At 46.5% G+C, this 144,179-nt stretch overlaps 1 protein-coding gene across 5 annotated transcripts; it reads left to right on the top strand.

Annotated features, from left to right (window-relative positions):
• The first annotated feature begins 30,060 nt into the window (after positions 1 to 30,060).
• On the top strand, positions 30,061 to 126,355 carry ZNF644 (zinc finger protein 644). 5 transcript variants are annotated; one of them, XM_075322313.1, is made up of 7 exons: positions 30,061 to 30,189; positions 70,461 to 70,509; positions 99,965 to 102,923; positions 108,751 to 109,332; positions 114,443 to 114,580; positions 115,790 to 115,892; positions 125,054 to 126,355. In XM_075322313.1, the coding sequence occupies exons 3-7, from the start codon at positions 99,992 to 99,994 to the stop codon at positions 125,241 to 125,243; spliced, it is 3,945 nt and encodes a 1,314-aa protein (XP_075178428.1). In that variant the 5' UTR covers positions 30,061 to 30,189; positions 70,461 to 70,509; positions 99,965 to 99,991; the 3' UTR covers positions 125,244 to 126,355. The 5 variants fall into 5 exon arrangements, with proteins under 5 accessions (XP_075178428.1, XP_075178432.1, XP_075178430.1 ...); XM_075322317.1 differs by lacking the exon at positions 30,061 to 30,189 and adding an exon at positions 30,362 to 30,704 and having other exon boundaries at positions 114,443 to 114,565; positions 115,796 to 115,892; XM_075322315.1 differs by lacking the exon at positions 30,061 to 30,189 and adding an exon at positions 30,362 to 30,704 and having other exon boundaries at positions 114,443 to 114,565.
• The last annotated feature ends 17,824 nt before the right edge of the window (positions 126,356 to 144,179 follow it).

Below are 144,179 nucleotides of genomic sequence, written 5' to 3'. Positions count from 1 at the left end.
TTGAGGAAAGAATGTTTAATCATAATCACAGATGAGGATTCTTTACTGTACGAGCAGTGAGACTATGGAGCTCTCTGCCGTATGATGTTGTAATGAGTGATTCACTACTAACATTTAAGCAGAGCCTGGATGCCTTTCTTGAAAAATTTAATATTACCAGTTATGTATATTAGATTTTATGACAGGGTGTTGATCCAGGGAACTAGTCTGATTGCCGTATGTGGAGTCAGGAAGGAATTTTTTTCCCCATTGGAGCTTATTTGACACATTGGTTTTTTTTTGCCTTCCTCTGGATCAACATGTTAGGCTACAGGTTGAACTAGATAGACTTAGAGTCTCCCTTCAACCTTAAAAACTATGAAACTATGAAACCTAAAAAACCACATCCCAAATCTATTCTCCCCAAAATAAGGGCAGAATTAAGCCAAATGTGAGGTAGGAATACTGCAGATTACAGAACAAGCAATGCGCTGTATAGCAGAAAGAAAGTACAATACTGTATCCATAAATGCAAATTGATATACATGCTAGATAGTATATACTGTGCTGTACAATGATATATTGTATACAGTACATATGTACAGAAAGTTACCTCCAGCGCAGGTCAGAGCGTGGTGAAAGGACAGAACCGGAAGTGTTCACGGTGAGTATTTGCTCTTATTGCAAAGCATTGCTCATAGGGGTACTTTGCACACTACGACATTGCAGCTGCGATGTCAGTGGGGTCAAATCGAAAGTGACGCACATCTGGCGTCGTTGTCGACATCGGAGTATGTGAATCATTTTTAATACGATTAACGAGCGCAAAAGTGTCGAAATTGTATGATCAGTGTAGTGTCGGGCATTTCCATAATTTCGCTGCAGCGGCAGGTCCGATGTTGTTCCTCGTTCCTGCGGCAGCACACATCGCTGTGTATGAAGCCGCAGGAGCGAGGAATATCTCCTTACCTGCGTCCCGGCTGCAATGAGGAAGGAAGGAGGTGGGCGGGATGTTTACGTCCCGCTCATCTCCACCCCTCTGCTTCTATTGGCCGCCTGCCGTGTGACGTCGGTGTGAGGCCGCACGACCCCCTTAGGAAGGAGGCGGGTCGCCGGCCAGAGCGTCGTCGCAGGGCAGGTAAGTGCATGTGAAGCTGCCGCAGCGATAATATTCGCTACGGCAGCTATTACAAGAGATCGCATGTGCGACGGGGGTGGGGACTATCGCGCTCGGCATCACTACAATCGACTTGCGATGTCGTAGTGTGCAAAGTACCCCTTAAACCAAGTTACAAATTTTTAGAAAGCTTTGCTTGTCTTGCAAAACGCTCTCAAACCAAGTTACTCTTAATGCAGGGTTCCACTGTATTGTGAAATTGACAATCTGCTATGAAGTCCAGCTTGTTGCTGAGATTCATGTAGGAGTCATGACATGACAGACACAGAACATAGAGGTCTTCAATGGGGTCCCAGCTGCCATGGCACCTAGTAATCACGTAATCGTTGCTGATGGCCATCAGAAATGACAGCCACAATATTGGAAGTCCTTTATATGTCACTGTCACACATTTGCTGGGATAGTAGCAGCAACCGTTGTGTCATGTAACACAGCCGGCACCCGAGCTGCATGGAGCAAGCGCAAATTATTTGTTATGGTTCTTTTAATGCTAAAGTTGTCTAATGGCAGCAGTAACTTTAGGCTACAAGCTGTGACTGCTTTCTGCGAACTGACAGGCAAGAGGCCATTGGATAGTGCAGCTGTAGGGGTCCAGAACTTGCTGTCACAACCAAGCCATGGTGCCTCAGCCGAGCCAGATCAAAGTCTTGTTAGCCACACAAGAGGACAGCAGTCATGGCAGTCTGTATAGGACAGCAAAATGGTATACAGCAGCATAATAACAGGGCAGGACCGGCAATCTGCCAGAATCTCGATAGGCTCGTCAGTCAGGTGGCCAATTGACTTCACCAAGCAGAAACTACATTGAAAATATGAGTACTGCATTATCAATGTCATTCCTAATATTAGCAGAGGAAAAGGATCTGTATGACACCATTGTCATATGATCCAAATGACCCAAGGATTTTCATCCTTTGGAAGAGAAGACTTCTGTATCAACAAACCTCCTCTCGGAGGAAGTTGGGACAAAATAAGACTATGATTAGAGGAGGAGTGGGAAGGGGCACAGTGCTGGGAATTTGATCAGAATACTTCTCCAGTAGGGGAGAGTTAGGAAGGGGGGCACAGTGCTGCTGCTAGTGGAGGAGTGCGGGCACAGTGCTGTGGACAGTGGGGTGTGTGGGTAAAGGGGGGCACAATGCTGCAGTGGAGGAAAACTGGTAAAGGTGGCACAATCCTGTAGATAATGTCAGAAGCAGTGGCGTAACTAGAGTTTGATGGGCCTTGGTGCAAAATTGGGACCTAGGGCCCCCCCTTAGGTTGGTTAGATGTATGTATATGTATGTACACATTTAGCATTCTAAATCCAATAAAGACATACGAGTTGCCCCCCCATTATGTAGTAATGTCCTCTACTCTGTTCTAATGTCCCCCATCCTGGGCTCCTTCCTCGTAAATATGCCCCCTATCCTGATAAGTACAGTTAGGTCCAGAAATATTTGGACAGTGACACAATTTTCGCGAGTTGGGCTCTGCATGCCACCACATTGGATTTGAAATGAAACCTCTACAGCAGAATTCAAGTGCAGATTGTAACGTTTAATTTGAAGGTTTGAACAAAAATATCTGATAGAAATTGTAGGAATTGTACACATTTCTTTACAAACACTCCACATTATAGGAGGTCAAAAGTAATTGGACAAATAAACCAAACCCAAACAAAATATTTTTATTTTCAATATTTTGTTGCGAATCCTTTGGAGGCAATCACTGCCTTAAGTCTGGAACCCATGGACATCACCAAACGCTGGGTTTCCTCCTTCTTAATGCTTTGCCAGGCCTTTACAGCCGCAGTCTTCGGGTCTTGCTTGTTTGTGGGTCTTTCCGTCTTAAGTCTGGATTTGAGCAAGTGAAATGCATGCTCAATTGGGTTAAGATCTGGTGATTGACTTGGCCATTGCAGAATGTTCCACTTTTTTGCACTCATGAACTCCTGGGTAGCTTTGGCTGTATGCTTGGGGTCATTGTCCATCTGTACTATGAAGCGCCGTCCGATCAACTTTGCGGCATTTGGCTGAATCTGGGCTGAAAGTATATCCCGGTACACTTCAGAATTCATCCGGCTACTCTTGTCTGCTGTTATGTCATCAATAAACACAAGTGACCCAGTGCCATTGAAAGCCATGCATGCCCATGCCATCACGTTGCCTCCACCATGTTTTACAGAGGATGTGGTGTGCCTTGGATCATGTGCCGTTCCCTTTCTTCTCCAAACTTTTTTCTTCCCATCATTCTGGTACAGGTTGATCTTTGTCTCATCTGTCCATAGAATACTTTTCCAGAACTGAGCTGGCTTCATGAGGTGTTTTTCAGCAAATTCAACTCTGGCCTGTCTATTTTTGGAATTGATGAATGGTTTGCATCTAGATGTGAACCCTTTGTATTTACTTTCATGGAGTCTTCTCTTTACTGTTGACTTAGAGACAGATACACCTACTTCACTGAGAGTGTTCTGGACTTCAGTTGATGTTGTGAACGGGTTCTTCTTCACCAAAGAAAGTATGCGGCGATCATCCACCACTGTTGTCATCCGTGGACGCCCAGACCTTTTTGAGTTCCCAAGCTCACCAGTCAATTCCTTTTTTCTCAGAATGTACCCAACTGTTGATTTTGCTACTCCAAGCATGTCTGCTATCTCTCTGATGGATTTTTTCTTTTTTTTCAACCTCAGGATGTTCTGCTTCACCTCAATTGAGAGTTCCTTAGACCGCATGTTGTCTGGACACAGCAACAGCTTCCAAATGCAAAACCACACACCTGTAATCAACCCCAGACCTTTTAACTACTTCATTGATTACAGGTTAACGAGGGAGATGCCTTCAGAGTTAATTGCAGCCCTTAGAGTCCCTTGTCCAATTACTTTTGGTCCCTTGAAAAAGAGGAGGCTATGCATTACAGAGCTATGATTCCTAAACCCTTTCTCCGATTTGGATGTGAAAACTCTCATATTGCAGCTGGGAGTGTGCACTTTCAGCCCATATTATATATATAATTGTATTTCTGAAAATGTTTTTGTAAACTGCTAAAATAACAAAACTTGTGTCACTGTCCAAATATTTCTGGACCTAACTGTATGTCCCCATCCTAGTATATATTCTCCATTCTAGCCCACATCCTGGTGTAAATATAACCCCACCCTGGTATATATGCCCCCATCCTAGGACCCTCTTGGTATTTACTGTCCCCCTCCTGGTATCTACTGTCCGCCTCCTAGTATATACTGTCCCCTTTCTGGTATCTACTGTCCCCCTCCTGGTGTATACTGTCCCCCTGCTGGGCCCCTCCTGGTATATGCTGTCCCCATCCTGGTAAATATATCTCTGCTCTGTCTAATGCAAAAAACAACATTGTACTCACCCTCCTTGGTTCCCACGTTAAGCAGTGTCCTCCTGTGTAGCCAGCACACAGTGGTCTGCAGCTTTCATCGGTGTCGGTGCTATTGCAACACATGATGTCATTGCCATGTGCCGCCCTCAGTCACTGGGACACAGATGAAAGCTGCTGGCTTCTGTTTGGCTGGCAGCATGTATCGCAGTACAGGGACCCCAGGGACAGTACAAAGACATATGAATTGCACCCCATTTTGTAGCAATGTCCCCCACCCTGTTCTAATGTCCCCCATCCTGGGCTCCTTCCTCGTAAATATATCCCTGCTTCTTGGTAAGTATGTCTCCCATCCTAGTATATATTCTCCATTTTATCCCACATCCTGGTGCATATATAACCCCATCCTGGTATATATGTCACCATCCTGGGACCCTCCTGGTATATACTGTCCCCATCCTGGTATCTACTGTCCTAATGCTGGTATCTACTGTCCCTCTCCAGGTATCTACTCTCTCCCTCCTGGTGTATACTGTCCCCCTGCTTGGCTCCTCCTGGTATATACTGTCCCCATCCTGGTAAATATATCTCCGTTCTGTCTAATGCAAAAAACAACAACATTGTATTCACCGTCCCTGGCACCCACGTCGCGCAGCATCCTTGTGTAGCCAGTGCACAGTGGCCAGCAGCTTTCATCAGTGTCAGTGCTATTGCAATGCATGACATCGTTGCCATACGCTGCCCTCAGTCACTGGAAAACAGACGAAAGCTGCTGGCTTCTGTTTGGCCGGCAGCATGTATTGCAGTACAGGGACCCGATGAGGCTCTGCACAGTGATGTATTTCAGCTGGATGTGCAGCCTCTGATACACATCCAGCTGAAGCTGGGGCCTGCATGCCCCCTACACCACCGTACCCTGCGGCCGCAATCATTCCGCCCATGGTCAGAAGGTTGGAAAAAGGTACTAAATATTGGTGTGCGAAGAGAGGCAATTTTGCTACATTGTCCTTTTGTGGGCAAGCATTTAGTCCTGGATTATGGTATTTGCAGATGAGAAGGTATTTTTTTGCCGCAATCTGATATTTTGTGCTGTGGGATCTGGCACAACTGAGTACTGTATAAATTTTGTGCTCAGCTGTAGTTCAGTTGATAGTACATGTACCTGGTACCGATCCACTGACACCATGTACCACACCAGGCAGGACATTGAGGGGGGTTGGTTTTCAAGGACCCTTTTTCTCAAGATAGATGCTTTTCCCCCCTCTGGAACAGAGACCTATAAACAATTCATTGGACTAGGGGCATAACACGATATAACACAAGGGGGCACATTAGATGTGGGCTGGTGGGGCTTGAGTGGCAGTGTCACTTTCTAATCCCAGTCCGGTCCAGGATAACAGAGAGGTGTATTATTACTGATATTGCAGAGGCCCAAGAGCTTTGTGATATGCATCTGTCTCTGATAATTCGGATACTCCTGGCTTTCCAGCTCTATTATGAGATCTCATACAGATATTGCTATTCTAACAACCTACCGTACTCCATATTTCATAATAATTTCTGATTAAACAGTAAGAAGCAGTAAGTCGCAGTAACTGTAACCCAGATAAAAAGGAAATGTTATAGGAAAAATAATTAAATTGAAACCTGGAAGCAGCAAAGAGGATTAAACCTTTCTGGTCTATGGATGAGCCTCTTATATACAACTCCCATATGTCCCAAGAGTGCGAGCTACTGGAAATATTTATTCTCCTGTTACAACACTTGTTTGTATGGTTTCTAATAAGTACTGTTTAGACTTTATACTTATTAAACTAAGTAAAGTACATAGAGTCCAAGTATATAAGAAAAAACTTTCTGATTTGTCGTCTGATTATACCGACAAGATTCAACATTTTCTTATTTTCCAGCTTGACATGAAAGCAATGGAAGCTTGAGCTCAGTCACGGATATTGTGTCCTGTAAAATGGACACCATGATGTAAACTCAATGGACCTTATTATAGTCAATGAGATGCATAGATTCATGTCCATCTTATACAGAGCTGGCCAAAAGTATTGGCACCCCTGCAATTCTGTCAGACAATACTCAGTTTCTTCCTGAAAATGATTGCAATCACAAATTCTTTGGTATTATTATCTTCATTTAATTTGTCTTCAATGAAAAAAAACAAAACATTTGTCATAAAGCCAAATTGGATATAATTCCACACCAAACATAAAAAGGGGGTGGACAAAAGTATTGGCACTGTTTGAAAAATCATGTGATGCTTCTCTAATTTGTGTAATTAACAGCACCTGTAACTTACCTGTGGCACCTAACAGGTGTTGGCAATAACTAAATCACACTTGCAGCCAGTTGACATGGATTAAAGTTGACTCAACCTCTGTCCTGTGTCCTTGTGTGTACCACATTGAGCATGGAGAAAAGAAAGAAGACCAAAGAACTTCTGAGGACTTGAGAATCCAAATTGTGAGGAAGCGTGAGCAATCTCAAGGCTACAAGTCCATCCCCAAAGACCTGAAAGTTCCTGTGTCTACGGTGCGCACTGTCATCAAGAAGTGTAAAGCCCATGGTGGCACTGTGGCTAACCTCCCTAGATGTGGAAGGAAAAGAAAAATTAACGAGAGATTTCAACGCAAGATTTTGCGGATGGTGGATAAAGAACCTCGACTAACATCCAAACAAGTTCAAGCTGCCCTGCAGTCCGAGGGTACAACAGTGTCAACCCGTACTATGCGTCGGCGTCTGAATAAAAAGGGACTGTATGGTAGGATACCCAGGAAGACCCCACTTCTTACCCCGAGACATAAAAAAGCCAGGCTGTAGTTTGCCAAAACTTACCTGAGAAAGCCTAAAGCATTTTGGATGAATGTTCTGTGGTCAGATGAGACAAAAGTAGAGCTTTTTAGGAAAAGCCATCAACATAGAGTTTAGAGGAAAAAAAAGAGGCATTCAAAGAAAAGAACACGGTCCCTACAGTCAAACATGGCGGAGGTTCCCTGATGTTTTGGGGTTGTTTTGCTGCCTCTGGCACTGGACTGCTTGACCGTGTGCATGGCATTATGAAGTCTGAAGACTACCAACAAATTTTGCATCATAATGTAGGGCCCAGTGTGAGAAAGCTAGGTCTTCCTCAGAGGTCGTGGGTCTTCCAGCAGGAAAATGACCCAAAACACACTTCAAAAAGCACTAGAAAATGGTTTGATAGAAAGCACTGGAGACTACTAAAGTGGCCAGCAATGAGTCCAGACCTGAATCCCATAGAACACCTGGGAATCTCAGGGACCTGGAGCAGTTTGCCAAAGAAGAATGGTCTAAAATTCCAGGAGAGCATTGTAAGAAACTCATTGATGGTTACCGGAAGCGGTTGTTTGCAGTTATTTTGGCTAAAGGTTGTGCAACCAAGTATTAGGCTAAGGGTGTCAATACTTTTGTCTGGCTCATTTTTGGAGTTTTGTGTGAAATGATCAATGATTTGATTTTTGTTTCATTCTCTTTTGTGTTTTTTCATTGCAAGCAAAATAAATGAAGATAATAATACCAAAGAATGTGATTGCAATCATTTTCAGGACAGAATTATACTGAGTATTATCTGACAGAATTGCAGGGGTGCCAATACTTTTGGCCAGCACTGTAATTGATCCGTTTCATGGATGAAGGTTTTTTTTTCCTGCTTTTATCTTTTTTGCCATCAGGGCACGATGGAAGTCGCAGACCTTACAATGGCATCAATATTCGTCAAATTAGTACACCTATGATGCACAATGCTAACAGTGCCTGATGAGAAAAGTATTGCCATGTAACATAAAGGTTCAAGACCTCCTGCGGGGGTAAAAAATACAAAAAAAAACAACAGCCTCCCACATATTCTGTGCATATTTATATTCCATAATAAAGCAAAGAAGTATCACTATGGTTGTTATGACTTGTACAGTAGCAGTATGTATGCTATTTACCTTATATAGTGAATATCATAACAAAAAGGAGTAAAAAAATCAATGCCAGAATTGTTATTATTGTTATTTCAGCTTAAAAAAATGGAGTAATAAGTTCTATGTATTTTCCCAAAAAATAAAAAATAAAGTGAGTCTTTAACCTGTGGGCGCGTCCTGAACCCCTGATGAAGCATTTGTGAAACGCACGTTCAGCATTTGTTAGGTGACTCTTCTTTTAGAATTCCTGGGTTTTCCCCGCGGGATTGACATTATTTGTTTACTATAACCATCATTATATTGTTGTAATTAATGCATTATCCTATTGTAACCAGTAATGCATTTGTGATCTATTCTAAAGTACTGTATGTCACAAAAGTGAGTACACCTCACACATTTTTGTAAATAGTTTATTATATCTTTGTATGGGACAACACTCATGAATGACACTTTGGTACAATAGTCATTATCCAGCTTGTATAACAGTATAAAATTGGTGTCCTCTAAATAACTCAACACACAGCCATGAATGTCTAAACTGCTGGCAACAAAAGTGAGTACACCTCTAAGTGGAAAAAAAGCAGTGTATTAACTCTCTTGTGCATTGACTTCATTAAAGCTTAACAGAATTGTATTTATTTTTTATTTTACTCACTTATATATCACTATTAATTCATCAGCACTTTATAGACATAACTATCACTGTCAACAATGGGGCTCACAATTTAAACTCTCTATCAGTAGGTCTTTTCAGTGTGTGACGAAAGCAAAGTACTAGGATGCCTCTTGGATCCTCTTCCACTCCTCCATGATAACATCATGGAGCTGGTGGATGTTAGAGACCTTGTGCTCCTCAACCTTCTGTTTGAGGAGGCCCCACAGATGCTCAATAAGGTTTAGGTCTGTGGATGCTTGGCCGGTCCAGCATCTTTACCCTCATTTTCTTTAGTAAGGCAGTGGTCACCATGGAGGTGTCTTTGGAGTCATATCATGTTGGAATACGAAGGGAGGGGATCATGCTCTGCTTCAGAATGTCACAGTACATGTCGGCATTCACGGTTCCCTCAATGAACTGTAGAACCCCACAGCCGGCAGCATTCATGCAGCCCCAAACCATGGTGCTCCCAACACCATGCTTGATTGTAGGCAACACACACTTGTCTCTGTCCTCCTCACCTGGTTACCGCCACACAAGCATGACACCACCTGAACCAAATAAGCATATGTTGGTCTCATCAGACCACAGGACATGGTTCCAGTAATACATATTCTTTGTCTGCTTGTCTTCAGCAAATTGTTTCCAGGCTTTCTTGTGCATCTTTAGAAGAGACTTTGTTCTGGGACGACAGCCATGCAGCCCAATATGATGCAGTGTGTGGCGTATGGTCTGAGCACTGACAGGTGGACCCCCCCCCTGTAACCTCTGCAGTAATGCTGGCAACACTCAAACATCTATTTTGAAAAGACAACCTCTGGATATGATGCAGAGCATGTGCACTCAACTTCTTTGGTTGATCATGGTGATGCCTGTTCTGAGCAGGACATGTCTTGGCCACGAATGTGTGGTCTTGGCCACCGTGCTGCAGCTCAGTTTCAGGGTGTTGGCAATCTTGCTTCTTAGAGAGCGAGATTTCTTTTTTTCTCACATCCATAGAGAATTCTTTTCCATGAGGAGCCATGTTGAACTTCCAGTGACCAGTATGAGAGAGTGAAGCGCGTCAGTTCCTGCCATTTTTTAAACAAGTTTTTGTAATAAAATAGTTTTTTCATCTATCCTGGATGTGCCAACTTTTTTCTTTACTTTCTGGTTTTCTGTAGCCACTTCATCTTTTGGCAGCATCCACCAGAGACATACCACATTTGATATATTCATCATGTGTTAAACCTCCTCCCTCCTACCTATGAGAGAGTGTGTGAGAGATAACACTAAATGTAACTCACCTGCTCCCCAATCACTCCTGAGACCTTGTAACACTAATGAGTCACATGACACCGGGGAGGAAAAATGGCTAATTAGGCACAATTTAGCTATTTTCTCTTAGGGGTGTAATCACTTTTGTGATTGGTTTAGACATTAATGGCTGTGTTGAGTTACTTAGAGGGCACCAAATTTACAATGTTATACAAGCTGCACACTGACACTGTACATTGTATCAGTGTCAGATCTTCAGTGTTTTCCCATGAAAAGATATAATAAAATATTGACAAAAATGTGAGGGGTGTACTCACTTTTGTAATATAATGTATTTATTTGATATTTTTTATGATTGTGGCCTTTTTATTATTGGGGTTCCTGCAGTTAACCCACTAATATTTCATGGTGTCTGTATGTTGGGATGTTTTTGTATGTCAATTTAACTTTTTGTATCTAATAAAGTTGTTTTTTCCTAAAGGGGTATTTCCATCTCCAAAATCCTATCCTAATATGTAGTAGGTGTAATAATAATAATAATAATAATAATATTAATATAGCAAATACGTCCAGTTAGAAATGTAGTATAGTTCTTCTGATTCACTTTGTTGCTTACCTTATGTTCAGGGCATTGCAGGACCTTAGGTATCCATGGTTATGACCACGCATATAGGGAAAGATAGTCAATTGCTCATGGTTGTAACCCTAAGGTCCTGCAATACCCTGATCATGAGGTAAGTGACTTAGTGAATCAGGAGAACTATACTACATTGCAAGTTGGACGTATTTGCTATTCTTCTTCTTCTTCTTCTTCTTCTTCTTCTTATTATTATTATTATTACACCTACCTCTTTGTTTCCATCTCATCCGGGTTCCTCTTGATGTATCTTTGGGGTGATTGTCCTGCTAGAAGACCAATGACCTAGGAAACAAGACCAGCTTTTTGACACTACATTGTGACCCAAAATCCTTTGCTAATCTTCAGATGGCATGATGCCTTACACACAGTAAAGGCACCCAGTACCATGAAGAGCAATACAACCCCGAAAAATATTTGAACCTCCGCCATATTTGACTGTAGGTACTGTGTTCGTTTTTTTGTAGGCCTTATTGCATTTTCAGTACAGTAGAATAATGTGCTTTACCAAAACAGCTCCATCTTGGTCTCATCTGTCCACAAGATGCTTTCCCAGAAGGATTTTGGCTTATGCACATTTTAGCAAACTGCAGTCTAGATTTTTATGTCTCTGTGTCAGCAGTGGGGTCCTCCTAGGTCTCTTGCCATAGCGTTTCTTTTCAAATGTCGACAGATAGTTCTCGCTGGCACTGATGCACCCTGAGTGTGCAGGACAGCTTGAATTTCTTTGGAACTTGATTGTTGCTGCTTATCCATCATCCAGACTGTCCTGCTTTGCAACCTTTCATAAACATTTCTCTGCCGTCCAGGGAGCTACAGTGCCATGGTTTATAAACTGTTTACTTATGTTGCACACCGTAGACAAAGGAACATAAAGATCTCTAGAGATGTAAGTGGAACCTGCAGATTGTAGAAATGTTTCAACAATATTGGTTCTGAAGTCCTCAGACAGTTTTCTTCTCCTTATTCTGTTCTGCATTCTTATTGTGGCACACACAAAGACACAATGTAAAGATTGAGTCAACTTCTCCCCTTTTTATCTGGTTTCAGGTGTTTTTCATATTGCCCACACCTGTTACTTGCCACAGGTGAGTTTGAATGAGCATCATATGCTGTAAACAAAAGTTGTTTACCCACAGTTTTTGGAAGGTGGAAACATTTTGTCCAGCCCATTTGGGGGTTTTGTGTGAAATTATGTCCAATGTGCTTTTTTTCTTTGTTTTTTTTTGCGTTGTTCCAATGCACACAGAAGAAACAAACAGGTGTATGACTAATCATGTGTAATTGCAATAATTTTCTGTTAGAAATACTTATTTTCTGGAGGAATTTCAAGGGTGACAACAACAAGCTATGACTATATACACGATTCTAGCTACCTCAAACTCCAAGTTCCCATCATCAATAACTGTAGCTGGTGGTAAAGGTGACAGCTCTACATGTGAGACATACATTTTGAGCAATGACCTATGGAAAACGTTGTGTATTTTAAGTGTTGGGGTAGCTCAAGCCGAAAGGTCATAGGAATGGCAATTACTTTATATAGACCGTTAACCTAGGACTCAGTTTCCAAGATTGAACTTTTAACTTGATATTCCTTGTGGACAACCATACAAAATCATTCACACACAGCTCCGGACCTGATGAATGTCTTTTGTCAGCTATGCGTTTGTACCTAGCCCCCACAACCCTATGGTTGTTCACTACTCCATGCCAAATAGAAGAGTGACAATGAATACTGTTCCTCCTCAGGTACCCTGAAAGACATTTCCCTACTGAATGCACAAAACAGAGGATGGAACCAGTAGGCACCAAAAAAGGATGACTTGGTGTTGAGGATAAGAATTAAGTAACCAAAAATACTTAATTCAGCCATTTCATAGACTTAGGTATATAGTTTAGTAGATGTAAACTAACACACATATTTATGAATGCTTTTGTTTCTTACTAACACGTATATATGTATATTGCATATTTAGTGATTTTCCGTAACACAGTATATACCAGCACATGTAATTTGAAGATGGCTGCCACATCCTGTCTACACCCAAGATGATGAACAAAGGAGAATTCTTAAAGTTTTGACTGACCAATCCAGCAGAGATTATGCAAATTCCTATACGTCCTGAGTCCAGCCGGCGATACTTGATTGGACTATACTTTGTCTACACCCCTTACTTCTCCTGAACTGTATAACGTTTCAAACAATAAAGAAAGCCAGTTGCTCAGCGTCTGTCATGGAGAAGGTTCAAAACTGATATAGTGTCCATTGTTTACGTCTCGAAGTGTACTCATGACATTATAATTTGGAACAGCAGTCAGATCCCGAGAGACTGCTTGAGTCTCATCATCATCATTTCAACATTGGAAGTGGACTCATTATGATGATTATTTAACACAAATTCACCCAAGGGTAGATAAGACGACTAATTTTCCTGGTTATCTGACACAGAACATCTTAGGTAAACTCTTATTGAAGTGTTCCATCTGCCTGTTGGACAAGAGATAGCTTAATTCTCCAATTTATTCCACATCAAAGCCTAATACAGTCTGCGATGATCCAAATGGATGTCCCATGACGTTACCAGACTCAATGTCCCAGCCTGGGAAAAACAGAACGTTCCCTATAGGCTGGTACACTAGCCACTGCCGGCTCTCATGCTGTGCTGTGGGAGAACAGTGGTACTGAACTGCAATGACCTCATGAGGGCACCGCAGGTCACAGCATGTGGGTCACACAGCAGTGTATAAACCGCCACGGGCAGTGACGCGGCTAGGACAGTGATTTTGGAAACATCGTGGAACTTCCATATGGATTACGGTGTCCCGGATTAGTACTTTGATTGGGAATAAATTGGTGAATGAGGGTGTCTCTCCTCTTTTTTGTTTAATAAGACTCTCTTATTATTTCTTTTAGGTTGGCTTTGGAGGAATGTTGTGAGACCTCCTTGTGGAGTATGGCGGAAGTTAAAGGATTTACATTTTTTTATAACAAATTGGTGAATGGTGAATGATGAGGGCTGGTGTCGTAGGGTTTTATTAGAAATAATATTAGATTTTTTTACCATATACAACTACTGGATTAATAATGGGGGTGTCTAGTAGATGCCCACCCATTACTAATACCAGGGTTTGAACTGTCAATTCACAGCTTGCATCAACCCCATATATTACCTCGCTTGCCACCACGCCAGGGCAACGGGATGAGCCAAGTACAGCGCCAGAATTGGCACATCTAATGTATGCGTCAACTCTGGGAAGGATGCAGGCTGCTATTTGTAGGCTGGGAAGGGCCAAATAATCATGGCCCTTCCTACTCTAATATCAGCCCCCAGTTGTCTGCTGTTCCTTGGCTGATTTTGAAAAAATTGGGAGTGATCTCATGCCATTTTTTAAAATTATTTTTTCAATTTTTTTCCCGTCTATATCCAAAACTAGCCAAGGAACATCTGTCAGGGCCAGGTGGACGGGCAGACCCAGGAGGTGGATCCACTGGGCCGAACTCCTAGATGGTAGTAAAGAGTCCGGTAGCTGGAGCACTATAAACAGCAGAACAGTCCGTGCACACGAGTATAGCGGAGAAGTCCCTGGGACCACGGAGTCACGGGTGGTAGTCCGGGTGACGCAGCTCTGGTTCGGAAGCCGAGATGATGTCAGGCGGGGTCCGGAACCTTTGGAGCGAGGTGATGAGTCACCGCAGGGATCCGGGATGGTGCGGACTGTCAGGATGGCAGATGGACAGCGTTCGGGGTTCGGGATACGGCAGGACTGGATGGCGAGGCAGGCACGGCTCTACGAGAGAGATAGGTAAGTACATGCACAGAAACACCAGGAGACCTGACTCCTAGCTTAGGAAACACGAAGATCAGGCCCCGCCTCCTTGGACAATAACCCCCTATATACCCTGTACCTGTTTAGCCTCATTTCCTGTTAATGGACGCTGGCCCTTTAAGAAAGGGTCAGTGACCGCGCGCGCGCCCTAATGCGCATGCGCGCCGCCCGGGTGCCAGAAGCCAGGGAAGGAGGCTGCGAGGAGGACGCAGGGGAGCCGGCCAGGGCCTGGGAAGCCGTCGGGCGCCGGGATCGGAGACCAGGGGACCTGGGAAGGACGGGCACCGGAGGCTGGAGAGCGGGGAGCGTGGCAGGTGAGCCGGGGAGCGGGGGTGAGGACCCGGGGAGCGTGACAGTACCCCCCCCCCCCACGCCCCCCTCCCCGCAACCGGGACATGAAGGCACGGATCAGAGGAGTGCCCACGTTCTCCCTGGGCTCCCAGGACCTATCCTCAGGACCATACCCTTCCCAGTCCACCAGGAAGAACTGTCGACCTCGTACGGTCTTCATGGCCACGATATCCCTTACCGCATAGATGTCGTCATCGGCAATAGGTGGAGGAGCCGGACTGGCAGCAGCGGAAAAGGGACCAAGGACAACCGGCTTGAGCAGGGAGACGTGGAATGAGTTGGGTATCCTCATCGTGGCCGGGAGCTGTAGCTTGTAGGAGACCTCATTGATCTTGTTGAGGACTTTAAACGGCCCGATGTAGCGAGGGCCCAGCTTGTATGATGGTATCTTCAGGCGGACGTACTGGGAAGCAAGCCAGACGAGATCTCCAGGAGAGAAACACGGAGGGTCCAGACGTTTCTTGTCAGCGTGTCTTTTCATCCGCAGGGAAGCACGTCCAAGGGACGCTTTGACAGAGTCCCAAATGGTTGCAAAGTCACGGGCTACTGTATCTGCAGCAGGGACATCCGAAGAAGGAGATACAGGCAATGGGATGGAAGGCTGAAGTCCGTAAACGACATGGAAGGGAGAGCTGGAGGAGGACTCACTGACGTGGTGGTTGTGGGAGAATTCAGCCCAAGGAAGAAGAGCGGACCAGTCGTCGTGATGGGCGTTAACATAGTGACGTAGGAAAGTGGTCAATATTTGATTGACCCTCTCTACCTGGCCATTAGACTGAGGATGGTATGCAGATGAAAAGTCCAGAGTCACTCCCAGATGTTTACAGAGAGCCCTCCAGAAGCGGGAGGTGAACTGAGTTCCTCTGTCGGATACGATGTGTAATGGGAAGCCATGCAAGCGGAAGATGTGTTGTATAAAGGCGTCCGCGAGTTCCTGAGCAGAGGGCAGTCCAGCCATAGGGACGAAATGGGCCATTTTAGAGAACCGGTCCACCACGACCCATATGACTGTGTGTCCGGAGGACAATGGCAAGTCTGTAATAAAGTCCATTGCTATGTGTTGCCACGGAACTGACGGTATCGGCAGAGGCAGAAGACGGCCATATGGGAGGTGTTTGGGCGTCTTGTTCCTGGCACAAGAGGAACAGGCGGATACAAAAGCAGCGACGTCCGTGCGAAGGGATGGCCACCAGTAATGACGTACAATCGCACCCCATGTCTTTTTCTGACCAGCATGACCGGCTGTTTTCGAGGCATGACCCCAGTGTAAAGCCCCCAACACACGCTTCAATATATCTCACAATCCGTCGTCGGGGTCAAGTTGTAAGTGACGCACATCCGGCATCGTTCGTGACGTGTTTGCGTGTGAAACCTACATGCGATCAATATTGAACGAAAATACGGTGATCGCGTACACGTCGTTTATTCCTCATACATTGGACGTTTGGTAGTACGAAACTAGTCAATTGTAACGTGTGACATCCCTCATACGATTTCGGTGTCTGATGCTATGAGCGCAGGTGTGCGCTCTGCACCGCAGCTTAAAAAAGGTCCGCTTCAGAGCGCAGCTGAAAAGCTGCGTTCTGAAGCGCCTCACAATGTCTGTCATTCACTAATCTCTGTCAGTCCGTCACTATCTCTGTCCCTCACTCTCTGTCCATGTCAGTCTATCCCCCTCTCTCATATACTCACCAGTCCCCGATCCCCGGCGCTGCACGGCATTCACACTGCTGAGGCGGCTTTTACTGTTTTGAAAAAGCCGGCCGCCCATTAAACAATCTCCTATTCCCTGCTTTCCCCGCCCACCGGCACCTATGATTGGTTACAGTGAGACACGCCCCCCACGCTGAGTGACAGGTGTCACACTGCACCCAATCACAGCAGCCGGTGGGCGTGTCTATACTGTGCAGTGAAATAAATAAATAAATAAATAAAAAAAACGGCGTGCGGTCCCCCCCAATTTTAATACCAGCCAGATAAAGCCATACGGCTGAAGGCTGGTATTCTCAGGATGGGGAGCTCCACGTTATGGGGAGCCCCCCACCCTAACAATATCAGCCAACAGCCGCCCAGAATTGCCGCATACATTATATGCGGCAGTTCTGGGACTGTACCCGGCTCTTCCCGATTTGCCCTGGTGCCGTTGGCAAATCGGGGTAATATGGAGTTATTGGCAGCCCATAGCTGCCAATAAGTCCTAGATTAATCATGTCAGGCGTCTATGAGACACCCTCCATGATTAATCTGTAAATTACAGTAAATAAACACACACACCCGAAAAAATCCTTTATTAGAAATAAAAAACACACACACATTCCCTGGTTCACCACTTTAATCAGCCCCAAAAAGCCCTCCTTGTCCGGCGTAATCCAGGATGATCCAGCGTCGCATCCAGCGCTGCTGCATGGAGGTGACCGGAGCTGCAGCACACACAGCCGCTCCGGTCACCTCCACGCAGGTAATGAAGACAGCCGGCGATCAGCTGAGCTGTCACTGAGGTTACCCGCTGTCACTGGATCCAGCGGTGGCCGCGGGTAACCTCAGTGACAGATCAGCTGATCGCGCTACTCACCGCCGCTCCGGTCAGCAACTGAGGTGAGTAGCGCGATCAGCTGAGCTGTCACTGAGGTTACCCGCGGCCACCGCTGGATCCAGTGACAGCGGGTAACCTCAGTGACAGCTCAGCTGATCGCCGGCTGTCTTCATTACCTGCGTGGAGGTGACCGGAGCGGCTGTGTGTGCTGCAGCTCCGGTCACCTCCATGCAGCAGCGCTGGATGCGACGCTGGATCATCCTGGATTACGCCGGACAAGGAGGGCTTTTTGGGGCTGATTAAAGTGGTGAACCAGGGAATGTGTGTGTGTTTTTTATTTCTAATAAAGGATTTTTTCGGGTGTGTGTGTTTATTTACTGTAATTTACAGATTAATCATGGAGGGTGTCTCATAGACGCCTGACATGATTAATCTAGGACTTATTGGCAGCTATGGGCTGCCAATAACTCCATATTACCCCGATTTGCCAACGGCACCAGGGCAAATCGGGAAGAGCCGGGTACAGTCCCAGAACTGCCGCATATAATGTATGCGGCAATTCTGGGCGGCTGTTGGCTGATATTGTTAGGGTGGGGGGCTCCCCATAACGTGGAGCTCCCCATCCTGAGAATACCAGCCTTCAGCCGTATGGCTTTATCTGGCTGGTATTAAAATTGGGGGGGACCGCACGCCGTTTTTTTTATTTATTTATTTATTTATTTCACTGCACAGTATAGACACGCCCACCGGCTGCTGTGATTGGGTGCAGTGTGACACCTGTCACTCAGCGTGGGGGGCGTGTCTCACTGTAACCAATCATAGGTGCCGGTGGGCGGGGAAAGCAGGGAATAGGAGATTGTTTAATGGGCGGCCGGCTTTTTCAAAACAGTAAAAGCCGCCGGAGCAGTGTGAATGCCGTGCAGCGCCGGGGATCGGGGATTGGTGAGTATGAGAGAGGGCTGCTCAATTCACTTACTCAGGAGATTAGCGGTCACCGGTGAGTCCTTCACTGGTGACCACTAATCAGGGCGCGACACAGACAGAGCCGCAGCATGACAATGAAGTCGGGTGAGGTTCACCCGAGTTCATTCTGACAGTGCGGCTCTGTCTGTGCCTGCTGTCATCTGCCATTCAGCTCTGCTACATGGCTGTCTGTGTCTGCTGTCAGCGGCCATGTAGCAGAGCTGAACGGCAGATGACATAGTAAAAACGCATCCCTACACATTACACACGCTTGGCAAGTAAATAAATTAAAAAAAAAAAGGGTGCCCGATGCATACGTCACAGAACACATGATCTAAAGGATCGCACACAAAATTGACCAATTTAACATAGACTACTAACGCACGTGTGACAGCAAATGAACGACCAACGTGCGATCTCATAAGATCCCGTATGCAACCTGGGCGTGTCACATCGCAAATGCGATTGTACAACTAATTGCAACGTGTAAAGTGGGCTTAACACTTTTTCCCTGTCTACCTCGGAGACATAGGTCTTCCCAGGCGGTATCTGGGCCAGGGTGACAGGGGCCACCGGAATGATTTTGCTAGGACAGATGATGGGTTGGGTAGTCTCTTCCTCCTGCTCTATGGGCATGAAAGACCTGGACAAGGCATCAGCACGTACATTCTTGTCCGCGGGTCGGAAGTGGAGCTGGAAATCAAACCTGGCAAAGAATAGGGACCACCTGGCTTGCCGTGGGTTCAGTCGCTGAGCGGACCGCAGGTATTCCAAGTTCTTGTGGTCCGTGTAAATAATCACGGGGTACACTGCCCCTTCCAGGAGGTAGCGCCATTCCTCCAAAGCCAGTTTGACTGCCAAGAGCTCTCGGTCACCGATGGTGTAGTTGCGTTCAGGCGCTGAGAAGCCCTTGGAGAAGAATCCGCAAGTCACCATCTTCCCGGAGGAGGACTTTTGCATGAGCACTGCTCCGGCTCCTGAGGAGGAGGCATCCACCTCCAAGGTGAACTGGCGGTTTAACTCCGGACGGTGAAGTACAGGAGAGGAGGCAAATGCCCGCTTCAGAGAGCCAAACGCGGCGTCAGCCGCAGGTGACCAGTCCTTAGGATTAGCCTCCTTCTTAGTCAGGGCGGAGAGAGGAGCAGTCAAGGCAGAGAAGTGAGGGATGAACTGGCGGTAGTAGTTGGCGAATCCCAGGAAGCGTTGGATTGCCTTCAGTCCAGAAGGAGGAGGCCAGTTGAGAATGGCGGAGACCTTCTTGGGATCCATCTGCAGTCCGGTATCAGAGATGATGTACCCCAGGAAGGGGAGAGAAGACTGCTCAAAGACACACTTCTCATACTTTGCGTACAGACGATTCTCTCTCAGTCTTTGTAGAACCAGCTGTACGTTTTCTCTGTGGGTTTGGAGGTCCGGAGAGAAGACAAGGATGTCATCTAGATACACTACCACACAGATGTAGAGAAGGTCCCGGAACACGTCGTTCACCAGTTCTTGAAAGACGGCAGGAGCGTTACACAGGCCGAAGGGCATCACGCAGTATTCATAATGTCCATCGCGCGTATTGAACGCGGTCTTCCATTCGTCACCAGAGCGGATGCGTACCAGATTGTAAGCACCCCGAAGATCCAGCTTGGTGAATACACGAGCTCCTCTAAGCCGGTCAAACAATTCGGGAATGAGCGGCAGTGGGTACTTGTTTTTTACGGTGATTTGATTCAAACCCCGGTAGTCTATGCATGGGCGTAAGTCGCCCTCTTTCTTCTTGACAAAGAAGAAGCCTGCTCCAGCAGGAGAGGAGGATCTCCGAATGAACCCCCTTGCCAGGCTCTCTGAGATGTAAGCAGACATGGCCCTTGTTTCGGCTGGAGATAAAGGATATATCCGTCCTCGTGGTGGTGTTGTTCCTGGGAGCAGGTCGATGGCACAATCGTATGGGCGATGTGGCGGCAGTACCTCGGATTCCTTTTTATCAAAAACATCTGCAAAGGACCAATAGGCCGAGGGCAGCCCCGGTAGGTTCTCTGGAACCGGAGGTCGTCGGATGGGTTGTATGGACTTTAGGCACCTCTCATGACACGAAGAGCCCCATCGGGTGATTTCGCCAGTGCCCCAACTGACTGATGGTTCGTGTGTCCGCAACCATGGAAGTCCCAGCAGGATCTGGTGGGACATGTGTGGGAGGACGTAGAAAGCGATGTTCTCGGTGTGAAGGGCACCGATACGCAGTTCGACCGACCTGGTGATCCAGGAGATGGTGTCAGAGAGGGGTCTCCCATCCACCGAGGCAATCACTAGGGGCTTGTCGAGTGGAATAACAGGCACCCGGTACTTGTCCACCGTGGTCTGCTGGATGAAATTGCCTGCTGCCCCGGAATCGAGGTAGGCATCAGCCGTGAACCGCGTCTCTCCCGTTGTCACTTGCACTGTCCATGTAACCGGGTCAGAGAGAGTCCCAGCACCTAGGGTGGCCTCTCCTACCAACCCTAGGCTTTGGAGTTTCCCGGCCTCTCTGGACAGGAGCGTAGCAGGTGTGTGCCCTCACCGCAGTAAAAGCAGAGACCCTTGGCGAGCCGCTCTGCTCGACGTTGTTCAGACTGACGCACTCGGTCGATCTGCATGGGCTCGTGGACGGGAGCCCCAGCTGTCGATGACTGAAGTACGGAGGGTTTCTGCGGAGGAGGGGAATGCCGTACCGGACGTCTCTCACGGGACGCTTCCTTGGATCGCTCCTGAAAGCGAATGTCCACTCGAGTCGCTAGGGCAATCAGGGCATCTAGGGTGGTCGGTACGTCACGACCCGCCAGCTCGTCTTTAATTCGCCCTGAGAGTCCTTCCCAGAAGGCGGCGGTTAGGGCCTCGTTGTTCCACCCTAGTTCTGAGGCCAGGGTGCGAAACCGGATCGCGTATTGACCCACCGTCAGAGTCCCCTGACGTAAGCGGAGAAGAGACGAAGCAGACGCGGAGGCGCGTCCGGGCTCATCGAAGGTACCACGGAATGCCTGCAGGAAGTCCTGGATGTTCGTGGTCACAGGATCCCCCTTCTCCCACAAGGGGTTCATCCACGCCAGTGCCTCACCCTCTAGATGGGACATGATGAAGGCGACCTTGGCTTGGTCGGAGGCAAACAAATGCGGCAGCTGCGTGAAATGGAGGGAGCATTGGTTTAAGAATCCCCTGCAGGTCTTGGGGTCTCCGGCGTACCGGGGTGGTGAAGCCAACCGAAGTCTGGTGGTATCTGAAGAAGTCGCCACAGGAGCGGGAGCCGTGGCTTGACTAGTGGAAGCCCGGGATGTCGAAGTCGTAACTGCCGCTTGTAGCGTGTTCAGGCGGGCGTCCACAGAAGACATGAATTGCAGCATGCGGGTCTGAGTCTCACGCTGGCGTTGGAGTTCCTCCTGTACGGCTGCTAGTGCTGCAGCGGGATCCATGGCCTGATCTTACTGTCAGGGCCAGGTGGACGGGCAGACCCAGGAGGTGGATCCACTGGGCCGAACTCCTAGATGGTAGTAAAGAGTCCGGTAGCTGGAGCACTATAAACAGCAGAACAGTCCGTGCACACGAGTATAGCGGAGAAGTCCCTGGGACCACGGAGTCACGGGTGGTAGTCCGGGTGACGCAGCTCTGGTTCGGAAGCCGAGATGATGTCAGGCGGGGTCCGGAACCTTTGGAGCGAGGTGATGAGTCACCGCAGGGATCCGGGATGGTGCGGACTGTCAGGATGGCAGATGGACAGCGTTCGGGGTTCGGGATACGGCAGGACTGGATGGCGAGGCAGGCACGGCTCTACGAGAGAGATAGGTAAGTACATGCACAGAAACACCAGGAGACCTGACTCCTAGCTTAGGAAACACGAAGATCAGGCCCCGCCTCCTTGGACAATAACCCCCTATATACCCTGTACCTGTTTAGCCTCATTTCCTGTTAATGGACGCTGGCCCTTTAAGAAAGGGTCAGTGACCGCGCGCGCGCCCTAATGCGCATGCGCGCCGCCCGGGTGCCAGAAGCCAGGGAAGGAGGCTGCGAGGAGGACGCAGGGGAGCCGGCCAGGGCCTGGGAAGCCGTCGGGCGCCGGGATCGGAGACCAGGGGACCTGGGAAGGACGGGCACCGGAGGCTGGAGAGCGGGGAGCGTGGCAGGTGAGCCGGGGAGCGGGGGTGAGGACCCGGGGAGCGTGACAACATCTGACAGCTGAGGATTACAACCCAAAGCTGCTGCTGTACCTGTGCTGTGTTGAAATTTAGGGGGGACACCACATCATTTTTTTTTAAAAACTTATTTATTAATTCTGCTAAATAGTTGTACAAGTTATCTGTCTCTATCTAGCATTTATCATTTTTCTAGCTTTGCACATAGTTTACACATAAAAAACATTAATATTTAAAAATCATCTGTTTATTTCCAGTACATGTCACACGGATATCATCCGTATGATGTCTAGATTTTATCCGTGCTGCCAGAAAAAAAAAAACAGACTTGTCTCTTTGAGAATCACCTGGATGTGCAGGTGTTTCACAGGGACACAGTGTGAAACCACGGAGGTGTGAAGATCTCTATTGACTTTAATTAGTATGCGTGTGAACGTGTCTCCAGTATGTGTGAAAACGGACACAACACATACTGGACACATGGAGGTGTGAAGGAGACCCAAGACAGTAAAAAAAAAAAAGCCCATCTTATTTTGTGCCAAATTTTTGAATTGTGACCAAAAACGGCAACTAATGCCACAAGACAAAAAAGGAAAGTGACTTAAAAGAAAATGTATATTATGAATCAAACCAGTTATACAGATCTCTAGTTGACCTATAGCTTAGCTCTTATAAATAATCATACGTGTATTATAAATGTCACTACTTTATTCTTATATAAAAACTGTTTTACTCCATATGTCAAGTTTGGGGCCTTTGGTGCACTCATGATGTGGCCAAGGGCTCAGTGCACCATTTTGCAGTCTCATTTAGCATCTTCTACACTTCGAGTGCTTGAATAAGGGAACCCTGGTATTGCATTACTACTACAGGAATATTTGAAAAAAAGAGATATTTAGCTTACGTATAGGCCGATGCATGTGACCCTGCTCACCACAGCAAGGTATATCTCTATATACCTGGACCCTTTCTGCCCAGACACGTATGTTTTTAACCCAGATAGAGTCATTTCAAGTTAGGCTCCCGGTATATAGAAATATACCTTGCCGTGGTGACTGGGCTCACATGCATTAGCCTATACATAAGCTAAATATCTTTTTTTTTCAAACATTCCTATAGCAGTGCAATTCCAGAGTTCCCTTATTCAATGATAGCATTTTAGAGTGCAGCTGTATGTAATTTTGTAGTGTAAACGCAAGGCCAGGGATTCAACTCAAGCCCTGTTAATCAAGCTTAAAGGGAACCAATCACCAGGATTTTCATATATAAGCTAAAGCCAGTGCTATACTGGCACTATCAGGCTGATTCTATACATACCTGTAGTGGTCAGCTCAGGTGTTTAGGTTTTGAAATCCAAGAAAGTAAAGTTTATAAAATCATCAGCTTCTTGAGTGACAGCAGCTGAGGAGTGGATTTTATCTGTGGGGAGTTCATAGTTATCCCCTCCCCCATTAGAATTAGCATACGTATTATACAATCGATTTACTTTTACTTGCAGTGCCTGTGGTGAGGTCATACCCATGTGACCAGAAGGGGCGGGGCCTCAGCCAACAAAGCTGATACCAGCTGGTCACATGGGGCCTCCTGGTGTGTATATATATATATATATATATTTTTACCATTTGTAGTACCCGGGCATTGCCCGGGATAGTAACTACCTCTCTGTCTGTCTCCCATCTTCATCTGTTTGTGTCTGTTGTCTGTCTGTCTCTGTGTGTCTCTTTCTGTCTGTCTGTCCATCTGTCTCTGTCTGTTTGTCTGTCTTCTCTGTCCGTCTGTCTCTGTGTCTGTCACTGTGTGTGTTTCTGTCTCTTTCTGTGTGTCTGTCTCTGTTTCTCTTTCCCTGTCTGTCCCTTTCTCTGTCTGTCTGTCTCTATCCATGTGTGTCTCTCTCTATCCATGTCTACCTGTCTGTGTCTATCTGTCTGTCTCTGTATCAGTCTCTCTATCTGTCTCTATCTCTCTCTCTTTATCTCTGTGTCTGTCTGTCAGTCTCGTTCCCCGTCTGTCTCGTTGCCCCTCTGTCTCGTTCCCCATTTGTCTCTGTCTCTTTCCTTGTCTGTCTCTTTCCTTATCTTTTTTCTTGTCCCTGTCTCTTTCCCTGTTTTTGTCTCTTTCCCTGTCTCTTTCCTTGTCTCTGTCTCTTTCCCTGTCTGTCTGTGTCTTTCCCGATCTGTCTTTTTCCCGGTCTGTCTCTGTCTGTTTCGCTGTCTTTTTCCTTGTCTCTTTCCCTGTTTTTGTCTCTTTACTTGTGTCTGTCTCTTTCCCTGTCCGTTTGTGTCTGTCTCTCTGTTTCTTTTCCTGTCTACTTGTCTCTTTCCCTGTCTGTCTGCCTCTTTGACTGTCTGTCTCTCTCTCTCTTTCCCGGTCTGTCTGGCCTCTCTATCCCTGTCTCCCTCTCTTGGTCTCTCTCTGTCTGTCTGTCTCTGTCTCTCTATCCGTCTCCACACCGACATCATATTACCTCACACATAAGCTTCTTATACTAACAGTTTATTTTGTTCCAATAGCAAACACTGACAGTTGCTATTAATAGCCTGTAGTTCCCATCTCCATTCAGTTTAATGGAGGCAGGTTTTTTGGAGGGTAACTGTAAAGCGCGGGGTTGAATTCTCCCATCAAAACATAGTCTATGACGTTCCCTGAGTCACATGGGGTGTCTGCAAAATTTCATTTGTGAATGTATATGCGACGGTGCGGATTCCTTTAGCAGACATACACATATACACTCAGCTTTATATATATATATATATATATATATATATATATCATATGAAAAAGTTTGTGCACCCCTGATAATGTTAACCTTTTTTCTTTATAACAATTTGGGTTTTTGCAACAGCTATTTCAGTTTCATATATCTAATAACTGATGGGCTGAGCAATATTTCTGGATTGAAGTGAGGTTTATTGTACTAACAGAAAATGTGCAATCCGCATTTAAACAAAATTTGACCGATGCAAAAGTATGGGCACCTCAACATAAAAGTGATATTAATATTTTGTAGATCCTCCTTTTGCAAAAATAACAGCCTCTAGTCGCTTCCTGTAGCTTTTAATGAGTTCCTGGATCCTGGATGAAGGTATATTTGACCATTCCTGTTTACAAAACAATTCCAGTTCAGTTAAGTTTGATGGTCGCTGAGCATGGACAGCCGCTTCAAATCATCCCACAGATTTTCAATGATATTCAGGTCTGGGGACTGAGATGGCCATTCCAGAACATTGTAATTGTTCCTCTGCATGAATGCCTGAGTAGATTTGGAGCAGTGTTTTGGATCATTGTCTTGCTGAAATATCCATCCCCTGCGTAACTTCAACTTTGTCACTGATTCTTGCACATTATTGTCAAGAATCTGCTGATACTGAGTTGAATCCATGCGAGCCTCAACTTTAACAAGATTCCCGGTGCCGGCATTGGCCACACAGCCCCAAAGCATGATGGAACCTCCACCAAATTTTACTGTGGGTAGCAAGTGCTTTTCTTGGAATGCCGTGTTTTTTTGCCTCCATGCATAACGCTTTTTTGTATGACCAAACAACTCAATCTTTGTTTCATCAGTCCACAGGACCTTCTTCCAATATATAACTGGTTTGTCCAAATGTGCTTTTGCATACCTCAGGCAACTCTGTTTGTGGCGTGCTTGCAGAAATGGCTTCTTTCGCATCACTCTCCCATACACCTTCTCCTTGTGTAACGTGCACTGTATTGTTGACCGATGCACATTGACACCATCTGCAGCAAGATGAAGCTGCAGGTTTTTGGAGGTGGTCTGTGGATTGTCCTTGATTGTTCTCACCATTCTTCTTCTCTGCCTTTCTGATATTTTTCTTGGCCTGCCACTTCTGGGCTTAACAAGAACTGTACCTGTGTTCTTCCATTTCCTTACTATGTTCCTCACAGTGGAAACTGACAGTTTAAATCTCTGAGACAACTTTTTGTATCCTTCCCCTTAATCTTTGTTTTCAGATCATTTGAGAGTTTTTTGAGGAGCCCATGATGCCACTCTTCATAGGAGATTCAAATAGGAGAACAACTTGCAAGTGGCCACCTTAAATACCTTTTCTCATGATTGGATACACCTGCCTATGAAGTTCAAAGCTCAATGAGGTTACAAAACCAATTTAGTGCCTTAGTAAGTCAGTAAAAAGTAGTTAGGAGTGTTCAAATCAAGAAATTGATAAGGGTGCCAGGTGTGAATGTTAGTTATGTTTTGGATGCTGGGAGGCTCCCTCTGGTGGCCAGGAATGGTTTGGACTTGGACCAGGTGTGTTGTGCAATGGGTGTTTCCTTTGCTAACTCTCTGCTTATTTAAATCCTGGTCTGATTGCAGGCTGTTGCCGGATGTCAGTTGTTCTTTGTATCTCCAGCCTGCTTCATCCTGCTCTACACCACATCTACTCCAGATAAGTGCTTGCTCTTTATTTATTGTCTGCTTCTTTTGCTTATCTGGGTTGTCATTTGCTGTGGTTGTTTTCAGTTTATTTGCTTGCAGGGATTTTCCCCCTCAGTGGTTTGTTGGGGAACTCCCTGCAGTTCTGTTTGGAGTATAGCTCCTTTGGGTCCATGTGTTTGTGGCTTGTTGAATTTGTTATGATTCTTGTTTTCTGTTCATTGGTATGACAAGGGCACCTGGTATAGGACGGAGTTCAGGTCGTGCGATCTGAGGGCCTTTTGTACTATCAGGAAGTTGGTATTTTGCAGGGTTTTCTCTGGTCACCATCAGTCCCTTTCCTATTTTAGTCAGCGGGGGCCTCACCTTTTGCTAATCCTGTCATCTACCTGTGTATTGTGTTTTTCCTATATCACCGCAGTCTTTGAATGTGGGGGGCTTGCTATTCTTGTCTATTTTCTGAGGCAGAGAGTTATTCATCTTTCCTACCTTTAGGATAGTTAGTTCTCTGGCTGGGTTCGCGGTGCACAGGATGTTAGTTCACCCCTCGGCTACTTCTAGTGTTGATGGTTAGTAAGGGGTTGGCGGCCAGATTAGTTGCCAATGCTCTTGTCACCTTTTGCCAATGATTTGTGGTGGTCTTCCATGGTTCCGGATCATAACAGGTGCCCATACTTTTGCACCAGTCAAATTTTGTTTAAATGCGGATTGCACATTTTCTGTTTCCAATAAACCTCATTTCAATCCAGAAATATTACTGAGTCCATCAGTTATTAGATATATGAAACTGAAATAGCTGTTGCAAAAAACAAAATTGTTATAAAGAAAAAAGGTTAACATTAATAGGGCTGCCCAAACTTGTTGGGGTACTGCGGATGGTCTGTGTGACTATTGTTGGGGTACTGTGAATGGTCCGGTGAGTATTGTTGGGGTACTGCGGATGGTCCATGTGACTATTGTTGGGGTACTGTAGATGGTCCTGTGACTATTGTTGGGGTACTGCAGATGGTCCATGTGACTATTGTTGGGGTACTGTGGATGGTCCATGTGACTATTGTTGGGGTACTGTGAATGGTCCGGTGAGTATTGTTGGGGTACTGCGGATGGTCCATGTGACAATTGTTGGGGTACTGTAGATGGTCCTGTGACTATTGTTGGGGTACTGCAGATGGTCCATGTGACTATTGTTGGGGTACTGTGGATGGTCCATGTGACTATTGTTGGGGTACTCCGGATGGTCCATGTGACTATTGTTGGGGTACTGTAGATGGTCCTGTGACTATTGTTGGGGTACTGTAGATGGTCCTGTGACTATTGTTGGGGTACTGCGGATGGTCCTGTGACTATTGTTGGGGTACTGCGGATGGTCTATGTGACTATTGTTGGGGTACTGTGGATGGTCCTGTGACTACTGTTGGGGTATTTCGGATGGTCCTGTGACTATTGTTGGGGTACTGTGGATGGTCCTGTGACTATTGTTAGGGTACTGCGGATGGTCCTGTGACTATTGTTGGGGTACTGTGCATGGTCCTGTGACTACTGTTGGGGTATTTCGGATGGTCTATGTGACTACTGTTGGGGTATTTCGGATGGTCCTGTGACTATTATTGGGGTACTGTGGATGGTCCTGTGACTATTGTTGGGGTACTGCGGATGGTCCATGTGACTATTGTTGGGGTACTGTGGATGGTCCTGTGACTATTGTTGGGGTACTGTGGATGGTCCTGTGACTATTGTTGTGGTACTGTGGATGGTCCTGTGACTATTGTTAGGGTACTACGGATGGTCCTGTGACTATTGTTGGGGTACTGCGGATGGTCCATGTGACTATTGTTGGGGTACTGCGGATGGTCCTGTGACTATTGTTGGGGTACTGTGGATGGTCCAGGGAGTATTGTTGGGGTACTGTGGATGGTCCATGTGACTATTGTTGGGGTACTGTGGGTGGTCCTCTGACTATTGTTGGGGTACTGTGGATGGTCCTGTGACTATTGTTGGAGTACTGTGGGTGGTCCTCTGACTATTGTTGGGGTACTGTGGATGGTCCTGTGACTATTGTTGGAGTACTGTGGATGGTCCTGTGACTATTGTTGGGGTACTGCAGATTGTCTGTGTGACTATTGTTGGGGTACTGTGGATGGTCCTGTGACTATTGTTGGGGTACTGCGGATGGTCCTGTGACTATTGTTGGGGTACTGCAGATGGTCCTGTGACTATTGTTGGGGTACTGTGGATGGTCCTGTGACTATTGTTGGGGTACTGTGGATGGTCCTGTAACTATTGTTGGGGTACTGTGGATGGTCCTGTGACTATTGTTGGGGTACTGTGGATGGTCCTGTGACTATTGTTGGGGTACTGTGGATGGTCCATGTGACTATTGTTGGGGTACTGTGGATGGTCCATGTGACTATTGTTGGGGTACTGTGGATGGTCCTGTGACTATTGTTGGGGTACTGTGGATGGTCCTGTGACTATTGTTGGGGTACTGTGGATGGTCCATGTGACTATTGTTGGGGTACTGTGGATGGTCCTGTGACTATTGTTGGGGTACTGTGGATGGTCCATGTGACTATTGTTGGGGTACTGTGGATGGTCCTGTGACTATTGTTGGGGTACTGTGGATGGTCCATGTGACTATTGTTGGGGTACTGTGGATGGTCCTGTGGCTATTACTGTGGTATTGTAGATGGCCCCTGTGTGTCCAGCCGGCAGAGCTCCGGGAGCTGCACGGTCTCTCCGGCCTCGGTAGACCGCACCGTTCTTCCCTCCCTGACTCCGGGACCAGACTAGACGCTCCCGTCCCTCACAGGCGCGCCCCCGCAGCAGCCTCCACTCCCCGGCAGGCGCGCCCCCGTTGATCACAGTGGGAGGGGTCAGAGCGGGTCACGTGGGTGGACGTCTGTCTCCACGTCTAGTCCTCAGGTTTGAACTGAAGAAAAAAAAAAAAAAAAAAAAAAAGTGCGGCGGCGGCGGGGCCCGGGCCTGTGTGTGCGGTGCGGCCCCGAGCAGGTGAGTGCCCGCAGGTGTCTGCCCGCTGCTCGGATCATTCCGCGGCTTAACTCTTTGTGTGCTGAAGAAGCGCATGTCTCTCCCAGACATGAACGGGTTAAGCGCAGCGGTCGGCTGCCGGCCTCCGGGTCGCGCACACTCATTCCTACGGGATGAGACGGTCAGTAGTTGACGCATTTTGCCGGACGGGGCAACATGGCGTCCGCAGGAGCCGTGCAGCTGGCGGCGGAAGGTTGCGAAGAGTAGCGGTGCGCGGCCGCAGCTTTCCCTCCCGGGGGAGTCACCGGGAACCTCCGGTTTCTATCCGGGGCCTCTCACCACAAAGCGGCGGCCGCAATTATCTGTGGACAAAGGGTTCATTTTAGGTTTAGCTGTGACGGTTTTGTTTAGTCACGTGATGCCGCGCAGCCAATCCGCATGCACGCTCGGAAAGAAGGGCAGAAATACCAGGCGGACGGGGAGCCAGGCGGCCGCCATTGCTGCATATATTTGGGGGGGACGTCTGGGGACGAGAAGTAAGTGCTGAGTGTGAGTGTGGCGCGGTGTGACGTGTCGGGGCAGCAGCGCCATCCCGGGCCCCGGCACTGCGGCCTAGTGTGTGAGGGCCGGCGGCTCAGCGGAGGATTAGGGCTGCTGACATTGTGCCGGCCTGCAGCAGCCGAGGCCGGGCCTGTGTGGGCCGTGTGCAGGCAGCAGGCACTGCTCCGGGCTCCAGCTCTCGCCCTGCTCCTCCCAGTGTCTGCTGCTCACACCCCACACGAGCGAGCTGCACATACACCTGATGTCAGGACCTGTCCGCGCCCCCATCCCACAGCACTACACATGGCTGCTGCCAGAGAACAATAAACTCACCACCTGGTTACATTCTGCTATGATCTACCTGCAGATGATACATTGTGGCAGTGACCTGACCTCCCTGCAAGACCCCCTCCTGATCTCTACTAGTGTGGTGTTTTAGGGTCATCAGATGATTATAGTAGAACGGACAAGTTCCCAGAAAGCTTCCTGATGGCTAAAGGATATTACATCGCTGAGCAAACCATAATTCAAAGGAATCTGTCACCAGGGTTTTGCTCCCTTATCTGAGATATAGAGCCCGAGACCCTGATTCTTGTGATGTCACTTACTGCGCTGCTTGCTGGACTTAAAATCTCGATTATCTGCTGCAGATGTAACAGTTAAATCTTTATTTTTATATAGCGCTAACATATTCCGCAGCACTTTACATAAATCAGGAACACTGTCCCCATTGGGGCTCACAATCTAAATTCCCTATCAGGATGTCTTCGGAGTGTGGGAGGAAACCGGAGAACCTGGAGGAAACCCACGCAAACACGGGGCGAACATACAAACTCCTTACAGATGTTGTCCTTGCTGTGATTGGAACCCAGGACCCCAGCAAGACTACAGTGCTAACCACTGAGCCACCGTGTCATTCTGAATGATGAGCCCTGTATAACCCTGTCTACACCACTAATTTGCAGCTTTCTACATAGGCAGAAGGCAGCCAATCAGTGCTGCAGGAGGGGTAATACAGAGCTCAAGAATATGGAGGACTACATGGCAGCAGGTTTATTAAACCTCTAGTGATAATTTCCCATTAAAACTGATTTTAGCAAAACTAAAGCAAGCAGCTCAGTAAGTGACATCACTGGAATCCGGGTCTCTTTCTACATCATGCTGCTCTCAGATTAGGGCCGTTTCACACATCCGGCATATCGCTGGATCTGGCACACTCCAGTACAATGGCATCGCCGCAACCTCCGGCACATGCTGTCATGACCGGCGCATGTCACCGGAGCTTGCTGCGATGCCATTGTACAGTATTAACTCTGTACTGGAGTGTGACGGATCTGGCAATCCGGCGAAATGCCCTTAGATAGCAAAAACTTGCTCACAGTTTCCATTTAAAGAGACTCTAATCAGCACAGGATGAGTGTTTACACAAAGTACAGGCGCTCCTGTATCATGGTGGCTAATCATTTAACCCCTTCAAAACTTAGGGTATCATGGCACGTCCTAAATCATGAACTGTTGATCGCCGCCAGCTGCTGCAGTGAGCCGGCAGTGATGACCGCACATGTCTGCTAATTTGAACAGCAGACGTGTGCCTTGTAGGCAAGGGTGGATCAGCGATCCACCCGCTCCTTTTAACCCCTTCAATTGCGCTGTCAAAATGTGACAGGGCGATTTAAATCGCCGCAGCGGGGTACACTGCTTTCCCTGCCGCCATCGGAGACCCCATGACGCGATCACGGGGAGCCGATGGTTGTCATGGTAGCAATGGGTCATGTGATGACTCCTGTCACTATCATGACGTAGTTCCTGTTACAGCTGGCAGAGCAGCGGCTGTAACAGGAGCGCAGCATTTCTGCTAATGAGAGCTGTGCTGCTCTGATCAGCAGAAATGAATGAGCGATCAGACTGCTGATCCTTATAGTCGCCTAAGGGGACAAGTAACAATAAAAAAAGCCCAAAAGTTCAAATCAGCCCCCATTTGCCCCATTGAAAATTGAAGGGTTAAAAAATAAAATAAATATACATACATATTTGGTATTGCCATGTTCAGAAATGCCCGATCAAAATATAAAATCAATTAATCTGATCAGTAAATGGTGTAGCGGCAAAAGAATTCCGAACGGCAAAATTAAGTTATTTTGGTAGTCGCAAATTTTACGCAAAACGCAATAACAGGCGATCAAAATGTAGCATCTGCACATAAATGGTACCGTTAGGAACATCAGCTCAAGAGGCAAAAAATAAGCCGTCACTGAGCCCCAGATCCCGAAAAATGAGAACTCTGTGGAAAATGGTGCAAAAGGTGCGCCACTTTTTTGGACAAACTTATGATTTTTTTTTTAGCCCCTTAGATAAAAGTAAACCTAAACATGTTTGATGTCTAAGAACTCGCACCGACCTGAGGCATTACAGTAAAACATCAGTTTTACCATATATTGAAGACTGTGAATAAAATATCCAAAAAACAATCATGCAATCAGTTTTTTTTTTTTTGGCAGTGTTTGCACCCTTTGAATTTCTTTTGCCGTTTTCCAGTACACTATATGGTAAAACTTATGATTTCATTGAAAAGTACAACTCGTCCCACAAAAGCAAGCCCTTATATGGCAAGATTAACAGAAATAAAAAGGTTACGGCTCTCGGAAGAAGGGGAGCAAAAAAAAGGAAAAACGGAAAATCACTCAGGGATGAAGGGGTTAAATTCACCTTCCCACCTGCTGGTTTTCTATCTCCTCCCTTTTCTGGCTGTATGAAGCCAGAGCTGTCAATTGCAGAAGAGGGGCAGGTGGAGATTGAGGGAAAACACAAGCAGGAGGTGACTTTATATAATCGGCCCCGCCATGATGCACGCGCACCTGTACTTGGTGTGAACAGTCGCCCTGTGCAGATACAGTCCCTTTAAGTCTATGTAAGGCCAGTTTCACACATTCGGGATTTCACCGGTTCCGGCACGCATGCAGTACAGTAGATTCATTTACAGTGCAAGCGCAACACTGTGCGGACAAATGCATGAAGCACACAACCGCATGGTATTGCGCTTCCACTGTAAATGAATGTACTGTACTACATGCGTGCCGGATCCAGCGAAATCCCGGATGTGTGAAACGGGCGTAAGCGAGGCTACAAGTACACTGAGAGCGGGGTGATTCCCGCTGACTGCCCTGATCCTTAGCGCCACACCCATGTACTTGACATCTCTGTGCTGCAGAAGATGTAGCGGCCCTGAGCAAACAGCAATAAAGCTCAGGGGTCGGTGGAAGGATACACTGGATCCATGAACTAGTCAGGGATTGTCCAGCCCCCTGTGCACTTGTAGCCTCATTTACAGTTATTTTTCCTCAGCGCTAGCATACAATCTGCAGCCAGGCGAGAATGCTGAGGAGTCGGGTGAGATGTGCTAGCTGAAGAGCAACAGCATTTGGTGTCGATTTGAGCCATAATTTTGCCTTATTAGGCACTTTTTGCAGCTCAAAAGACACTTCTATAAATATAAAGTGTGTATCGCTAGTGTGACGGCAGCCATTGCAACGCGCCTCCAAGTCTCCCGTGATGCTCAGTGGCTTCAAAATTATCTGGCTCCTGGTCACCCCGGTGCGTGGAATCTCGGACACACATAGGAAGACGCAGGCATTTCACAGTTTTGTGTTTTTAATACACTAAGCCCAAGTTCACACGTTCAGTATTTTCCCTCAGTATTTGTGGCCAAATCCAGAAGTAGAAGAATACAAGCACGCGCACCACTTCTACATTTTTTTAACCTGGTTTTGGTTTACAAAATAGTGATCAAATACGAAGCGCGGCCTAAAAGTGTTCTAAAAGGAAACCAAGCATATGGTGGTATAAAGCTATGAAAGAGTGTGCAGAGATCCCTCAAACTTCTCATTCAGCATAGGGCCCAGTTAATGCGGATATGAGAGTTCTTGGGCCTCTCAGGTCCAGCATGACTATGTCCATCTGCAGCTCTCTCCTGGCCAAGTGGCATTGAACCTAGCACTGTCATGTCTGCAAATCAGATGTGTAGTTCATGCTGAGTTTATATCTTTTTCCCCCTATACTCACTAAGGTGACAGTGTTTAAACCCTCCAGTTTCCTTTGGAATCTTGCTGCTGTAATTCCAGTTGCGCAATTTCTCCTCAAGTGACCAAAACTGCTTCAAATCTGCAAGGAAAAAATAAGAATCATGTATATTAGATTTCACAAGTCTGAGGCTATGTGCTCACGTGTGTGCGCTCTGCACCGCAGCGTAATGTCACTGCATGTCCACTTCAGAGCGCAGCTGAAAAGCTCTGTTCTGAAACTTTGGTGACTGCAGAATTCGTGTACTCTGGATGCTGCCTCTCCCTATAGACAGGATGGAGACGGCATGCAAAGCGCACGAAAGAAGTGACATGTTGCTTTTTAGAACGCAGCGATTTGGTAGCATGCAAATCGCTTCGTTCTAAAACGCCACGTGGGCATGGATTATGCACAATCTTCATAGATTGTGCTGGGGACGCAGGACGCATGCAGTTACGCTGCAGTGCAATACACAGCATAACTGCATGCAAATACGCAACGTGGGCACATAGCCTCATTCATTTTGCTTGTACAAGTATACTGCGGTGTTTTGCAAATACTTAACCTGTGCATGTAGGTTGACTTCTTGACAGCTCTGCTCTGGGTCTTGTCTGGAACTGAGCTGCTTCGGTGCAGGATGATGTCATGGGAAGGGGCGGAGCCACCCTTATTACAGGAAGTAGGGCTGTGGCTGCGTGCTGGTAACTAAACAGAGTGATGTACTAGTGATGGGCAGTCCGGCTCTTTTTTTGTAAGCCGATTCACATGGCTCCGTTCACCAAAGAGCCGACTTGGATCCTAAATGGATCTTTATTAAATATGTGTTCACCCCAGATGAACACATATTTAAGATTGTATTAACACCGCCAAAACGTCACTCTCCGGCTGCTAAACCCCGCCCACTCACAACGGGCCAATTAAATTGTTGAGTGGGCAGAGTTTCATTCAGGTAGGCGGGGTTTCGTCCACTGAACACCAGACTTTGACGCCTATTGAAAGTCATTAATAGAATTTAGTGGCTCTTACTGGGGTGTCGGCTCCTGTCAATTACAGCAGGGAATCGGCTCTTTGTGACGGATCGTTCGCAACCAACACATCACTACAATGTACTGCAGGATTAGCTGCACATAGAAGGGCTGACAGGAGTGATGTACTGCAGTCTAGTGTTTTCCCAAAAATAAGCCCTCCCCCGAAAATAAGCCCTAGCTGTAGATCAATAATGAAGTGTCCATGCAGCTAAAAAAAAAAGTTAGATACTGCAGAACACTTCATTATAGACAGCAGGCATCCCACAATCACACTCGCCAAACGCCGAGCAGAGGACCTGCAGTGATCGCACACCCGCACTTATCAGATCGCACACACAAACATCGTATCACACACAAACATCGGAGTGCACACATACTCATCACATCCGTCCACCCCGATTTCTTCGTGCCAGCAGAATCCTGAGAGGCAGCGCAGTGAAGCGCAAGGACCTGCCGCAATGCTAGCTTACAGGACCTGCGGACACATGTGACTTCCTCCCATCATTCCCTGTGGCCGGAAGCATTGCTTAACGCTGGATGTGATGTATGTGTGATCTGTAATCTGCTGTGTGTGTGATCTACGATCTGCTGTGGTGTGTGTGGGTGTGTCAGTGATCTACTGTGTGTGAGTGTGTCATCCAGAAGCAGGGGAGGACATTGTGCAGCACCCACCGGAGATCACAGGGAGGACCTGGGAGCCCTGGGAAATGGGGGGTGGGGGGGTGTCTGTTTTTTTTTGGGGGGTGTAAACTTACCCCAACCGTGTTTCTTCTACGAAAATGAGTTGTAGTGCTTTTTTGGGATGGGGGGGGGGGCAAAAAAAATATAAGATAGTGTGTCTTATTTTTGGAAAAACTTGGTAGCAAGGAGGTACTGCAGGATATGGCTGTACATTGCCTCATCTTTCACGGGAGTTACGTTCCAGAGACCCGCGCGATAGGTGAAAATCCACGAAGCAGTGGAGTTATATTTACTTTATTATTTACCTGTATTTTTTTGATTATAAGATGCACTTTTGAGGGGTGCGTCTTATAAGCCAAATCTAGTTTAATGGGGGGTGATGGAGAATGATGACCGGGACAATGCTCCGGACTGTGGACTGTGTGCTGTGGGGGATGAGACAGGGGCTATCCTGAATATGTCGGCGGTGCTGGCTTCAAATATTGGCACCCGGAGTCAGCGTGTGTGCAGACTGATCTGTCCGGCCAATTGATCTCCCAGCAGCGGACTTATTGAAAATCGCGCCCGGAGGTGGCGCGTGCACAGATAAGATCTCTGTTCTTCATTGAGCTGATAGCTCAATCTGCGCACTCGCCGACTACAGGCGCCATATCTTTGAAGCCCACATCGCTGATAGTTTTAGGATGTTTTTGCCAGCATCCCATGTACTTCTGTGCTGATTCAAGACTTTTTTCAGAATCATCCTAATTCCAGAAGGCCAGATCTTGGGAAATCAGACCGAGTAAGATTAACAGTCATCTTGTCGTTCTTCCATTTTTTAATAATTGTGCCAACAGTTGTTGCCTTCTCACCAAGCTGCTTGCCTATTGTTCTGTAGCCCCTGCCAGCCTTGTGCAGGTCAACAAATTAGTCTCCGTTATCCTTATACAGTTCTTTGATCTTGGCCATGGTGGAGAGGTTGGAGTGTGATTGATTGTGTTTACATGTGTATTTTCTATAGGTAACAGGTTCAATACAGGTAATGAGGGCAGAGGAGGAGGGCTTCTTAAAGAAAAAGTCTGTGGCAGTGACCCTCCCTGAAATGAAGCATCATCATGATGCTCGTTTCAGGGGTTGGTCTGGCCCTCACTGCGGGGTCTGGCCCTCACTGCGGGGTCTGGCCCTCACTGCGGGGTCTGGCCCTCCCCGCGGGGTCTGGCCCTCCCCGCGGGGTCTGGCCCTCCCCGCGGGGTCTGGCCCTCCCCGCGGGGTCTGGCCCTCCCCGCGGGGTCTGGCCCTCCCCGCAGAGTCTGCTATTGACATGCAATTCTCACCAGATGTCTGTAACAACCCATCCAACACAGGTAAAGGAGTCAAACTTAAGATGTCCAGAAAATTAGTGATGTGTATAATTAGAAATGACGCAGAGAAAAATTATTAAATACATGGAGAGGTGCAAAAGGCCATGGAAAGTCCCGACACCAGCTGAAATCTATCAGTAATCAGAAGGCAATCGTACTACTTAGTGAAAAATATCAGCTGCTTCAACTGATGGCCTACAAAAAGGTGTCTCATTACCAAGGTGCCACATTGGAAACCTCCCATAATGGGTAAGTTCAGTGTGAGCAGTCTGAAGACCTTTACAACCTTATTGTTGTAAAACATACTGATGGCATTGGTTACAAAACAATTTCTAAACTACTGACGGTTCCAGTGAGAACTATTGTGGCTATAATCAGGAAGTGAAAAGAATATAAATTCACCATAAACCGGCCATGACCAGATGCTCCCTGCAAGATTTCAGACATAGAAGTAAAGATAATTATCAGAAGAGTTGTCCCAAGAGCCAAGGACCCCCTGTGGAGAGCTACAGAAAGACCTAGAATCCGCAGGTACAATTGTTTCAAAGAAAACAAGTAATGCACTCACCCTCCAGGGCAGGGGTGGGGAACCTTTTTAATGCCGAGGGCCATTTGGAATTTTCTACCAACCTTCGGGGGCCGCACAAAACTATCAACTTAAAATTACCCTGCTATACTTAGTCAAACAATTAACTCATCATGGCGGCTGAAGCTTCTTGTTTTTGGTGCGGCTATATTATTCAATATTGATCTTATTGCTTCTCACAACTGTTTTTCCACGTTTGTGTCAGCTGGGACTGCTGTAAATACATCACAGGAGATGCTGAGGGCATATACATCACAGGAGATGCTGAGGGCATATACATCACAGGAGATGCTGAGGGCATATACATCACAGGAGATGCTGAGGGCATATACATCACTGGGGAGGGCTGGAAGGAATATACATTGCTGGGAGGACTAGACATCACTGGGGAGGGCTGGGAGGACTAGACATCACTGGGGAGGGCTAGGAGGACTAGACATCACTGGGGAGGGCTGGGAGGACTAGACATCACTGTGGAGGGCTGGGAGGACTAGACATCACTGTGGAGGACTGGGAGGACTAGACATCACTGGGGAGGGCTGGGAGGACTAGACATCACTGGGGAGGGCTGGGAGGACTAGACATCACTGGGGAGGGCTGGGAAGACTAGACATCACTGGGGAGGGCTGGGAGGACTAGACATCACTGGGAAGGGCTGGGAGGACTAGACATCACTGGGGAGGGCTAGGAGGACTAGACATCACTGGGGAGGGCTGGGAGGACTAGACATCACTGGGGAGGGCTGGGAGGACTAGACATCACTGTGGAGGACTGGGAGGACTAGACATCACTGGGGAGGGCTGGGAGGACTAGACATCACTGGGGAGGGCTGGGAGGACTAGACATCACTGGGGAGGGCTGGGAGGACTAGACATCACTGGGGAGGGCTGGGAGGACTAGACATCACTGGGGAGGGCTGGGAGGACTAGACATCACTGGGGAGGGCTGGGAGGACTAGACATCACTGGGGAGGGCTGGGAGGACTAGACATCACTGGGGAGGGCTGGGAGGACTAGACATCACTGGGGAGGGCTGCGAGGACTAGACATCACTGTGGAGGGCTGCGAGGACTAGACATCACTGGGGAGGGCTGCGAGGACTAGACATCACTGGGGAGGGCTGCGAGGACTAGACATCACTGGGGAGGGCTGCGAGGACTAGACATCACTGGGGAGGGCTGGGAGGACTAGACATCACTGGGGAGGGCTGCGAGGACTAGACATCACTGGGGAGGGCTGGGAGGACTAGACATCACTGGGGAGGGCTGGGAGGACTAGACATCACTGTGGAGGGCTGGGAGGACTAGACATCACTGTGGAGGACTGGGAGGACTAGACATCACTGGGGAGGGCTGGGAGGACTAGACATCACTGGGGAGGGCTGGGAGGACTAGACATCACTGGGGAGGGCTGGGAGGACTAGACATCACTGGGGAGGGCTGGGAGGACTAGACATCACTGGGGAGGGCTGGGAGGACTAGACATCACTGGGGAGGGCTGGGAGGACTAGACATCACTGGGGAGGGCTGCGAGGACTAGACATCACTGGGGAGGGCTGCGAGGACTAGACATCACTGTGGAGGGCTGGGAGGACTAGACATCACTGGGGAGGGCTGGGAGGACTAGACATCACTGGGGAGGGCTGGGAGGACTAGACATCACTGGGGAGGGCTGGGAGGACTAGACATCACTGGGGAGGGCTGGGAGGACTAGACATCACTGGGGAGGGCTGGGAGGACTAGACATCACTGGGGAGGGCTGGGAGGACTAGACATCACTGGGGAGGGCTGGGAGGACTAGACATCACTGGGGAGGGCTGGGAGGACTAGACATCACTGTGGAGGGCTGGGAGGACTAGACATCACTGTGGAGGGCTGGGAGGACTAGACATCACTGTGGAGGGCTGGGAGGACTAGACATCACTGGGGAGGGCTGGGAGGACTAGACATCACTGGGGAGGGCTGGGAGGACTAGACATCACTGGGGAGGGCTGGGAGGACTAGACATCACTGGGGAGGGCTGGGAGGACTAGACATCACTGGGGAGGGCTGCGAGGACTAGACATCACTGGGGAGGGCTGCGAGGACTAGACATCACTGGGGAGGGCTGGGAGGACTAGACATCACTGGGGAGGATTATATATCACTGGGGAGGATTATATATCACTTGGGAGGGCTGGGAGAAATATAAGGACATTGCTAGGGGTTCTGACATACCAGGGGGGCACAGGCAGCAGTGTGGAGGCGACAGGGGCACAGGCTGCCGTGGGGAGGCCACAGGGGGACAGGCTGCCGTGGGGGAGAGTGAGGAGGATGAGACGCTGCACGGAGCACAGGCTGCAGTGGGGATGTGCAGGGGCACACACAGGCATGGGAGCACAAACACACCTGTCGGACGCTGAGGTAGTAGCTTCTCTTCTGTGGAAAAAGAGCGAGTTGAGCGCTTACTCCACCCACAAAGTACGTCCTCACGCTAGCATGAGGACGTAAGCCATACAGGGTTTAAAGGGCCAGCAGCAAGCAAGACGCTGCTGCCTCCCGAGCTCTGTGGACTGTGGAATGTGCCCGGGGGCCGCAGAAAAGGTCATGGCGGGCCGCATACGGCCCGCGGGCCGGAGGTTCCCCACCCCTGCTCCAGGGCCTGTATGCACGCCACGCTCACCACGCAGGACTCCACTGCTGAATAAAAAGCATGTTCAAGTTCATTTAAAGTTTGCTGAAAGATATTTAGATAATCCTGAGAAATACTTGGAGAATATAGTCTGGACAGATAAAAGCAGAATTGACCTTTTTGGATGCCTTAATACATCATGTTTGGAGGCCAAAAGGCACTGCATATCACCCCAAAAACTCCATACAACAGTGAAGTTTGGAAGTGGGGACATCATGATAGGCTGTTTTTCGGCATACAGCACTGGAAAACATCATATGATTGAGGCAATGATGAATGGACAAATGTATTGAGACATTCTTGATAAAAACCTACTGCCTTCTACCAAGATGATGAAGATGAAATGTGGATGGGCATTTCAGCAAGACAGTGATCCAAACACACAGCCAAGGAAACTCTCAGCTAGTTTCACAGAAAATAAAGCAGCTAGAATAGCCCAGACAATCACGTGACCTGAATCTAATAGAAAATTTATGGGAGGAACTAAAGCTCAGAGTTCATGGTAGGAGCCCATGGGACCTTCAGGATGTGAAGAGTGTTTTTGTGGAAGAAGGGGCCAAAATCACAACTGAGCAATGCACGCGAATAGTTTCTCCATACAGGAGACTTCTTGAAGCTGTCATCACCAAGAAAGGCTTTTGTGTACGGAGTATTACATTTCAGTAAGCGTGTTCAATAGTTTTTTCTGTTTCAATCCTCATTATGTAAATTTTCTCTTCAGAGAGGAGGAAGACTTGATCACTAGTGTCAACAATTGTAGCAATCCTAAAAGTCAATATTAACCCTTTAAAAAGCCTTGCCATATGACTTAAGGTACCGTCACGCTAAGCAACATCGCTAGCAACATCGCTGCTGAGGCACAACTTGCTAGTGATGTTGCTTAGTGTGACTGGATCTTTAGTGTGACATCCAGCAACAACCTGGCCCCTGCTGTGAGGTTGCTGGTTGTTGCTCGATGTCCTGGGCCATTTTTTAGTTGTTGCTCTCCCGCTGTGAAGCGCACATCGCTGTGTGTGACAGCGACAGAGCAACAACTAAATGTGCAGTGAGCAGGGAGCCGGCTTCTGCGGAGGCTGGTAACCAATGTAAATATCGGGTAACAAAGAAGCCCTTTCCTTGGTTACCCGATATTTACCTTCGTTACCAGCATCCGCCGCTCTCAGCTGTCAGTGTCGGCTCCCTGCACACGTAGCTGGAGTACACATCGGGTAATTAACCCGATGTGTACTGTGGCTAGGAGTGCAGGGAACAGGGAGCCGGCACTGGCAGCGTGAGAGCGGCGGACGCTGGTAACGAAGGTAAATATCGGGTAACCAAAGGAAGGGCTTCTTGGTTACCCGATGTTTACCGTGGTTACCAGTGTCCGCAGAAGCCGGCTCCTGCTGCCTGCACACGTAGCAGTGTACACATCGGGTAATGAACCCTATGTGTACTCTGGCTAGGAGTGCAGGGAGCCAGCGCTAAGCGGTGTGCGCTGGTAACCAAGGTAAATATCGGGTTGGTTACCCGATACTTACCTTAGTTACCAAGCGCAGCATGCTTCCACGTATAGCGACGCTCCAGCGATCCCTGCCAGGTCAGGTTGCTGGTGGGATCACTAGAGCGTCACTTAGTGTGACATCTCACCAGCGACCTCCTCGCAACTTACCAGCGATCCCTATCAGGTTGTATCGTTGTTGGGATCGCTGGTAAGTTTAGTGTGACTGGGCCTTTACAGTACCGTCACACTAAGCGACGCTCCAGCGATCCCACCAGCAACCTGACCTGGCAGGGATCGCTGGAGCGTCGCTACATGGGTTGCTGGTGAGCTGTCAAACAGGCAGATCTCACCAGCAACCAGTGACCAGCCCCCCGCCAACAGCGACGCTGCGCTTGGTAACTAAGGTAAATATTGGGTAACGGACCCGATATTTACCTTGGTTACCAGCGTCCGCAGAAGCCGGCTCCCTGCTCACTGCACATTCAGTTGTTGCTCTCTCGCTGTCACACACAGCGATCTGTGCTTCACAGCGGGAGAGCAACAACTAAAAAATGGTCCAGGACATTCAGCAACAACCAACGCCCTCACAGCAGGGGCCAGGTTGTTGCTGGATGTCACACACAGCAACATTGCTAGCAAGTTGTGCCTCAGCAGCGATGTTGCTAGCGATGTTGCTTAGTGTGACGTGGCCTTTAGGATAAAAAGCTAAACCAGAATTTCAATTTCCAGACAAAGCCATATGACAAGGCTCGTTAAAGAGTCCATATTGACTTTTTGAATTGCTACTTCGAATAGGTGGCACTAGTGTTAAAGTCTTCTTCCTGCATATTTAATTTCCTAGTGGAGCATTACAGGCATTTAAGTTTCCTCATACTGGCTTGCTAGACATGACATGTCACTCTCCACAAGGAGAAACCTTACCCCTTAAGGCCCTGTGCGCCCTTGCCGTTTTTTTGCCGCGGATTTCCTGTGGTTTTGCTGCATGTTTCGCTGCAGAAAATGTTCATAACATCTCTACAGTGATTCACCAGCAAAACCTATGGGAAAAAACAAATCCTGTGCGCACTATGCGGAATTTGACAGCTGCATGTTTTGCTGCGGGATTCCTGCAGCAAAAACAATTGCATGTCACTTCTTTTCCGCACGTCGCTGCGGGATTTCACTACATTGACTCCAATGTAATCGTGAAATCCCGCAGGGAATAACGCAGGCAGCAAATTCTGTGCGGTTCATTGTGTTTTCCTGCTTTATTCCCTGCGGTATTTCGCGGTTTACCTGCGGTAATGTACATCGCTGCCTGCGGTTTGCAGGGAAGTGATGTCATTATGACAGGAAGAGGAAGCGGAGCAGAGAGTAAACACACACACACACAGATCACAGACACATCACAGACATATCACAGACATAGAACACAGACATAGACATATAGAACACACATAGAAAGCAAACGGAAATATAGAAAACAAAACACGTAGGCTCCGTTGTATTTTTACCTTCCAGCCGAGGTAAGCACACAGCGGCGGCCCGGTATTCTCAGTCTGGGGAGGGCGGGGGGCAGGGTTAATGTCCCCCGTCTCCCTCCCCCCTCCCGCAGCTGAGAATATCAGCTGCAGCTGCCCCGGGACTGTCGCATCCATTATGCGGCAGTACCGAGTGTCCCTGGCTCTTCCTGCTGCCGTGATGCGGTGGCAGTCAGGGTAATACAAGGAGTTAATGGCAGCGTATTGCCGTCACCAAGTCCAGGCTTGATCATGGCAGCGTCTATGAGACAGCTGACATGATCAACCCGTAAGTAAAGTGAAAAAACACACACACCGAAAAATCCTTATTTTAAATAAAACACAAATAAGCCTCGTTCGCCCTTTTATTAACCCCTCCCGAAACAAATCTCCGACGTAATCCAGGTCCTGCGATGCTTGCATCCAGCCGCGACTGACACACAGCGCTGAATGCAGTCTCGCATCGAGACAGCAGAGGTAACCACAGGGCATTTACCACGGCCGGTAATGTGAACTCACATTACCAACCGTGAGAAATGCAGCGATCTGTCCTCTATCTATCTATCCCTCTGTCTATTCTATCTGTCTATCTATCTACTATCTATCTCAGAAGGAAATTATTTTTTTTTTTCAATGTGCTTTATTGCATTGAATGCAATAAAGCACATGTACCAACCTGCACGCGGCAAAACCGTGACAATACCGCGGTAAAACCGCAGCAAACCGCATGCGGTTTTCGGGTGCGGTTTGTCGCGTTTTTTTTTACCGCGGGTGCGGTAATCTTTCAATGCCTGCGGAATTTTCTTGAGAAAATTCCATTTTCCAGTGCGCACATAGCCTAAATCCTCATTATTACACATAACTTAATTTATGGATTGATTTCTGTGCCTGTGTGAATTGGATGGATTGTTACCGACATCTGGTGACAGTCACGTCAATAGCACTTTTAGAAATATATTTACTGATTTTCTCCCAAAAAATAAGACAAGGTATTATTATTTTTTTTGCTACAGTAGATGGTCTAGGGCTAATTTTCAGAGAATGTCTTAATTTTTTTGTCCCCAGGAAGATCAGTCCACATGTATTCTTGCAAAAAAAAAAACCCCAACATTTATTCAAATATAACCATATCACATTCTGGAACCTCAGCATAACTCTCCAAACCCTGTAATGTGTGTGTGTTATATATAGTAGACACAAATTTCACTCCCCCGATCTGGTCTAACAGATCATCTATTTGGGGCATGGGGTAAAGCATTGGTGATTATTATCTTGTTCAGCCTTCTGTAGTCCATGCAGAACTGTGTGCTTTGGTCCTTTTTGGGACAAGGACTGTGCGGTCCACCCAAGGACTGCACGAGGAGACCACTTCTCCCAGTTCAGCATTTCATCCACTTCCTTCCAAATCATCTGCTGAACCTCAGGTGCTATTTGGTTCTGTGGCTATCAAATTGTCCTTGCTGTCCCGTTGTCCAGCAAATGCACAGACAGAGTGGTTCGGCCAGGCTGGTTAGAGAAAAGTCCACAATACTGATCTAAAAACCCTCTTAGTTGACTGAATTAGGCTGGGGTGAGGTGATCCCCTAAGGTGACTTGCTCCATTTCTCTTTTCTTTGGTGTACTGTAACAACTCTAGTGGGGGATTGGGTTGTCAAACATCTGGAGGGTTACAGCATATAGCTACCGAACATGTATCTCTGGCCTGGTACGCTTTTAATCAATTAATATGAACCCTCTTAATTTGGGTGTGGTGGGGTCGAGTGCTCCCCTATAGGTGACTGTCTCCTTTTTGTTGACTATGGTGTATGGACCCTTCCAGTTGAGCTTCAACTTGTCATGGCAGATGGGAATTAGTACCATCACTTGCTTGCCCACGTTGAACTCTCGGGCTGGGTGCCCCTATTATAGCAGTTTTGCTGTTGCTCTTGTACCCAAGGTGTTCTCTCCTCTCTTGCAACTGCCTCACGTAGTGGAGAACTGGTAGCCCCCCAGAATCGGACTGGTCTTCAGTGTTTTTACATCAAGTCTAGTGCACCCACGACCCTGCCTACTTAGGCTAGTTTCACACTACGTCTTTTTAACATCCGCTGAAAACGTTTTTTTAGCGGAAGTACGGATCCTGCTTTTACAGCAAATAACGTATGCAAACGCATCTGTTATTTTGCAGGATCCTGCACTGGATGTTTAGGGGCGGGCATTGGAGTCATGTGATCGGGAGTGAGGGGAACTAGACTGGGAGGAGGCTTCTGACAGCTGCAGACGCTGGTAACCAAGGTAAACATCGGCCTTGGATACCCGATATTTATCTTGGTTACGAGTGTCTGCAGCTGCTAGGAGCAGGGCTGCCTGCACGCGTAACCAACGTAAACATCGGGTAACTAAGAGAAGTGGTTACGCGATATTTACCTTGGTTACGAGTGTCCGCAGCTCTCAGGTGGGGGAGAGAGGAAGGGGAGGAAGGGGGAAAGACATAGATAGAGAGAGAGAGGGTGAGGGAGGGAGTAGAGAGATAGACAGATCACGCGAGACTGGTTCTGGGCATGCTCAGTACTTTCTGGGCATGCTCAGTACAAAAGCAGGATCCTGTCTATCAGCACGCCAGCGTTCACCTGCGTTTGCGTGCGTTATAGTCAGGATCCAGCAATTTGCAGTATTTGGATGGAGCTCAAAAACGCTACAAGTAGCGTTTTTGAAACATGTTAAAAAACTGCAAGTCACTGGATCCTCACTATAACGCACGCAAACGCAGGTGAACGGATGTTAACGCGAGTCCATTGCAAATGCATTGAAATGAAAACGCATTTGCACTGGATCCGCTTGTCCGCTAAAATAACGTTAAGGACGGATGTTAAAAAGACGTAGTGTGAAACCAGCCTTATAAGAGTTTGAACTTGGAAAAAAATAGTAGAGGCCTGTGGCACCTCTCGGTAGGCAAACAGGAGCTGTGGCAGAGCTACTACCTAGTCTCTATTTCCACCTCTTAAGTAAAGTAGAGATCAATCGTTTCAGGGTCCCACTGAACCGTTTGCAGAGTCTGTTCATCTGTGGTTAGTATGTGGAGGTGAACACTGGTCAGATCCCGGGCTGGCTCCACAGAGCACGCAATACCTCCCCCGTGAATTGCGTTCCCTGATCCAATACAACCTCCTTGAGGAAACCCACCTGACTAAATCTCTCCGCTAATGCGTGGGCCACCCTTTTAGCGAGTATTCCTTGGAGAGCTGCCGCTAACTAAGAATGTGGCTCACTCTTCCACCTCTCCTGGGATCAGCCCACTGGTTTAGGAGAGGTGATCACATCCCAGCCCCTTAAACATTTATTACATGTAACTGAAAGTATGTAGAAGGTTCCAGAAGCCCAGTCTGAAAAGATGTGTAATGGAGAAGCTCCCTGCAGAGAGTAACAAAGATGCAGAGCCCCGTCCCCCCCACCAGATCAGATGTAGGACAATGAATCCTACTGTAGGCCTGATAATATTAGATCCCATGGAGGCCAACTAGGATGACACACTGTTACAACCCCTTCCAACTGTGTACAGCGAAGTGAACTTACACATAGAAGCTAGCAAATCTCTAATAAAACACAACAATAAGATTGACGTAACCAGCGCTCCGTGTTGGAAAAAGTCCAATAGTCTTTAGTTCATGACCAGCTCCTCACAATTGTCAGCAAGTGCGGCAAAGGGTATTTTGGACAAATATCTCCACTTTGGTCTTGTCTGTCCAAAGGACATTGATTCAGAAATCTTGTGGTTTGTTCAGATACAAAATGGCAAATCTTAGCCATGCTGCCATGTTCTTTTTAGAAAGAATAGGGTTTCTCCTAGCAGTTCTTTGAAGCACACTTGTTCAGTCTTGTTTTAATTTCGCCGAACTTTCAATATGCCGTGTCCTTTAGGCTGCATTTCCACATGTGTGTGCTTCATCCTAATGCTGTCCGTCCTGACTTATAAAGTTTAATTGAGCCATACACACATCGGTACTAAAAGCCCATCTACAGTCTGGCTCATCATTATTGGAACTCATGAAGTTTAAGTATCGTGTTTTTCCAAAAATAAGACACTGTCTTATACTATTTTGCCCCCCAATAAAGCACTAGGGCTTATTTTTGGTGGAGGTATTATTCTAGGTCCTCCCTGTGATCTCTGGTGGGTGCTGCACACCGTCCTCCCCTGCTTCTGGCCGACACACTCAAACACAGCAGATCACACACACACACACCAGATTACAGAGACTCACTCACTCATCACATCCAGCGTTACAGAATGCTATCGGCCGCAGGGAATGATGGGAGGAAGTCACGTGTCCAAAGGTTCTGTAAGCTAGCATTGCGGCAGGTCCTTGCGCTCCACTGCACTGCCTCTCGGGATTCTGACGGTGAGAAGAAATCGGTGTCGCTGGATGTGGTGTGTGTGTGTGTGTGTTATTCGATGTTAGTGTGATCTGATGTTTGTGTGTATGATTGTGTGTGTGAAATCAGATGTGTGCGGGTGTGCGATCACTGCAGATCCTGCCGCTCAGCATCGGGTGAGTGTAATTGCTGGGTGCCGCTGACCATAATGAAGTGTCCTGCAGTATCTTTATCTTTTTTAGCTGCACAGACACTTCATTATTGAACTGTGACCAGGGTTTATTTTCTAGGGAGGGCTTATATTTAAGCCTTGCTCCGGAAATTCTGAAAATCCCTGCTAGGGCTTATTTTTGGGGGAGGACTTATTTTTGGAAAAACATGGTACATAATGTTGAATATCTCCTGAAAGATTGAATCAAGTGAAACTTCTTTTTTGTATAGCGCACTTTTTATTAAAGGGAACCTGCGGCCACCACCAGTAAGCTCTTATATACAGCATTTGAAAATACTGTATATAAGATCCCATGCCGCTTTGTAGAACATAAAAAAGACCTTTATTATACTCACCTGGGGGGCGTTCCAGTCCGATGAGTGTCGCTATTCTCTTGTCCGGCACCTCCTCCATCTTATGCAATCGCCATCCTCCTTCCCAGCCCCGTGTGCATGACGCGTACTCTGTGATCCACACAGAGGCTTCCATTGTGCTCCTGTGCACTTTGATCTCTCGACTGAAGGCAGATAAACGTATTGTAATACACATGTGCAGGCGGTCTTTGACCTTTTCCCGCGCCTGTGCGTTACAATACTTTGCACTGCCCTCAACAGGATCAGATCAAAGTGCGCAGTAGCGCAATGGAGGCCTCTGCGGGAATGACGCAGGATACTTCATCCACACAGAGCTGGGAAGGAGGACGACGTCTGTACAGTATAGAGGAGGCACCGGACCGGAGAGCAGCGACACCCATCGGACCGGACCAGCCCCCTAGGTGAGTATAAAAAAGGTCTTTTTTATGTTATACATAGTGACCTGGTATTCTACAATGCTGTATATAAGGGCTCATTGGTGCTGACCGCAGCTTGTAGGGGGGAAAAAACCTGGTGACGGGTTCCCTTAAATGCAAAAGAGCAAATGATAAACCTCAATTTAAAACAAAAATTAATGGGAGAGAAAAATAGAAACACCTAAAGCTGCTGTGACTGGTATTTGCCCCTTTACATTTAATTAGTATGGAAACACATTTTGACTCACCTATGGTAAATCACAAATGAGAATCATCTGTGATAAATAGTTGATGCCCATGTGACATGAATTGGCCAATGAATGATGACTTCAGAGTTTTAAAAAGCCACATGGTAGGCCCTGTTCTGTTTGTCACAATGTTGAAGACAAAGGAGCTGTTTGAGGACATCAAAACTGCTATTATTAGGAAACACAAGCCTTCCAAAGACCTTAGTATCCCAGTTCCAACAGTGCGCAATGTTATTAAGAAGTTTGTCAGGCATTGAACTGTCAAGAACTGGACATGGGGGAAAGAGGAAAATTGACAAGAAATGTCTTTGAAGGTTGGTGCGAATGGTGGAAAAAACACCACGTCAAAAATCGAAAGACATGAAGGTCATGGTTTCAACAAGTACCATACACCACACACTAAACCAAGCAGAGCTTTATGGGTAAAGCCAAGGAAGAAACCATTGCTGAAAAAAAGACATAAAAAGGAACAACACGAGAAAATGAAAAAAATATTTTTCAGCTTACCGTGTCCGAGCCATAATTTTTAAGCCCATAGTTGATGCACGTAGTCTGGGATAGACCATCCCAGTAGAGTGAATGACGATTAATGGAAAAAAATCCTGCAGCGGGGACTGCTTCAACCGCGATTTAAAAAAAGACATATTAAAAATTGAAAAATCCATACGTGTTTCAGACCTAGAAACAAGCAGGTCCTTAATCATACTTGTTTAACCATTGTCTGGCTGAGTAGGTACAATTGTAACTATTCCGTTTTAAAATTGCAATAATTTTTTTTTTCAAAAAGCCGTAGAGGGCTGATATTTCGTGACATCTCTGCAGGTTTGATCCAGAATATATTGGCCAAATTTCAATAAAATATCTCCACCCCCTTCCGAGATAAGGGGTCGCTGTTAACGTTGTAAAATTATGCAGCCTGACGAAGGTTAACCTCTTCACGATACATGACGTACTGGGAACGTCATGGATTGTGTCAGGTTTATCCCTGCCTACTGCCGCTGGCAGCGATTGCGGCACATGTCAGCTAATTTGAACATCTGACATGTGCGGCTATCAAGTACAAGTGGATTCGCTACCCAGTCATGCCTGTTAACTCTTTACAGCACGCTGTGAAAATGTGACAGCGCGATGTAAGCATTCACTTACCCGGCTCCATCGGAAGTCACGTGATGTGATCACGTGGATCCCATGGTTGCCACGGTACCACATGGTCATGTGATGACTCCTGTAGCTATCATGAGTCAGTTCCTCTTCCAGCTGGCAGAGGGCAGTGTGTGAGAGGAGAGCTGCTTCTGTGCAGATCAGAGCAATTCTGTTCTGATCTACAAGAAAGAATGAGCAATCAGACAGCTGATTGTTAGAGTTCCCTAGGGGAACTAGTAAAATAAAAAAAGTAAAAAAAAAAAGTTAAAACCCCCAAAAAACCTAAGTTCAAATTACCCCCGCTCCCATTCGCCCCATTGAAAATGAAAGGGTTAAAAAGATAAAATATATACACACATTTGGTATCGCCACTTTCAGAAATGCCCAATTTATCAAAATATAAAATCAAATAATCTGATCGGTAAACGACTTAGCGGCAAAAAAAATTCCGAACACCAAAATTATGTCTTTTTGGTCGCCGTGATTTTTGCGCAAAATGGGAAAACAGGAAATCAGAATGATGCTTCTGTGCACAAATGGTACCGTTAAAAACGTCAGCTTGAGATGCAAAAAATAAGCAGTCACTGAGCCCCATATTCTGAAAAATGAGAATGCTGCGGATCATGGAAAATGGCGCAAAAGTGCGTCTTTTTTGGCACAATCTTCTGAATTTTTTTTATACCTTCGATAAAAGTAAACCTACACATATTTGGTATCTGCAAACTTGTACCGACCTGAAGCATCACATCAATTTTACCATATAGTGAACACTGTGAATAAACTATCCCCAAAACAATCATGCAATCACACTTTTTTTTGCAATTTTTTTTCCACTTGGATTTTCTTTGCCGTTTTCCTATACACTATCTGGTAAAAGGTATGGCTTTATTTAAAAGTCGAACCCGTCCCGCAAAAAATAAGCCCTTATATGGCAAGATTGATAGAAAAATAAAGTTACAGCTCTTGGAAGAAGGGGAGCGGAAAAAAACTAAAAAAAAACAGAAAATTGCCTGGGGTGAAGGGGTTAATACTTTGTCAAAATCGTTGCCTAAAAAAAAAAGCAGGATGTCACTTCTTCATTGCGTTCTGTGAACATTTTTCTCCTTCCTTTCCTTCCTTTCCTTCCTTTCCTTTCCTTCCTTTCCTTCCTTTCCTTTCCTTCCTTTCCTTCCTTTCCTTCCTTTCCTTCCTTTCCTTCCTTTCCTTCCTTTCCTTCCTTTCCTTCCTTTCCTTTCCTCCCTTCCCTCCCTCCCTTCCTTCCTTCCTTCCTTCCCTTCCCTTCCTTCCCTTCCCTTCCTTCCCTTCCTTCCCTTCCTTCCCTTCCTTCCCTTCCTTCCCTTCCTTCCCTCCCTTCCTTCCCTCCCTTCCTTCCCTCCCTTCCTTCCCTCCCTTCCTTCCCTCCCTTCCTTCCCTCCCTTCCTTCCCTCCCTTCCTTCCCTCCCTTCCTTCCCTCCCTTCCTTCCCTCCCTTCCTTCCCTCCCTTCCTTCCCTCCCTTCCTTCCCTCCCTTCCTTCCTCCTTCTCTTTCACTCTATTACTCTCTCACTCTCATCGACGCGGTGGTCACGGGGTCTCCTGCTTCTGAAAGTGATGGTGGCTCATTTCATATTCACTGCATCCTGGTTGTAGTCAGACACGCCCCCACGCTGAGTGACCGTTGTCTGACTGTAACCAATCACAGCCGCTGGTTGGCAGGTCTATATTGTACAGCTTTGTTGGCTGAGGCCCCACCCCTTCTGGTCACATGGGTATGACCTCATCACAGGTACTGGAAGAGAAGTTACATCGATTTGTATAATACTTATGCTAATTCTAACAGAGGGAGTGGATAACTATGCATAGCCCTCCAGATATTATCTGATCCTCAGCTGCTGTCACTCAAGAAGCTGATGATTTTATAAACTTTACTTTCTTGGATTTCAAAACCTAAACATCCGAGCTGACCACAAAAGGTATGTATAAGGGTGGCTCAGTGGTTAGCACTGCAGTCTTGCAGCGCTGGGGTCCTGGGTTTGAATCCTACCAAGGACGCCATCTGCAAGGAGTTTGTATGTTCTCCCTGTGTTTGCGTGGGTTTCCTCCGGGCACTCTGGTTTCCTCCCACACTCCAAAGACATACAGATAGGGAATTTAGATTGTGAGCCCCGATGGGGACAGTGTTCCTGATATATGTAAAGCGCTGCGGAATATGTTAGCGCTATATAAAAATAAAGATTTTTTTTTTATTTATTTTTTTTTGTAGAGAGTCAGCCTGATAGTGCCAGTATAGCACTGGATTTAGCTTAGATACAAAAATTCTGGTGATTGGTTCCCTTTAAAGGGGTTGTCCTGTGTAAATTGATAAGACTGCAGTGACTCTATGTGACATGAATCCTCCCAGCTCACTCAATGTGCACTGCAAAGAGTTTCTGGTTTCTGATCCGGGCACAGCCGTCACATGACAGCAATTGTGCGCTATGCATTCTCCTGGCCAGAACCCGACTAGTCGGTGTCGCCTCATTCAGTACAAGTGTATGAATGGGCGTGTCCAACTAGTAGTCACAGCTATATAGTGGGTGTGGCCCTGCTCAATGCACTTCTATTGAGTGAGGCCACACCCACTAGTCGGGTTCTGGCCGGGAGCATGGATAGTGCACCACTGCGATCACGTGACCGCTATTCTTGGCTCAGAAACCAGTGTGCGCTGGCAGGATTCATAAATCTACAGTCACATAGAGTGACTGCAGACTTTCCATTTTTGACCAAACAACCCCTTTAAGAAAGTGTAACAGATTTGGCTTGCCTTCAAAATGACAAGTCAGAAGTACTTCACCTAGTGGTCTGTGTGGGAGACTTCATGAAAGCCTCGCGATAGTGGGAAGATACAAATGTTACACGATACACATAGGGCCGATTCATTATACGCCAGAAAACTTGAGGAAAAGCTTTCTAAAATTGAAAAACGTCTGCGCAGCTAACCATTGCCCAAAAATGCTGTGACTTGTGGCGTGACACGTTTGTATCAGATCTGTGGAGGAGCTGGGATGGAACGGGGCCGTCAAATTCATCATGAGAGTCAGAGTTTTGTATGCCATCCTACATTCGTCACTGACTAGAGTAGTATTTCTGGTGCAGCGCACAGAGGTGTACACCACTCCAAGAGACACCGAATTCATTAAGTGGTTTGCGCTTCTTAATGAATTTGGTGCCTTCTGCTCCAGTCTTGATGATTCGGCCCCATAGGATTCAACTATTTGCCATCCTTACCCTCGCCATGGACATTTACCCTGGATGATAAAGGTAAATGACTGGATTCAACTATGTCCGATATAATCAAAATGATCCGATGGATACATGTAGAAGATCACATTGAAGTCTGCGGTGCCAAGCTGCCCGTGGCCAAGTCTTATAAACCTGGAAATTCCAACACACAATTACCATCTGTCCAATGTGTATAGGGTGTGTCCCTATTGTTCATCTGACAAGATCTTGAGACGAAAGAAAAATTGGACATGTTGGACTTCAACATGCCTGATCCTTTCAGCGACATGTTTCATACGACCAAAGATGTTTGTGCAACTTGTCTTGTTGTTGCTTGCAGGTCTACGGCGAGTGAGTTGAGGCAGCAAAGCGTCCCAGTAAGGCCGGGGCCACACGGGGGACTAATGCGATCCTCGCATGACACTCGGCTCACGTTGGCAGCACAGCAGGAGCCGAGTGTCACTGCGAATGAGGTCCGATCATGCGATCGGACCTAAGCTGCGGGGCGCAGGCCGGCACTGAGGAGGGGAGGGAGGGATTTATCTCCCTCTCTCTTCCGTTGCCGGCTATTAACATTCTCACACTGCACTCGCAGTACACTCGTGTAGTGTAAGGAGAGAGTTGTTATTCCTCTGGGAAGGTGTCTTTATTTATTTTTTTTTCCCTTAGGGGTACTTCTCACATAGCGAGATCGCTGCTGAGTCACGGTTTTTGTGACGCACCAGTGACCTCATTAGCGATCTCGCTGTGTGTACCACCGAGCAGCGATCTGGCCCCTGCTGTGAAATCGCTGCTCGTTACACACAATCCTGGTTCATTTGTTGGACGTTGCTCTCCCGCTGTGAAGCACACATCGCTGTGTTTGACAGCGAGAGAGCAACGATCTGAATGTGCAGGGAGCAGGGAACCGGCGTCTGGCAGCCTGCTGTAAGCAAGGTAAATATCAGGTAACCAAGCGAAGCGCTTTGCTTGGTTACCCGATATTTACCTTGGTTACTAGCGTCCGCCGCTCTCAGGCTGCCAGTGCCGGCTCCCTGCACAAGTAGCCGGAGTACACATCGGGTAACTATAAGAAAAGCGGTTTGCTTATTAACCCGATGTGTACTCTGGACAGGAGTGCAGGGAGCCAGCGCTAAGCGGTGTGCACTGGTAACAAAGGTAAATATCGGGTAACCAAGTGCTTGGTTACCCGATATTTACCTTAGTTACCAAGCGCAGCATCGCTTCCACGCGTTGCTGCTGGCTGGGGGCTGGTCACTGGTGAGATCTGCCTGATTGACAGCTCACCAGCGACCATGTAGCGACGCACCAGCGATCCTGACCAGGTCAGATCGCTGGTGGGATAGCTGGTGCGTTGCTAAAGTGTGACGGTACCCTTACTCTTCTACTATAGATTTAGAGATTTGTCTCTTTATCAGCCATGATTACTGTCCGAAAGGGGATGTCCTGAAAACTCTTTCCAGAAACTGCACTGTATCTGTCCATGGACAGTTGCCTAAACCAAGGTTAACATTTTTTGGATGTAACTGTGAGACATTTTTTGTACTTTCGGGATAAGCAGTCACTATGCTTTTGTCGTTTTTTTTGGCCAGCTGTTCCTGGAAATATGTGACACTTTGCCAAGTCATCTTTGTTCTGGGATAAAGCTCTCGCTGATGTTGATGAGGTCCCGGAAACTTGTCACTTACATTGTAAGATTTTCTAAACTGATCTTTTTACCCATTTGTATTATTAATGGGGTTGATTTATCACAACACACTTTTCTACATTTTGAAACCACACCACAAGTTATTGAAAAATGGAAAAATGCTACACTTAATGTGATTGTGGAAAGAGCCCTTTAGTTTTCACAAAGCACAAGCACAGTAAATGCATACTCATTGTTAATATGCAGGTTCTTCCTTGGAGCACTGTGTCTTTATTCATGTCTATATGCCTCTCGGTGCATCCAGCTTCACATGGCAGGGTGGTCCTAAGCTTAAATTGCTAAAACTACATTTGAGGAATTTGCTTCTTTTCAGCAGAATTTAAGGGGTTAAATAGCCATGATCTGGGCAAGCTCCAGTCACACCTATTGTCGGGTGTTGGCCATATAACACAGTCTGCTCAGTACATTAGTCTTATGTCAGGGAGGGGTTAAAGAAAACCCTGGAAAAGTGCAGGCAGTTAGCCAGATGCACCTTGTTAGGTGTTCCAGTGCGGATCAGGGCAGTCAGGCTGGATTCTGTGGCATCCTACACCACATTGCCATCCCCTGCCCAGCATCTCACTTTCACTGGTACCTAGATACTTAAGATGTAGATACTGGTGAATACAGTGATGGAACCAGGAACCTTCAGCTCCCTCTTAAATTACTGACCCTCTGCGTATGAGTGTGCAGCAGGAGTGGTGGCTGTGTAGGGATATCATACTTTATGGGGCTACATTATACAATGTCGGAGGGTTTGTGGGTACATTATACTATGTGTGGGGACTGTGCGTACACCATACTGTTTGAGGGGCTATATGGGGACAACATACTATGTGGGGTGCTGTGTGGGGACATCATACTGTGTGTGGGGACTGTGTGTATATATATATATATATATATATATATATATATATATATATATATATATATATATATCATACTGTGAGGGGACATCATACTGTTTGAAAAGTTATCTGGAGACATTATAATGTGTGGGCAGCTGTGGGGACATCATACTATGTGGGTTAGCTTTGTGGGGACATCATACTATGTGGGGAGCTGTGTGGGGACATCATACTATGTGGGGAGCTGTGTGGGGACATCATACTATGTGGGTGTTACGGTTGCTGCGAGCACTGGAGACTATGTCCAGATTTCTTGCTACTGCACATGTGCGAGCGCTGGAGACTAAGTCCAGATTTCTTGCTACTGCACATGTGCGAGCGCCGGAGACTAAGTCCTATCTTGGAGCCATTGCACATGTGCGGGTGACATCATCGCTGACACGAGGTCACATGTCTCTGACACCTTCTATGCCGATTGGTCGCTGGTCATGTGCTTGTGACGCCTTGCTCGGTGATAGGCCAGCATGACGTCACTCCTGTCGTTCTGGCAGCGGATTGGCTCTGGTGTCCTCCATCTTGGATGAGGCACAGAGTCTATATAAGACCCTGACACACGCCGCATGGCGCTCAGTCCTCTTGGTTCATGCATAAGAGTAGACGCTCTGTGCGCGTTCCTCTAGGCATTCCTCTGTCTATGCTAGGTGAGCGCTACCGGCAGGGTAGTGTTCTTATACCTTACAGCTTCGGCTGCTGTCCGTATCCTTACCTCTTAGAGGAGCGGACATAGGCAGGTGCCTGAGGCACATGGTCTGGCTGGGCCTTGTGGTTCGACTCGTAGGTGGACGTTGCCGCTTGGGTAACGTTCCTTATACTGCGTCTGGCAGTTGTTCGTATCCTCGCACACTAGGGGAGCGAACAGAGGTAGGAGCTTTGTGCGGCTTACGCTGCTGTTCGTCTCTTTTGTACCACTAGAAGAGCGAACCTAGGCAGGTGCGTTGTCTGTGTGCGTAGGGAGCACAATCGGAAAGGAAGTACAGCAGCCGCAGCCCAGTTAACGCCACTGGGCTGCTATAGCAAGACTGGAACGGCAGGAGGGAAGCACGGCGCCTGACCCTGATGTGCCGAGCCACAAATCTTGGCGTGACAGGCACCGTTCGCCTAACCCTACCTACCGCTTCCCAACATAGGCTTATGCCGCAATGAGGCTCTAACATGGAGGTGTGCTCTGACTGAGCAAAAGTGAAGACTGCGCACCTCCATGTTGTCTCCAGCCCCTTTTATAACCTGGGTCCGCCTCAAACCCAGGGTGGAACCACCAAGGTCCAATAGCAGAGTGCCATGTCATCAGTGACGTCACATGCGACCTATCCGGAACCGCCACGTCATTGATGACCTCATGGCAGCCACGCCCCAAACACTTCACCAGTCATCGTCTGACGACCAATACTGAGGTGCCAGATCATAGGAGCGGGCCTCTGCAAGCCAGTCCGGAGTTGCCACGTCATCAGGACACCTGACACTCTCTGCCCTATCAGGACCTGCCACCTCACGGACATGCTCAGTGAGGTCCTTACCGGACCTAGCCTCTGATGCACTAAGTGCCTGAGAATGCTCAGTATCCTGAGCCACAGGCTTAGAAAGCAGACTATCAGTTTGAGCATGCTCAGTAGCCTGAACTGAGGACTTAGTCTCAGACATAACACAAACAGGCTGAGCATGCTCACTATGCAAAACACCGGGCTTAAACTCTGGCTGGGGTAAATCGGCGCACGCATGTGCACTAGCCGCCTCTCCACACTTAGACGTGGTGGAAGGAACAGCCAACTGGACGACCCGAGGCACGGCCAAGAACGGCAGCCGGCGCCTGGGCGCAACAGGAACCGCAGCAGGCTGCTTGCGGCTATGGCGGCGCCGGTTCGTAACAGTGGGGAGCTGTATGGGGACATCATACTAATGTGGGGAGCTGTGTGGGGACATCATACTATGTGGAGAGCTGTATGGGGACATCATACTATGTGGGGAGCTGTATGGGGACATCATACTATGTGGGGAGCTGTGTGGGGACATCATAATATGTGGGAAGCTGTGGGGACATCATACTATGTGGGAAGCTGTGGGGACATCATACTATGTGGGGAGCTCTGTGGGGACATTATACTATGGGGGAGCTGTGTGGGGCATTATACTATGGGGGAGCTGTGTGGGGACATTATACTATGGGGGAGCTGTGTGGGCACAGCATACTACGTGGGGAGCTCTGTGGGGACATTATACTATGTGGGGAGCTGTGTGAGGACATTATACTATGTAGGAAGCTGTGTGAGGACATTATACTATGTGGGGAGCTGTATGAGGACATTATACTATGTGGGGACATCATACTATGTGGGGAGCTGTGTGGGGACATCATACTATGTGGGGAGCTGTGTGGGGACATCATACTATGTGGGGAGCTGTGTGGGTACATACTATGGGGGAGCTGTGTGGGGACATTATACTATGGGGGAGCTGTGTGGGGCATTATACTATGGGGGAGCTGTGTGGGGCATTATACTATGGGGGAGCTGTGTGGGGACATTATACTATGGGGGAGCTGTGTGGGGACATTATACTATGGGGGAGCTGTGTGGGGACATTATACTATGTGGGAAGCTGTGGGGACATCATACTATGTGGGGAGCTGTGTGGGGACATTATACTATGTGGGGAGCTGTGTGGGGACATTATACTATGGGGGAGCTGTGTGGGGACATTATACTATGTGGGAAGCTGTGGGGACATCATACTATGTGGGGAGCTGTGTGGGGACATTATACTATGGGGAGCTGTGTGGGGACATTATACTATGTGGGGAGCTGTGTGGGGACATTATACTATGTGAGGAGCTGTGTGGGAACATTATACTATGGGAAGCTGTGAGGACATTATACTATGTGGGGAGCTGTGTGGTGACATACTATGGGGGAGCTGTGTAGGGACATTATACTACGGGGGAGCTGTGTGGGGACATTATACTATGTGGGGAGCTGTGTGGGGACATTATACTATGTGGGGAGCTGTGTAGGGACATTATACTACGGGGGAGCTGTGTGGGGACATTATACTCTGTGGGGGGACATTATATTATGGGGGAGCAGTGTGGGGACATTATACTATGTGGGGAGCTGTGTGGTGACATACTATGGGGGAGCTGTGTGAGGGCATACTATGTGGGGAGATGTGTAGGGACATTATACTACGGGGGAGCTGTGTGAGGACATTATACTATGTGGGGAGCTGTGGGGGGACATTATACTATTGGGGAGCAGTGTGGGGACATTATACTATGGGGGAGCTGTGTGGGGACATTATACTATTGGGGAGCTGTGTGGGGACATTATACTATGTGGGGAGCTGTGTGGTGACATACTATGGGGGAGCTGTGTGAGGGCATACTATGTGGGGAGATGTGTAGGGACATTATACTACGGGGGAGCTGTGTGAGGACATTATACTATGTGGGGAGCTGTGGGGGGACATTATACTATTGGGGAGCAGTGTGGGGACATTATACTATGGGGGAGCTGTGTGGGGACATTATACTATTGGGGAGCAGTGTGGGGACATTATACTATGGGGGAGCTGTATTGGGACATTATACTATGTGGGGAGCTGTGTGGGGACATTATACTATGTGGGTGAGCTCTGGGGGACATCATACTATGTGGGGAGCTGTGTGGGGACATTATACTATGTGGGGAGCTGTGTGGGGACATTATACTATGGGAGAGCTGTGTGGGGACATTATACTATGTGGGGAGCTGTGTGGGGACATTATACTATGGGGGAGATGTGTGGGCACATTATACTATTGGAGAGCTGTGTGGGGACATTATACTATGTGGGGAGCTGTGTGAGGGCATACTATGGGGGAGCTGTGTGGGGACATTATACTATTGGGGAGCTGTGTGGGGACATTATACTATGTGGGGAGCTGTGTGGGGACATTATACTATGGGGGAGCTGTGTGGGGACATTATATTATTGGGGAGCTGTGTGGGGACATTATACTATGTGGGGAGCTGTGTGGGGACATTATACTATGGAGGAGCTGTGTGGGGACATTATACTATGTGGGGAGCTGTGTGGGGACATTATACTATGGAGGAGCTGTGTGGGGACATTATACTATGTGGGGAGCTGTGTGGGGACATTATACTATTGGGGAGCTGTGTGGGGACATTATACTATGTGGGGAGCTGTGTGGGGACATTATACTATGGGGGAGCTGTGTGGGGACATTATACTATGTGGGGAGCTGTGTGGGGACATTATACTATGGGGGCGCTGTGTGGGGACATTATACTATGTGGGGAGCTGTGGGGGGACATTATACTATGTGGGGAGCTGTGTGAGGGCATACTATGGGGGAGCTGTGTGGGGACATTATACTATTGGGGAGCTGTGTGGGGACATTATACTATGTGGGGAGCTGTGTGGGGACATTATACTATGGGGGAGCTGTGTGGGGACATTATACTATTGGGGAGCTGTGGGGGTACATTATACTATGTGGGGAGCTGTGTGGGGACATTATACTATGTGGGGAGCTGTGTGGGGACATTATACTATGTGGGGAGCTGTGTGGGGACATTATACTATGTGGGGAGCTGTGTGGGTACATTATACTATGTGGGGAGCTGTGTGGGGACATTATACTATGTGGGGAGCTGTGTGGGGACATTATACTATGTGGGGAGCTGTGTGGGGACATTATACTATGTGGGGAGCTGTGTGGGGACATTATACTATGTGGGGAGCTGTGTGGGGACATTATACTATGGGGGCGCTGTGTGGGGACATTATACTATGTGGGGGCGCTGTGGGGGGACATTATACTATGTGGGGAGCTGTGTGAGGGCATACTATGGGGGAGCTGTGTGGGGACATTATACTATTGGGGAGCTGTGTGGGGCATTATACTATTGGGGAGCTGTGTGGGGACATTATACTATGTGGGGAGCTGTGTGGGGACATTATACTATGGGGCGCTGTGTGGTGATATACTGTGTTGTGAGATGATCATTAAGGTACAAAGGCTGAATTTCACAAGAATTATTTGCTGCTTCATATACACTTTATAAAAAGCAGTAAAATATTTGTATATTAGCTGCTACAGGGAGCAACACTATATGTAGTAACAGTAGCAGCGAGTAACCAGACCTAATACTGCCCACGATTAAGAGATAATTATTATAAAACAATAATAATGAGCAGAATTAACTTCGGCCGGTCGGATCAGACCTCCACAACAGTGATGGTTCTTTGACGTGGCGTGTTGGGAAAATGAATTGCTACCCCTGGGTTAAACAGTTATTGCTATCAGTTTGTGGGGTCTCCGATCCTGAGAATGGGGCTCTGAGCTCCGGATGTGTAATATTGCTGGGCATAGTCTGGTTCTGGCAGCGCGGCTCTGTGCGGCATCACAATGCTACCCCAGGTCTCCACAGTGATGATTATAAGGCTATGTGCCCACGGGATTTTGCCGCGGAAAACCTGCGGATTTTTCTGGATTTTCCAGATAAATCCTCAGGTTTTAGCATGTACAGTCACTCTCCATGTTATCCTATGGGACATGGGTAGTGCTGTGTCCATGCTGCGGAAAGTGCGGCTGCCGAACATGCTGCGGATGTCCGCATGTATAATTGCATGTCAATTATTCATGCGGAATTACCTGCGGATGTCCCGGCCCTCCGCTATGGAGATAGAGGTCAGGACGCCCACAGGTAAGCCGCATGAATGTCCGCATGTTTCCCGCAGCTATTCCGCTGTAATCTAGCAGCTAAAAATAGTTGCGGACGCCGGCGGGCAGCTGCGGGAAACATGCGCTCGTACCTGCGGATACATCCGCAGGTACGAGCGCCCGTGGGCACATAGCCTTACCGAGAAGTCACGTTTTGCTCCGTGTGTGGAGCTATTGGCTTATCTGACAGGGAGGCCCTGGTTGTATATGCATTGGGTAAGTACTTGAGAGGGTGTTGAGTTGCTAAATACTGTGTACACACATCTATCTTACAGGACAGGCCTGTCCTTCTCATGTGATGTAAATTTTGCAGGCACAAGGTCGGCTTAACATAAGCTTTTATTGTGGGAGTTATGGAGATGCATCCTTAGTGTTTGCGCTGCGTCTGTGGGTACTATACTATGCCAATTTAACAGGAAAATTGACCAACAAGATATCTTGAAGAATCTAGTCTTAAGTAGCAATCATGATTTGTTTCCAAGCAACCGTGGCCTCACATGATGGGATTGCACAGCACGGTCGCATTGTGTCAGACCTGTTGTAATGTACGATGGATGTTCAGGTCACGTTTCTGCTTTGTTTGGTCAATATTTTATAAATTGTGCTAATTCTTTCCTTTGGACCCCTCGTTAAATACCCATGTTTAGGCAAATTAAGCACTTTGTTTTAAAATTAATACTGGCCAGTAATTACATATGCTAATTCATTGGTAAATCGGTCCGTGGAATGTCAACCTGACAGTACCGTCTTGACACCTTGCATCCATGTAAGTGTCTTCTTCGAAGAGGAAGAGGTCTAGAACTCCACCGCCACTTACTGGAAGTAGCAGTCCTAAAACGTATTATCAACCCTTACCACATGACTTAAGATAAAACTCTAAACCAGACACTTCATGTGCAAACATGTTTCAGGGTTTTGCTCCTCATCGGGGCAAAACATGAGGACAAATTTGTGAGAGGCCTCTGACTATGGGTCTTAAGAAGGGGGAAATTTTCTCCTTGTGGAGAGATAGACCTCACAGTGGGTTGGTTCTCCTTGATTCTCTGGACTTATTTACCTTGCATTTGAAGTTTGATCCAGGGGTTGAGCGGTCTCATACTGCCAGATGAGATCTCACACTTGGCACTGACGAGGGACAATCACCCCGAAACACCGTTTCTGCAAATTGGGGTTCTGATCTGGCATAAATCCTTAGGCGGGCTTTGCACACTACGACATCGCAGGTGCGATGTCGGTGGGGTCAAATTGAAAATGACGTACTTCCGGCATCGCATGCGACATCGTAGTGTGTAAAGGTTCGATGATACGATTAACGAGCGCAAAAGCGTCGTAATCGTATTATCGGTGCAGCGTCGGCGTAATCCATAATTACGCTGACGCGACGGTCCGATGTTGTTCCTCGCTCCTGCGGCAGCACACATCGCTGTGTGTGAAGCCGCAGGAGCGAGGAACATCTCCCACCGGCGTCACCGCGGCTCCCGTAGGATATGCGGAAGGGAGAAGGTGGGCGAGATGTTTACATCCTGCTCATCTCCGCCCCTCCGCTCCTATTGGCTGCCTGCCGTGTGACGTCGCTGTGACGCCGCACGACCCGCCCCCTTAATAAGGAGGCGGGTCGCCGGCCAGAGCGACGTCCCAGGACAGGTGAGTGCATGTGAAGCTGCCGTAGCGATAATGTTCGCTACGGCAGCTATCACAAGGATATCGTACCTGCGACGGGGGCGGGGACTATCGCGTGCGGCATCGCAGCATCGGCTTGCGATGTCGCAACGTGCAAAGCCCGCCTTAGTCATAGCAAAAGGCTCGTTTAAAGGTCACTTTTGACTTTTAGGATTGCTACTTCCAATAGGTGGCGCTAGAGTTCGTCTCCTTCTCTGGAGAGACAATTTAAAACTCATGAACAAACACTGCTAAAAAGCAGCACAAATGCGAGGTGTGAACATATCTCAAAAGAGCAAAAACTTTCAAAATTGTTACAAAAATACCAACATGGTAGTGCAGCCTTTAGTAGAGACTATGACTTTTGCTTTTAGTAGATATTGTTTATTGACATTAGGGTATGTGTCCACGATCAGGGTTATGTGACGTTCAGGGGGAGGGTATTTTCTCTGTGTTCTCCTGCGCAGGAAGCTCAAGCATCTCCATATGTGAAATTGACATGCTGCTGATAGCAAATCTGCAAAAACCCCCCCACAATAGGCAAATTTGTACGTATAAATCCCATCCACTGTGCTACACAGCATTTTGGGCACAGTACACTCATTTTTACTGTTTCTTAGGCTATGTTCACATTTCCATTTTTTTGCATCAGTCACCTGCGTTGTTTGACGCTTGTGACCGATGCATTGTACAACAGGTGACAAGAATTGTCATAAGAAAGCGGATTCCGTTGGTGAAATGCTTTCAGTATAAAAACGAGAGAGAGAGCGATTAGCTGATTGCTCTCAAAAGCCGGCCGCCGGGAGATCAGCTGATTGTTCACAATAGCCGGCCGCCAGGAGATCTGCTGATCGTTCACAATAGCCGGCCGCCGGGAGATCAGCTGATCGTTCACAGAAGCCGGCCCACGGGAGATCAGCTGATCATTCACAGAAGCCGGGCGATCAGCTGATCGTTCGGCCGCCGAGAGACATTGATTTGAATGATTAAACACAAGATCTGAGCATGCGCAGTGAAAACAAAAGGATTCCACTGCTCAAAAAACGTTACATGCTGCGTTCCTGCCGCCCGACAGTCAATCGTTCCACGACTGATCAGTAGGACGGCGGATGCAACGCAAGGGCATCAGTCGCAATCCGCCGCTCATACAAGTCTATTAGAAACAACGGAATCCGCCAAATGGATTGCGTTGTTTATCAGAGCGGCGGATTGTGACTGATCCTAAACAACGGAAATGTGAACATAGCCTTAGGGCCGCTTTACATGCTACGACATCGCTAGCAATTGCTAGCGATGTCGAGCGCGATAGCACCCGCTCCCGTTGTACGGCTGATATGTGGTGACCGCTGCCGTAACGAACATTATCGCTACGGTAGCATCACACGCACATACCTGCTCTGCGACGTCGCTGTGACTGCTGAACAATCCCTCCCTCAAGGGGGAGGTGCGTTTGGCGTCACAGCGACGTCACTAAGCACGTGCCAAATCAATGCGGAGGGGTGGAGATGAGCGGGACGAACTTCCCGCCCACCTCCTTCCTTCCTCATTGCTGGCGGGACGCAGGTAAGATGAGGTTCCTTGTTCCTGTGGTGTCACACGTAGCGATGTGTGCTGCCGCAGGAGCGACAAACAACATTGTACATGCAGCAGCACCGATAATTGGGAATAGGGGGGGATGTCACCGATTTAGCGATTTTGAATGTTTTTGCAATGATTCAAAATCGCTAATAGGTGTCACACACAACGACATCGCTAACGCGGCCGGATGTGCGTCACAAAATCCGTGACCCCAACGACATCGCTTTAGCGAACTCGTAGCCAGGGCTGTGGAGTCGGAGTCGGAGTCGTGGAGTCGGAGTCGGAGTCGGAGTCGGAGCTCATTTTGGTGGAGTCGGAGTCGGTATAAAATGCACCGACTCCGACTCCTAAAATATATAATAAATTGGGGACAGGAGTGCAATGCAGAATGTGCTGAATATTTTACTAAATAACAACATTTAGTATAATGCTTATATTTAAGTGAAAAATTTATTGTAGTACAATGTGAACATCAGACATTTAATTGTTTTTATGATACAATAATCAAGATATTTGGATAGAACATAAAATATTTATTGGAATACAACTTTAGAACACAAAAAAAACTAATAAATTGTAAATATGTAATATATATAATATATATATATATACAGTGTATATACACACACACACAAGATATATATGTAATCTACTGTATATTACATAGTGTATTACATATTTACAATTTATTACAGTTTTTTGTGTTCTAAAGTTGTATTCCAATAAATATATTTTATGTTCTATCCAAATATCTTGATTATTGTATCATAAAAATTATTAAATGTCTGATGTTCACATACACATATTCATGTACTACAATAAATTTTTCACCTAACTATAAGCAATATATGTAGGAGTCGGAGTCGGAGCCGGAGTCGGAGTCGGAGCCGGAGCCGGAGTCGGAGTCGGTGCAAGAGAATTTGAGGAGTCGGAGTCGGAGTCGGAGTCGAAGGTTTGGCTTACCGACTCCACAGCCCTGCTCGTAGCATGTAAAGCCACCTTTAGTCCCAATCTGATCTCTCCAGGATAACATGCTGCCCTGATCCAAACAGTTTTTTCAGTTTTGATTATCCTCTTGTTGCACTTTTGCAGCACTGATCATCCGAGCTGAGGCACGTTTCACACTCTGTAGACATATCTATAGAGAATGCAGATGTATAGATTCTTTCCAGGGCTTCTTTCTATACTTGGTCCTCACCACTCATCCCCTGCCTAATAAGGTTGGTTTCCTCTCCTTCATATCAACAGCGCGATGCCCGAGTTCTTACAGTGTGCAGCCGTGCAGCCGCTGTACAAACAACGTGAGCTCACGGAAACCGTACATGTATCAATCTACTCACTTTATTTTTAATTTTATTAAAGGAGGTAGAGGTGATCCCCGGGTTACAAGCTAGATAGCTTCTGTGGGTTTGTAGTTGTAACAGGTACAGGCCCGGGAAATATACATATTGTTTTTTTTTTTAACAATATACATTGCTCACCTCTCCATCCACCTCGCTGCCCGCTGTTCCTCGACTCTGCACCGCCACTTGCTGCGTCTCTGGCGCACATCTTGACAATGCAATCTTACGATACGCAGTGACCTCCCAGGTCTGCATTCTGCCACAAGTCCTGGGCAAACAGTGAAGAGGCTGGTGATGTGGCACATGCCGGAGGAAGAGGAGGACTGGACAGTGAGCAGCAGGGTGGCCGCAGAGGTGAGGTATGAGTTTGTCATACGTTTTTGTGTTGTTTTTTTTTTCTTTTACATCTTACGTTTTGTAAACTATTAGGGTATGTTCACACGATCAGGATTCGCTGCGTCCTGGACACGGCAGATCCTGACCTGTGGGGCTGTGAGTGTCTTCCGCAGGAGGTTGCAGCTGTGAGTGCCCACGATCCTGGCTCAGGCAGTTGCGATCTCGCTCTTCTGTTCTCCCTGCGGAGAACGCTTGTGACTCCGCAGCAAAGAATTGACATGCTCGCGAAGCCACACCGCAGGTCAGTTTTCACTGTGGGCCGTACACACACAGTGGGCATGGGATTTCTATAAATCCCTGCCACTATGCTTGTACTGTACAACACAGCGTTTTGGATGAATCCTGCAGAATCATGCTGCGTCCATAATTCTGTGAACACTGATCATGGGCACGCAGCCTTAGTCGTAAATAAGCCACATCTTCATAACCCAGTGACTGTATTCCCTTTTAAAGGTTTTAAAGGACCCCATATACATTAATGTCAGCAGGACGTATTGGACACCTAATATACTGTATATAGAGACCTCTTGAATCTCCCCTAAAAGGTGAAGTGGAGCGCTAAGGATCGATTTTGTTAAATTACAGCACTCAATCCTTTTGTTTTACCTGGTGATAAGCCATTGACTGTCGTATCTAGCATGTCCTTACTCCACATATAGCGGATCGAGCACGTGTATGGGGTGGTCAGACAAAGGTGGTTATGACTGCATTCTGAAGGTGTATAATGAGCACCTTAAGGCCCTGTGCGCACTGGAAAACTGAATTTTCTTAAGAAAATTCCGCAGGGTCTGAAAGATTACCGCACCCGCGGTAAAAAAATGCGGCAAACCGCACCCGAAAACTGCATGCAGTTTGCTGCGGTTTTACCTCAGTATTGTTTGCGGTATTGCCGCGTGCGGGTTGGTACATGTGTTTTAATGCATTCAATGCAATAAAGCACATTGAAAAGAAAAAAAAAAGTTCCTTCTGAGATAGATAGTAGATAGAGGGATAGATAGAGGACAGATCACTGCATTTCTCCCGAGCGGTAATGTGTTGTTCACATTACTGGCCGTGGGAAATGCCCTGTGGTTACCTCTGCTGTCTCGCTGCTAGGCTGCATTCTGTAGTAGTGTCAGTCGCGGCTGGATGCAAGCATCGCAGGATGTGGATTACGCTGGAGCTGTGTGTTTCGGAGGGGTTAATAAAGGGGTGAAACTGGCTTTTTTGTGTTTTATTTAAAATAAAGGATTTTTTGGTGTGTGTGTTTTCTTACTGGTTGATCATGTCAGCTGTCTCATAGACGCTACCATGATCAAGCCTGGACTTAAATGGCAGCGATCCGCTGCCATTTAACTTATTACCTGGGTTGCCACTGCATCACGGCAATCTGGAAGAGCCGAGGACACTCCGGGACTGCCGCATAATGGATGCGACAGTCCCGGGGCAGCTGCGGGCTGATATTCTCGGCTGCGGGAGGTGGGGCATTAACCCTGGCCCTCTCCCTCCCCAGCCTGAGAATACCGGGCCGCCGCTGTGTGCTTACCTCAGCTGGACGGTAAAAATACAGCGGAGCCCACGTGTTTTTTTCTTTTTCTATATGACCGTTTGATTTGTATGTGTATTCTATATGTCTGTGTGTGAGTGTGATCTGTGTGTGTATTGTATATCTGTGATGTGTGTGTGTTTACTCTGCTCCGCTTCCTCTTCCTGTAATGACATCACTTCCCTGCAAACCACAGGCAGCGATGTACATTACCGCAGGTAAACCGCGAAATACCGGAGGGAATAACGCAGGAAAACGCAGTGAACTGCACAGAATTTGCTGCCTGCGTTATTCCCTGCGGGATTTCACAATTACATTACAGTCAGTGGAGTGAAATCCCGCAGCGATGTGCGGAAAAGAATTGACATGCAATTGTTTTTGCTGTGGAAATACCGCAGCAAAACATGCAGCTGTCAAAATCCGCATAGTGCGCACAGCATTTTTTTTTCCCATAGATTTTGCTGGTGAATTACTGCAGAGATGTTATGAACATAACATGCAGCGACACATGCAGCAAAACCGCAGCAAAAAACGGCAAGTGCGCACAGGGCCTAAGGGTGGAAAGTCTGCCAAAGTGCTGTCCATAAGGAGTCTATCTACATGTGGTTTGCGCAGCATGAAACTTTAAAAAGTGAGGCCCACAATGATTCCAGAAGAAATGGGATTTTGGTTCTGCCTAATTTTGTTGATGCACAATATTGTAAAGATGATATTGGTTGGTTTTAATGGCTGTCTAATGGGGCCTCTTGCCTCTGCCCTGACAGATGAGGGGGGTGAAGGAGCACAGAACTCCCCAATATAGCTTTTTTTTAAAAAAAAATTTTTATTAAAAAAAAAAAAATGTTTTGAGTACAGTAGTATGTACCCCAAATTGAGGTCCTTTTAAAGTAAATGCATCATTAGGGGTTAACCCTATAAATGCGCTGCTGGGATGAGTGGCAGTGTGGCATGTTCGGATTAAACTTTATTTTTATTGCCTGTGATTGACTGCAGCGGTCAGGTGACTTCAGCAGCATGTCATCAGAAAGACATCTGATGATTCACTGCTCAAGTCAACTGACCTCTGCAGCCAATCACAGGCCGCAGCGGTGCTGGTGGATCACTGACTCCTTCATGTTTCAGCTCAGACCAACCTGTGCTAGATCCAGTGGAGTGCCCTTAGGCAAGTATCAATATTAGTTTATTTTTTACTGATTGTATCCCCTGGAAAACTTTTTTTTTTTTTTTGCCTGGAAATCCCTTAAAACTTTAAAGGCATTGTCCCATCCCATTATGTACAGCACCATGGAATCAATGGTGCTCTATAAATAAATATTATTAATAATAATTAGTAATAATCAGGGACATTCATGGCACATCCACAGGATACACCATAAAGATACAATGGATGCCGTCTGGAATGGAGAGGTGACGGTGCACGTTTCCCCATTTATGTCTATGGGAACGCTGAAAACTGCAGCACCTCTCAGTGATGGCTTCTATAGAATTATGTGTATAGTTATGTTATTCTTATACGGTGCTCAGTGAAGTAAGCACATCCTTGGAAATCAAGGGCCAGGTTTGTTTTCGTTTTTTATGGACGCTGCTTAACCTTCCTGTTTCTTTTGGTTTCAGGTTCTGAGAGAAGCCGTCTGGATTTGGTTGACTTCAAAAGTAAACCATTGTAAGTAAAGTTTCCCCAGAATTGACCTGTGTGACGTTTGTTACAGTGTAACGGGAGTCTGTCCGATCTGAGATCTGTCTCCTCCGTATCGGGAGTAAGAGATGATGAATGGGCCCCGCCATACTACCTGAGAGACCGGCATCCATGCTGACCCACTTTATATTTCCAGTCCATGAAAAGAGAAATACACTCTGTTGCAATGTACCTACATTTTTATGTTCTGGAATAATTTGGGTCAACCTTCTACATTTTAAGGAGCTTTTTAGGATTCGAGGTGTACAAGAAGCTTGTTACTTTCCCTGGCATAAATACTGATTTTGCAGATATTCCTATCCATCAGTTTATAATAGGGGATGTGTAGGCCGCCATTTGATAGGTTTATCCCTTGGTTCTACAAAAGCTTTAGGCAGTGGCTCTCACCCCTCCAGTAAATGACTGCTATCTATGTAATTGTTTTTGACCCCTCTCACTTGGCAGCTAAGATGCAAAACTTTTTTTTTCTAGATAACAAGGGTACACACTACAAAGCATTAGCTAATATAAAGCTGAGTGTGTGTGTGTGTCTGCTAAAGGAATCTGCACCGTCTCATTTACATTCCCGAAATTTTGCGCAGACGCCTCATGTGACCCAGGGAACGTCGTAGATTGTTTTGACAGGAAAATTTAACCCCGCGCTTTACAGTTACTCTCTTAAAAACCTGCCTCCATTAAAGTAAATAGAGCCTGGAACTACTGGTTTTAATAGCAGCCGTGATTGGTTGCTATAGGAACAAACAGGGCTGTGGAGTCGGAGTCGGAGCTCATTTTGGTGGAGTCGGAGTCGGTATAAAATGCACCGACTCCGACTCCTAAAATATATAATAAATTGGGGACAGGAGTGCAATGCAGAATGTGCTGAATATTTTACTAAATAACAACATTTAGTATAATGCTTATATTTAAGTGAAAAATTTATTGTAGTACAATGTGAACATCAGACATTTAATTGTTTTTATGATACAATAATCAAGATATTTGGATAGAACATAAAATATTTATTGGAATACAACTTTAGAACACAAAAAAACTAATAAATTGTAAATATGTAATATATATAATATATATATATATATACAGTGTATATACACACACACAAGATATAGATGTAATCTACTGTATATTACATAGTGTATTACATATTTACAATTTATTACAGTTTTTTGTGTTCTAAAGTTGTATTCCAATAAATATATTTTATGTTCTATCCAAATATCTTGATTATTGTATCATAAAAATTATTAAATGTCTGATGTTCACATACACATATTCATGTACTACAATAAATTTTTCACCTAACTATAAGCAATATATGTAGGAGTCGGAGTCGGAGTCGGAGTCGGAGTCGGAGTCGGAGTCGGAGTCGGAGTCGGAGTCGGAGTCGGAGTCGGAGTCGGAGTCGGAGCCGGAGCCGGAGTCGGAGTCGGAGCCGGAGCCGGAGCCGGAGCCGGAGCCGGAGCCGGAGCCGGTGCAAGAGAATTTGAGGAGTCGGAGTCGGAGTCGAAGGTTTGGCTTACCGACTCCACAGCCCTGGGAACAAAAGACATTAATAGTATAAGAAGCTTATGTGTGAGGTAATAAGATGTCGGTGGAGAGACAGAGAGACAGACAGACTGTGACAGAGACAGACGGTGAAAGACAGACAGAGACAGACGGGGAAAGAGACAGGCACAGAGATACAGACAGACAGACAAGGAAAGAGACAGACAGAGAGACAACGACACACAGACAAACTGGGAGAGAGACAGAAAGACAGTTACTATCCCGGGCAACGCCGGGTACTACAGCTAGTACTTTATAATTGACACCTTTTTGACCAGGGTGCGCAACCTGCGGCCCGGGGACACCTATACCTGTAGTGCCATTTTGTGCATCCCCCAGCCATCTCAGACTCCTGTGCTCAGTAACTCATAAACTATGATCATCTTGACTCCTTTTTTTCCCCAGAGTGTTGAATAAGGGAGGAAAAGACCCTCTTTGTCTACAATGGTGTAAGTTTCAGAAATGGACCCCCCACCCCCATTTATTAATTATAGAATATTTAGTACTCTAGATACGCTGGATGAAGGCAACATGCTTCAAATAAGAAGCTGAATCGTTGCATGTATCTGAGTGAATAAAATCCACGGCTTACACTTATTTCCATTGGATAGCGGCTCCTTTTGTTTTATTACTGTCTATATGTATCTCAGGACCCCCTCAAATTATATCCAGCACTTGGGAGGGATGTAATCAGTCACATAATTTGACAGTCAGACCAAAAGAGGTTGTGCACGTCGGCTTTAGACCATCCATAGACGATGTAGATTTCATTAAAAGGGCTTTCAGCCCAGTGAATGTTTTCTGCCAGCTGTGCATCACGTGTGTGTGTGTGTGTGTGTGTTATGCACACTGTTGGGATTAGGCTCCGTTTGGTGGGTTGAGCGGATGTCACATGACCTTCATTTGGGATTTGCATCACATGTTGCCTTAGTTCTCTATTGAGAGGTGTAGGAAGCGAACCTAGTCGGTAAAGGTAAGAGAATCTCATGGCAGGCAGCGTGGAAGGGGACAATGTGCAGATAGTTGGGATTTTCCAAGCTGCACTCAGATGAGCGGCCCCAGAAAACATCTTTTAAGAAAGCAATGGCTGCAACTTCCCTAACTTGGCAAAACTTTTTATGCACTTATATGTGCCGCATATTAAGGAACCGACTGTATCTAGACCTCTTTCCAGTATATGAAAGGGGCTGTATGGTCATCTTTAGCCTCTGTACATCCCTCATTCATGTACTGTACTTGGCTACCTCCAACAGTCCCAGAGTCCAAAGTTAAATTCCCCTCCCCTCCTTTTTTTTTTTTTCTTTAGTGTGGTGAGAAAATCTGTAATCTCTCCTGTGGAGCAGCTTAGGACCTGCTGACATCACATTACTTACCGACTGCAGAGCTATGATTGATAGTACAGTGGAACCTCGCTTAACCAGTAACCCAGTTAAGGAGAATTTCGCTTAACAAGCAAAGCTTTATGTAAATTTGTAACTCTGTTTACGAGCAAGCCTTGCCGTACGAGCAAAATCCTCACCGCACACACTTCCGGTTCCGTACATCCACCGCGCTCTAACTCGCTCTTGCAGTCCACACAAACACACACAAGCACGCACACATACAGTATTATGCTCACCTTACCTTCCGTTCCACCGCCGGTCTCATGGTTCTTGTAGTCCGCCGGTACATCGCGCCGTCCTCGTGGTGAACTACAAGACCCAGGAAGCCGGTGATGGAACGGAAGGTAAGGGGAGCATAATATGTGTACCTTCAGTTCCATTGCCGGCCTCCTGGGTCCTGTAGTTCGCCGCTCCACTCCAGGCTGTGCATAGGCAACCATAGCGACGAAGCAGGAACTTCCTGTCACCGCTACTCAAAGGCAGCGCGCTGGCCAATCAGAGGCAAGCGTCTCCTGCCTTTGACGTCAGCGCTCTGGCAGCGGAAGTTCCTCTCTCGTCGTTATGGTAACCCGATACACAGCCAGTACCGGAGAACAGCAAGTCCCAGGAGACCGGCGATGGAATGGAAGGTACGGTGAGCATAATGTGTACCTTCCTTTCCATCGCCGGCCTCCTGGGTCCTGTAGTTTGCCGCTCCAGGATGTGTATCGGTAACCATCGGCGACGAGGCAGGAACTTCTGCTGTCAGATGCTACTCAAAGGCAGCGCGCTGAGCAATCAGAGGCTCCTGCCTTTGATGTCAGCGCTCTGGGTGCAGAAGTTCTCCCTCGTCGTCATGGTAACCCGATACACAGCCCATACTACTGAACAGCAAGTCCCAGCAGTCCGGCGATGGAACGGAAGGTAAGGTGAGCATAGTGTGTGCGTGTGAGTTTGTGTGTATGTGTGTGGAATGGCACAATAGGGGACCAGGATGGGACATTTAATAACCAGTTGTGGAACGAATTGTCTGCATTGCAATGATTTCCTATGGTAAATTTTGCTTTGATGAACGAGTAACTTGGTTTACAAGCACACTCCCAGAACGGATTGTTCTCGTTAACCAAGGTTCCACTGTACTCTTAATCGACGACGCTAGAATAAAAATGTGCTGTGTACAAAAAGATCTTCTCTTGGAGGGGATCAACCATGTGAATTGAACACTGCCTTAGGATACGTGCCCATGATCAGGACTCACTGCGTCCTGACGTGGCGGCTCCTGACCTGAGGGGCCCTGAGTCCCCTCTGTAGGAGAACATAGGAGACCGCAGCTGCTCGTGCCCATGATCGGGGTTCAGTGCGCTGTGGTCTGTCGCTTGTGTTCTCCTTTCGAAGGACGCATTTGACTCCGCAACAAAGAATTGACTTGCTGCGGCCTCAGCCGCACCACAAGTCAGTTTTCGCTGCAGAGTCGCACACGCACAGGGGGCAGGAGATTTTTTTTAGAAATCCCATCCACTATGCTTGTACTGTACAACGCAGCGTTTTGGACCCAGTGAAAACACGCTGCATCCAAAACACTGCATACACTGATCGTGGGCACACACCCTCAGAGCGGGTTCATGTAGCCAAGCTAAGGGTATGTGCCCATTTGTGTGCAGATTTTCTGCTCTAAAAACTGTATGTTTTGGCAGGAAAGAATAAGCACGTTTTTTATCACGTTTTTGTGGGGGGGTTTATGTGTTTTTTTTTTTTTCCCCTGAATTTTTAAGTAATGGCGATCATGTTGGTTCCGGTGCTGTACCCCGCGATCGCCGTCGGGTCTCCGGCTGATGTTACAGCCAGGACCCGGCTCTCACTGCGAGCTTGCGCTGCTTCCAGCAGCTTAACCCCCTGATTGCTGCAATCAATGCAATTGCAGTATTCACAAGGCAGGGAGAGGGATCACTTACCTCTCCCTGGCGATCGGGTCCCTGTACCTGGGTTGTCACCATGGCAACCCTGGGTTGTCACCATGGCAACCCTGGGTTGTCACCATGGCAACCCTGGGTTGTCACCATGGCAACCCTGGGTTGTCACCATGGCAACCCTGGGTTGTCACCATGGCAACCCTGGGTTGTCACCATGGCAACCCTGGGTTGTCACCATGGCAACCCTGGGTTGTCACCATGGCAACCCTGGGTTGTCACCATGGCAACCCTGGGTTGTCACCATGGCAACCCTGGGTTACTGCGCTACAGAGAGCCTTGCACACCATGTCAGATGCTTGGTGTGTGAGCTGAAGTGTCAGTCCCGCGAGTGCATCCCTGACAGATATAATCCACTGCAGTGATCAAGCTCAAACACTGCAGTGGATTATATCCGCAGGAACAAAAGCAAAAACAATTGACATGCTGCATATATTTTCTGCACCAAAATCTGCAAAGAAAAAATCTGCAACATGTGCACAGCAAGTCAGGATTCTCATAGACTTTGCTGGGTTGCGGTTTTCCTATTCGTATTGATTAAAATCTACACAATAAAACGCAGCATGGGCACACAGCCTACCGTTCAGGCAAGTCATACCTGTGTCTGGCTCGGTCAGCGTTGCGGCTGCAGGAGCTTATTGCTATAACAGACCAGACCAGTGCATGCTTTCTCCCCCCCCCCCCTCCACCCTCCACAAACCATCAGTGTGTATGAGAAATCACTTGTTCCCATTGTCATCACACAGAAACCCTTAAATCATGCTTCGCCTTCTGGGGAAACCCTACCCTGACTCCTTCCTCAAAGGATGTTTGCGCATGTGGGGTTAGCGCAGTAATGCTGTTCTCACCAGGATTAGCTGCCCTGTGCCGAGCATTTGTAAGCAGGAAAAGATCCATTGTCACCTCTGCTGCAAAACTGATGCTTTCTGCTTAGTAGATTCTGGGCCGCAGACAACTGTTTTGGAAAAGGTGCAGAATGTTATAGTTCTGTCGTGAAATTCAGCTGGCCGGTGAAATAAGACGCTTTAGGCTATGTGGCCACGGGACAGTGTACCTGCGGATTTTGCCGTGGAAAACCTGCGGATTTATCTGGATTTTCTAGATAAATCTGCAGGTTTCAGCATGTACAGACACTCCCCATGTTATCCTATGGGACATGGAGAGTGTCTGTGTCCATGCTGTGGTATGTGCGGCTGTGGATTTCCCGCAGCCGCACATAACTGCATGGCAATTATTCATGCAGAATTACCTGCGGAAAGCCCGCTCCTCCACTATGGAGATAGAGGCCGGGACTTCCGCAGGTAAGCCGCATGAATGTCCGCAGGTTTACCGCAGATATTTCGCTGGAATCCCGCAGCAATGGATAGCTGCGGATTCCGGGGAGCTGCTGCAGGAAACCTGTGGTCATACCTGCGGATATATCTGCAGGTACATAGTCCCGTGGGCACATAGCCTTAGACTGAAATAATATTGAAGTAAGAGTAACCTGTAGCTACTCTGTTAGCGGTTTTTTTTTTTGTTTTTTTTTTACCCCGTCATTAAATGGTTATTTCAGTTTTTCACCTTGTGTCTCTAGTTCAGAGATCTCCAACCCTTGTGACCTTGAGAGCCCCATTCAGCTCTGAAAGAGGGTTGCAAGCCACATCCAACTCCCACGTCCCATACAGTAGTGACTCCTCCAAGAGCCTCCATTAGCAAAATCTAAAATCACACCGAGGCATTACACCAAGATCCAAAGATCTGCTCTTCTATGTGGGGCAGCTAACAAAAGTCACCATCTGGAGACCTGCTCTTCATAGCTGTTTGCTAGTCCTGGTGCTTATGCACCAAGCTGGATGACAGCCATGGGCACGCGAGCCACAGGTTGGGGACCCCTGCTCTAGTTTGAGTAGAGTGATGGCCACATGTGTTGCCTCCTCATTTACTTTCTTTATGGGACAGCTAGAAATAGCTGAACACTATACTCTGCTATCTTCTGCAGTCTCATAGAGATTAAAGGCCGTCTGTCACAAAATTAATATATCACAATCTGGAAGTAGCATAAAATAGAGGCAGAGAGCCTGATTCCTGCACTTCCTCACTTAGTGGACTATTTGCTTTAGTTTTTATAACATCACTCATTTTATGTGCTGCAGCTCTGCTAGTCCTCTCAGTTATGAGCTCTGTCTACCCTCCCTTCCCTATCACTGATTAACAGCCTCCAGCCTATACTGTACATAGGGAGAAATCTGCTAATTAGTGGTATAGCGCAGTGGTATCCAGAGGTTAATGAATATCAAGGACTACATTGCAGGAGCTCATAACTGAGAAGACTAAAGGTACCGTCACACTAAGCAACATCGCTGCTGAGGCACAACTTGCTAGCGATGTTGGTGTGTGTGACATCCAGCAACAACCCGGCCCCTGCTGTGAGGTCGTTGGTTGTTGCTGAATGTCCTGGGCCATTTTTTAGTTGTTGCTGTCTCGCTGTGAAGCGCACATCGCTGTGTGTGACAGCGACAGAGCAACAACTGAAGGTGCAGGCAGCAGGGAGCCGGCTTCTGCAGACGCTGGTAACCAATGTATATATCGGGTAACCAAGAAGCCCTTTCCTTGGTTACCCGATATTTACCTTCGTTACCAGCGTCCGCCACTCTCACGCTGCCATTGCCGGCTCCCTGCACACGTAGCCGGAGTACACATCGGGTAATTAACCCGATATGTACTGTGGCTAGGAGTGCAGGGAACAGGGAGACTGCACTGGCAGTGTGAGAGCGGCGGACGCTGGTAACGAAGGTAAATATCAGGTAACCAAGGGAAGGGCTTCTTGGTTACCCGATGTTTACCGTGGTTACCAGCGTCCGCAGAAGCCGGCTCCCTGCTGCCTGCACACGTAGCACAGTACACATAGGGTAATTAACCCGATGTGTACTGTGGCTATGTGTGCAGTGAGCCAGCGCTAAGCGGTGTGTGCTGGTAACCAAGGAAAATATCGGGTTGGTTACCCGATATTTACCTTAGTTACCAAGCGCAGCATGCTTCCACGTGTAGTAACGCTCCAGCGATCCCTGCCAGGTCAGGTTGCTGGTGGGATCGCTGGAGCGCTGCTTAGTGTGACCTCTCACCAGCGACCTCCTAGAAACTTACCAGCGATCCCTATCAGGTTGTATCGTTGTTGGGATCGCTGGTAAGTTGTTTAGTGTGGCTGGGCCTTAACAGAGCCGCAGCAGATAAACTGAGTAAGAAGCTGATAAAGTGAAACTCTGCTGGAACAAAGGTCTGTTAGGCTATGTGCGCACAGTGCGTTTTTCGCTGCGTTTTTGCACGTTTTTCGGGTGCGTTTTTGGCCTCAAAACTGCAGGACTTTGCTTCCCCAGCAAAGTCTGAGTTTTCATTTTTGCTGTCCGCACACATCTGTTTTTTTTGCTTGCGTTTTTGAGTTAAAAAAAAATGGACATGTTAGTTCTTTCCTGCGTTTTTCTGCGTTTTCCCCCCATACAATGCATTGGAAAAACGCAGCAAAACGCAGAGATCAAAAACGCAGCAAAACACAGCCAAAAACGCACCAAATCGCGGCAAAAACGCATGCGTTTTTTGATGCGTTTTTTCGACGCAGGTGCGTTTTTGTGCGTTTTTAGCGGCCAAAAACGCACAAAAACGCAGCGTCAAAAAGACGCAGTGTGCGAACCTAGCCTTATTCTCAAATGGGGTTGTAAACATCTAATGACTAATTATCATTAAATCAGTACAAATGTGTGGCTATTTCTCCATTCATCCTGGAGATACAAGTTCCCGGTTCCGGCAGTTTGTGGGAGCTTCAGTAGCTGGTCCACACGAGCGCTTTAGTAGTTACTACATATCCTTGTCTAGGTGACAACTTGTAGTACCTGGAATATCTGTAGGGTCGGTTTAATTTGGTCTATGTTCACCTGAGTTAACTGTCATGTAGGTGTATTCAAAGCAGTTAGCTCAGGTCGGGAGAACTAGTGGTCAATGCTTGGTCTCCCAATTTAAGCGTGACCTGTGTCCTAACCTAAATGTTGATGAAGGTCAGTTAGTTGGAACTCCCACTGATCTCCTCAAAACAAATCTGTCAGCAGGTGTTCGCTATTTAGGCCGGAGCCACACGGGGACTAGTGTGATCCTCGCATGACACTCGGCTCACGCTGGTATCACAGCGGGAGCCGAGTGTCATTGTGACTGAGGTCCGATCATGCGATCGGACTAAAGGTGCGTGGGGCGGGCCGGCGCTGAGGAGGGGAGTGCCAACGCTGAGGAGGGGAGGGCCGGCGCTGAGGAGGGGAGGGCCGGCGCTGAGGAGGGGAGGGCTGGCTCTGAAAACGGGGCAGGCCGGCGCTGAGGAGGAGAGGGAAGCATTTCTCTCCCTCTCTCCTCTGTTGCCGGCTATTGCCATTCTCGCCCTGCACTCGTGGTACACCGGTGTACTGCGAGTGCAGTGCGATGTGTCTCTTGCCCCATAGACTTGAATGTGTGCGAGAGAAACAAGGATCGCATTGCACCCGTGGCATGCTGCAACTGTTTTCTCGGTCCGATTAGGGCTGAGAAAATAATCGCTCATGGGTGCTGACACACAGGCTCATATTGGTGCGAGTGGAATGCGATGATTTATCTCATTCCACTCCCTCCGATTTTCATGCCGTGTGGCTTAGGCCTTAGTCTGAGAGCAGCATAATGTAGGGGCAGAGAATTTCTTTACACTGATTTGTCACTTATTTGGCTGTGTGCTGAAGTTTCAATACAATCAGCGTTTTACCTGCAGAAGATTTTCACTGCAGGACTTGTGGAGTGAAAGCTTTGATGAATGAGGTCCTTTGTCCAGAAGTTAAATAGCAGTTGTAGAGTAACTAAACTTTGATATGTACCATATTTTTCGGACTATAAAATGCACTTTTTAACAATAAAACAACAAAAAAGTTTAATAGTCTGGAGGCAGCTTCCTGTGATGGAGGAGAATGCTGACACCGCGCCCTCCCCGATTACAGAGAGCCGCCCTCTCCTCCTGTCTGACCCTGATCTATGTGATCGGTGCAGGGCAAGAGCAGACGCTGCCGGGAGCTGAGGAGTTGAAAGACCTTTCACCTGATTAATTAAAGGACCTTTCATGTCACGTAACTGATCACATTACTTGAAAGGTCCTTGAGTTAACTGTGTGCAAGGTCCTTCAGCTGCACGGCTCCTGCTAAGGCTGCTTTCACACCTCCGGTTTCTGCAATGCGGCACACTCCGGCACTTTGCAGGAAAATCGCAACCGTTTTTTTTTGCTGCCGGTTGCGATTTTCCTGCATAGACTTTAATTAGTGCCGCATTGTGCCGCATGGCCTCATCCGTTCCATCCGGTTTTTGCCGCATGCGGCAGATTTAGCCGATGCGGCGGCCGGATGGAACGTTGCCTGGCACGTTTTTTTCGTGCGGCAAAAAAAAACCGCATCGCGCCGCATTCGGCCGATGCGGCGCATTTTTCAATGCATGCCTATGGCGGCCGGATGCGGCGTGATGCGGCAATAACCGCATCCGGCCGCCGCATGCGGTTTTTGCCACTGCGCATGCTCAGTAGCATGCCGCAAGCGGCAAAAACCGGACTGGCCGCAAAGGAAAAACGTATGCAAAGGATGCGGTGTTTTCACCGCATCCGTTGCATAGCTTGCACAGCCGGATTGAGCCGCAGAGCTCAAGTCGGATGTGTGAAAGCAGCCTTAGGACCACATCAGGAACTGCAAGATGTGGTAATGTATAGTGTGTGTGCTTGCAAATGTGCATGAAGCAGATATGTGTCTAAATGTGTGTATATAATGCAGGGAAAAAAAAGAGGGAATAGGCATGGGATTAAAATATAACTTTTTAGTATATATAAAATAAAAAAGTGAAAATGTGTTTGTTTTTTTGTGCTTGGAATTATTACACTTAGTATTAAGGTATCACATACTGCATGATGATCAATTATATTATCTGTTATGCAACTGTGATCCACTAAAGTTCCAGCATGCAGGGACCAGGGTATTATGTGGCTTTGGAAATCTCCAGCCAAGGTCCCTCTTATCATATAATTGGCAGAGCTAGGGAATGCTAGAATAAAAAGTGGAGTAGTAACTATTGGAATGATCTTCATTATGAGGCAGCTGCATATTGTGATTATACACTGTAGGCAGCTCATGGTATCATAGTTTAATTACCTGCAGCTTATCAGTGATTATTTCTAGTCCTAAGACCCCTATTGATCGCTCAAAAGACCCCCAAACAGAGCACAGCTCAGCAGGCATTACTAAGTGGGGTATTACATAAGTCCAAAACAGCTTACATGCACACTTCATCATAGAATTTTTTCTCAACAAACCATTATTAAATCAAGCAATGGGAACAAGAGATTCATGCGAATAAAATTTTTTTTAATAAGATTTTAATTATACAAAATAAATAACACAAGCAAGAACACTTCCTTGAGGGACTGAAATGCATGCCAAACAATATTTTGTGTTTTTTTTATATATATATATATACTTGATGTGAACAATGTCACATCAAAACTATATTTTTCTTTGTTGCAGACAAATATTAAATATCATAATATATCGCAAAAAAATAAACGTGTAAATATAAAATGCTAGTGAATACCAGCCTGTTAATATCAAATTGGTAAAGCAATGCAAAAACCAATATCCTGTGCGTTTAACACCGTCCGTGCTTAGACAGCATTTTTTTGACCATATAAATCGCTATACTGTTGCTTTAATATAAGGTTCATAGAGTTGATAAATAAAGACCACTAATACCTTGAACAGCTACAATAATCAATCAAAAAGACGCTGGCAGCATACACATCCCTCCACCTCGACAGCCGTTTTGCCACTGGGCTTCTTCCAGGAGGCGTGCCATGGTGGGGAGATACCAGCTTTATATAGTGTGCTTAATCCCAAACACGTTAGCGTCAAAGACTGCAGCTGTGAGAAACCACATACTTCAAATATCAGCGGTGAAAAAAGCTCTAGCGGGCGTGTGCACATCAGATCACTGGTCAGCCCATATATGGTGCACACTGTTGCTAGGCAATGCTGCAAACAATGTTATACACTTCCACGTGGAAGGGTGTTTGTAAATCAAAGGTGGGATCACGGCGCATGAGCGACCCAAGCCGCACCTATCCCGGACCCAGTGGCGGCGCGCATAAGCGCATCGCCGGTGAGACCCGAGGCGCGGCTGGCTCACGCATGCGCACACCCACAAATGATAACATTAGGGAGATGGGTTTACTAAATGGCGCTTGTAGACATTGACACCGAACCCGATCGTGGTCAAACAAAAGTACTAAGTAGGGTGCAGATTAAAAGTAAACATAGGCTTGCAAGAATTTGGCGTGTCTGGCAAATATGAAAACAGTAAGCACAATAATCAGAAACTATGAAAAAGCATATTCAAAGTTTAGTTACTTTTTAGTGATCCTTAGTAGTGTCTGGGGTCCCATTTTCCTGCACCCTCCCCCCACCAATCTTTTCTTCTGATATGTCATCTGATAGGTAAGAAGTTGTTTTAACCTGTGAAAATGTTTTACCACTACATGTGTATTAGAGTGCAGCGCCACACACACTTTTTAAGTTTCTCACTATACTAGAGATCATTGATATTACAAGGTGTACTTATTTCCAGCTTTGTTAGAAGACATCTTTACTTGCGGCAAGTACTTTACAGTGGAACCTCGCTTAACGAGTAACCCGGTGTGCGAGCATTTCGCTATACTAGCAAAGCTTGCTATAAATTTGTAACTCCGTTTACGAGCAAGCTTTGCCGTACGAGCAAAATACTCACCGCACACACTTCCGGTTCCGTACATCCACCACGCTCTAACTTGCTATTGCAGTCCGTACAATCATGCACAAACACACACAAACACGCGCATCATAGTTCGTCAGTACAGGATGTGTATTGGGTAACCATCGCGACGATAGAGGAACTTCCGCTGTTAGCTGCTTCTCAAAGGCTCAAAGGCAGTGCGCAGACCAATCAGAGGCACGCGGCTCCTGCTTTTGACGTCAGCGCTCTGGCAGCGGAAGTTCCTCCCTTGTCGCGATGATTACAAGATACACATCTTGTACCGGCGAACTGCAAGTTCCAGGAGACCGGCAATGGAACGGAAGGTAACGTGAGCATAATGTGTGTGTGTTTGTGCGTGTGTGGAATGACACAATAGGGGACCAGGATGGGACATTTAACAAGTTGTGGAAGGAATTGTCTGCATTACAATGATTTCCTATGGGAAATTTTGCTTTGCTGAACGAGTAACTTGGTTAACAAGCACACTCCCAAAACGGATTGTTCTCGTTAACCAAGGTTCCACTGTATTTGGATAGACTTCTTCTGCTCTACTTTGCGTTGTCCACTTGGTGGCAGTGTAGACCGTAATATGTGCAAGTCTTTCTGCAGCGGAGATTGATCGTCATGTTCTGCCGTTACTGTCAGATGCTCCATGTCTAATTATCAGGCTCTGGTCACATCACTGGTGCTGGATCTGTTCCATCATGGACACCAGTTGCGCTGAATCGCCCTTTATTTGGATGGGTAAGTATTGCTGCAAGACACAAATGTGAACAAAACCTGAAAACTGGCAGAGCTGAACTTAAGGTACACAATTCAATAAATAGTTTGCACCAGAAAAGTGTCTTGAAAAAACGCTGCAAAATCATTGAGCAGCTACGTGTTGAGCAAACATTTTCCAGCTTAGGATGGCTTTACATGCTATGATATCGCTAAAGCGATCTCGTTGGGGTCACGGATTTTGTGACGCACATCTGGCCGCTTTAGCGATGTCGTTGCGTGTGACACCTATGAGCGATTTTGAATCGTCGCAAAAACGTTCAAAAACGCTCATTGGTGACATGCCCCCTTATTCCCAATTATCGTTGCTGCTGCAGGTACGATGTTGTTTGTCGTTCCTGCAGTAGCACACATCGCTACGTGTGACGTCTCTGGAACGACAAACATCTCCTTACCTGCAGCCGCCGGCATTGAGGAAAGAAGGAGGTGGGCGGGATGTTCCGGCCGCTCATCTCCTCCCCTCCTTTTCCATTGGGCGGCGGTTCAGTGACGCTGCTGTGACGTTGCTGTGATGCTGAACGAACCGCCCCCTTAGAAAGGAGGTGGTTTTCCGGTCACAGCGACGTCGCTGCACAGGTATGTGCGTGTGACGCTGCCGTAGCGATCACCACATATCGTGCCACCGATGGGGGCGGGTGCTATCGCACGCGACATCGCTAGCCGATGCTATCGATGTCGCAGCGTGTAAAGCCCGCCTTATGCCACTTTTCAGCCACAGCTTCACCAACTTATTGAAAAGTGGACTTAGATTAGTTTAAAGGGCGTGATTGTGTCAACATATGTCAGAAAATAGGTGTAAATTACGGCAGAACTATACTGCAGAATATAATGCTAGATTCATAACGCTGGCGAACGACCGCTAGCAACTATGCTAAATTTATTTTTTTCTCATTAATGTACACTCTGCACCCCATCTTGACAGAAAAAACAGACATGTAGAAATTTTTGCAAATGTATTAAAGAAGAAAAACTGAAATATCACATGGTCATAAGTATTCAGACCCTCTGCTCAGATGCTCATATTTAAGTCACAAGCTGTCCATCTCCTTGTGATCCTCCTTGAGATGGTTCTACTCCTTCATTGGAGCCCAGCTGTGTTTTATTAAATTGATAGGACTTGATTTGGAAAGGCACACACCTGTCTATATAAAGGCCCTAACACACACACACACACACACACACACACAAAAATCTGTGGCAGATCTGTGGTTGCAGTGAAATTGTGGACAATCAGTGCCAGGTTTGTGGCTGTGTACAAATGGAACAATATGTCCATGATTTCACTGCAACCACAGATCTGCTAAAGATTTATCTGTTTGTGTCAGGGCCTTAAGACCTCACAGCTCACAGTGCATGTCAGACCATATGAGAATCATGAGGTCAAAGGAACTGCCCAAGGAGCTCAGAGATAGAATTGTGGCAAAGCACAGATCTGGCCAAGGTTACAAAAGAATTTCTGCAGTACTCAAGGTTCCTAAGAGCATAGTGGCCTCCATAATCCTTAAATGGAAGCAGTTTGGGACCACCAGAACTCTTCCTAGATCTGGCCGTCCAGCCAAACTGAGCAATTGTGGGAGAAGAGCCTTCGTGAGAGAGGTAAAGAACCCCAAGATCACTGTGGCTGAGCTCCAGAGATGCAGTAGGGAGATGGGAGAAAGTTCCACAAAGTCAACTATCACTGCAGCCCTCCACCAGTTGGGCCTTTATGGAAGAGTGGCCCAATGGAAGCCTCTCCTCTGTGCAAGACATATGAAAGCCCTCATAGAGTTTGCAAAAAAAAAAGAAACACATGAAGGACTCCCAGACTGAGAAATAAGATTCTCTGATCTGATGAGACGAAGATAGAACTCTTTGGTGATAATTCTAAGCAGTATGTGTGGAGAAAACCAGGCATTGCTCGTTACCTGCCCAATACAATCCCAACAGTGAAACATGGTGGTAGCAGCATCATGGTATGGGGGTGTTTTTCAGCTTCAGGGACAGGACGACTGGTTGCAATTGAAGGAAAGATGAATGCGGCCAAATACAGATATTTCCTGGAAGAAAACCTCTTCCAGAGTGCTCTGGACCTCAGACCTGGCCGAAGGTTTATCTTCCAACAACACAATGACCCTAAGCACACAGCTAAAATAACAAAGGAGTGGCTTCAGAACAACTCTGACCATTCTTGACTGACCCAGCCAGAGCCCTGGCCTAAACCCAATTGAGCATCTCTGGAGAGACCTGAAAATGGCTGTCCACCAATGTTCACCATCCAACCTGACGGAACTGGAGAGGATCTGCAAGGAGGAATGGCAGAGGATCCCCAAATCCAGGTGTGAAAATGTGTTGCATCATCCCCAAGAAGACTCATGGCTGTACTAGCTCAAAAGGGGGCTTCTACTCATTACTGAGCAAAGGGTCTGAATACTTATGACCATGTGATATTGCGGTTTTTCTTGTTTAATAAATTTGCAAAAATGTCAACATTTCTGTTTTTTCTTCTGTCTAGATGGGGTGCAGAGTGTACATTAATGAGAAAAAAATTAACTGTTTTGAATTTACCAAATGGCTTCAATGAAACAAAGAGTGAAAAATTTAAAGGGGTCTGAATATTTTCCGTACCCACTGTATTATTACTCTGTAGATCCATACAATTATAATGGTTCCAAATATAGACAGCACTGTGTAAAACGTTTAGGCAGATGTGGTAAAAATGCTGCAAAGTAGGATTTTCTTAAAATTGTTAAAGCACCACTCCAGTTTGTGGGGAGGGGGGGGGGGTCAGCGCTGGAGTGGTGCTTTACATGCAAGTCCCCTGCCCCTGATCTTATACTCACCCTCTAGCGTTTTCACCTTTTACTGATGCTGCTTCAGTTCCGCGGTGTCATCTTGTGACTGTAAGGCTATATGCTCACGTTGCAGAAATTTCTGCACCAGACCTGCACCTCTTGGCTGGAAAACTGCAGCGGCAAAAGCGCTATTTCTGTTGTGTATTTGATGCGGGGGTTTTTTTTTATGTATTTTTGGCATGTGGTTTGTTTTTGTTTTCTCATTCAGTGGGGAAAACACAGCCAAAAATGCAGAATGAATTGTCATGTTGCATATTATTTTTTTGCACCAAATCTGCAAGGAGAAAATCCTGAACGTGTCCACAACACTTCAGGACTCTCATAGACTTTGCTGGCTTCAGGATTTGCTTGCAGCTTTGTGTCAAATCTTGCAAGTGTGTCTGTAAAAAGAGGATGCCGTATGGTGCCTTTTTTCCATGGACAGAAAATACAATACGTTCTTGTGAACATGGTCTTATACTAACAGGCAGCCTACTCACTAGGTCCTGCTTCTGGTAGGATCTGACAGGGATCCTCTGTACTTGGCAAACCAAGAGGCCATTTTTAGCCCTCCCAACTGCCATGGGAAACTTTTGGCTGCCTGTGATCATGCTGCGGGGAGCCAATGGGATGATAAAGGCGGCAATCTCCCTCTGTCAATCAAGCATAGCCTGCTTCAGTGGTCTCCACCAGGACAGGAGGTGCTGATGTCCTGGGGGTGTACAAAGCTATAATTCAGTCCAGTGTACAAGTCTTTAGCTGCCTCCAAAATTTGGAGAAGCAGCTCCTTTTTTGAAATGCCACCTATGGTTCGGCACATTGCAAGGGTTAATGTAGCTGGAAATATCTGCAATTTTGTGGGTGATACACAACCTTTTAAACAAATGTGTGATGTGGTAATTATTGAAGTGTATTCTTAACGGATGTCTCCGCGCTGGTAAATGTAACTTTAAAATTGAGTAGTAATAAGCAAAAACTTGTTAGCAGCTTTAATGAGTGTTGAATCACAGCTAGAGGAAACCACTGGTTATTTGCAACTGCAAAAATGTATTCGTTTCGTAAGATGTGATAGAAAAAAAAATGCATACTAATGATTCAAATTCAGGGTAAATGTTCGTTTTTCAAAACTTTTAGGCTTGTAAAAAAAAAAATCCGCTTTAACAAATTCTAATTTTATGACATTACATCTCGGGTTTTAGACGTAGTAATAAAACCAGACTTGTTTCGAATCCCACAAGCAAAAGAGATTTGCGTGGAGCTTTGGTGAAAGGTATTAAGTCAATTATATCAAGCAAAGGTACAAAAATATGAAAAGCAAAAAAAAACAAAAACCTTAAATTGAACTGGTCGGGCCTTTTTGCCCTATAAATCCCCAATATGCTGTAATATGTGACATTTACAGATATGGCCATTTATATTTACTGCTCCGTCATAAGGAATTGCACAACATAGGCACAAAACAGGTGCCCCACAATTGCAATTTCATAGGGGATGCAAGTACAATGGAACCTTGGTTTACGAGAACAATCCATTCTGGGAGTGCGCTTGTAAACTGTTACTCGTCTAGCAAAGCAAAATTTCCCAGAGGAAATAATGCAAGCTCAGACAATTCGTTCCACAACTTGTTCAATGTCCCCTATTGTGCCATTCCACACATGCACAAGCACGAACGCACACACATTATGCTCACCTTACCGACCGTTCCATCACCGGCCTCCTTGTTCTTGTAGTTCGCCAGTACAGGATGTCTGTCGGATAACCATCACGACCGATGCCGGACCTTCCGCTCCCAGCGTGCTGACGTCAAAGGCATGAGCCGTTTGCCTCTGATTGGCCAGCGCGCGGCCTTTGAGTAGCGGCTGACAGCGGACGTTCCTCCATCATCGCGATTGTTAGCCGATACACATCCTGTACCGGCGAACTACAAGAACCATGAGGCAGGCGATGGAAACGGAAGGTAAGGTGAGCATAATATGTGTGCATGCGTGTTTGTGAGTGTGTGTGTGTGGACTGCAAGAGCGGGTTAGAGCGCGGTTAAAGTACGGAACCGGAAGTGTGTGCGGTGAGTATTTGCTCGTACAGCAAAGCATGCTCGTAAACTGAGTTACAAATTTACAGCAAGCTTTGCTCAGATAGCGAAATGCTTGCAAACCGAGCTAGTCGTAAACCGAGGTTCCACAGTACTAAAACAAGAGAGTCAAGAGCCTTCAGGTCATAGAGGGGTTATCTAGCGCCTCTCCCTTCCCCATTGCAAGGCGATGCTCATGACATCTGTCAGCCAATTGCCAAGTTTTCTGCATGGCTGGCACGTTTTGTGCACCCATCTTGTAGTCGATACCTGGCAGGCAAGTAACTGACTGATTACTAGAAAGGGGGTCATTCAATATGACAGCAGAGTACAGCACTCTTGCATCGAGGAGGAAAAGGGGGCTTGGGACTGACTCACGGGCTGTGGGGGTCCCAGTGGTGGATATATGTCCCCTATATTTTGGGTAAATGATAAATCTCCATTGTGGCTCTTTAAAGGGGTTGTCCAGCATCTATCACTTCTGCATCGGCTGAAGTGATGTCCATTGCCTTCTTGCCAGATATAAACAGCCAGCCATGCATAAGATTTCACAAACAGCTGATGAAAGGCAGATTTGCAGCAGCGCTCAGACATGTGAAAACAAGAGGGGCTGGATAGCCGCTTTAAAAGATTAAGAACATTTTAGCCTTGTATGGCCATGACAGGTATGATGGCATCCAGGTGCTGGCTACAAAAGGTGGAGGTACAAGAAAGCAGAGGTCGAATCAGCTGGGCTATTTTACAACTCCCATGGGAATGAATGGAAGATACCTGTGGCAGAATATAGTGCAATAGGGTCTTAACTAGTGATGGGTGGACCCGGACTGTAAAAGTTTGAATCCGCGTGGGTTCACAATTACCTGTGCACTGACACCAGGTCCGGAGTTCTCAGAGAACTTATCCGGATTTGTTAACTCGGGTAATTATAAAGAAAATATAGGAAAAAGTAAGAAAATGTGAAAAGCAGGCGCGTTATACTTACTAGTCTCCTGCACATCTGTTACACTACTTTCGGGGCCGCTCCTTATCCTTCATACATATGCACTGCTTCTCTTACCCACTGGCAGTCCCCGCGTGGCACCGACAGCTGCCACTAAGTCCTCTCCATTACTAATCTAGGGCTTAGTGACAGCTGTGAATGGCACCACACCAGGGTAATCAGGATGAGCCGGATAAAGTTCCGAGATTGTCGCATCTCATGAATGCGACCATTCTAGGTAGCTGCAGACTGCTATTTTTAGGCTGCAGGGCCCAATATCCATGGGTCTCTTCAGCCTGAGAATACTAGCCCACAACTGTAGGCTTAATCATGGCTAGGTATCAAAATTGGGTGGACCGCATGTCGTTTTAAAATTATTTAATTAATTAAAGAAAAAAAAAACCTCATAAGTTCCTTCTTATTTTGATACACAGCCAAGATAAGCGCACGGCTGGGGGCTGCAGCCTGTAGCCGTATGCTTTATCTGTGCTGAGTATCCTGATATGGAAGGACCCTATGACAATTTATTTTTACACCACAATAGGGACACACAGCATCTGTGATTGCAAGCAGTCAGATACACTGTCACACGGGCTTGGGGTGCTGTCTGACTGCAACCAATCAGCGGCGCCGAGACTGCTGGGGGAAGCAGCGCATATGTATGAGTTTAATGAGCGGCCCCGGAAGTAGTGTTACAGTCTCTTGGGAGACTGGTAAGTATAACACGCCTGCTCTAATCCCCTTATCCCTTCTACCACCATTTTAACACTAGAAGTCCCAGAGAGGGGTCATTTAACATTTCTACCTTTGGAACCCAGAGACGGGTGGAATGACCTGAAGGATTTTAGCTAACATCCTATAATCACCGACTTTTGTTCTGTAATTAAGGCCATTACTGTCGCACCACAGGAGGTTGTTGTTTTCCATTGAGTTTAGCCATTTAGTTTCTAGTTCGTTCTATTCAGTTTGGACTAAGGGTCATTTGACCCTCTTTCGGGACTTCAGAGGGGAGCTCGAAATTTCTGGGACTTCTAGTGTTAAAGCTCAGGTCCCCATAAACTTATATGGGGACTGGTGTCCTGCCCGATATCCAGGATTAACTCCAGGCCCAAACCAGGTTTTTTTCTTCTTTTAAACCTGGTTGGAGCCGCAGATCCCGGGTATCTGTGTGTCCGCCCATCACTAGTGTTAACTGGTTAATAAAAATGACAAGAAGAGGGAAGCTTCTCACCTAAAGTGGTTGAGTGAGACACAACCACTGAGGAACAGAGAAATGGCTACTGCAGATCCAAGGGTGAAATCACCGGAAAAATGCTGAATGGAGTGTGCTGCCGTGATAACCAGGCGTGATGAGTCCAATGGGATATTTAGAATAATATACGGTTTATCTACATAAAATGCTTAGATCATAAACCGTAAAATATTCTAAAAATCCCATTGAACGCACCTAGTTTTTCACGGCAGCGCGGAGGAACCACTTTATACTCCATTCAGCATGGAAATTAATGGGAAACTGACTAGCACAGTTAGGAATAACCCTGTAAGGCTATGACTGGCTTAAAGAGGACTAGTCAGCCTATTGGTGGCACATTTGCATAGTCCAATGATCGGGAACGATTGTCGGCCGTGTGAAAGGGCCTCAACTGAGGGTCACCCATGGCTCTGGCATCAGCAGCCCTCTTCCCATTAGTAAATGCACCATAATGGGATATGAAGAACTGTTGGCTGAAAGCAGACAACCCCCTTTAAGTGACCTAATCAGTTTCTTTTGAGGCATTATAGAATAATTATGTTAATATGCAATTATCACCTAATTTTCCTCCGCGGTAACCTCAGGGGGTAGTATATAGAAGTGTTATAACAAGTGCTGTTAGTTTGCAAAAATACTGATGTAGGAAACCTTGTAAATAAGGATCGCTGGAGGCGTTCATATGATCTGTCATTTATAGGAAAAAAACGAGGAAAGGTCACATTTCTCTTACTGAAGGCTCCTGTAAATCGCAACCTGTTTTTAATAATATATTTTCGCGTGTAACTGGCATTTCCCGTCAGTGGGATCTGCATGGATTAGATGTTGGCGCAAGCTTTACTTTATAAGTTCCTTTGTACATACACATTTCCTTTTTTTTATTCTTACTAATTTATGGCATTTCTTAATTGATTTTATAAATAAAATAAATGAAATCTTTATCACACACAAAACATGTCAATATTACTCCCTAACCCCTCTACCACCCAGGAGAGGAAGGAAGAAAAGAAATAAAAATATATAACTGTTACAATATCATTCATAGTTACCCAGTAAGCACTCGAGGCCCCAGAATCAATTCAACTTTCTTATTACAGGTACCACAGAATAAATGGATTGTTGGGATCTATTTAAAGGGATTTTTCCATGTTAGGCCGGGGCCACACGGGGGCTACTGTGATCCTCGCATGACAATCGGCTCACACTGGCAGCACAGCGGGAGCAGAGTTTCACTGCAACTGAGGTCCGGTCATACTATCAGACCACAGCTGCGGGGGGCGAGCCGGCTCTGAGGAGGGGTGGGCCAGCGCTGCGGGGGGAGGGATTTCTTTCTCCTCTGTTGCCGGCTATTGCCATTCTCGCCCTGCACTCGCGGTACACCAGTGTAATGTGAGTGCAGTGCGATTTTTCTCTCGCCCCATACACTTGAATGGGTGCGAGAGAAACAAGGATCACATTGCACCCGCAGCATGCTGCGATTGTTTTCTCTGTCCGATTAAGGCTGAGAAAATAATCGCTCATGGGTGCTGCCACATAGGCTAATATTGGTCCTAGTGGAATGCGATGTTTTATCGCATTCCACTCGCTCCGATTTTCATTTTCTTAGGCCTTAGTTAAAGTGAATCTGTCTCTAGATTCTTGAGCAGCATAACGTAGAGACAGAGACCCTGATTCCAACGATGTGTCACTTACCAGGTTACATTGTAGTTATGATGAAATCACTGTTTTATCAACAGATTTTCATTAGAGGACTGTTGCGAGGTTGTCCTCCTTAGCTATGAGTTCTATATAACCCCTCCCCCAAACACTGACTGTGAGGCCCCCTTCACACACCTGTGTCTGCGGTACATGTGGTGTCCATTTCCACCCATACTGGAGACATGGACACACGTAGACCCATTAAATTCAATGGGTTTGTTCACATGTCTGAATTTTGACAGAAACCGTGTGTACATGTGCTCCACACGGTGACATGTTCATTTTTGGCCGACAGCACAGATGTTACACGGACCGCATACTGATGTGATCCGTGTGACACATACCGGAGGACACCTTACTGAAAGTAAATTAAATGGAATTTTATACCTACCTATCTTTGCCTCTGCTGTTGCTTCCGGGTCCTGCTCATTATGCCTCATGAATATTCACTGTACTGACTGCGGATCTGGAAGCAAGTGTAACAGCAGCTCCAGGGACAGGTAAGTATACAATTTCATGCTGTTTGTATGCTATCTGGATGACACACGGATGGCCCACAGAACGGACCGTGCAGCTTTCTGCACTGACGTGTGAAGGGTTCCTGAAGCAGCTTTCTGCCAATGCACAGTGCACACAGAAAGCTGCCAAACAGTGGTGTGGGCAGGGTTACACAGAGCTCAGCATTCAGAGAACTGCAAGATCAGCAAAGAAAATAGGGATTTTTATCAAAATTGCAGCAAATAGCTTAGTAAGTGAAATAGCACTGGAATAATCAGGGTCTCTTCCCCTACGTTATTTTGCTCTTACATGGGGCTGAAAAAAAAAAAACTTGGTTTCCTTTAACACTAGAACTACTGGACTCGTGACACCTATATAGAAATACATGGTGCAAAGTAGTCAAAATGACTACCTCAGTAGTTCTAGTGTTAAAGGGAACCGGTCACCGGATGTTTATAATACTCGCCTAACGGTCGGTGCGGAGCAGACTGGTTGGATGAGCGTCTCCATTCTCCAGGACCGCTCCTCCTCTTTCGGCCATCTTTGTCCTTCTTATGAAGCTAGTGTGGATGACACGTTCTACGTCATATACACAAGCTGATATTCAGGTTTCGCGCAGGCGCACTACAATAGTTTGATCTGCCCTACTCAGGGCTGATCAAAGTGCGCCTGCGCAGGACCTCAATGTCGGTGAGTGTATATGATGTAGAACGCATCATCCACCCTAACTCCAGAAGAAGGACAAAGATGGCCGAAAGAGGAGGTGCCGTACAACGGAGACGCCCATCCGACCAGTCTGCTCCGCACCGACCATTGGGTGAGTATTATAAACTTCCGGTGACAGGTTCCCTTTAAAATGTTGCCCATGGCCACTAGCACTGTCTGACATCTGTTTCCTGACTGCAGCGTGCTGTCCCATATACCTTGCATGTGTGCGTATTGGAGGATTTCATTTCCACCAGTTCCCTGATGCATGCCGGCTGCCATTATTGACCCTGTATGGCTTTTCTCACCAGTGCAGACAGCAGTAGGAGAGTTAGGGCTGGCATGATGGCAATCAGCATAGACACTAAAGGGTACTTTACACGCTGCAATATCGGTGCCGATATCGCTAGCGAGCATACCCGCCCCCATCGGTTGTGCGTCACGGGCAAATCGCTGCCCGTGTCGCACAACATCGCTAACACCCGTCACACGGACTTACCTTTCCTGCGACGTCGCTCTGGCCGGTGATCCGACTCGTTTCTAAGGGGGCGGTTCGTGCGGCCTCACAGCGAAGTCGCACGGCAGCCGTCCAATAGCAGAGGAGGGGCGAAGATGAGCGGCCGGAACATGCCGCCCACCTCCTTCTTTCCTCATTGCCGGCGGACGCAGGTAAGGAGATGTTCGTTGTTCCTGCGGTGTCACACATAGTGATGTGTGATGCCGCTGGAACGAGGAACAACATCGTTCCTGCAGCAGCAACGATATTAAGGAAATGAACGACGTGTCAACGTGCAACGATTTTTCACGTTTTTGCGCTCATTGATCATCGGTCATTGGTGTCACACGCTGCGATGTCGCTAATGGCGCCGGATGTGCGTCACTAACGACGTGACCCCGACGATATATTGTTAGTGATGTCGCAGCGTGTAAAGCACCATTAACTCTCTACTGATGGCAGTGAGGAGCCGCCGTGATTCCAGCCAGCATTGCATTACGTGGGGTCATGGTGCAGCCATGGGAGGGTTTAACCTCATACCCTTTGCCCCTTTGTCTCGCTGACGATGATAATTTCTCATTTTCGGATAAGTGGGTCTTGAAAGAAAACCTGATACTCCTATAGTCGGACCCCCACTGGTTGAGGGGCACCAGTGAACTTGTTTTAAATGGCAGAAGCGTCTGTTCTCTCTTGCAACCTCTAACACTAGAACAGATGGATGGAGCATGTAAGGTTTTACCTCTGAGGTGGTAAGAGTGCAGCCACTCATTAACACTGAATTTACCACTTCGTTAGCGACATTGCTTCCTGTTGAGAAACGCTAATATATAATCTCAAATGGAGGGAGCATACATTTGTCTACCTTTGCTTCATAACAAGTCCTGACAGTCACTTTATCGGCTGCACTTTGCAGACATGGAGCAGTTTTATCCCTTTGTTGTAATGATAACTTCTTTGTGCAGCGTTACTGTCCTTGTGAGCAGCGTTCTGCATTTGCCGTCCTGCTGGGCGCTGCTTTAGCACCATTTTGGGGTGCTAACATTGACTATAATTTTATTTTTTTGTCACTGTGGAAACATGTCTTTGGTAGACTGCTGGGCGTCGTGAAATATTCAAGGGGAGTCGCACGCTAGAAATGGATTCCTTTGTGCCGTTAGCACATTTAATTAGGATTAGATCATAAATATCTTTTAATCAACGCATTACCCCGATGAAGGATTATTATTTTTTGCTGTGAGCTTTAAAAAAATAAATAAATAAAAAAAATGATATATATATATATATATATATATATCTTAATTTTGATAGGTTAATAATGTTCCCTGCTGTCTTTTTATTGAATGTAGTGTGTGCCTGTATTAAAGAGTGGTGTAGAGTAATGGAAGTGCAGTGCATGGAAATAAACTAAAAAAAACTTATAGGCCTTGTGCACACATTGCTTCTATTAATCTGTTTTTTTTTTTTTTTTCACCAATTCACTTCAAGGAGTCAGTGATAGGCTATGTGCACACGTTGCGTTTTTTTGACGCTGCGGTTTTGTGCATTTTTGGCCGCTAAAAACGCACTCGTGGCAAAAAAAAACACGGCAATAACGCATGCGTTTTTACCGTGATTTGGTGCGTTTTTGGCTGCGTTTTGCTGCGTTTTTGATCTCTGCGTTTTTTTAATGCATTGCATGAGGGGAAAATGCAGAAAAACGCAGGAAAAAATTGACATGTCCATATTTTTTTTTTAAGCTCAAAAACGCAGCTTAAAAAAAAAAAGTGTGCGGACAGCAAAAATGAAAACTCATAGACTTTGCTGGGGAAGCAAAGTCATGCAGTTTTGAGGCCAAAAACGCACCCGAAAAATGCACTGTGTGAACTTACCCTTAAATAGAGGAAAAAAACGCATGTGTAATGCACACGTTGCTTTTTTTTATATCACTGGGGTTCCCTGCAGCCATTTCCTCATCTCACAGTCTTTACCGCAGGATCTTGCTGCGGGGAAATCTGGCGACGTCACAAGGTGAATGGAGTTCATGCCAGCGTATCACCGGGGTTTCCTGCAGATCCGCCGGCATGAACTCAGTTCACCTTGTGACTTTACCGGGGTTCCCTGCAGCTAGGGCTCGCGGACTTTACCACAGGACTTTGCTACAGGGAACTTCAGTGACGTAGGTGCCCTGGTCTGTGTGGCGATCCGATCCGTACCTTAGTAACCTGGGGTCATCATGGTGATGACCCAGGGTTACCATGGCAGTGATCGGGTAGCTATAATCTCATTACAGGGACTCTGTTGCCAGGCAGAGGTAAGCGATTCCTCTCCCTGCCTCCTGAATGCTTTGAGCATTTAGGCTCTGTGCGCACTAGGCGGATTTTACTGCAGATTTCCCGCGGATTTCGCTGCAGATAATGTTCAAAACCTTTCTGCAGTGATTCACCAGCAAAACCTATGGGTAAAAAAAAAATGCTGTGCGCAGTAGGCTGATTTTGACAGCTACAGGTTTTGCTGCGGGATTCCCGCAGCAAAAAGAATTACATGTCACTTCTTTTCCGCAGGTAGCTGCGGGATTTCACTAATGTAATCGTGAAATCCCGCAGGGAACAACCTGCGGAAAAATGCACCAAATCCTCAACAAAATGCGTGTGGATTTTGGTGCGAACTTATTGCGTTTTTTTCCCGCGAGTGCGGAAATCTTTCAGCGCCTGCGGAATTTTCTTAAGAAAATTCCATTTTCTAGTGCGCACAGGGCCTTAGTGAGTAAGGCTATGTGCCCACGCTGCGGAAAATGCGCGGATTTTGCCACGGATTTCTCGCGGAAAAGCCGCAGATTTTCCAGACATCTGCAGCACAGCTACTCCCCAGCCATTTCTATGGCATTTGGGAAATGTTGTGCCCACGCTGCGGATTTTTCCGCAGCGGAAATCGTGCGGATTTTCGTGTGGAAAAATCTGCATCATGTCAATTATTGTTGCGGATTTCTCCGCAGGGTCCCATATACTTACCTGCCTCACCAGAGTCACTTTCTCCGTCCGGTGTACAGGAGCGCTGTGAATCCAGGTACAGGAAGGAAGAGATGGGCGGAGCCTGCACGAGCTCCGGTCATGTGACAGCCGGAGGTAGTTCAAGCCCGCCCACCTTCTCCTGCAGACGCTGAGAGAGTGACCCGGCTGCCGGAAAGCGAGGTGCTGCGTGATGGAGGTAAGTAATATGAACGCCCCGATCACACCAGCACTTGTTCTGCATTGAGGATGCAGTGCCGAAGCCATGGGACTGTATCCTCAATGCAGAATGCCGCAGCATACCCCCAGGACATTACGCAGCATGGATACAGACAAAAGTTGTGGTGCTGTTTCCTGGGAGCACCTGCGGAATGTCTTGCGGATATATCCGCCGGACACTGTCCCCGTGGGCACATAGCCTAAAACTGCCGGAAGTGGCACAGGCACTGCTGGCAGCAAGAGCCAGGTCCCGGCTGTAAAATCAGCTAGTGACCTAGCTTTGACTGTGGGGGTACAGAGTCTGAACCCCTGTGGTTGCCATGGAAAAAAGCATGTGAAAAAATGCGCAAACGCAATAAAAAATGGTGTTTTTTCAGCTGCTTTTTTCCTGCCAAAACATGCGTTTTTATGTGCAGTTTTTCGCAACGTGGGCATAGCCATACTCCCTTTTATACTTCCTGCCGTCTTAACAACACCTCCGGCTTATTGTCAGGTTACCTTGACTGCAGACGTCATAGCCCGTATCCCCTACGAGTGCTGCAGCCAGTTATTGGCCTCAGCAGTATGATATGTAAGACTGCTGGGGCCTGTGATTGGCTGCAGCGGTCATGGGAGGTGTACTCGCTGTGATGTCTGCAACCAAGGGAAACAGATGAGTAGGGCGTATATATGGCTTGTGGTTCTTCAATGGCAGGCAGTAAGTACAATTTTATATAAAATGTACCCATCACTTCAGGTACCTTTTTTGTATGAGGAATAGCATTAATATTGGTCATTATTTAACTTGCATCGTGCATGTTCACCAGTTTTCCTCTCTACAGGGTCTATTTCTAGTTTTCAGTTGTCTCTGAGCTGGTGGGTGGAGACAAGCTGCTCTGTTGTTTCCTATATACAGGGAGCATTCCTGCTCTTCTTTCTTTGTAACACACAGAAGCAGCAACGGCAAGGAGGATATTGCACATTTAGTTCACATGATTTTCTGAGATTATTTATCACCATTGACCATATCAAACTTGAAGCCAAATGAGGAAACCTTTTTTAATAAAGCCCCAGTGCAAAATTGATTTCTGGACCCAAATACATCCATTGAGGTGTAAAAAGGAAAAAAAAATGTATTGAAACAGAAAAACACGTTGCTGTAATCAAGCTGTTTTCTCCTACATCTTGGTGCTCTCAGATTACATAGCAAAAACCTGGTGACGGATCCCTTTAAAATGGCAGATACATGTTGTCAAGTCATTTTGTGTGTACAAGTAGGATGTCTACCCTTATAGAGGTTGTCCCATAATTGCAACTAAATATCTGATCGATGGGAACACCACGAAAGATAAAAATGGGTGTACTCTGTCTCCTGTTTGATCTATCAGTCCCTGAATGTAACCCTTGCTCCATTGAAAGTGGGGACACAACCCTGTTCTCGTGCCCGCTGGGACCTCCCAGCAGTTCATCTCTTGTTATACATGTTTTTCTTAGTCTATAAGATGTACCATATTTTTCATTTTATAAGACGCACACCAAATTTAGAGAAAAAAAAGTAAAAAAAAATATGGGGTCCGTCTTATAATCCAGCGGTATCTAACTCAGCGGTGGTGGAGCGGGGTCACAGGAGGCAGGGGCGGTGCTGGAATAGGGCAATGCTGCAGGCAGTGCGGCGGGTGTCCCAGATGCTTGATGCGAACGCTGTGAGGCAGGCAGCATCCAGAAACTCTGCGTTGCGGGCTTCATAAAAATGGCGCCCGAAGTTGGCGCTTGCACAAATTGAGCTATCGACTGATTGACGAACTGAGATCTCATCTGCACACCTTCCATCTCTGAGCGCCATCTCCCTTAAGTCCGCTGCTGGGAGATCAATGGACCGAGGCGGCGCATGCGCAGATGAGATCTTGAGTTAAGAGCTCAATCTTCGCACACGCCGGCTCCAGGTGCCATTTATTTGAAGCCCGCACCTCCAACATTTTCAGGAAGGCCCCTGCCACATCCCCCACAGCGAGCACAGCCCAACATGAGCACTGCCCACAAAACAGCCCACAGCATCGCCCCTGCCTCCAGTGACTCCTCTCCACCATCCCCCGGTCAGCTACATTCGGTTTATAAGACGCAGCCCCCATTTTCCACCCAAATTTTTGCAATAAAAAGTGCATCTTATAGTCCAAGAAATACGATAATCATGAGACAACCCTTTAAATTAATGGCTGTTTTTTGTTTGAATGTTAATAAACAACTTACGCTTTACCCTTTTTATCTTTTTATTTTTTTCCAGAAATTGTTTAATGGGAAGAATAACAATATGGAGGAGTCCCAGATAAGTGCTGAGAGTAGCGATGCAAATGAACGCCTCAAAGAGGATGCCAACTTCAACTGTGTCGAAGATGATCTGGCAGATAAGAAAACACAAGAAAGTCCAGCTTCTTTCCAGACAAGTAGCTCATTGCCTGTGCCTGAAGAAATATCGCGAGACAGGTCTGAAAAAGCCTTAAGCAAAGTCCAGGGTTCGTCCTTAACACACGATGGTGCTGCCACTGTTCCTAGTGAAAATCGTATCTTGTCGCAAGGAACTATTAATGGACCAGTTTCCCACTCCTCAAATCCGACTTCCAACCTGAATACAGACAGTTTTTCTTTATCCACACAGCAACCTGTGGCCCCGCAAACCAGTTTGTGTTCAACATTGAAGGTGGTTTATGATCTTCAACAACCTGCAAAGAACACTTTACAGATGTCAAGTCAGCAAGTTTTTTTCTTGCTGCCTGATGTAGCACATGCCAAGAAAGAAACTCATTCCATACATAAACCTCCTACCTCCTCTTCTGTTGGGTGTGAAACATCTAATGGGAATAGTTTCAGATTGGATAGCACTTTAGTAGGGCCGGGAGATGATGCCTGTAACGACAGTATACTGTTGCCCAAGGATGACGTATATAATCGGACCCAAGGTGGCGTTGGTGATGATACTGTAGCAGGAATAGAAGCTAATTTGAGTACCGAGAGAGACTCGGTAACTAATGAAAAAAACGAAGAGACTGAAAGGAACTGTGTCGTGAAAGTCGTGAAAAAGCGCAAACGGAAAATGGACGGTAGTAAGATAACGCGATGCTATTCGGAAGACGCTTATAATGATGTGAATTATATTTCCAAGAAATCTAAGCTATTAAATTTAGATATGATGGAGCACAGTGATGAAGAGCAAGTGATCGCGCCACACAAGTATGAACTGATGAAGATCAAGTCCGAATCTTCTATTGATGAGTCTGAAGATCATCTTCCAAAAGAAGCTATAGAAGCGATCAATCATTACATGTATAGTCCAGTTTGTGACTATTCCGACGAAACGTCTCCCGTTCACGTCGACGCCTTCTTTCCTGGTGACGGGCAAAGTTGCGATTCTCCGTCGCCGCCAACATGCGCTAGCGATCAAGAGCCATCGTTTTACCCCTGCACAAAGTGCAATGTGAATTTTAGGGAGAAGAAGCACCTGCACAGGCATATGATGTATCATTTGGATGGTAATAATCACTTTCGCCACCTTAATGTTCCAAGACCATATGCTTGTAAGGAGTGTGGGCGAACATTTAGAGACCGAAATTCACTTCTTAAACATATGATTATTCACCAGGAACGCCGGCAGAAACTGATGGAGGAGATCCGCGAATTGAAAGAGCTCCAAGATGAAGGTAGAAGCGCACGGTTGCAATGTCCACAGTGCGTGTTCGGAACCAACTGTCCAAAGACTTTTGTTCAGCATGCCAAAACCCATGAGAAAGACAAAAGATACTACTGTTGCGAAGAGTGTAACTTCATGGCCGTTTCCGAAAATGAATTGGAGTGTCATAGAGGTATTGCTCACGGGGCGGTGGTCAAATGTTCTGTTCTGAACGCAGAGGTCCCCAAAAGAAAATATCAGAAAAAAACATTGAAAAACTCTTATTTTCTTTCGTCCAAAAAGCCCACGACGTACATGTGTAAGATGTGTCCATTTACCACGTACGCCCGTAACATTTTAAAGAAACACATTGCATACGCACATTCTCCATCCTCTATGGACCAGTTTAATGGTCCTGTCGTTATTAAACAAGAACGTTTCTCAGATAATGAGATTGTAGATAGCGATGCTGAGGCTAAAGAGTTTGTCAAACAGTCCCATTCTTTTCCAAAGAATTCTGTCTTGAAGCAGGACATGAAAAGACCATATGGCTCTCTTGGCCAGAGCAACACTTTCACCCGGCTGTACAGAAAGCAGAAAATACAAAAAGCTCGGAAAAGTGCTGGCCAGGCTCTTGACTGTGGTCCTACAATTTCTCCAAATAAATCTCTGCTCTTCGGCAGTAATGACCAAAAACATAGGTATTTTCTGATGAAACAAAAACCTACAAAGATGAACCATGCGTACAGGTACAGTCAGAAATGGGATGGCTATAAAACCTTAAAGAAATCCAACAATTTATACCCACTGAACTTAAAAAAGGAAGAAGATGATGAGGATTCGACTAATTCTTTACACCTGCTGTCTAACTCATCCGGCCTTCAAGAAGAATGCTTGATCATGGATCCTCATAACCGGCATCCTGGTAGGCTTGTTGGCTTCAAAGATCGGGTAGCGGTCAAAAGGGTGCGCAAATCCGATCTTGAGAGGCAGGTCACAGAAGAAGATATGGATAATTACCCCGATTTCCTCCAAAAAATGACTTACGTCGTGTTGAAGAAGCTTGACTCATCCGAAAAAAAGGCGGATTATGAATCATGGGAGAATAGCGAGCTTTGTGATTATAGTACGGAGTCACAGGACGATACATACAACAGCCCACCAAAAAAGGCGGTTTACCCAATATTCAAGGATAAATCTAAAGCTATTCAACACAACGAAGAAAACTTGCAGTTTAACGATGATGATGGATTTTATTTTGAGTATTATGAAGATCTCGATGGGGAGGATTACTTACACGAAATGTCCGGTTTTGATCCAGAAAATGCAGATTCTGCACTGCCAAGAAATAGTTCTATATTCCACTGGAGTGACTTGACTCTCGAAAAGAAGTCCTGTCCATATTGTCCCGCAACTTTCGAAACTGGGGTCGGGTTATCAAATCATGTTCGGGGACATTTGCATAGAGCCGGATTAACCTACGAAGCTCGCCATGTGGTGTCAGCAGAACAGATAGCAACAAGTGATAAAATGCAGCACTTCAAGAGGACTGGAACACCAACAAAGCGTGTAAGAAAAGGTAAACAATGCTAATGTTTTTAATCTTGGAGTTTCGTAATGGAATTTATTATCTTTAGCATCATCATTGAGTTGGGCTACTCCCTATGCAATGTGCACAATGACAGTGCGCTCTGTGTTGTCGGCTCAGATCAGTAGTGATGAGTCGGCAATAGAGTGGTATTAGAATACCTGTCTTGCAGAAATCGAAGCCTCCTTGCAAGTGACGTTACTGGCCTCTGCACACTAGGTAGTCTGACTGTGTGTACTGACAGTGCACTCTGCTCTGTTTCCAGCTCGCCACTACTGATCTGAGCCTACAACTGAGCACAGTCATTGTGCACATTGCGCAGGGACTAACTCAGCCCCTGAAACGAGCGTCACTGATGGCGCTTCTTTTCAGGGAGGAGGCTGTGGCAGCGACCGCAAACTCTATACCCTAATAACACTTCATTTCAGGGATGGAGCAGAGGCTGTGGGAGTGACCGCAGCCTCTGCCTCCTGATGACGCTTCATTTGTGTGTCCCAGCATACAGTGGGATTCTCAAACAAAGCGTCATCAGAGAGGAAGTGAGGAACAAAATATAATAGTTACATATGGAAGGATAGGGAATTTTTAATGAAAGTATGTTAGAAATTAGTTTAGATTATGGCACTAAATAGATAGGGATTTAGAATGAAAATTACTTTGTCCTTGGGACCATTCTTTAATTCTCAATTCATGGTAAAATCTGTTGTCAGTGAAGACACAGCAAGAATATTCTGTCTAATGATGAATACAAAAATGGCATGCTGTGCCATTGCTTTGTTTGCCTGGTCAGATAATTATATTGACAAGGTGATTGGGTAAGTTTCAAGAAAATGTTCTGTGCAGAGGATATAGCAGATGTTATAATACATAATTAGAAAGACACATAAAATATATACCTTAGTTTTCAGATTATAAGACGAACCTTTCCTCCCAAACATTTGGGAGGACAGTGAGGGGTGCATTTTATAATCCGAATGTAGCTTACCAGGAGGTGGTGAAGAGGGGTAGCAAGGGCTGGGGCGCTGTGCTAGTTAGTGATGGGTGGATGTGCTGGGGCTGCAGCTGGGGTTGCGAGCCATGATGGCTTCAAATAATGGCGCCCGGAGTCGGAGCTTGTGCAAATGGAGCTTTCGGCTCAAGATCTCATCTGCGCACGCGCCTCCTTCAGTGCTTTGATCTCAGAGCAGCGGACTTAAGGAAAATGGCGCCTGGAGGTGGCGCGTACGCAAATGAGATCTTGGCTTGTTGTTGAGCTGAGATCTCAATCTGCGCATGCGCCGACTCCGGGTGCCATTTCTTTAAAGCTCCTGCAGCCCCAGCACGGCTGCCACCGTCGACAGTTTCTGGGACTGCATCTGGGACGCCCACTGCACCAACCTGTTCCACCACCGCCCCTGCCTCCTGTGGCCCCACTCCATCACCGCTGCCACTCTCCTCCGGTAAGACACCACCAGATTATAGGACTATCTACAATTTTTTTCACCATTTTATTCTCTAAATTTGGGGTGCATTTTATAATCCAGTGGTGTCTTACCGGAGGAGAGCGTCAACAGTATCGAAAAATACAGTAGTTTAAAGGATATGTGCACATTTTTGGGTTATATTATTTCCACTGTTGGATTTATTAAAATGTTTTAACTGTTAGGTCTTTTACAGGCTGTTTGTCTGCAATAAGCTGGCTGCAGAATGAATTAAATGAGAAGCGATCAGTGAGCCCCTTCTGGCTGGAGAATTTGTAATATATTTTATAATTTGTGCTTATAATCATATACCTCATCAGAGTTGAGTTGAACTTTGAAGTGGTCATAAAATCAGCTCCGAGGCTGAGAATGACAGGAAAAAAAGCTAAAAATCGTCCATCAGAAGGATCTCATTGATGGATTCTCACCTTATTCAAGTGAGAACTAGTCAGGAAGATCCTTCTGATTGTGTTTTGTAACTTTATTTTTTTCTGCTTCTTTTAGCTAATTTATGGCCACATCAAATTTCAGCTCAACTTTGATGTGGTCTGTGGTTATAAATCAGCACTGAGGAGACCTTAAAGGCCACTTTACACGCTGCGATATCGGTACTAATATTGCTAGCGAGCGTACCCGCCCCTGTCGGTTGTGCGTCACGGGCAAATCGATGCCAGTGGCGCACAACATCGCTAACACCCATCACACGGACTTACCTTCCCTGCGACGTCGCTCTGGCCGGCGATCCGCCTCTTTTCTAAGGGGGCGGTTCGTGCGGCGTCACACGGCAGCCGTCCAATAGAAGCGGAGGGGCGGAGATGAGCGGCCGGAACATCCCGCCCACCTCCTTCCTTCCTCATTGCCGGTGGACGCAGGTAAGGAGATGTTTGTTGTTCCTGCGGTGTCACACATAGCGATGTATGCTGCCGCAGGAACGAGGAACAACATCGTACCTGCAGCAGCTATATTAAGGAAATGAACGACGTGTCAACGAGCAACGATGTTTCACGTCTTTGCGCTCGTTGATCGTCGCTCGTTGGTGTCACACGCTGCGATGACGCTAACTGCGCCGGATGTACGTCACTAACGACGTGACCCCGGCGATATATCGTTAGCGATGTCGCAGCGTGTAGAGCACCCTTTAGGCTATGTTACCACGTTGCGTTGTGTCCCTGCAGAAATTTCTGCAGCGATTTGAACAGCACACGTGCGCTTCAAATCGCTGCAGAAACACTGCGTAATGAATGCAGTGAAAAAGCCAATTTCATGCGCTCTGGATGAAGCCCCCACCATAGACAGAGCGGGACCTGCATCCAAAGCGCACGGAATAAGTGACATGTTGCTTTTTAGAACACAGCGTTTTTGCAGCATGCAAATCGCTGCGTTCTAAAACGCAACGTGTGCATGGATTATGCACAATCTTCATAGATTATGCTGGGGACGCAGGATGCATGAGCTTACACTGCAGTGCTAGACGCAGCGTAACTGCATGCTAATATGCAACGTGGGCACAGAGCCTAACTAAAAAATAAAATTCAATGACAGATAATCAGTTCACTCATTCCGCAGCTAGCAAAGAGCAATGAAACAAAGAGGATGCATAATCCAAATAGTGCATCATTTTAAAACCCAATTGCAAAATGTTTCTAATCAGAAAATAGTGCAGGGCATTACCTATTCAAAAGAATCGGAGATGTTCTGCAGTAGCTAGCAGCGGCCACTACACATTGTCAGGAGCTGTGGCATGTTGCTCCGCTTATACGGTATGTAGGTACATCCATCCAACGTCCATCTTGTAACAGCTGATCGTGGGGGTCCCAGGTATCTGACTCCCACCGATCTGATGTTGATAACATAATATCCTATGGATAGATCATCAATATTTTCTAACCTTTTCAATTTAATTCATGCAAAAAAAAAAAAAATTGCCACACTTTGTTTCTATCCTCTTAGCTATTTGATTTCTATTATTTGAACATAAAGGCTCCCGTTTTAGCAAGACCAGCAATTTTCTTGCTGGTCTTGATTAGTTAGGGGCATGTTGGAGTCAAAAGATCCTGGATTCATTGAAGGGAATCTGTCACCAGGTTTTTGCCACTTAATCTGAGAGCAGCATAACGTAAGGGCAGAGATCCTGATTCCAGCGATGTCATTTGCTGGGCTGCTTAGTGTAGTTTTGATAAAGACTGTTTAATCAGCAGGATATTATCATTAGAGGATTACTTGGCATGCTGCAGGCAGTCCAGCATATTCATGAGTTCTGTATAACGCCTAGATCTGCAGTAGAGAAAACATTGATTTGATCAAAATGACAGCAAATAGCTCAGTAAGTGACATCACTGGAATCAGGATCTGTCTCTACATTATGCTGCTCTCAGATGAGGGACAAAACCTGGTGACAGATTCCCTTTAAAAGGTACATGCATTTTAATAAATTAGGAGTGTTTTAGGAGTTGCATGTACCTCCAAGTGCCACACCGGAAGTCCAACTCCAGTCAGAGACTGGCGTAAGATTTCTGGTGTAAGGAACATCACAGCTCATCATGAATTAAACGAACCTTGGGGTCAGGTCATCATGAATTAGACGAGCTGTGGCTGCAGATCATCATGAATTAGACGAGCTGTGGAGTCTGTCCCTCACCGCACCTCTGTACCGCCCCAGCTCTGCCAATTGTGGCAGAAGTGGTAGAAAATGGCGTGGAAACTACAAGATTCTCAAAACATTCAAGACTTTTATAAGCAATTTATGCCAGAATTCTGGCAATAGTTCTTTGCTGAATCAAGGCCATAATGTTTGGTTTACATCTGGAGAACTTTATTGGGCTGTCCTAAACAAAGTGGCTTGATTGATCCAGTGACCATTTATACCTTTTGGTTTTGCTTGAACACCTTGTCAACATTCCTGGTCACGTACAACAAACCGCTTTTCCACCTTACGGTTAGTGACTAAAGATGAGTGAACCCAAACAATAAAGTGCGGGGGTTCATGCTAGACACCTGGTGTCCGGGACTCAAACACTGACTTTTTAAAAAAAAAAAAAAGCATGGGTTTGATTTTGTTGTTCGGGTCATATTCGTGTGCTAATAAAGTTTGTTGAAAGGCTGCAGTGCAGCCAATCAACAAGCTTTATTTAATGCAGAGGTTGCCTGCATGCTTCTGTGAACAATAGGGCTGCAACCATCAGCGGTCAGCTTTAGATTGGCTGGTTATCAAAAATGGAGGTGATCCCACGTCATTTTAAAAAATTATTTAAGTAAATAACTTTAAGAAAACAGATTGGGGTACGTGCTATTTTTTATAACCAGCTAAGGTAAAGCAGACAGCTGGGGGCTGGTATTATCAAGGTAGGAAGCCACGTGGTTATTTGGCCCTTCCCTGCCTAAAATTAGCAGCCCACAGTAATATTTGTGAGGTTGATGTCAGCTGTAAATTGACAGCTGGCATCAAGCCCAGACGTTACTAATGAAGAGACATCTATCAGACATCCCCATTACTACCCTGGCAAGTACACAGCTAAAAAACACGTAGACACTGGTTAAAAAAAAAGTTCATTGAATAAAGACTCCCCCACACTTCCTTATTCACAAATTTATTCATTCAATAAACTTTTTTTTCCCTCAGTGTCTTAACTCTACACTTGCCAGGTTAGTAATTGAGGTATCTGATAGATACTTCTCCTTTACTAACCCTTGGGCTTGATGCCAGCTGTCAATTCACACAAGACATAACCTCAAATTATTATCCCGATTGCTACCTCACCAGTGCAATCAGGAAGAATCGGACAAAGCTCCAGAACTGGCACTTCTAGTGGATTCGCCACTTCTGGGGTGGCTGCGGGTTGCTAATTTTAGTCTGGGAAGGGCCCAATAACCATGGGCCTTCCCAGCCTCATTATACCAGCCCCCAGCTGCCTGCTTTACCTGTGCTGGTTATCAAAAATAGACGGGAGCCCACACTTTTTTTTAAAAAAAAATGTATTCCCTATCCACATGTTTGCAAGGCAATTGCTCCCTTTTTCTTTTTTTTACAGCCCCCTAGCCCTTACTATGACCATTGTGTAGCATAGAAGTTTGGATTCCAATTTACTTATATGGGGTTTGGGGTCCGCTCATCCCTATTGGGGACTATTTGCAGTAAAGTTTTCTGTGTACCCTACAAATCTCATGGCTGATAACTACAGCAGTATCAGTCTTATTCATGAAATAGATGAAGCCTCAGCTGTCTTCGACTCTCAACATCAGATGAAAACTGTACGATATTGACTATATTATCTGCCTTACTGCTAATCCTTTGTAAAATATATTGAATTATATACGGGTAAAATGAATAATTATGTTTTTGTTTTGTTTTTTAACCTTAGTCGTAGAGAAGTCGGAGAGTCCTTCTGAGCACACTTGTGCACTCTGTGGAGGCTGGTTTGATACAAAAATTGGATTGTCAAATCATGTTCGAGGTCACCTGAAAAGACTAGGCAAAAATAAATGGGATGCACACAAATCGCCCATCTGTGTCCTGAATGAAATGCTGCAAAATGAAGAAAAGTATGAGCAACTCCTAAAAGTTCTTAATAATAGGCGCACTGTTCACAGGCCTTACACCCATCACAAATCTTCCAGTAATGACTGTTCAAGGTCCAATGCTGTACATCATGAAGCACACCGTAATGGCCTCAAACATGAAACTTTGTCTGGTCAGATGGAGGAAGGGTTCCACCTAAGTGAATGTGATGAAGCCGGTGGACATGATGAGAAGGATAAACCTCTTTCCTTAATCGAACTACTTAAATTGAAAAAATCAGGTGACGAGAGGAACATGGAATCTTCTCAAAAGGTCAATCAAACTGCAAGGAAGAGGTTTATACAAAAATGCCTTCATCCACTCAATGAAGACTGTTCTTTGATGTGCAGTTCCCACAGAGGAATGGACTTCGCTTTACAGTCAGGTGAGAATAGAAATTCTATGCTCTCGTATAGCATGTTCTGCCTTTTAAAACCCTATAAGCTTCTGTTCATACTACCTTCATGACTTTCTTCCTTAACGAATTGATATCTGGTCTGAGGGATCCCATTGACCTATTTTAAAGTCCAATGACCTACACCATGGTCCTGTTAATTTCATTAACCTATATTTTTGTCCTGGTCTATACCATTTACCTAGACCAATGCCCTAATAGGTACCACTGACTTACAAAAAGGTCCTGTCTAACCCCATTGATCTACAAAATGTTCATGATATATCTTGTTGCCCTAGACCATGCCCCTCATGGATCCCACTGTTCTAGAACATTTCACTGATGAATCCTGTTGCCCTAGACCACAGCCCTAATGGATGCCTTGCTTTATACCATTTTTTGATTAATCCCCTTGTCCTACACCAAAACCCTGATGGATCTCCTTGTCCTACACGAAGGCCCTGATGGATCTCGTTGCTTTACATCAAGACCTTGCTGGATCACATTGGTCTAGACCAGTGGCCTGATGGATCCCGTTATCATAGACAATGGTCCCTGATGACTTAGGCCACCAGCCTGATGGATCCTGTTAACCTAGAACACAGGCCTGATGGATCCCGTTATCATAGACAATGGTCCCTGATGACTTAGGCCACCGGCCTGATGGATCCTGTTAACCTAAAACACAGACCTTGATGGATCCTGTTGCCTTAGACCACAGCCCTGATGGAACCCATTGTCCAAGTCCACGGCCCTGATTGATCCTATTGACCTAGACCACGCTTCTGATTGATTTCGTTGACCTAAACCACAGCCTTGATTGATCGCCTTGACCTAGACTACTCCCCTGAATGATTCCATTGACCTAGACCATGGCCTTGAAGGATTCTGCTGCCGTAGACCACGGCTCTGAAGGATCCTGCTGACAGGAGACCACAGTCCTGAAGAATCCTGTTGCTGTATACCGCAGCCCTGATGGATCTTGCTGTCGTAGACCACGACCCAGATGGATCCTGCTGCCGTGTACTACGTCACTGAAGGATCCTGCTGCCATGTACTACGTCACTGAAGGACCCTGCTGCCGTAGACCATGGCTTTGAAGTACCCTGCTGCCGTACATCATGGCTTTGAAGGACCCTGCTGCCGTACATCATGGCTTTGAAGGACCCTGCTGCCGTAGACCATGGCACTCATGGATCCTGCTTCTGTAAACCATGTCCCTGATGGATCCTGCTGCCATGTATTACGGCACTGATGGATCTTACTACCGTAGATCATGGCCCTGATGGATCCTGCTACCCTAGACCATTGGACTGTTGGATCCCATAACAAAGTCCACATGTATTTTTAGGAAATAGCAGTGCGGACCATGCTGTTCTTGGCTCAAAACCCCTACATTCCGTCAGAATTTAATGTGATCTAAAGAGCACCTGCTACCTATTGAAAAATCATTAAACCCCACCTTTAAAAATTATGTTCACACCTTCTATTATTCTAATTTTTAGTGAAGATTAATTTTTCAATTAAATAAAAAACACAATTTCTCCCAACACTGAACAGCAAGTTGTGATTAAATCTGTCCTGCCATGAGTCCATACATCATTGCCTGCACACCGTCGCACCCCTGCACGTCCGTGTTACATGCACCTATGATGTTCAGATTCTCAGTTTCTGGGTTTACAGTTTTTGCTCATTGCCGGGGAAAACATTGATAGTTTGTTGATCATTTGCTTAGCACAAAGATTTTTGCAAGAAACTTCAAATCATTAACTTTCATTATTGGTTGCGCATCCAGAGTAATGAACATAAAAGGCAGTAAATAAAATGTTTTGTCTAACAGCTGTTTGGTGGTGTGTTATACCACCTTTTCTCCCAGTCTTCATCAGCAACCTAATTTAGTGCTGCGCCTTTTTACAGTCTTGTGGGTAAAACACTTTAATTACCACTTTGTCAAGTAGACTTTTAATTCTGTTCATGAACATTGTGGAAGCGCCTGTGTACTGTGCACCGGCAGGATCACATTACTTCAATGATGCGACTACCGTGTTTCCCCGAAAATAAGACGGGGTCTTACATTATTTTTTGCTCAGAGATGGTCTAGGGCTTATTTTCAGGGGTTGTCTTATTGTTTCCATGAACAACAATCCACATTTATTCTTGAACAAAAAAAAAAATCAACATTTATTCAAATAGTCATATTGCATTCTGGAACATCAACATTTCTCTCCAAACACACACACAGCAGCTTGTCTCATCTTCTTCAACTTTAGACCTTTGGTCACATGACATGATGTCACAAAGGTCCTTAAGCAGTCCTATCATCAGGACCTAAACGCTGGGGCCCCTAGGAGAATAGGGGCCCTGTGAAATTGCCCAGTTTGCTATCCCTCTCCCTAATGCCAGCCCTGCATACCAGTCTGTATCCTGGTCAGTTCTTTTAGACTTCTGCAATTAAGGGACCTTCGATTACATCATGTCACATGACTGTGAAGTCATCAAGGGTCCTTGAACAATCTTAATTTCAAAATACAACTGCTGGGGTCCTTAAGAGAGTGGGGTACCTGAGAAATTGTGCAGTTTGACTCTCCCTTACACCAGCCCTGACTGTAACTAGGGCTTATATTTCAAATATACTCCAAAAATTGGGTAAAATCATGCTAGGGCTTATCTTCTGGGTAGGTTTGATTTTCATGGAAACAGGGTATGAATGGCTGCTGTAGTTTGCTCTTCAGTGGCCTAAAGCTCATGTGCAGGTTCTGCCTAAGGCTAGGTTCACACACTGCGTTTTTTTGACGCTGCGTTTTGTGCGACAAAAACGTGGCCAAAAACGCACGCGTTTTTGCCGCGATTTGGTACGTTTTTTGCTGCGTTTTGCTGCGTTTTTGCTCACTGCGTCTTTATGCGTTTTTTATCAGTGAACAAAAAAATGTTTGATGTCATTTCCTTCCTCAATATGTTCTTCATTCTCCACTAGTGTATGCAGGAGAGCAGACAGCTGCAGAACTACAAGGCTCAGCATACTCAATCCAATAGTGTATGCAGGAGAGCAGACAGCAGCTGCAGAACTACAAGGCTCAGCATGCTCCATCCAGGACTGTATGCTGGAGGGAGAGTCAAGGCTCAGCATCCTCCATCCAATAGTGTATGCAGGAGAGCAGACAGCAGCTGTCGAACTACAAGGCTCAGCATCCTCCATCCAATAGTGTATGCAGGAGAGCAGACAGCAGCTGTCGAACTACAAGGCTCAGCATCCTCCATCCAATAGTGTATGCAGGAGAGCAGAGAGCAGCTATCGAACTACAAGGCTCAGCATCCTCCTTCCAGGACTGTATGCAGGATTTCTTTGCCCCCCCCCCCCAAACAAAAAAGATGACGTGAGCTTCGCCATATTTTTGTATGCTAGCCGGGTACAGCAGGCAGGTACGGGCTGCCCCCAACCCCCAGCTGCCTATTTGTACCCGGCTGGGAACCAAAAATATAGAGAAGCCCTTTTTTTTAATTATTTCATGAATTTCATGAAATAATTAAAAAAAAATAATGACGTGAGCTTCGACTAATTTTTGTGTCCAGCCGGGTACAAGTAGGCAGCTGGGGATTGGAATCCACAGTGCAGGGTGCCCATGCTTTCACCCCCGCTGCGAATTGCAGTCCGCAGCCACCCCAGAAAATTGCGCTTTCATAGATGCGCCATCTTCTGGCGCTGTATCCAACTCTTCCAGCTGCCCTGATGCCGGGTGGCTCACTAGGTAATAATGGGGTTAGGGCTAGCTGTATATTATCAGCTGGCCCTAAGCCCGAAATTCATGGTGTCAAGCCAATATTAGACATTGGCACCATGAATTTCTAGTAAAGATAAAAAAACCACAACACACAGAAAAATATTTTTATTAGAAATAAAACACAACACAATTAGTGACTCCATCTTTATTGAAATAAAGAACCCCCCTCCGCAGTAATCCTGGGTCAAGGGTCCCGCGCCGTCCAATCCGGATCCAATATCATCTGATCGGTTTGCTGGAAGGCAAAGCGATCAGATGATGTGTTAGGATCAAGTGCCTGAATCACATCACACATCAGCTGATTGTATAAAAGCCGTTTATACAATCAGCAGATGCATCGGTGCAAAAAAAAAAAAAAAAAAATACTCACTTATGTGCTGATTACCGGCAGCTCCTAGAGCGAGTCTGATCCCGTCCGATCGCTGCAGCAGCTGCCGGTAATCAGGGATGAAGTCTCCTGACGCATCCACTGATAGGTTAAACTGGCCGGCCGCTGGTGTCACCCCGTGACTTACGATCAGCTGATGACTGCATCAGGTGACTGCATCAGGTGATCCATCGCCAGGTCCTGCATCCTGCACCCTGCACCCGGGGAGCGGCGTATCCGGGGAAACTGCACACACCAGGAGCGGCGGTACCGGGAGGAGATGGGAGTGGGCATGGCACCGGGACCCTGCAGACAGGTGAGTATGACTTTTTTTTTTTTCTAGTGTTCACTTTTGTTTTCGCAGCCGCTTCCAGGCAGGAGGCCTGTACATGGCGCCGCTTCCATCGCAGCCGCTTCCAGGCAGGAGGCCTGTACATGGCGCCGCACGGGAGCATACATGCACAGGATGGGAGGTGGAAGCGGCGGTGACGGTACCGGGAGGATTCACGCTTCTGTGTTTACTGACAGAAGGAATCCTCTTCCTGTACATGTCACTTTACTACCCACCTCCTGCGTTTATAGCTGCGTTTTTGGTCTTAGAAACGCACCAAAACGCATCGACTTGCGTTTCTCATTGCGTCTTTCAACATGCCATTGCACTCAATGGATGAAAAGCGCAGTGAAAAACGCGGGAATAATTGACATGCTGCGTTTTTGTGGCACCACAAAAACGCAGCTGAAAAAAAAACGCTGTGTGCAGACAGCAAAAATGAAAACTCAGACTTTGCTGGGGAAGCAAAGTCATGCAGTTTTCTGAGCAAAAACGCACTTGAAAGCTGCGCAAAAACGCCGCGAAAAACGCACTGTGTGAACTTACCCTAATATAATGTTTAGGTCTCGATCATTTTGTGATTTAATTTTTCTTTTGAATGTTTTTTTTTTTCTTTTGGGTTAGGTCTGTCTGCGAAGCACAAGACTTGTGTGAACTGCAATACGACGTTTTCAAGTGGAGTAAGCCTGTCTAACCATATGAGGGCTTACTCAAGGAAGAAGAGTGCCGGACTGTTGACTGGAACAGGTATGCCCTTACAAAGTAAGCAATCTTACTTCTTCCCTTAGCACATTACACCACCATCATTGTAATTTTTAATTGCATGGCCAAAGTTTTCCATTACCGTATTTCTCCGAAAATAAGACCTAGCAGGAATTTTGGGCCTTTTTCGGAGTAGCGCTTAAGTATAAGCCCTACCACGAAACTAAGCCCTAGTTGCTGCTCAATAATGAAGTGTCCATGCAGCTAAAATAGTTAAAGAATACTGCAGGACAATTCATTATAGAAAGCAGACACCCCCAAAAGCGAGAAGACAGACCCCACAATCCTACTTACCAGACTGGGACGCTGTGGAATGTGAGGACCTATATACATACACACACACATCTGATGATACCATACTGCTCCGGTGACCTGGGACGCTGTGGAATGTGAGGACCTATATACATACACACACACATCTGATGATACCATACTGCTCCGGTGACCTGGGACGCTGTAGCACGCAAAGATCTGTGGTAGAATGCATTGAGAACCTGAAAGGGAACGTATCGATCGTTACACTGCACAGGTCCTCGATGCACTCCACCCCAGGTACTCACTCTTCACAGCTTCCCGGAAGCAGTGTGGTATCACCGGGTGTGTGTGTACATATGTATGTGTGTGTGTGTTGAGGGCCAGGTGGCCAGAAGCAGGGGAGGACAACTGTGGAGAAGACAAGGACCTGCAGGGAATGCAAGCTGAGGAACTGGGAGTGACACAGATGTCTGTAAAATAAAGGGTAAAAAATAATGTAACACAGTGTCTTCTTTTCGGGGAAGCACGGAAATAACCATACTGAAATATCAGTTGTCACTGTGCTTCATCATCCTCATAAGAGTATCATCTGCTTTATAATCTTGCTCTATATGTTTAATTCAGGAATCTTTACAGGCTTAAAAACTGTGCTTGACATTGGTGTGATTTGACCACACATATCCCAATAAACGCCATTGATCACCCCGCACCTATCATATTTCTCATAATGTTTGCAGCTCATCCTTCATTCCTGGATGTCCACATGTAAATGAGTGACCTGCACCCCTCGGTCTTGCCCCAATAAAAATAAGTCTTTTTTTTACAGGTATACTTCAGGAATTGACTCTAAACTGATCAGTTTTTCATTTACGTAATTGATGGTTTCCTTTCAAAAATAAAATAGTATATTTAATATCATTGTTTGTATGGTGATTTCTTACTTTTCTGTGCTAGTATTAGATTGCAAGCAAAAGAAGTCAAGATCAAGATCTGGGAGTAAGAAGAAGGTATTGCCATTGCCACACAGCGCCGAGGAGGTTTATATCCTGAGATGCAGGTATGGTTTAGAATTAGGGGTTTATTTTTGCTCAAATGATACAAATTTAGTCAAAGTGCAAAAAAAAATAATATTGTAATTTTAAATTTAAAAAGATTATCACTTAGTTAGCTTTAAAGTTAGCTTTACATACCGCCTGCAAGGCTATCGCATTGTGTCCACCACTTTTCTGGGCTTTCTTGATTAGCTGAAGCGGTGACATCATGTTGAGAACGCTGCAGTCAATTGCTAAAAACATTGGCTTGTGCTGTCTACATCGGCAGAGCCGTTGAGCTCACTGACAGGCTGCAACAACCTCAAAGTGACCTCACCGCTACAGCCGATCACCGGGGCAGCCGCAGAGATACGACCCTGGTTCCCAGGAGGGTAAGTAAAGTTATAATTGAAAGGGAACAATCTTCTTAAGTCACTTAAGTAAAATTAAATCTTCCTGATTTGTTTACAGATTGTTTCATAGCTCTACTGTTGAGTGAAGATTGACGAGAATATTTTTTTAATTAGATAATGGCAGTGCAAAACTAAAAATGTGTGAGCCCTTATCAGAAGCATCACCACTGGCACTAGCCGTTCATGCAGTAGTACAGCTACATGCAGGTCACAGATGGACTCCTTTGCCTTCTGCAAGGGTATAAGTGTGAGGGAAGCGGAGGTCATTATAGAACATATGGCATATAATTAGGCTCAGTCACAGCTGTATGTTGTTACCTCTGACAGTGACACCATCAGTTTGAGTCCGTGTTCTACAAAGAATAGTCTGTTTGATCACAGTGCACTGTTAGTACAGCTGTGCTCAAACGTTTACCTACCCTGGCAGATTTTTTGTTTTCTTGGCCTTTTTTCAGAGAATATGAATGATAACACACAATCTTTTTTTCCCACTCATGGTTAGTGGTTGGGTGAAGCCATTTATTGTCAAACTAAAGTGTTTTCTCTTTTTAAATCATAATGACAACCAAAAACATCCAAATGACCCTGTTCAAAAGTTCACATACCCTGGTGATTTTGGCCTGATAACACACACAGAGGTTGACAAAAATGGGTTTGAATGGCTAATAAAGGTAACATCCTCACCTGTGACCGGTTTGCGTGTAATGTGTGTGTGAGTGTGTGCGCATAAAAACTGAGTGAGTTTCTGGAATCCAGACAGACTCTTGTATCTTTCATCCAGCCACTGACATATCTGGATTGTGAGTCATGGGGAAAGCAGAGGAAGTGTCAGTGGAGCTATTGGAACAGATAGTTGAACTGTATAAAACAAGAAAGGGATACAAAAAGATACACAAGGATTTCTTTATCGTTCCTTTGGGAGACCCAGACCATGGTGTTTAGCTTCTGCCTCCGGAGGACACACAAAGTACTACACTCAAAAGTGTAGCTCCTCCCTCTGAGCTTATACACCCCCTGGTAGCCAGTCCTAGCCAGTTTATCGCTTTGTGTCAGGAGGCATACATCCACACATGCATTCTCATCTGATTTGTTTGACTTTTGGAAAGAGTTTGAAGAAAAGCGGGTCCATGTCTGGACTCCTGGCATGTCCCTTCTCACCCCACTGTGTCGGCGGTGTTGTTAAGGTTGATTTACAAGGCTGCAGCCTTACGTGCCGCGCTCCTTCACCATCCCTTCTGGGCTCTGGCTTGAAGTGGGAGCCAGCACGGTCTCCATGCCTGGCAGGAGTCCGGTCTCCATCCACAGCCCCATGAGGATTCTGTTGGACCGGAGCACTCATCCCCAGGGACATGGACCTGCGTCTCAGCAGCTAAGTACCTGAGACGTTTATGTTGGGGGTCCCGGTTCTTTATTGTAAGGGGAGAGTATGCTGTATGTGATTGTTTTAACTTTTCCGGCGGGTTCTCTAGCTTTTGCCTGAGAACCGCGCCGATAGTGCCTGCTTGTCGGCCTCGCCGCTTAAATTTAGGCCCCGGCTTCGCCGGAGGCCTAGTTTCATTTTCCTGCCCTCGCATGTCACTCATACAGAGGGACAGGTTCGGCTCCTCCCGGAGGCCGTTCTACACAGGGGAGGGACACTCCCCACTGCTGGGGCGTCCCTCCTTCCATGCAGGTCTCTATTACCCTCCAGTTCCCGCTCTTTTATAGGAACGCCCTCTTCTCAGGCAGAGTTCACTCTGCTCAGGGACATCCTCCATTCTGCATCTCTGCTGAGGTGCTGCGACTGGGGGACCGGGCTTCGGGATCTGGAGGGCACACAACACCGCGCTCAGCGGTCTGGTAAGCCACAGCCGGTCTCCGGTTGTGGACCTCTGTATATTCTCCTTGGGGTTCATTCTCTGCAAAGCCCCCACTCCAGCAGCATGTCTCACACAAGGAGCAAGGCTACAAGGCTTTATTCTGCATGCACTGCATGTAAGCTCCTGCTGCCTGAGCCGAGCACCTATCCACATTGTGATGTCTGCTCTAACTTGGCGGTGCCACAGCCTGGAGTCTCACCCCCAGTGGTCTCTCAGGCTGCTGCTGCACCTGTGATTGAACCCCCGGCCTGGGTAGAGTCCTTTTCTAGGTCCATATCCCAGTCATTTGCTGAGTCCATGGGGCTTTTGTCCAGGACTTTGATGAATATGCATCAGCCCCCCTCACAGGGTGCCTCTAATACTCTTGACAGAGGACTCCTATCCTCTGACCTCCGTCCATCGGAGCTCACGGAGGATTCATCATCTGATCCCAGACCCCGTCCTTCTAAGAGAAGGCGCAGGATTTCCTCCCCCTCCCCATCCCACGGCTCTGTCTCAAGAGCTGACTCTCAAGATGAGGAGGATGCCCTCACTGGGGGCTCGGAGGCTATGTATCCCATCGATTTCTCTGAGGGTGACTCAGATCTTAGTGATTTGATTGCTTCTATTAATTCTGTGCTGGATCTCAATCCGCCAGTGTCAGAGGAGCAATTCTCTTTGGCAGAAAAACATCAGTTTACCTCGCCTAAGAGAGTAAAGAGTGTGTTCTTTAACCACTCCAGTTTTCAGACCGCTGTGACCAAACCCAGGGCCTGCCCTGACAAACGCTTTCCAAAGCGTGGTTCTGATGACCGGTTTCCATTTCCACCTGAGGTGGTCAAGGAGTGGTCTCACTCCACAAAGGTAGACCCTCTGGTGTCTAGGCTATCAGCCCGGACCGTTGTGTCGGTGGCTGACGGCACCTCACCTAAGGATTCCACTGACCGTCAGATTGACCTTCTGGCCAAATCTGTGTATGAAGCTGCGGGGGCCGCGTTTTCCCCGACTTTTGCAGCAGTGTGGGCTCTCAAAGCCATCTCTGCTTCTCTAGAGGAGATGCATTCCCTCACCAGGGAATCTATGCCTGAGATGGTTACCTTAACTGCTCAGGCTTCAGCTTTTTCATCCTATGCCATGTCTGCCATGCTAGAGGCTGCTCACCGCACTGCGGTGGCTTCAGCTAATTCTCTTGTTATCCGCAGGATTTTGTGGCTTCGAGAGTGGAAGGCAGATGCTTCGTCCAAGAAGTACCTTGCTGGGCTTCCTTTTGCTGGTTCACGGCTGTTTGGTGAACAGCTGGATGAAATCATTAAAGAAGCTACTGGCGGGAAGAGTACTTCCATGCCACAAACCAAGACCAGGAAACCCGCCCAGGGTAGGAATCAATCGAGGTTTCGTTCCTTTCGTTCCTCCAACTGGTCATCCTCTAAGCCTTCCGCCTCGTCCGCTAACTCAGCCAAGGATCAGAAATCCAACTGGCGCCCAAAAGCGCGTCCGCAGAAGACCGCAGGAGGTTCTGCCACTAAGGCAGCTTCCTCATGACTCTCGGCCCGCTCCAGCCACGTCCTTAGTCGGTGGCAGGCTCTCCCACTTTGGCGACGCTTGGTTAAAGCAAGTCTCCGATCAGTGGGTGAGAGACATCATATCTCACGGCTACAGGATAGAATTCTCTTCCAGCCCTCCAAACAGATTTTCTGTCTCAACTCCCCCCTGCTCCAAAGCCGCCGCCTTCTCGCAGGCCGTGGCGTCCTTGCAGACAAACGGAGTGATTGTCCCAGTTCCCGCTCAGGAACGGTTCATAGGTTTTTACTCAAATCTCTTCCTAGTTCCAAAAAAGGACGGTACCTTCCGGCCCATCCTGGATCTCAAGCTTCTCAACAAGCATGTCCGGGTGCGGCATTTTCGCATGGAGTCTTTGCGATCAGTCATTGCCTCTATGACCCAAGGGGAGTTCCTGGCGTCCATCGACATCAGAGATGCCTATCTACATGTGCCAATCGCAGTGTCACATCAGCGTTGGTTACGTTTTGCGATAGGAGAGGATCATTTCCAATTCGTGGCTCTCCCCTTCGGGTTAGCCACGGCCCCTCGGGTATTCACCAAGGTCATGGCAGCAGTGATTGCGGTCCTGCACCTCCAGGGGTTAGCAGTGCTTCCTTATCTGGACGACTTTCTGGTCAAGGGTACATCCAGCGCAGACTGTCAGCGGAGTGTTTCGCTCACTCTCGCCACCCTAGCCCAATTCGGGTGGATTGTCAATCTTCCCAAATCCACTCTGACTCCGACCCAGAGTCTCACGTACCTAGGGATGCAGTTCGAGACTTTGCCGGCACTTGTGAAGTTGCCCTTAGACAAACAGCTGTCACTCCGGTTGGCGGTGCGCTCTCTCCTGAGGCCCCGCCGTTATACCCTCAGGCGTCTGATGCAGGTGCTGGGTCAAATGGTGGCCTCCATGGAGGCGGTTCCCTTTGCCCAGTTCCATCTGCATCCTCTGCAGCTGGACATTCTCCGCTGTTGGGACAAGCGGCCTTCCTCCTTACAGAGGTTAGTGGCTCTGTCGCCACGGACCAGGAGCTCTCTTCAGTGGTGGCTTCGACCCCTCTCCCTGTCCCAAGGGCGCTCCTTCCTGACTCCGTCCTGGGTGATTCTCACCACGGATGCCAGCCTATCCGGCTGGGGAGCAGTACATCTCCACCACAGAGCACAGGGCACTTGGACTCCGTCCGAGTCAGCCCTTTCAATCAATGTGCTGGAAACCAGAGCTGTGCTTCTAGCTCTCCTAGCCTTTCACCACCTGTTGGCGGGCAGGCACATTCGAGTCCAGTCAGACAACGCGACAGCGGTTGCCTACATCAATCACCAAGGCGGGACACGCAGCCGCCTGGCAATGTTGGAGGTCCAACGCATTCTTCAATGGGCGGAGGACTCCAAGTCCACCATATTCGCAGTCCACATCCCTGGCGTAGAAAACTGGGAGGCAGATTATCTCAGCCGTCAATCCGTGGACGGTGGCGAGTGGTCCCTGCACCCGGCAGTGTTTCAGTCAATCTGCCGCAAGTGGGGCACTCCGGACGTGGACCTAATGGCATCCCGTCACAACAACAAGGTTCCGGTTTACGTGGCTCGCTCCCACGATCCTCAGGCCTTCGCCGCGGACGCTCTGGTTCAAGACTGGTCCCAGTTTCGTCTGTCCTACGTGTTTCCCCCTCTAGCTCTCTTGCCCAGAGTCCTGCGCAAGATCAGAATGGAGGGCCGTCGAGTCATCCTCATTGCACCGGACTGGCCCAGGCGAGCTTGGTATCCGGACCTGCTCCAACTGTCCGTGGAGATGCCGTGGCATCTTCCGGACCGTCCAGACCTGCTCTCGCAAGGTCCGTTTTTCCGCCCGAATTCTGCTTCACTCAAATTGACGGCGTGGCTTTTGAGTCCTGGATTTTGACTGCTTCTGGTATTCCTCCTGAAGTCATCTCCACTATGACTCGGGCCCGTAAGTCTTCCTCCGTCAAGATCTATCACAGGACTTGGAAAATTTTCCTGTCCTTGTGTCGCTCTTCCGGCCATTCTCCTTGGCCATTCTCGTTGCCGACCCTTCTGGTTTTTTTTTTTACAGTCCGGTCTGCAGCTAGGACTGTCCCTCAACTCTCTCAAGGGACAAGTCTCAGCTCTATCAGTGCTGTTCCAGCGGCGTCTCGCCCGGCTGGCTCAGGTCCGCACCTTCATGCAAGGCGCGTCTCACATCATTCCGCCTTATCGGCGGCCCTTGGATCCCTGGGATCTTAACTTGGTCCTCACGGTATTGCAGAAACCCCCTTTCGAGCCTCTTAGGGAGGTTTCTTTGTATCGTCTTTCTCAAAAGGTGGCCTTTCTAGTTGCCATAACTTCTCTCAGGAGAGTCTTTGATTTGGCTGCGCTCTCCTCGGAGTCACCTTTTTTGGTTTTTCACCAAGACAAGGTAGTTCTCCGTCCAACCACCCTGGACTTTCTTCCTAAGGTGGTCTCTCCCTTCCACCTTAACCAGGATGTTTCCTTGCCTTCCTTCTGTCCGGCCCCTGTTCATCGCTTTGAAAAAGCGCTGCACCTCTCTTTTTGTGCTAACCACAGGGCGGCGCAAGGGTCTCTCTGCTTCTAAGCCGACCTTGGCCCGTTGGATTAGATCGACCATTTTGGACGCCTACCAGAGTACTCAGGTGCCTCCCCCGCCGGGGATCAAAGCACACTCGACCAGAGCTGTCGGTGCCTCTTGGGCTTTTAGGCACCAGGCTACGGCTCAACAAGTCTGTCAGGCTGCCACTTGGACTAGCCTGCATACCTTTTCGAAGCACTACCAAGTGCATGCTCATGCTTCGGCAGATGCGAGCTTGGGCAGACGCATCCTTCAGGCGGCTGTCGCCCACTTGTGAAGTTAGGCTCCTCCTACTTCTAAGTTTTTTCTGTTTATTCCCACCCAGGGACTGCTTTGGAACGTCCCATGGTCTGGGTCTCCCAAAGGAACGATAAAGAAAAAGAGAATTTTGTTACTTACCGTAAATTCTTTTTCTTATAGCTCCGTATTGGGAGACCCAGCTCCCTCCCTGTTGCCTGTTGGCAATTTTCTTGTTCCGTGTGTTATCACCGGCTGTTGTCGTGGACAGAGTCTCCGGTTGTTCCGGTTCTTACTTGGTTCAACTTGTGGGTGGCTATTCTCCTTCAGCTTTTGCACTAAACTGGCTAGGACTGGCTACCAGGGGGTGTATAAGCTCAGAGGGAGGAGCTACACTTTTGAGTGTAGTACTTTGTGTGTCCTCCGGAGGCAGAAGCTAAACACCATGGTCTGGGTCTCCCAATACGGAACTATAAGAAAAAGAATTTACGGTAAGTAACAAAATTCTCTTTTTTATAATGCCAGTCAGCAGTGTTCAAACTGTGATTGACAAATGAAAAATCAGGGGCTCTGTAAAAACCAAACCAGGTAGACCAACAAAAATTTCGGCCACAAATGCCAGGAAAATTGTTCGGGATGCAAAGAAAACCCCACAAATAACATCAGCTGAAATACAGGACTCTTTGAAAACTAGCGGTGTGGCTGTTTCAAGATGCACAATAATGGGCTGTATGGTCAAGTCGCCAGAAAAAAGTCATTACTGTGCAAGTGCCACAAAATGTCTCGCCTACAATACACCAAACAGCACAGAGACAAGCCTCCAAACTTCTGGAACAAGGTAATGTGGAGTGATGAGACCAAAATCAAACTTTTTGGCAACAACCATAAACGTCACATTTGAAGAGGTATCAACAAGGCCTATAATGAAAGGAACACCATTCCTACTGTAAAGCATGGAGGTGAATCGCTGATGATGTGGGAATGTGTGAGCTACAAAGGCACAGGAAACTTGGTCAAAGTTTAAGGAAAGATGAATGCAGCACGTTATCAGCAAATACTGGAGGCAAATTTGCACTCATCAGCCCGGAAGCGGCACATGGGATGTACTTGGACGTTCTAACATGACAATGATCTAAAACACAAGGCCACGTCGACCTGTCATTGGCTTCAGCAGAACAAAGTGAAGGTTCTGGAGTGGCCAATCTCAGTCTCCTCTCAATATCATTGAGCCACTTTGGGGAGAACTCAAGCATGCAGTTGCAAGAAAGCCCAGGAATTTACAGGAACTGGTTGTTTTCTGCCAAGAAAAATGGGCAGATTTACCATCTGAGAAAATAAAGAGCCTCATCCACAACTACCACAGAAGACTGCAAGTTGTCATTAATGTTAGAAGAGGCAAAATACGGTATTAAGAACTGGGGTATGTGAACTTTTGATCAGGGTCATTTGGAGGTTTTGGCTGCCATGATTTAAAAAGAGAAAACGCCGTAGTTTAACAATAAATGGCTTCAACCAACCACTAACCATGAGTGGAAAAAAAGATTTTGTGTTATCATTCATATTCTCTGAAAAAAGGCCAAGAAAGCAAAAAAATCTGCCAGGGTATGTAAACTTTTGAGCACAACTGTAAAAAGGCACCACCGGTTACTATCCATTTCTATGGTGAGGTCACTTTGACATTACTAAGCCTGTGTTGGTGTTATAGGGAACCTGTCGCCATTTGTTTGCCCTATAAGCTGCGGCCACCACCAGTGGGCTGTTATATACAGGATTCTAACATGCTGTATATAAGCGCCCAGACCGCTGTGTAGAACATAATAAACACTTTATAATCCTCACCTAAACCGGTCGCTGCGGTGGATGTGGGTCAAATGGGCGTCTTCGTCCTCCGGTGCCGGCACCGCCTCTTTCAGCCATCTTTGTCGCCGCCTCTGTCGTCCTTCTGAAGCTCCATTGCATGACGCGTCCGACGTCATACACACTCGCCAGCATTCAGGTCCTGCGCAGGCGCACCTTGATCTGTCCTGAGCAGGGCAGATCAAAGTATTGTAGTGCGCATGCGCGGGACCGGCGAGTGTGTATGACATAAAATGCGTCATGCACACAGGCTTCAGAAGATGGCCGAAAGAGAAGGCGCCGACACCGGAGGACAAAGACGCCCATTTGAGCCACATTCAACGCAGCGACCGGTTTAGGTAAGTATTATAAAGTGATTTTTAGGTTCTACACAGCGGCCTGGGCTCTCATATACAGCATGTTAGAATGCTGTATATAAGAGCCCCGGTGGTGGTGGCTGCAGCTTATACGCCACAAAACTGGTGACCATTGATGACTCTTTAAAGAGCTTGAAAGGGGTGGGAATCAGGATACAGTCCTAGAAGACCTCCGAGTTGTACAGACATTTTTTAAAGGCAGTTGGAGGCTTTGTAGACACGTTTCATACCTGAGAACCCCCCTCTAACCACTATAATATTCACCATTGGTCAGAGTGGTCACATCAACGTGGATAAAAAAAAAAAAAAAATTATATTTGCTTTGGCCAAATGCTTAATTTCATTCCTATTCCTTTTCAACAGGTTTTGTGGGCTTATCTTTCGAGGGCCTTTATCTGTACAAGAAGATTGGATAAAGCACTTGCAGCGTCACATTGTCAATGCAAATCTGCCACGGACAGGCGCTGGTATGGTAGAAGTGGAACCTATACTAAAGACCCCCTCAATTACTGAAACAAACTTCTCTTTAATAATGACAGAGGCGGCTTCATAAGAGAAGATGCCATACAAGCGATCATGGTTCTTTGGATGTACTTTTGGACTATTTTTCTCTTGTGTTTTTATTTTTTTTTCCTTTTTTATTTTCCTTTTCTCCTTTTTAAAGACCACATTGCTACACCTGTTTATAGTACAAAGGACAAAACAAAAAAAAAAAAGGATACTGACGTGCCGTACCGTTCACGCGAACTCTTGCAGACGTCACCATCTTTACACCATGCTTCCCGTAACGAAGCACAACTTGATCCTTACACATATGCCTTTTTTTTCCCACTTGTTTAGACGAGATCAGAGACACAAAGTTCATAGTCACAAAATCATTGATATGAGAAATATATTTATACGGTGCATTTTCTACACGATCAAGGACGATTCCTGAAAATTGGTTAATTTAGGGCATTAAGTGTTACCATCGTCTGCAGAGTTTCGGAAGACTGTTCCATTCAACGTAGGGCACTCGGTATGTTTCTGTACAGAATAATGTATGTGTTTTGTTTTTTTTTTCTTTCGTTTTTATTACACAATGCTTTTCTACTAAAAAAAAACAAAAAAAAAAGCGGAGGGTGGATTGTTTTAACGGATATTTCTGAGAAGTGTATATAGTACTGGAAATTATTTGTTGTAAGAAAAACTCTTTATTTCAGTTGCGTTTCTCACTAACAGGTGCATCCATGCTACCTCCTACTTTGTCAACAAAGATGTATTTACCCAATGACATTTCTTTTTAAAAAAATGTAGAATTTTAGTATATTAATTTTTAATTTTTTTTTTTTTTTTAACTAGTGATAAGTCACCTGTTCATTTCTCTTTTTAATGACGTTCTCTTAAATCATTTCTTCTCCCTCGTATTTTATTAAAACCTGTTTCTGTACAAGTAGCTTTCACACCACACCGTTTTTTTTAATTTTAATTTTTTTTTTCCTCCAGTTTCGCTCCACACTCGAGCATTTTTAGCAAACGTTTAATATTTCAACATATGAGAATGTTTACAATTGAAATTTTAGAATTCGTTTTGGATGTGATTGTGTATGAAACTGTGTAACACTATGCTCATGCTAAAGGGCCTACTTACAGAAATATTGAAATAAATGTGTTGTGAGGATGGAATTTCGTCATTCAAATGCCTTCATACGTCAGAAGCTAGGTCACTCCGATGAGGTATTTTTAGCATCTGTTAATTCCGATTATTATGATTTTAACTCTTATATTGTACTGTGACTTAGAGTATTATCTTGTTCTGAAGGTCACAATCATTTTCACATTGATTTTTATCAGTAAAGCTTTGCGAAAATTCATTCTCATAATTGTGGAAAACTGTAGTTTATTTTCCTAACAATCGCTATTTTTTTTTTCTTTTGTAGAGAATTTGTCACCAGGTTGTTTTTGATATTTAATCTGAGATCAGCGTGATGCAGAGGCCTGGATTCCAGTGATGTTGCTTATTTGTCTGCTTGCCAGTGTTTTATCAGGAGATTATCCCTACAGGACTAGGTGTCTCATGCTATGTAGTCCTCCTGCTCTTGTGCAACACCGCCTCCACCACTGATTGGAAACTTTTTTGTTTTCACTGTTGTGTGGGTGGGGTTATACACAGCTCAACATTCTGAGAACTGCTAGATCTGCAGGAGATAAAGCAGAGATTTTAACTAAACTGCTGCAAGCAGTTAAGAGACACATTACATGCTGCTCTCAGATTACATAACAACACGTATCTCACAAGGAGAGCCATAAATATAAGCACTAAGCCTACCAAGGTGAGGTAGGGAGAGTGCCAGCACTACTCATATTAAGAATAAAATGCAGGAGAACGAGAGTAAAGTGCAAATATAATTACTTTTTATTGAATACACAACAAGGAATAGGACTTAAAAAGTATACACTACAAGGGTATTTTACTCAGGGATAGGTTGTATACTCTACCCAGAAAATTCATAATAGCCGTCCAATTAACCATAAGTTAGACATATAAACATCTATATAAAGTATGGGCTACGAATTTAGAGGGTAAGAGGATTAGATGTTCCAAAGCAGGAGGGGCTGCCTTAAATTGAAGGTACAAGTTTACATCAAACCGTGGTTCCCCACCATATAATGGTAGGAAGTCATGGTGATCAAGCATGGAGCACCGCAAAGGGTTAAATAATGTTGAAAGCCCACTACAAAAGCACTAATAAAACAAACAACCGCAATGTGCAGGGCAAGGAAGTTCTCTTACCTAAAGTGCTGAGTGCAATGTAGTGCAACAAGAGGTTGCGGTGCGACCGGCATGAAAGGAGGCAGTCCCAGTGGTGGTAAATAAGTATCCCTAAGAGTAGCCAAAGGTCTCCATCCGACGCGCGTTTCGCGGCAATTTGGTAGCTTTATCAAGGTGGAAAACCAGAGTAATGAGCCTAGGATCTGTTAGACTCTTATATATCCCTCCCAGTGTGGAAAAGACAGCTGTATGGCTGAGCGTGACACGTGACCGGAAGTGACCGATGTAATGTGGCCGTGAGGGGTTATCTAACCTGCATAGAAACAATCGCAGTATGTTAAATAAATTAATTATTAGTGCCTGTGCGTCAATCGCTATTAAGTCGCTACATTTAAATAACTCCAAATATCTCAGGCCGGGTAAGCAGGCTTACTGTCAGTCCACGGCCCGATTTACATGGTAACTAAGGACGCACTTCCTGGTGGGAACCGGAAGTCGTCATAGGTGCCGGAATCACGTCTCCCAATCATCAAATGATTGATGTAACGTTAGGCCAATGGGGATTCAGATCGGAGCTAATGCAGGTTATCTCACCCGACAGGAAGGCCCCACGTGACCGCTGGGGACGCGTCAACCCCGCGAGCACGCCCCACCATTCCCGATCGGCTTAGACATACCTACAGAGCCCCAATATGTCTCATCACGTATTAGGCCCCAATGCAATGGATTAGATAAATGAGGTTACCATTCGGGACCATAACCCGGTTTCCATAGTAACCAGGGACGCGCTTCCCAACCATGACCATCCCGATTTGCATGGTAACTAGGGACGCGCCTCCTGGTGGAAACCGGAAGTCATCGTAAATACCAAAATTACATCTCCCAATCTTCAAATGGATGGTATACCATTAGGCCAATGAGGATCCAGGTTGGAGCTAGTACAGTGTATCTCATCACATCTTGAACCCCAATGCAGTAGATTAAATAAAGGTTATCATTCAGGACCACAACCCGGTTCCCATAGTAACCAGGGACACGCTTCCCAGCAACGGCCAAAGGTCGTCATAAGACCCATAATAAACTTCACCCCAGCGTCAAATAAGTACTGTGGGGTTCAGCCAAGGATAATCCACATTGAAACTAATGCGGGTTTGTCATATCCAACAGGGAGGTCCCACGTGATTACAGGAGACGCGTCCATCCTGAAACCACGTCCCACCAATCCGCAATCAGACAAGACCAAACCACATGAACAAACTACGCCTCATCCCATGCCGGGCCAAGTCCGCACTAGCCCATCTGGTCCAAGAGACGCGTACCCATGGACACAGATTGAGCATAAGTGACAGACAGGCACCGAAAACATTGGGGGGCTGAAGTAGACATAACAGTTAAAGTAGTCCAATAAATAACCCCAACACAATCATCCAAAATATACGGTTGCAAAAAATATATATATAGGTCATAAAATATAAAAAAAAAAAAAATTTTTAAAACCTTTATATTGTTCGGGAATTTTTAGACCACTGTCAGTCATTTAGGTCGATAATATCAGGTTGAAAAAAGTCCAACAAAAAGGTGGTGCAGAAATAATCAATAAAGGGACTACTAAGGAACGCGCATACAGATTTATCAAACTGCAGGATCTCCAATCAGGGGTCCACGTCACACATGGATCACAGCAGATGGGAGGTCATGTGGTTCACATCGATGGAGAATAGATGGAAGGGTAGTTCTTCAGATTCCCAGAATAGGCCGCGTCCAATGTAGGTCCAGATCGCAACAGTAAGCCATAAAGATCAAAAGGTCACGCAGATTATGCAAGGAGGGATAGATCTACAAAGTAATATATCAACAATTAATAACAGATCACGAATCAATACAACAAAAGGCCAGACATCACTCGCAGTAGTGAAAAGAGTATTAAAATTAAAAACCGGGATGACAAAACGATTAAAAAACACCAAAAAACAAACAATAATACATTAAAAAGGGGGGGATTTGCTGAAAAAGAGGGAAAGAATCGGGAAAAGCTGATGATGTCAAATTATAAGAAGGACACAAAGCTGATATTTTCATTAAGCCCATTTGGGGCCAAGGTGTCCAAAGTGGAGATCCATCGGGCCTCGACCTGGGCCAGCCGTTTTTTCAAGTCACCTCCGCGAGACCCCCCACGGACATGATCAATTCCCCGTATCTTGAGTCCAGAGGGATTACTCCCATGGAATTTGTGAAAATGCCTAGGGAGTGTCTTCAACGTAGTGGGATCAATCGCATCTTTGGCAGCACTGATATCCCGCACATGCTCCCTCGTGCGTATCCTCAACTCCCGTGAGGTGAGGCCAATATACACGAGGGAGCAAGGGCACGTAGCGTGATAAATAACGTGTGTAGTAGCACACGTAATATGACACCGTATATCAAACGTCCTGGTGCCATTGGCTGATGTAAATGAAGAGGTACGGGTGATGTTCTGGCAGGCCAAACATCGTCCACATGGAAAACACCCAAGCAAGGGGCCACGGGTACTGAAAGGATTGGAAATCGGTGGTATATAGTGGCTTCTTACCAGAATGTCTCGAAGATTTTTTGAACGGCGAGCCGTCATAAGGGGACCAGACGAGAGGACATCTGCCAGGATAGGATCCGATCGAAGAACAGGCCAGTGCCTGATCAGGATTTCCCGCATGGTCTGCCAATGGCTGTTATAAGTGCCTATGAAACGAACAGGAGGGTCAGATTTTTGAGACTTAGGATTGTATTGGAGTAATTGCTGACGGGGAGTCCGCTTGGCGCGTAAATACCCCTTCCGGATACAGCGATTACTATACCCTCGGTCCCTGAATCGGCATCTGAGGTCGGCCGACTGCAATTCAAAAGCATCATTGGACGAACAAATCCGCCTCGTTCTCAAGAACTGGCCAGTCGGGATGGCGCGTATTGTAGAAGGTGTATGGGCTGATGAGGCATGCAGCAGGGCATTGACTGAGGTGGACTTTCGATGGACACTCGTCTGGATCACCGACATAGGGTCCACCTCGATGTTAATATCCAGAAAGTCAATGCACCTGCTGCTATGCTTATAAGTTAATTTGATGTTAAGATTATTAGTGTTCAAATGCCCCATGAATTCGTCGAGCTGCTCCACTGTGCCCTGCCAAAAAAACAAAACGTCATCAATATATCTGAGCACTGCACATGGGAGCTAAGCCCAGCGCCACCCTCGCCAAATACCAACCTCACAGGTAGACAGAGACTGGCACTGGATGAGCTAAACAACATACCTGATATAGTCATTAAACCAGCAGACAAGGGGGGCAACATTGTGATCTGGGCAGTGGAAAACTATGAGAAGGAAGCCTTCAGGCAGTTGCGTGATAGGAACACCTATTCTAAACTATCATATAATCCGATGCAGTCCTTCTCGCTTGGTCTTTCCAAAATCCTTGAGTCGGCATCTGGGGCCGGTATTATTACCAACAAAATGGTTGACGGGCTCTCCACCAAATATCCCAAGGTACCCACCTTCTACTTGTTACCTAAAATCCATAAGGATGCCCTCTGCCCCCCGGGGCGCCCTATCGTGTCCGGCATAGGAGGCCTGTGTGATCCCATTTGTAAATTTATTGACTATCATCTGAAACCCTTGGTTGAAACCTTGCCCTCCTCCTTGTCCCCTTATGACGGCTCGCCGTTCAAAAAATCTTCGAGACATTCTGGTAAGAAGCCACTATATACCACCGATTTCCAATCCTTTCAGTACCCGTGGCCCCTTGCTTGGGTGTTTTCCATGTGGACGATGTTTGGCCTGCCAGAACATCACCCGTACCTCTTCATTTACATCAGCCAATGGCACCAGGACGTTTGATATACGGTGTCATATTACGTGTGCTACTACACACGTTATTTATCACGCTACGTGCCCTTGCTCCCTCGTGTATATTGGCCTCACCTCACGGGAGTTGAGGATACGCACGAGGGAGCATGTGCGGGATATCAGTGCTGCCAAAGATGCGATTGATCCCACTACGTTGAAGACACTCCCTAGGCATTTTCACAAATTCCATGGGAGTAATCCCTCTGGACTCAAGATACGGGGAATTGATCATGTCCGTGGGGGGTCTCGCGGAGGTGACTTGAAAAAACGGCTGGCCCAGGTCGAGGCCCGATGGATCTCCACTTTGGACACCTTGGCCCCAAATGGGCTTAATGAAAATATCAGCTTTGTGTCCTTCTTATAATTTGACATCATCAGCTTTTCCCGATTCTTTCCCTCTTTTTCAGCAAATCCCCCCCTTTTTAATGTATTATTGTTTGTTTTTTGGTGTTTTTTAATCGTTTTGTCATCCCGGTTTTTAATTTTAATACTCTTTTCACTACTGCGAGTGATGTCTGGCCTTTTGTTGTATTGATTCGTGATCTGTTATTAATTGTTGATATATTACTTTGTAGATCTATCCCTCCTTGCATAATCTGCGTGACCTTTTGATCTTTATGGCTTACTGTTGCGATCTGGACCTACATTGGACGCGGCCTATTCTGGGAATCTGAAGAACTACCCTTCCATCTATTCTCCATCGATGTGAACCACATGACCTCCCATCTGCTGTGATCCATGTGTGACGTGGACCCCTGATTGGAGATCCTGCAGTTTGATAAATCTGTATGCGCGTTCCTTAGTAGTCCCTTTATTGATTATTTCTGCACCACCTTTTTGTTGGACTTTTTTCAACCTGATATTATCGACCTAAATGACTGACAGTGGTCTAAAAATTCCCGAACAATATAAAGGTTTTAAAAAATTTTTTTTTTATATTTTATGACCTATATATATATTTTTTGCAACCGTATATTTTGGATGATTGTGTTGGGGTTATTTATTGGACTACTTTAACTGTTATGTCTACTTCAGCCCCCCAATGTTTTCGGTGCCTGTCTGTCACTTATGCTCAATCTGTGTCCATGGGTACGCGTCTCTTGGACCAGATGGGCTAGTGCGGACTTGGCCCGGCATGGGATGAGGCGTAGTTTGTTCATGTGGTTTGGTCTTGTCTGATTGCGGATTGGTGGGACGTGGTTTCAGGATGGACGCGTCTCCTGTAATCACGTGGGACCTCCCTGTTGGATATGACAAACCCGCATTAGTTTCAATGTGGATTATCCTTGGCTGAACCCCACAGTACTTATTTGACGCTGGGGTGAAGTTTATTATGGGTCTTATGACGACCTTTGGCCGTTGCTGGGAAGCGTGTCCCTGGTTACTATGGGAACCGGGTTGTGGTCCTGAATGATAACCTTTATTTAATCTACTGCATTGGGGTTCAAGATGTGATGAGATACACTGTACTAGCTCCAACCTGGATCCTCATTGGCCTAATGGTATACCATCCATTTGAAGATTGGGAGATGTAATTTTGGTATTTACGATGACTTCCGGTTTCCACCAGGAGGCGCGTCCCTAGTTACCATGCAAATCGGGATGGTCATGGTTGGGAAGCGCGTCCCTGGTTACTATGGAAACCGGGTTATGGTCCCGAATGGTAACCTCATTTATCTAATCCATTGCATTGGGGCCTAATACGTGATGAGACATATTGGGGCTCTGTAGGTATGTCTAAGCCGATCGGGAATGGTGGGGCGTGCTCGCGGGGTTGACGCGTCCCCAGCGGTCACGTGGGGCCTTCCTGTCGGGTGAGATAACCTGCATTAGCTCCGATCTGAATCCCCATTGGCCTAACGTTACATCAATCATTTGATGATTGGGAGACGTGATTCCGGCACCTATGACGACTTCCGGTTCCCACCAGGAAGTGCGTCCTTAGTTACCATGTAAATCGGGCCGTGGACTGACAGTAAGCCTGCTTACCCGGCCTGAGATATTTGGAGTTATTTAAATGTAGCGACTTAATAGCGATTGACGCACAGGCACTAATAATTAATTTATTTAACATACTGCGATTGTTTCTATGCAGGTTAGATAACCCCTCACGGCCACATTACATCGGTCACTTCCGGTCACGTGTCACGCTCAGCCATACAGCTGTCTTTTCCACACTGGGAGGGATATATAAGAGTCTAACAGATCCTAGGCTCATTACTCTGGTTTTCCACCTTGATAAAGCTACCAAATTGCCGCGAAACGCGCGTCGGATGGAGACCTTTGGCTACTCTTAGGGATACTTCTTTACCACCACTGGGACTGCCTCCTTTCATGCCGGTCGCACCGCAACCTCTTGTTGCACTACATTGCACTCAGCACTTTAGGTAAGAGAACTTCCTTGCCCTGCACATTGCGGTTGTTTGTTTTATTAGTGCTTTTGTAGTGGGCTTTCAACATTATTTAACCCTTTGCGGTGCTCCATGCTTGATCACCATGACTTCCTACCATTATATGGTGGGGAACCACGGTTTGATGTAAACTTGTACCTTCAATTTAAGGCAGCCCCTCCTGCTTTGGAACATCTAATCCTCTTACCCTCTAAATTCGTAGCCCATACTTTATATAGATGTTTATATGTCTAACTTATGGTTAATTGGACGGCTATTATGAATTTTCTGGGTAGAGTATACAACCTATCCCTGAGTAAAATACCCTTGTAGTGTATACTTTTTAAGTCCTATTCCTTGTTGTGTATTCAATAAAAAGTAATTATATTTGCACTTTACTCTCGTTCTCCTGCATTTTATTCTCAGATTACATAGTAAAAACCTGGTGACCTATTCCCTTTAAAGGTAACCTGACAGCAGGACTAACCCCTATTAACTAATTACAGCATTGCTTTTGTCATTAAAGTGGTTGTCCACTACTTTTACATTGATGGCCTATCCTTAGGATGGGTCATCAATGTCTGATTGGCTGGGGTCCGACACCCCCGCCACCAATCGGCTGTCCCTGTGATGGCAGCAGAGGGCTGGAAATGCTCAGTTCCGAAGCTGCTCTGTCTTCTGATAGTGGCCGAAGCTGGGTACTGCACATCCACCTCCTATTGATATGGATGGGAGACAGATGTGCAGTACCCGGCCACTATCAGAGGATGGAGCAGCTCCGGAACTGAGCATTTCTGGATGTCTACCACTGCCAACAACAGCTGATCTGCAGGAGTGCCGGGTGTCGGACCCCAGCCGATCAGGCATTGATGACCTATCCTAAGGCGGGCTTTGCACGTTGCGACATCGCAAGCCGATGCTGCGATGTCGCACGCGATAGTCCCCGCCCCCGTTGCAGGTACGATATCTTGTGATAGCTGGCGTAGCGAACATTATCGCTACGCCAGCTTCACATGCACTCACCTGCCCTGCGACCGTCGCTCTGGCCGGCGACCCACCTCCTTCCTAAGGGGGCGGGTCGTGCGGCGTCATAGCAACGTCACACGGCAGGCGGCCAATAGCGGCGGAGGGGCGGAGATGAGCAGGATGTAAACATCCCGCCCACCTCCTTCCTTCCGCAAAGCCACCGGCGGCAGGTAGGAGATGTTCCTCGCTCTTGTGGCTTCATACACAGCGATGTGTGCTGCCGCAGGAACGAAGAACTACATCGTACCTGTCGCAGCACCGGCATTATGGAAATGTCGGACCCTGCACCGATGATACGATAACGACGCTTTTGCGCTCGTTCATCGTATCATCTAGAATTTACACACTACGATGTCGAAAGTGACGCCGGATGTGCGTCACTTTCGATTTGACCCCACCGACATCGCACGTGCGATGTTGCAACGTGCAAAGCCGCCCTAAGGAAAGGCCATAAATGTAAAAGTAGAGGACAACCTTTTTAAACACTGGTTTCTAGCAACCAAAATGTTAAGTAAAATCAGCATTTTAATCTTTTGTTCCTGCATATGCTAATTACCTTGTACTTCTGCTGAGCCCAGATAGCTGATATCACTCCTATAGGGACGAGGCTATAGTCTTTGTAGTGCCCCTGTGTATCCTCTCTGCATACTATGTCCCATAACTCCCCTAGTGGTCGCTGTGACCTTGGGTATGCATAGTGATCTGTCCATGTGCCACTATCCTGGCTTCGCACTGGATACCTGAATTCTGTCTGGCCGAGCGCTTCCCTTTGTGATCCAATATAGTGCTCTGCCGGGAAGTAGAGGCTCGTACAGTGAACAACTGCTATATGCCGCTTTTTGCCCGGTCAACGCAATACACAGCAGTGTGGTATATGTGCTGTAAGAACGCAAACTCAGATGCTGAGTTCAGGTCTGTACTAAGATCTTATCTGGATTTCATTCCATATTTTTGCTGCAAAACCCCCACAGCAGATAGGCCTCATGTGAACATTCCTTAAAGGGAACTTGTCAGTAGAATTTCCCCTAATGACTAATAACAGCACTTCTCTCCATGAGTTTCTCTCCTTTGATGTCCATAGCAGCCAATGACTGAGGTATTCATTGCAGCATTGTCATGCATGAAAATGATTTTGTTATGGATTGCATGGCTCTACTTTTTGTACCATTGGAGAAAGTGGGCAGTCAGAAACTAATTTTCACACCTTCAGGTACCCTAAGGAGGCCTTCCAGCTGTCTCCCCATGATGCCAACCTAAAATATGACTCTGCCACCTCCTTGCTGACATCGCGGCCTTGTTTGGACATAGTGGCCATCCACTACTCCATCCATCTGGACCATCCAGGATTGCACAGCGCTCATCAGTAAAGAAAACCGTTTTAAAACTAGTCTTCATATACAGTATATTTGGGCGTAATGCAACAGTTTTTGCTTGTTAAGGGGTGGCTGAACAGTAGGTTTATGCTCATCTGCAGCATCCCACACCTTGAGGGTTCGCTGGACTCCAGAGGCTAATATTAGCAGCTTCAAATACCTGTTTTCTACTTTTTATAATGGCGTTTTTAGCAGCTGTTCCCTTATCTGATTAATTTGTCTGGCAAGAACCTTCCTCATTATGCCTTTATCTGCACAAACCCATCTGTGCTGTGTATCATCCACTAATGTCTTCACAGTACGATGATCACACTTAAGTTATTGTGAAATATGTAATAGCGTGGAATGTCTTTATTAAGCAGTATTCCTTTAATTGGACTCACCTGGCAAACTAATTATAGAGGTCTTTGAGATTGATGTCGGTGATCTAAAGAACCCTGAGACACAAATCATGGATGAGTTTATTTGAAAAACAAAAAATTAAACCTTTGGTCTTTAAATCCAATTCTGCATAATACTGTGGAACATGGTGTCAGGCTATGTGTCCACGGGGACAGTGTCCTGCGGTTATATCCGCAGGACATTCCGCAGGAGCTCCCAGAAATCCGCAGCACAACTTTTGTCTGTTTACATGCTGCGGATTTGCTGCGGTTTTATTGCGGAATGTCCTGCGGATATGCTGCGGGCATTCTGCATTGAGGATACAGTACCATCGCTTCAGCACTGCATCCTCAATGCAGAACAAGTGCTGAATGATCGGGGCGTTCATACTTGCCTCCATCACGCAGCATTTCAGTTTTCGGCCGTGTCTGCACTGTGCAGGAGAAGGTGGGTGGGCCTGAACTAGCTGCGGCTGTCACATGACCGGAGCTCGTGCAGGCCCTGTCCACCTCCTTCCTGTACCTGGCTATCAAAGCAGGTAAGTATAGGACCCTACGGAGAAATCCGCAGCAATAATTCACATGCTGCAGATTTTTCCGCAGGGAAATTTGCATTATTTCCGTTGCGGAAAAAAACGCAGCATGGGCGCAGCAGTTCCAAAATGCCATAGAAATGGCTGGGGACTCCCTGTTCTGCGGCTTTTTGAAAAAAACGCGAATTTTCCGCAACGTGGGCACATAGCCTCAATGTCTTTGTCTTTGTCCTGGAAATGGTTGATGGGTTTAGACTATGAACTTTTTTGGTTGGGTCACACATGATACTAAAATCTGCAAGGTAATCAATACATGATCATTTAATAGAACAGGGATATACATAAGCTAAAGGTTTAGGCTGAGAAATGACAAATGAAGTATCATGTAGATAAATGTAAGGTCATGTGCTTGGACCGCGGAAACTAAATGTTCAAATTATGTACTAAATGGTAAAACACTGGGTCACTGAAGAAGACTTGGTATATGGGTGGACAACAAATTCAACATAGTGTTCTGTGCCAGGCAGCTGCTGCCAAGGCTAATAAAATAATGGGATGCATTAAAAAAGACGGATGCTCATGGCTAGAACAAGGTTTTGCCTCTATTCAAGTCACTATTGCGACCACACTTAGAATTCTGTGGTGTATAATGTTGGTCTCCGGTGTATAAGAAGAATATGGCTGAACTATATTGGGTGCAGAGAAGAATGACCAAGATTATGGGTGGAATGCAGTACCAAGACAGTTTATTAAACTTGGGGTTATTCAGCTAGAAAAACCCCCAAAAGGCTGAGGGGCACTCTTTTTACAGTGTACAAATTAGTGAAAGAACGGTTCAAAAATTTGTATAATGATCTTTATACACCTCTACCTATGACTGTGACAAGCGGACATCATCTACGTCTAGAGGAAAGAAGGCTTAATCATTATTACAAAGGCAGATTCTTTACTTTTAGAGCAGTGAGACTATGGAGCGTTTTTCCCCGTGATGTAATGGTCGATTCACTAAAAAGTACAAAAAGAACCTGGATGTCTCTTGAAAAATATAATACTACAGACTATGGGCACTGGATTGTGTGATTGGGCGTTGATCTAGGGACTAATCCAATTGCCATATGTTGAGTCGGGAAGGAATTTTTTCCTATCATGGGGCTATATGCATTTGCCTAACGGGGTTTTGCCTTTCTCCAGATTGTTAGGTTATAACTTGAACTCAATGGACTTGCTTCTACTTTCAACCTTATAAACTATGAATATTCAGTATACATTTTATTTCCTCAACCATTTGGATGTTTTCACACGGGCCACATGTGCCACAGTTTTTGTCACAATTTTCCCAGGTAGAAAACAAATATAAAATGCAGACACAGTTGGTAATTTTGTATCATCCCCTCGTTTAATCAGCTAAAAATATCTAAACATATTTGGTATTGCCACATCAATAGATGTCTGATCGATGAAAATATAAAGTTAATCTGTATAGAAAATGCAGCAAAGAGAAAAAAAAATAAAAAAATTCAGAATTGTGTTTTTTCAGTCTCTATACCCCTTTAAAAACTGCAATGAAGAGCGATCAAATTGTCATACATACCATAAAATATTATCAATAAAAATGTCAGCTCTCCACACAAAAAATCAAACCCTTAGGCTAGGTTCGCACACTGCATCTTTTTGACGCTGCGTTTTTGTGCGTTTTTGGCCGCTAAAAACTCACAAAAACGCATGCGTTTTTACCGCGATTTGGTGTGTTTTTGGCTGCGTTTTGCTGCGTTTTTGATCTCTACGTTTTGCTGCGTTTTTCCAATGCATTGCATGGGGGGGAAAACGCAGAAAAATGCAGGAAAGAATTGACATGTCCATTTTTTTTTTTCAAGCTCAAAAACGCAGCTTAAAAAAACAGTTGTGTGCGGACAGCAAAATTGAAAACTCATAGACTTTGCTGGAGAAGCAAAGTCATGCAGTTTTGAGGCCAAAAACGCACCCGAAAAATGCGCAAAAACGCTGCGAAAAACGCACTGTGCGCACATAGCCCAAAAGTGGTAACACAATTTTTTTTTCCCTCTAAGCTTCAGAAATCTTTTGCACCACAAAAAAAAAAGAAATAAAACCATACAAGTTTGTAATCACTATTACATGCTGACCTAGGGAAATGTTGACAGGTCTTGCAGCATAGTTAACACCATACAAATAATGGTGGAATTGTGTTTATTTTTCATTACTTCACTACTTTTTGGTTTGTCTTTTTAACTAATATAGTAAAGTGAATGATATTCAAAAACAACTGTTTCCTCAAAAATAAAATCATCATAAGGCTATATCAATGGAAAAAAACTAAAAAAAAGCTACTGTGTTTCCCCGAAAATAAAACCTTCCCCGGTAATAAGACCTAGCAGGAGTTTTCAGGGATGCTTAAATATAAAACATCCCCTGAAAATAAGACCTAGCTGCGGTCAATAATGAAGTGTCATGCAGCGGTAAAAGAGTTAAAGACACTGAAGGACACTTCATTATAGACAGCGGACACCCCTAAAGAAAGAAGAGCGGAGACCCCCGATCATACTCGCCAGACACTGGAGCAGGTGAGTGCATCAAGGTCCTGCGGTGGGCGGTGGAACACGCATACACACTACAGATCACATCCACACACTCACCACATCCAGTGATATCGCTTGCTTCTCAGCGACAATACTGTGCAGTGCAGTGACCTTCCAGGGCCAGCCAGAGGATCACATGGCCGGAAGCATGTGGCATCTCCGGATGTTGTGAGTCTGCATGCGCGTATGTGCGATATCTTGAGTGTTTGTGAGTGTATGCGATCGGCTGTGTGCGTGTATGCTGTCTGATGTGTGTGTGTTTATGCGATCGGCTCTGTGAGTGTCGGCAGGAGGCAGAGCAGTACGGCGTGCAGCACAGCTGCTGGGTGCACCCACCGGAGAGCACAGGAAGGAATGATGTGAAAGGTGTGTGTGTGCTGTCTGATGTGTGACTGTGTTTTCTGATGTGTGAGTGTCGGCCAGACGCAGGCGAGCACAGCTGCTGGGAGATCACAGGGAGGAATTATGTGGAATGTGATGTGTGTGTGTCTGTATGAGTGAATGTGATGTGGTCTATGCGAGTGTCAGCCAGACGCAGGGGAGGCGTGCAGCACACCTGCTGGGAGATCACAGGGAGATCTGGGAGCCATACAGACGCCCGGGGCTGGTACGTATGATGATCCTGGGAAGGGGGGGGGTCTGCTTTTTGTGGGGGGTAAACTTACCCTCAACCATGTCTCCTCGAGAATAAGACACCCCCTGAAAATAAGACCTAGTGCTTTTTTCAGGGCAAAAAAAAAATATAAAACAGTGTCTTATTTTCGGGGAAACAGTGTATGGTTCTTGGAAGAGGAAAAGCAAAAGCACAAAAATGACAATTGGCTGCAGTAGGAAGGGATTCAAGTTTTTGTGGCTGGGCTTCAAAGGAGATTCTGATTTTTACAATACACTGCAATACTGTGTCATTGCTGGATATAGCACAAGCGATCAGACAAGCACAGATTGAAGTCACGTAACGGAAAAGTGAAAAATTAAAAAAAAATAAATAAAAAACAAAAAAAAGTTCAATTCTCCTTCCTTTTCCCCCATTGAAAACAAAGATAAATTTAAAAAATACAAGTATGTGGCATTTCTGCACTCAGAATAATCCAATCAATCAAGATATAAAACTAATTTGCCTAATCTGTAAACACCATGGAAGGAAACAAATTAAAGAACGCCAAAATTATTTTTTTTTATATTATTTATTTTTTGCTGTAAGACCAGAAAAAATGCTGTAGCAAGTGATCAAAAGTAATATCTGTCCTAAAATGATATCAATAAAAATGTCTTGCCCAACGGAAAATGAGCCCTCACGTAGCTCCATCCACTGAAAAATGAAAAAGTTACGGGTCTTGGAAAATAGCAACACAACCACCCGCCAATGTTTTTTTTCAAGCTTCTGATTTTTTTTCCACCACTAAAATCATAAAAAAAAACCCTGGATATGTTTGGTATTGCTGTAATTGTACTAATGAGGAGAGTCATATTGACAGGTCATTTTTAAGATGCTTTCTTTGCTTTAAAAACAATTCACAAAAAAAAATGTAAAAATTGCAAGGTTTTTTCACAAGGTCACCGCTCCTGGAATTCTTTTTTCCATTTTCCTGTATACCATGTGGAAAAATGAATGTTGTTGTTCAAATGAGCAACTTCTCCCTCAAAGAACAAGCCCTCCTATGTCTATGTGGACAGAAAAATAAAAGTTAATGCTCTGAACAGAAGTGGGGGTCAAAAGGCCAAAATAAAAAATTGGCCTTGTCGGAAGGGGGTTAATTTTAGCATGGACTTTGTATAAAGATAGTAAGTCACAGACATCACTTTATCCTGTCTGCAGAGGCCCAAGCAGAAAGAGTTTGAAGCCCTGATTTAACTAATCCATTCTTAGGACCAGGCTTGGACTGGCCCACAGGTGAACGGGTGAATCCCCTGGTGGGCCACTTTGCAGGAGCGGTTCCCTCACCTTTCTATAAGAGCAGTAGTTGGCACATTACACTTGATTCAATATCTCTATAAAGATGCAGCATCTAGTCATTTACCAAGCTACCCAGATTATCATATAGGAGCATGGGTAAATACGTGAATGAGACTAATGTATTATTTACAGTGGGCCCACGGAGTCAGTATAACTGGTAGGCCGTTGGCTCGCCAGTCCGACACGAGTTAGAACTGCGCATGTCCACAACTGTGTCATGTGATGAGCTAATGCAATAGGGGAGCTGTCACGCTAGGTACAGGGAAGTACCAAGCGAGCGGCGAAAGCTAAGGAAAGGGGACTCCTGCGTCTATGGGAGGGGGAGATGGTGACCCCTGGAAAAACCTACCACTGGTCCCTGGGGTCCCTCACCACCTTAGATAGGTTCTGCACCTTTGCGCCGAGCCGGATACTTGACCATAGGTATCCCTAGTGCTGACCCTAAATAGGGAACTGGTAGGATGAGCTGTTCGTCAACCCCACTAAATGCTAAAGGAAGACACAAGGAGGACACATGGGAAAAGTGCATGAACTATTTATCCACAGATGACACATACAGACGTTTAGCAAAGCTTCAGCAACTATACCACAGATGAGTACAAGCCACCTGCTTGCAACCAACTCTGCCCTCTCCTATTATCCCAGAGAAGAAAAACAAAATGCATAAGGCATTTTCCAACTTTCCCTTAAAGGGCAAAATTTACGTTAGCCATCAGGTTTTATGTTGTAAGAAATTGTCCAAACCGTTCTGTTTCTGGTGTGCCAACTCTCAAGGTTGGCTACTACCTTCCTCTAAAATGAGCCCAACATAGTATGAGATGTTGGTTTCTCCTAGTCCTCTGCATATATGGCGAGTAATTGGATAAAAGTGATATTTGTTTTGTCACGTTATCATAAAACATGTAAAGATGAATAACGGAACTATCACATTTTTCCACATTTGTGATTTATGGTACCATCCGAAATGGCCCTCCTTACCTCCCCAGTCCCAGGATATACAGACGTTTTGTCTACTCTTCTTATTCTATTGAAAATTTGGTTGATGATAATGAAGTCCATCTTTTGTTAACCCCGTGAACAGGGCCAAATTTTTAAAATCTGACATATCTCTTTTATGTGGCAATAACTTCTCAATGTTTCAACATATTCCAGTGATTTTGAGACTGTTTTTTTTTCTGACACATTATCTATATATATAATTGCCTTATTCTGTCTGTCTGTCTTGCTCCAAAATTGTGTCACTGTGACAGTGTCGGATTGGCCGCTGGGCTCGGCCTGGCCCAGCCCCCCCACGGATTGGCCGCTCGCCTCGGCCTGGCCCCGCCCCCCGCATGGATTAGCCGCTCGCCCCGGCCCTCCGCACACATCGCTCGCTCCAGCGTACACCGGCTCCCAGTACACATGTGCAGGGAGCCGGCATACGCTGACGCCTCGCCCGCTCAGCCCCGCTCCAGCGTACACCGGCTCCCGGTACACATGTGCAGGGAGCCAGCACCCGGCCCTCCGCACGCATCGCCCGCTCCAGCGTACACCGGCTCCCGGTACACATGTGCAGGGACACACGTTGGCACACTCGGCCCCGCCCCTGGTGGACATAACCTTGCGATGCTGGGATCGTGACGGAGCCGGTGTACGCTGGTAACCATGATACATATCGCGTAACTATAGGAACCGCTTCCCTTAGTTACCCGATGTGTATCATGGTTACCAGCGTACACCGGCTCCCGCTCAGCCCGGCACACATTGCCACGCTCGGACCCGCGGCGGCCCCAGCATGGGGGATGGAGCACGATGGGGGGTGTGCAGCATGGAGGATGGAGCACGATGGGGGGTGTGCAGCAAGGAGGATGGAGCACGATGGGGGGGTGCGCAGCATGGGAGATGTAGCACGATGGGGGGTGCGCAGCATGGGGGATGGAGCACGATGGGGGGTGTGCAGCATGGGAGATGGAGCACGATGGGGGGTGCACAGCATGGGGGATGGAGCACGATGGGGGTGTGCAGCATGGGGGATGGAGCACGATGGGGGTGTGCAGCATGGGAGATGGAGCACGATGGGAGGTGCGCAGCATGGGGGATGGAGCACGATGGGTGCGCAGCATGGGGGATGGAGCACGATGGGGGGTACGCAGCATGGGGGATGGAGCACAATGGGGTGTGCGCAGCATGGAGGATGGAGCATGATGGGTGGTGTGCAGCATGGGGGATGGAGCACTATGTGGGGGTGCGCAGCATGGGGGATGGAGCACGATGGGGGGTGCGCAGCATGTCGGATGGAGCACGATGGAAGGTGCGCAGCATGTCGGATGGAGCACGATGGAAGGTGCGCAGCATGTCGGATGGAGCACGATGGAAGGTGCGCAGCATGTCGGATGAAGCACGATGGGGGGTGCGCAGCATGGGGGATAGAGCACGATGGGGGGTGCGCAGCATGGGGGATGGAGCACGATGGGGGGTGCGCAGCATGGGGGATGGAGCACGATGGGGGGTGCGCAGCATGGGGGATGGAGCACAATGGGGGGTGCGCAGCATGGGGGATGGAGCACGATGGGGGGTGCGCAGCATGGGGGATGGAGCACAATGGGGGGTGCGCAGCATGGGGGATGGAGC

This window comes from Anomaloglossus baeobatrachus, chromosome 8 (assembly GCF_048569485.1).
Source record: "Anomaloglossus baeobatrachus isolate aAnoBae1 chromosome 8, aAnoBae1.hap1, whole genome shotgun sequence".
Classification (NCBI taxonomy): Eukaryota; Metazoa; Chordata; class Amphibia; order Anura; family Aromobatidae; genus Anomaloglossus; species Anomaloglossus baeobatrachus.
This window is presented reverse-complemented; position numbering and strand designations above follow the sequence as displayed.

What these genes read in the sequence shown, in the direction of transcription:
- ZNF644 (XM_075322313.1), top strand. Translation starts at nt 99,992, where the DNA reads ATGGAGGAGTCCCAGATAAGTGCTGAGAGTAGCGATGCAAATGAACGC. An exon ending in GGACTTCGCTTTACAGTCAG is followed by an intron (nt 109,333 to 114,442) that starts GTGAGAATAGAA and finishes CTTTTGGGTTAG; the next exon opens with GTCTGTCTGCGAAGCACAAG. An exon ending in AACAGGTATGCCCTTACAAA is followed by an intron (nt 114,581 to 115,789) that starts GTAAGCAATCTT and finishes TTTCTGTGCTAG; the next exon opens with TATTAGATTGCAAGCAAAAG.